This window comes from Arachis ipaensis, chromosome B10 (assembly GCF_059453495.1).
Source record: "Arachis ipaensis isolate K30076 ecotype BB chromosome B10, ASM5945349v1, whole genome shotgun sequence".
Lineage (NCBI taxonomy): Eukaryota > Viridiplantae > Streptophyta > Magnoliopsida > Fabales > Fabaceae > Arachis > Arachis ipaensis.
In genome coordinates this window covers 12108359-12252537 of record NC_142435.1, presented here as the reverse complement: position 1 = coordinate 12252537, position 144179 = coordinate 12108359, and the positions used below count along the sequence as shown (strand labels likewise).

General features: G+C 35.7%; 5 protein-coding genes, 3 non-coding genes and 1 pseudogene across 18 annotated transcripts; 4 read left to right on the top strand and 5 right to left on the bottom strand.

Moving 5' to 3' along the window:
* Positions 1 to 9564: 9564 nt before the first annotated feature.
* On the top strand, positions 9565 to 10266 carry LOC148579165 (uncharacterized). Its single transcript, XM_088485846.1, has one exon. The coding sequence runs from the start codon at positions 9565 to 9567 to the stop codon at positions 10264 to 10266; it is 702 nt and encodes a 233-aa protein (XP_088341972.1).
* Positions 10267 to 17550: 7284 nt separating this feature from the next.
* LOC148579164 (small nucleolar RNA R71) lies at positions 17551 to 17658 on the bottom strand. Its single transcript, XR_015896405.1, has one exon. It is a non-coding gene; the product is annotated as a small nucleolar RNA R71 (small nucleolar RNA).
* A 19961-nt stretch (positions 17659 to 37619) lies between these two features.
* Positions 37620 to 37723, bottom strand: LOC148579163 (small nucleolar RNA R71). The gene has a single exon (XR_015896105.1). It is a non-coding gene; the product is annotated as a small nucleolar RNA R71 (small nucleolar RNA).
* Positions 37724 to 53565: 15842 nt separating this feature from the next.
* LOC107620130 (protein FAR1-RELATED SEQUENCE 5-like) lies at positions 53566 to 54459 on the bottom strand. The gene has a single exon (XM_016322344.1). The coding sequence runs from the start codon at positions 54457 to 54459 to the stop codon at positions 53566 to 53568; it is 894 nt and encodes a 297-aa protein (XP_016177830.1).
* Positions 54460 to 54559: 100 nt separating this feature from the next.
* Positions 54560 to 56311, bottom strand: LOC148579162 (uncharacterized; annotated as a pseudogene).
* A 3048-nt stretch (positions 56312 to 59359) lies between these two features.
* Positions 59360 to 65928, top strand: LOC107623621 (3-hydroxyisobutyryl-CoA hydrolase-like protein 5). 3 transcript variants are annotated; one of them, XM_016325957.3, is made up of 16 exons: positions 59360 to 59488; positions 59603 to 59665; positions 60177 to 60260; positions 60357 to 60425; positions 61545 to 61608; positions 61858 to 61931; positions 62030 to 62113; positions 62306 to 62390; positions 62527 to 62612; positions 63258 to 63379; positions 63470 to 63530; positions 63625 to 63723; positions 64060 to 64161; positions 64289 to 64330; positions 64962 to 65068; positions 65668 to 65928. In XM_016325957.3, the coding sequence occupies exons 2-16, from the start codon at positions 59633 to 59635 to the stop codon at positions 65711 to 65713; spliced, it is 1158 nt and encodes a 385-aa protein (XP_016181443.1). In that variant the 5' UTR covers positions 59360 to 59488; positions 59603 to 59632; the 3' UTR covers positions 65714 to 65928. The 3 variants fall into 3 exon arrangements, with proteins under 3 accessions (XP_016181443.1, XP_016181442.1, XP_016181441.1); XM_016325956.3 differs by having other exon boundaries at positions 59590 to 59665; XM_016325955.3 differs by lacking the exon at positions 59360 to 59488 and having other exon boundaries at positions 59496 to 59665.
* Positions 65929 to 78361: 12433 nt separating this feature from the next.
* Positions 78362 to 87040, bottom strand: VCL1 (vacuoleless1 (VCL1)). 2 transcript variants are annotated; one of them, XM_088506072.1, is made up of 16 exons: positions 86039 to 87027; positions 85163 to 85453; positions 84151 to 84290; positions 83888 to 83993; positions 83710 to 83802; positions 83522 to 83611; positions 83293 to 83406; positions 83025 to 83132; positions 82862 to 82935; positions 81493 to 81547; positions 81171 to 81352; positions 80813 to 80942; positions 80536 to 80638; positions 79843 to 79940; positions 78752 to 78943; positions 78362 to 78580 (listed from the first exon to the last, which is right to left on the bottom strand). In XM_088506072.1, exons 1-15 carry the CDS (start codon positions 86825 to 86827, stop codon positions 78779 to 78781), a joined length of 2538 nt encoding a protein of 845 aa, XP_088362198.1. In that variant the 5' UTR covers positions 86828 to 87027; the 3' UTR covers positions 78362 to 78580; positions 78752 to 78778. The 2 variants fall into 2 exon arrangements, with proteins under 2 accessions (XP_088362198.1, XP_088362194.1); XM_088506068.1 differs by having other exon boundaries at positions 78362 to 78943; positions 86039 to 87040.
* A 1690-nt stretch (positions 87041 to 88730) lies between these two features.
* On the top strand, positions 88731 to 93343 carry LOC107620128 (deoxyuridine 5'-triphosphate nucleotidohydrolase). Of its 8 annotated transcripts, none has more exons than XM_088506047.1 (6): positions 88731 to 89057; positions 89504 to 89594; positions 90150 to 90528; positions 92316 to 92647; positions 92739 to 92830; positions 92923 to 93343. In XM_088506047.1, the coding sequence occupies exons 4-6, from the start codon at positions 92448 to 92450 to the stop codon at positions 93165 to 93167; spliced, it is 537 nt and encodes a 178-aa protein (XP_088362173.1). In that variant the 5' UTR covers positions 88731 to 89057; positions 89504 to 89594; positions 90150 to 90528; positions 92316 to 92447; the 3' UTR covers positions 93168 to 93343. The 8 variants fall into 8 exon arrangements, with proteins under 8 accessions (XP_088362173.1, XP_088362165.1, XP_088362183.1 ...); XM_088506039.1 differs by having other exon boundaries at positions 90067 to 90528; XM_088506057.1 differs by lacking the exon at positions 89504 to 89594 and having other exon boundaries at positions 92323 to 92647.
* Positions 93344 to 116365: 23022 nt separating this feature from the next.
* Positions 116366 to 116469, top strand: LOC148579161 (small nucleolar RNA R71). The gene has a single exon (XR_015895938.1). It is a non-coding gene; the product is annotated as a small nucleolar RNA R71 (small nucleolar RNA).
* Positions 116470 to 144179: the final 27710 nt, after the last annotated feature.

Below are 144179 nucleotides of genomic sequence, written 5' to 3'. Positions count from 1 at the left end.
GCAAGTAGTGACGCCAAGTTCTCAGACAATGCACCACCGCGGTCATCTCCTTCTCTTGGACAGTGTATCGCCTCTCTGTATCATTCAACTTGCGACTCTCAAAGGCAATAGGATGTCCTTCTTGCATCAGAACTCCTCTAATAGCGTAGTCAGAAGCATCAGTGTGGACTTCAAACACCTTTAAGTAGTCGGGTAGTGCTAGTACTGGTCCTTCTGTGATAGCAGCCTTTAACTCATCAAAAGCCTTTTGACACTCCTTTGACCATTCCCAAGAGTGGTTCTTCTTGAGAAGATCAGTTAATGGTGCAGCCTTGGCGGATTATCCCTTGATAAACCTCCAATAGTAATTAGCCAACCCAAGGAATGACCTCAATTCAGATACCTTGTTTGGAGGTTCCCACTCTTTGATAGCCTTCACTTTTCCTTGATCCATGCAGAGAGTTCCATCTTTAATGATGTGTCCCAAGAAGTGGACTTCTCCCTTGCAAAGGAACACTTTTCCTTCTTCACATATAGGTTATTCTCTCGCAAGATCTTGAACACGGTTCGTAAGTGTTCTACATGTTCCTCCAAAGTATTGCTATAGACAACAATGTCATCCAAGTAGACCACTACAAACCGATCAAGGTAAGGTCGAAAAATCTCGTTCATCAAGGTACAGAAGGTCGCAGGAGCATTGGTCAAGCCAAAAGGCATCACCAACCACTCATACGATCCATACCTTGTGACACACGTGGTCTTAGGTTCATCACCATCGGCAATTCTCACTTGGTGATATCCTGACCTCAAATCTAGCTTTGAGAACCACTTATATCTACCAAGTTGATCAAACAAATCGGCTATCAAAGGAATGGGGTATTTGTTCTTGATGGTTACCTTGTTAAGTGCTCGATAGTCGATGCATAGTCTCAATGAACCATCATGCTTCTCTTGGAACAAGACTGGTGCGCCATAAGGTGCCTTCGATGGACGGATGAACCCAGCATCTAGCAAATCCTTGAGTTGCTTCTTCAACTCATCGAGTTCTGGCGGTGCCATCCTATAAGGTGTTGAGGCGGGCAGCTTTGCTCCTAACTCCAATTCAATCTTGTGGTCCACCTTCCTCCTAGGTGGTAGTTGTTTTGGCAACTCGGGAGGCATCACATCCTTATTTTCTTCAAGGAATTCCTTGATTTTGGGAGGAACGTCTTCTCTTTCGGAAGTTGACTCCTCTTGTAATAGAGCCAAATATGTAGTCTATCCCTTCTTGAACCCTTTCTTGAGTTGCATGGCAGACAGTATCGGTGGTCCGCCAACTTTAGAGACTGTAGGGACCATGCATGGAGACCCTTTCTCCATGACGCATACTACGTCGTAGTATGGCATAGGTATTATATTTGCTTTCCTTTGCAAATCGAGTCCGATGACTATTTTAAAATCGTCCATGGGTGCTACTGAGAAATCCACAAGGCCCTTCCAAGAACCAAGAGTCATCTCAACCCCTTTTGCTACTCCCTTAAGGGGTTCACCCTTGGTATTCACGGGTTTGAACCAGCCATTCTTTTTGGTAATCTTCAACCCAAGCCTCTTTGCTTCATCAGGCGTGATGAAGTTGTGTGTAGCACCAGTGTCGATCATAGCCATGACGGTTTTTTCATTGATAAAGGCTTTGACATACATCAAGCCTTTCTTTTCTGTAGTGCTTGCCTCTTTGCCCTTCATAGCATTCATGTGTTGGATAGATCCAACACACTTAGTTACTTGAGTTTGAGCTTCTTGTTCCTCGGCGATAGATGCCAAAGTCCCTAGCTTGGGACAATCCTTCATTTGGTATGGTCCCTTGCACACGAAGCATCCTCCTTTGGGCACGAAAGCCTTTTTCTTTTCTTCGTACTCTTTCTTTGAAGAGTATTTTCCTTCCTTCTTGGTTGAGAAACTCTTTCTCTTGTCTCCCCCACCTTTAGTAGAACTAGGCTTGGAGAATGACTTGAGTTTAGAGTCTCCCCTATGATACTCACTGAGTGATTCGGCCACCACGATGGCCTCATCGACATCCTTAACATTCCTTCTTTGTAGTTCTTGCTTTGCCCAAGGTTGGAGTCCATCAATGAAGAAGAACAATGCATCCTCTGATGCTAAGTTGGGGATTTGAAGCGTGAGAGTAGTGAACTCCTTTACGTAGTCGCTAATCGTACTCTTGTGCTTCAACTCCCTCAACTTCTTCCTTGCTTCATAAACCACATTCTCAGGGAAGAATTGTCTTTTCAACTCCCTTTTGAAATCTTCCCATGTGGCTATGTTGCAAGTACCCTTTTCCATATCTACGCACTTTCTCCTCCACCACAAAGTAGCATTATCAGAAAGGTAGAGAGCTGTAGTGCATACCTTTATTGCTTCTTTGACCACCCCTTGACCTTCGAAGTACCTCTCCATTTGCCATAGGAAGTTCTCCACCTCGCGAGCGTCCCTTACGCCCTTGAACTCCTTTGGCTTGGGGAGATCAATCTTTGTCATCTCCCTTATAATAGTTGGTCGAGATTTTGCCTCCTCAAACTTCCTCAAATAGCTTTAAGGAATTCTCAAGCTTCTCTTCGATTTGGAGCATGCTTTCTTTGAAAGCATCTAGTTCTCCTAACACGTGAGCCTCGAGGGTCTCCTTATCATGTTCTATCCTTTGGAAACGCTCATCCATAGAGGACAGAACATTCTCCAACACAGAAACTCTCTCTTCTAGGAATTTAGAATCCTTACCTCTAGGTTCACTTGAAGAACGGACCTTCTTGTCTCCCCATTGAGAAGGAATAGCATTCCTTCCCCTTTGAGACTCAATATGCTCCATAGTGATACTAGAAGCCATACCCACAAATCACTTGTGCTCCCTCTCGAACCTTGCTCGGATACCAAATTGTCACGGCCTTGGACACACTCCAACGCTACCGTTCCGGCACTCGGACTTACTCAACCTCTTGAGCTAAGACCAAGTCAGCCTAACCCTCAATACTTAGCAAGAAAGCTAAGAATACAAGAGAACACAAGAGAAAGGAAGCTTTGGTGGAAGAACACTTTATTGCTCAAGTGTGGTTACAAATGATTCACACACACCCAAACTCTAACTCTCACCCCTATTTATAGCCATCCACCTCCTCAATGGATGGTTAGGATTAAATCTAATCAACGGTCCAGATTAATCATTCAGAACCTTTTTTACAAATATCTATCCTACCACAACTCTCTAAATGTTTCTAGATTATTCCATATCACTCTTTATACTTCTATATACATCTACACTCTTCTAGAATACTCTATGATCTTCCAGAGTCTTCTAGAACCTTCTAGGGTATTCCGGGATCTTCTAGGACATTCTAGAACGTTCCGAAACCATATAGAGTATTCTCAAATACTTCAGAAAACTATACAAACATTGTTAAATCTAACCTTCTAAAATTTACCGTGACAGGGAGCAATACGTCCCTATTAAATAAATGGATAGAGAATTTAGGTGTTAAAAAACACACTTTTTGTTAACAAGGCAAGGAACAATCTATACCTATCAAATTATTATCTGACATGAGGGCAACTAACAACCATATGAGATTGTTTCGTTAAGAGATAATAAATATATTCATAAGAGTCTGGATGTACAATGAAATGAATTGTTATGGGTCGAAATATCATTTTGCATCATTAGGAGGTGGGGTTTTGTTCAAATAACTATTGAAAACAGGATATGCTAAATATTAAAATGTAAACAAAGTTATTCTGATTTAAGTAAATATGTTTAATTAATGATTTTATAATAGGTTAAATTACATTATCAGTTTTTATAAGTTATGGATTCTGTAATAGATAATTCTGTCTCTATGGAGGTTGACGGTAAAAATTTAACACAAATCCAAAAAATGAAAAGAGATATGAAGCTATAGAAGATATTATTTTGGAATGTAAAAAAAAAAAAAGCGGGCAGTCTCGGCCCATTTTATAGCGAGTTTTGGCGAGACGGGCCTGGCCGAGCCGCTTTGTCACCCCTAGAGATATATAATAAGATTATATTTGTTTTCTCTTAGAATTAAGGGGATTATAACCTTGTTTACAATCTTACATGCCAAATCCATTTAAGGTCTTATGGTATAACTCTTTTTTGATAATCCAAAAGTACTTTGAAAATTATCTCAATATATTCGAATTCCTAATACAAAAGAGAAATGTTACTAATACACAATACTAACAAAATATATTTACTCCCACTCAACTGGTATGTAGTCATCAACCACGTTTATCTCAAAAGACTATATGAGATAATAATTTAATAAAATATAAATTACTGATAGAATTTTTTTAGTCTAAAGATAAAATTATTTAATTATCTCAAATTTTTTTGGATATCAATAGTCTCATCAACGTTGCTATTGAAAAACAATTTCTTATATCCATCTACTATAACTCAAGATCTAATATATTATTAATATCGTTATATTCCTAAATGAATCTTTTCATAAAACTGAAAGAAAAGTCTCCTTTCAATTCTACATTTTTTAGTAGAACGCTTTACAATAAAACATACTTTATATTTCCATATTACTTGTTTAGTTTATTTGGTTTTAAATACCAATTGCTTAATACATTCACATAATTAATGAAAAAAGTCCCAAATGTTATTATTTTTGATGAACTTAAACTTTTCACTCATACCATCAATACATATATCTCACCTAAAATGAGATAATTTTCTTTAGTAAAATACTAAATGACATTTGTTCTTGAGGTATTAAATTTATCTTTAAGATAATATATTGATTATCTTTCCCTCACAAATTCAATATCCTCAAATAACTATCAACTTTTTTTCGCTAAAAAATATTTTAATAGTGGAATAAAAAAATAAGTACTCTCCATGGTGCAAGATTAAGCAAAAAATTTAAAACTTTATCAAAAATTTAAATTGTAATTCTCAATGTTCTTTTTTAGAGTGATTTTGTAACAAATTAAAGTATAAGTAGTCATACTTCACTTAAATGAAATAGAACTAAGATATTATTAAAATAATTAGTAGTTAAAGTAAATTCTATGGTGTAAAAAAAAAAATTTGTACACCTATAGATTTGTGTTGTTTCAATAAATAATTGACAAGTGTCCGTGAAAGAAGAAGAGTAAGATACAATTTTACAGGACCTTCTCTTTATTACACGTGAAAATTTTAATAGTTAGGCTGATTAATTATATTTAAGATGATTAATTATTTTAATATGATAGTGGGCTTTGTATACTGATTTTTTTCGTATTTGGATTATTTTACAAAGAAAAATACAAAATAAAGATTTGAGTTTATGAGTTTATAAGTTTATAATACTATGCATACTATTTATTCATTTAATACGTAATATTCATTATTATTGCAGTGAAAAATAAAAGTGAATCTTTATTTTTTTATTGATATTGTTAATTGTTAAGTGTATTTTTTATTACATAATATATATTTTTATATTTTTTTGTTTATTTAAAATTGCATAATAAAAAATTACACTTTATCATATTTATTAAAAAAATGACAAATTTATTTCCTAAGTACAATTATTATTCTTACTAGTGATCTTTCTATGATAATTAACTCCCATATTTTTTAATTTTCATAAAAATTATTTAGAGTGGGTTGATTTTATTAATTATTCTCTTAAAAAGAGTAATTTTTATTATCTTGGATTTTATAAATTTGGAAAGAAAAAGATGAAAACTAATTTTGATTAACTACAATTCGTTTAACTTTATTGTAAAATAAATTTAAAGAATCAATTTCCCTCTCAAACAAATTATAGAAAAAAAATGATTGTACTACTATTATATTCAAAAAACATAAAATTTATCTTTATTATTAAAAAAATAAAATTATTCTTTTATAAAATACTTGTATATATATATATTTTTAAGATATTATTTTGTTCTTATATATTTTTTAGTTAAGAATAAAATTAAAATTAACTCATATAAATATGTACTAATGGATATATGTTTCATTAAATTAAAATTTTGATAAAAAAATTGAAAAAATGTGCTTTATGTAAACCCCGCTAAAATCGGTAAATAATTAGTCAATTATTTGAACTTTAATTAGGAAAATTAAAAATGAAAAACTAATATCAAAATAGGATAGAGCTCGGCAAAACAAAAATTTTGACACCAATTTTAAAGAATTTGGCCCAAAATTAGGCCGAACCGGTCGAACAGGACCCGTATTGGGCCCAAACCCAACTTAATTCCCCTTAATCAAATGAATACAGCTCATTCTTCTCCTCCATTTGGCCTGAAAAACACGCTGGGAAGCAGCATGAAGGGTGAGAGCATGTAGCACTTCCAAAACCCTCACTCAAATTTGATTTCTCAATAACTTTTGATCCGGAGCTCCGATTGACGAACCGTTTACGACCACGCGTTCACCACGACGAGCTCTACGAAAGCCATGGAACAACTTAGTAGGTATCTCATTAATTTCTTCTCAACCAGCTTCCCCCAATTTCGAAAATTCATGAACAATTATGTTGAAAATTGTTCAATTTTAGTGTTATAGGTTCGATTTAGCTTGCGAAGCTTATCGGGCTTGAGTTGCTACGCGTATGGGTATGGTAAGGACATCCTAACCCTAGCTCAATCTTGTATTTATAATGGAAAAACTGAAATTGGAACATATATATGTATTAGGTGTAGATTAAGTGGGTATATATGCATTGGAATTGAATTGGAAGTACTTGGAGGCTTATTGGTGGTCAAGACTTGTTTTGGGCTGTTTTGATTGAGCTTGGAGGGGCTGTGTTTTGCTTGTGAGGCTGCCTTGGGTGGAATAACGTGATCGGCCAATGTATGGTTTAGGTTTCGTGCGTTTAACATGTAAGGTTTTGTGAAAACTTAGGCTAGAGTACTATAGGATAAGTTGAAATGGATAAATGAGTTAAATGTTTAGTATTTGTGATGTTGATGAATAAATTGATATGGTGCATGTGTTGAGTAATTGATATTGGGAGTTAAAATGTATGTATGTATACATGCTAGTATGATGGTGTTGAATGAAGGGTTTATGATTGTGGTAAAGTAATGGTATGGTTAAGATAGTGAATGATGTTTATTTGGATTGGTTGGTATTATTATGATGAATAATGTTGTGCTAATGGTTGAGGATTTCCATAATGATGATAAAATGTGGAATTGGATTAATGGGTTGGTTGTGAACAAAATGTGTAAAGTTAGGGAAATATAATAGGATTGAGCTAAGAATGCAAAATGGTTGTATAATGGTGAAGGGTAAATTATGTTGATGATTTTGAGATATTGAGCATGAATGTGACTGGTCTTTAAAAGGGGAATGTGAGTTTTGGTAAAAATGGGGTTTGGTATATTTTTGCAAAAAGTGAATTTTTATGAACTTTGGTCGTCCATAACTTGCTCCACAAATTTTGGATGAAGAGGAGATTTGTTCTAAATTGAAGAAGGTTTTAAAAGCTTGAAAACGATATAAAGTTTGCGGAAAACTGAGTTTTGTAGAGGAAATTATGGACGCCAGAAAATTGGTGCGAAAAACTGAATTTTTGTAAGTTGCAACAGAACCAGGTTTTCTGGTGTGCCTACGCAAAAAGCCGTGCGCACGCACCCAATAGAAGTGAAAATCCACCTGTGCGCACACACGCACGTACACATGGTGTTTTCTATAAAGTGTGCATACGCACGCCCCCGTGTGCACGCACACACCAAAATGGGCCTTCTGTTGGTGGTGCTAGCACAGGCGAGGCGCTTGCACACCCAGTGATGTGTGCGCACGCACGTACTCGTGTGCACGCACACGTTCTGCTTTCTTGTTGAGCTGTGCGCATGTACAGGTGTGTGCGTACGCACACGCCCTGTTTTCCAGCACCTTTGTTTTTCTATTTTAAACATGATTTTAAACTCTAAAACCCCTAATTTTGCCCTGTTAATCCTAGAATCTACTAGTAAGCTTAGTAAATAGCAGAAATTAGGATTTTAAGGTAACTTAGGAATGAAGAAAGAGGTAAATGTGATGAGTTATGTGAAAAGGAAGTGGTTATTGAATGAAGTAATGATGCCATGGCTTGATAAATGACTAAACAATGATTATGAACATTAAATGGTTTATGAATGATGATATCTGAGATACGAGTTTTCCTGGGTAACAGAACCGTGGCTCATCACCACGTGTTCCAGGTTGAATCTCGATACTCTGTTGACCCTACGTCGTAAGGGTGACCGGGCACGTATAAATTTCCGGGTATGGATAGCCCCCATTGAGTGATTTATGAATGAATGTTTGAATGATGAATGATTATGTAATCTATGCATAGACTCATGGGGATGCGCGACGGGAGACAGTCTAAGGTTTTTGGACTTGTCGGGTTGGCTAGATAACTGACAGATGGGCCCCACCAACCATAGGACAGGCATGCATCATGTGCATTTGTTTGTTTTGATTGCTATGCATTACCTGGGTTAGCCTAACTGTATGTATACAACTTGCTACCTGCTATACTTACTACTTGCACTATCTGCCTATTACTTGTGCGTGAATTTGTCTGGTTGCTTGTCTTTGCTAAAGTATGGATGATAGGGGAACGGAGGAAGGGTGAGATGATTTGATGTTAGGTTAGGTTTAAGATTGAAAGAGTTTAGGCAGGTTTAGTATAACTACCCCTATTTATGCCTTCTGTTTAGAAACTAAGTTTTACAATTGTATGACGGAGTTCTAGGATTGCCTCTAGCATTCCCAAGACCTTACTTATTATACGCATGGCACCTTTACCATGCTGAGAACCTCCAGTTCTCATTCCATACTGTGTTGTTGTTTTCAGATGCAAGTCGAGAGGCTCCTCGCTAGGCATCTGGATTTCCTGAAGCCGAGTAATCTGGGATATTTTGGGTTTTCTGTTTACTTATATATATGTATATATGTACTTAGCTTGCTCTTCAAGATACTTGATTTTTTTGTTCCACCTAGAGGTTGCAGGAGAGTTATGGATTTGTTTCTGTATTTTGGGATATTCGGGATACTTATGTATATATATATGTAAATATTTTTCGGCCAGTCTTGGCTTCGCAGGTTGGGTCAGGAGCTAGTTTCACTGTATTTTTGGCACTCTTGTTACTCTTTTACTTTTCCTACCCTCAACTCTTAAGTTTCTTAGCACTTAAGTAATTCCATTTTCTCGAGCATTGCGCTTTTTATCTTGCGATTTTGTTTTACCCACTTTTCAAGGCTCCTAGTTTATTATCTTCTTTCTACTATTATAAGTATGTATTTTATTTTAGAGGTCGTAGCGCCTCGCCAACTCTGTTTTACATCCTAGATGTAAAGCTCTGCGTGGTAGGGTATTACATTATGGTATCAGAGCAGTTCGTTCCTATAGAGCCTGAGGGATGGACTAGCTATGCTTCTGGGCATACTCTAAGTGTCTATACATACTATTTAAGGTATCTAACTGATATAAGTGGCATGAATGCTAATGAGCATGCATTTAGAATTGTGAAACACTAGACTCGCGATATTGAGACTGATCACCTTGATATCACTTATTTGGTGCGAACAGGAACCAAATGGCGTCTCGTGAGCACGGTCGTGGGAGTAATCGAGGTCGAGGATGGAGAGCTAATGAGGTGACCATACCGGTAGGTAGTTTGACCGAGATCGTAACCACAATGATGAGTGTTGTTGCTGCCATTGGTGTTGTTGCTGCTGCGACCATCCGAGTGATGGATGGGGTGGAACCACAAGCTGGAACCGGCAACGAAGGTGATAATGAATATGAAGGTGGACATAATATTCCGAATATTGGGGTACCAGTGGGTTATCCGGAGCAAGTTAACACAGATCAGGCAACAGGAGAAAGTTCAAGGAGGAATGAGGTAGCAAGGAGTAATCGCCGGGAACCCTTCACAAAGAAAAAGGGAAATATTACACTTAGGAGCCAAAATTTCAAAAAGAATCGTTTTGTCGCTTCACATTCTCAACACCGGAACAATGACCAAAGGAACGACAACCGTTCGGACCCAAATTCAGAAGGGCAAACTAGTGCTCAACCGGGTGACTTAAGGTGCTCAAGATGCAAGAGGTACCATCTGAACAGAACATGCATGGCCGGATTAGGTGTATGTTACAAGTGCGGGAGGCCAGGGCATATGTCTTGGAATTGTTCATACAGAGAAAGCCGGGATGCAACCAAACCCGATTTTCAAACCCGATGTAATTATGAACCAACAGTTAAATTTTTAACTTCCTTGCTTACCATTGATATGTAATATTCCTTCATGACGCATGACGAGTTTCAGTAATCATGAGGTCCAAGTCGATGATTAGTCGAAAACTATTGGTTGTTGAGACGGAGTGATACTTAGCTAACTTAGAGGAGTGGTTAGGCTTTGGAAGGTTAAGGATTAAGTGACGTAGTGGAAGCAAGTTGGACCATATAGTGGAAGCAGGTTAGACCATATCTAAGGAATCAGGAGTGTTAAAGGCTACGCAGAGTTATTGTTCGGAATCCTGTGACGGTGAAACTTTGAGGAAGAGGAATAGAGCGAATTCAATGTTTAGCTATTAATTGTTAAAAGGTAAGTGAAGATGAAACCAGATCCCTATACAAGAGAGTTTCTAAGACAATTCTTGAAGGTGTGTCAGAACTTCCATTTTAGAGAGAAAGCGAGTTTGCGATGGGCTCAGTACCGGAAGCCGGATTAACTTCAATCGCACCACAAGCAAAGATATGGTTATAATCGGTAGAATTTAGGGTTTGGGTGGAAGGGAGTACTAGAAGAGGGAATCATCTGACCAACTATTTCTCGGTGAGAAGCACCGGACATGCTAGTGAAGAAAGAAGAGAACGACAGGAGGCTGTATGCAAGAGGGAAGGTGCTAACGAATCCTCGCGACTCGATCTAATCCTTCTTTGAAACTTACATTGAAATTCTATCTGGAGCTCTTCCTAATTGGCTTGATTACCTTTCTAACTTTACTCCTTATGCACATGAATTTTGTTTCGTCCAGGATGAGTATGAGCGTGTCTTGGTATAAATGCGTAATCCTTGAATCTTGTATGCTCGCTATGACTAAAATTGCCCTTATTCGCAAACCATGTTCTTCAAAATCAGCTGATACTTCTTTGACTCTGTACGCTCTGTTCTTTCTACCAAAGGTCTTTAATTTGAACTCTTTTCTTGAGATACACCTAGGTTCTTTTCCTTGTGCATTCCATCATTTCGGTATAATCTTGATTAACCGTATACAAGATTTTCTTTCTGACTTATTACGAATACCGTTTGTAGTGCTCATTCATTTTTCGAGCTTAATGTCCTTTTGAAAATTAACTCGAGCCCATATTAGTATCACGTATGAATTATAGCTGCAACTGTTGAGATGTTGATTCCTTAAGAGCAAGACTTTTGGACATGGAAGATGAAGTATGTAAGCGTGCGTCATCAAGAAGAGTTTTGGAGCTTTAAATTCTTGCCGACCACAAAGCCTATGATTAGTTTACCGCACTACAAATACACCGGTTACATGGAAACTCGAATATGAAGAGAGCTTTCGAACTCCAAGAGAAGGATTAACCCCAAATCCAATAATCAGGATACCCGAACTTATTTAACAACTCGGTATTAGTGCGATACATTACCAGAGAGGTCTAGGATACGTGTAAATACAAAATCGTGAAGTGGTAACTGACGCCCTGAGTAAGAAGTTTCTGGGGAAAAAGCTTGGATATAAATTTTGGAGGAAGGAAGGCTAGGTAAGTTGAAACTTTAAATTGGATACCAAGGGTATAGCTAAAGGAGTCAAACTAAATCTATTGCAATTTTAAAACATGGCAAAGACGAAATGCAAGAAGCGTAAGGAGACGATAAAGACCTACCGAGGATGTCGAAGTTTGGTAAACAAAAGGGAACTAAGAAAAGATTTATATGCCTAATGCCGAAATAGAGATCGTAGAGTCAAGGGCTTAAGGAGTGCAATAACGGTCATAAGAAGCTACCAAGAGAACCGAAGCCGGTTGAATTAAGAAGACACCATGAGCGGGTTATGTATCGAGATCAGAAGTTAGCGTGAGAAACTGTTGTCCGAAGCTACAAGAGAGGATTTTTGAAGTTACCTTAAGGTTTCTAAGACGTATCGCGAATCCAAGAAGATATTTTGAGCCACCAGAAGTGAAGGACGAAGTGACGATCTATGTGATTACATGTTCGACGCATGAGAAAGAAAAGAGAGACCACCAGAAGCCATGCGAAATGCTACAACCATCGAAAGTTTTGCATTAAAGGTAAAAGAGAATAACCATCGATTTCATAATGGATTGCCGACGACTAGGACAAAAGGTGATACTGTTAGGGAATCGTGGATCAAATGATCAAGTCCGTTTTGCCCATCAGAGCAAATTTCTTATTGGAGATATCAACGAGACTATACATCAGGGAGACGGTGAGACTCCACAGTATGTTAAACACCTTTGAATTAATCAAAAATTAGAATATGGAACATCTCAGTTCCTAAATTTGACAGCCAAGACAACGGCGAAAAAGTTACATAAATTTGAGTTAGGATTTTCACCAAGTAAGCCGACAAAAGAATTAGGCAGATTTAGGAAGAGGACTTCTCAAGTTAGAAGGAAGAAGATACCTATTTCTGAATATTACTTCAACGAACTAGAATTGGATGAGCAATCAAAAACTAAAAAGTAAAACCCCCGTTACATTGGGCTGTTGGAAATCCTTAAGGAAATGGAACCAGTGGTGTATAGGATCGCTTTACCACCACATCTATCAAACTTGCGTGACGTATTTCACATATCACAACTTCGTAAATACACTTTGATCCTAGTCATGACCTAGAGCTGGAATTAGTTCAAGTGAGAGAAGATCTAACGCTTCCAATAACTCCGGTTAGAATTGATGATACCAGCATTAAGCGTTTATGCGAGAAGAGGTTTCTTTGGTAAAAGTAACTTGGAGTCGGGTTGGTATTGAAGAACATACCTGGGAGCTTAAGTCAGAAATGCGGAAGAACACAGCTTAATTCCCCTTGATCAAATGAACACAGCTCATTATTCTCCCCCATTTGGCATGAAAAACACGCTGGGAAGCAGCATGAAGGGTGAGAGCATGTAGCACTTCCAAAACCCTCACTCAAATTTGATTTCTCAATAACTTTTGATCCGGAGCTCTGATTGACGAACCGTTTATGACCACGCGTTCACCACGACGAGCTCTACGAAACCCATTGAACAACTTAGTAGGTAACTGATGAGCGGATAATTTATACGCTTTTTGGCATTATTTTTAGTATGTTTTTAGTAGGATCTAGTCACTTTTAGGGATGTTTTCATTAATTTTTATGTTAAATTCACATTTTTGGACTTTACTATGAGTTTGTGTGTTTTTCTGTGATTTCAGGTATTTTCTGGCTGAAATTGAGGGACTTGAGCAAAAATCTGATTCAGAGGTTGAAGAAGGACTGCTGATGCTGTTGGATTCTGACCTCCTTGCACTCAAAGTGGATTTTCTGGAGCTACAGAACTCAAAATGGCGCGCTTCCAATTGAGTTGGAAAGTAGACATCCAGGGCTTTCCAGAAATATATAATAGTCCATACTTTGGCCAAGAATTGATGACGTAAACTGGCGTTCAACGCCAGCTCTCTACCCAAATCTGGCGTCCAGCGCCAGAAAAGGAGCCAAAACCAGAGTTGAACGCCCAAACTGGCACAAAAGCTGGTGTTCAACTCCAAGAGGGACCTCTACACGTGCAACACTCAGGCTCAGCCCAAGCACACACCAAGTAGGCCCAGGAAGTGGATTTATGCATCAATTACTTACCCATGTAAACCCTAGTAGCTAGTTTATTATAAATAGGACCTTTTACTATTGTATTAGGCATCTTTGATCAGTTGTATGCTATCTTAGATCATAATAGGGGGCTGGCCATCTCGGCCATGCCTGGACCTCTCACTTATGTATTTTCAACGGTAGAGTTTCTACACTCCATAGATTAAGGTGTGAAGCTCTGCTGTTCCTCAAAGATTAATGCAAAGTACTTCTGTTTTCTATTCAATTCATCTTATTTCGCTTCTAAGATATCCATTCGCACCCAAGAACGTGATGAAGGTGATGATTATGTGTGACGCTCATCATCCTTCTCCCTTATGAACGCGTGCCTGACAAACACTTCTGTTCTACATGAATTAAGCTAGAATGAGTATCTCTTAGATCTCCTAACCAGAATCTTCGTGGCATAAGCTAGAATGATGGCGGCATTCAAGAGAATCCGGAAAGTCTAAACCTTGTCTGTGGTATTCCGAGTAGGATTCAATGATTGAATGACTGTGACGAGCTCCTAACTCGCGATTGCAGGGCGTTAGTGACAGACGCAAAAGGATAGTAAATCCTATTCCAGCATGATCGAGAACCGACAGATGAATAGCCGTGCCGTGACAGGGTGCGTGAGCATATTATTCACTGAGAGGATAAGATGAAGCCATTGACAAGGGTGATGCCTCCAGACGATTAGCCGTGCCGTGACAGGGCATTGGATCATTTTCCCGAGAGATGACCGAAAGTAGCCATTGACAGTGGTGATGTATCACATAAAGCCAGCCATGGAAAGGAGTGAGACTGATTGGATGAAGATAGCAGGAAAGCAGAGGTTCAGAGGAATGAAAAGCATCTCCATTCGCTTATCTGAAATTCCTACCAATGATTTACATAAGTATCTCTATCCCTATTTTACTATATAATATTCGAAAACACCATTATCACTTTATATCTACCTGACTGAGATTTACAAGGTGACCATAGCTTGCTTCATACCAACAATCTCCGTGGGATTCGACCCTTACTCACGTAAGGTATTACTTGGACGACCCAGTGCACTTGCTGGTTAGCTGTATCGAAGTTGTGACGATTATGAATTAAGATCAGAGCACCAAGCTTTGAAGCCATTACCAGGATTTGTTCGAGCCTGGAGATCACAATTTCGTGCACCAAGTTTTTGGCGCCGTTGCCGGGGATTGTTTGAGTTTTCGGCAAGCTTTTGGTCCGGTAACATCAGTGCCAAGTTTGATCCGGCAACAACACCAAGTTTTTGGCGCCGTTGCCGGGGATTGTTTGAGTTTGGACAACTGACGGCTCATCTTGTTGCTCAGATTAGGTAATTTTCTTTTCGTTTTGTTTCAAAAAAAAACTTTCAAAAATATTTTCAAAAATCTCTCATCTGTTTTCGAAAAAAATAAAAATGTTTTCAAAAATTTTATTTAAGATTTTTAAGAATGAATTCTAGTGTTTCATGAAGCATGTGAAGCCTGGCTGGCTGTAAAGCCATGTCTAAATTCTTTTGGACTGAGGCTTCCAAACCATCAGAGGTAAGTTACATACTTGATAAATGATGAGCAGCAATTTGTTATCAAGAGCAATATACTCTGGTGTTACATGCTAAAGCTTGGCTGGCCATTGGTCATGTCTAGTGTTTTGGACCGGAGCTTTCATTGAAAGCTTGGCTGGCTAGTGAGCCATGTCTAATTCCTGGACTGAAGCTTTAGACTAAGAATGCAAGATTCCTGGAATTCATATTAAAAATTTTGGAATCCTTATTTTTCTTTTTCATATAATTTTCGAAAAAATCCAAAAAAAAATTAGAAAATCATAAAAATCAAAAATATTTTTGTGTTTCTTGTTTGAGTCTTGAGTCATATCATAAGTTTGGTGTCATTTGCATGTGCATCTTGCATTTTTCGAAAATTTCATGCATTCATAGTGTTCTTCATGATCTTCAAGTTGTTCTTGGTAAGTCTTCTTGTTTGATCTTGATGAATTTTTGTTTTGTGTCTTTTCATGTTTTTCATGTGCATTCTTGAATTCTTAGTGCGTAAGCATTAAAGAATTCTAAGTTTGGTGTCTTGCATGTTTTCTTTGCATTAAAAATTTTTTAAAATTGTGTCTTTGATGTTCATCTTGACATTCATAATGTTCTTGGTGTTCATCTTGATATTCATAGCATTCTTGCATTCATCACATGTTTTGATATAAAAATTTCATGCATTGCATCATTTTAGTGTTTTTCATAAAAATTCAAAAAATCAAAAAAATATCTTTCCCTTTTTCTCTCATCAAATTCGAAAATTTGAGTTGATTTTTTCAAAAATTTTTAAAATCAAGTTGTTTCTTATGAGTCAAATCAAATTTTCAATTTGAAAATCTTATCTTTCTCAAAATCTTTTTCAAAAAACCAAATCTTTTTCAAAATTCTTAGTTATTTTCGAAAATTCCAAAAATATTTTTCAAAAATCTTTTTCTTAGTTTTATATCAAGTTTTCGAAAATAACATAATCAATTAATGTTTTGATTCAAAAATTTGAAGTTTGTTACTTGCTTGTTAAGAAAGATTCAAACTTTAAGTTCTAGAATCATATCTTGTGATTTCTTATGAATCAAGTCATTAATTGTGATTTTAAAAATCAAATCTTTTTCAAAACTAATTTTATCATATCTTTTCAAAAATATCTTCTTATCTTATCTTTTTCAAAAATATCTTTTCAAAATATCTTTTCTAACTTCCTATCTTTTCAAAATTTGTTTCAACTAACTAACTAACTTTTTGTTTGTTTCTTAACTTTTTCAAAACCACCTAACTAACTCTCTCTCTCTCATTTTCGAAAATATCTCCCCTCTTTTTCAAAAATTTCTTTTTAATTAACTAATTATTTTTATTTTTTATTTTTGATTTAAAAAATTTTCGAAAATTACTAACATTTTTCAAAAACCATTTTCGAAAATCACTAACTCTTTTTCAAAATAATTTTCGAAAATTATCCCTCCCCCATCTCATTCTATTTATTCATTCATATCCTAACATCTCATCTCACCTCTCTTCCATCCTCACAATTGTGTTTCTTCCATTATATTACATTCTTTGTCTCCCCCTCTTCTTCCACTCACACAGGGATCCCTATACTGTGGTATAAAGGATCTCCATTATTATTATTATTTTTCTGTACCTTCTTCTTTGTCATATGAGCAGGAGAAAGGATAAGAACATTCTTGTGGAAGCAGATCCAGAACCTGAAAGGACTCTGAAGAGAAAATTAAGAGAAGCTAAATTACAACAATCCAGAGAAAACCTTTCAGAAATTTTCGAACAGGAAAAGGAGATGGCAGGCGAAAATAATAATAATGTAAGGAAGATGCTTGGTGACTTTACTGCACCTAATTCCAATTTACATGGAAGAAGCATCTCCATTCCTACCATTGGAGCAAACAACTTTGAGCTGAAACCTCAATTAGTTTCTCTGATGCAGCAGAACTGCAAGTTTCATGGACTTCCATCTGAAGATCCTTTTCAGTTCTTAACTGAATTCTTGCAGATATGTGATACTGTTAAGACTAATGGAGTAGATCCTGAAGTCTACAGGCTCATGCTTTTCCCTTTTGCTGTAAGAGACAGAGCTAGATTATGGTTGGATTCTCAACCCAAAGACAGCCTGAACTCTTGGGATAAGCTGGTCACGGCTTTCTTAGCCAAGTACTTTCCTCCTCAAAAGCTGAGCAAGCTTAGAGCTGATGTTCAAACCTTCAGACAAAAAGAAGGTGAATCCCTCTATGAAGCTTGGGAAAGATACAAACAGTTGACCAAAAAGTGTCCTTCTGACATGCTTTCAGAATGGACCATCCTAGATATATTCTATGATGGTTTATCTGAGCTATCAAAGATGTCACTGGACACTTCTGCAGGTGGATCCATTCACCTAAAGAAAACGCCTGCAGAAGCTCAAGAACTCATTGACATGGTTGCTAACAACCAGTTCATGTACACTTCTGAAAGAAATCCTGTGAATAATGGGACGCCTATGAAGAAGGGAGTTCTTGAAGTTGATACTCTGAATGCCATATTGGCTCAGAATAAAAGATTGACTCAGCAAGTCAATATGATCTCTCAGAGTCTGCATGGAATGCAAGCTGCATCCAACAGTACTCAAGAGGCTTCTTATGAAGAAGAAGCTTATGATCCTGAGAACCCTGCAATAGCAGAGGTAAATTACTTAGGTGAACCTTATGGAAACACCTATAACTCAACATGGAGAAATCATCCAAATTTCTCATGGAAGGATCAAAAGCCCCAACAAGGCTTTAATAATGGTGGAAGAAACAGGTTTAGCAATAGCAAGCCTTTCCCATCATTAACTCAGCAACAGACAGAGAACTCTGAACAAAATGCTTCTAATTTAGCAAATCTAGTCTCTGATCTATCTAAGGCCACTGTAAGTTTCATGAATGAAACAAGGTCTTCCATTAGAAATCTGGAAGCACAAGTGGGCCAGCTGAGTAAAAGGATCACTGAAATCCCTCCTAGTACTCTCCCAAGCAATACAGAAGAGAATCCAAAAGGAGAGTGCAAGGCCATTGACATAAGCGCCATGGCCGAACCTGTGAGGAGAGGAGAGGACGTGAATCCCAAGGAGGAAGACCTCCTGGGACATCCAGTGATCAATAAGGAGCTTCCCTCTGAGGAACCAAAGGACTCTGAGGCTCATCTAGAGACCATAGAGATTCCATTGAACCTCCTTATGCCCTTCATGAGCTCTGATGAGTATTCCTCTTCTGAAGAGAATGAGGATGTTACTGAAGAGCAAACTGCCAAGTTTCTTGGTGCAATCATGAAGCTGAATGCCAAACTATTTGGCATTGATACTTGGGAAGTTGAACCTCCCTTGTTCATCAATGAACTAAGTGATCTGGATCAACTGACATTGCCTCAGAAGAGACAGGATCCTGGAAAGTTCATAATACCTTGTACTATAGGCACCATGATCTTTAAGGCTCTGTGTGACCTTGGTTCAGGAATAAACCTCATGCCCCTCTCTGTAATAGAGAAACTGGAAATCTATGGGGTGCAAGCTGCTAAAATCTCACTAGAGATGGCAGACAGCTCAAGAAAACAGGCTTATGGACAAGTAGAAGATGTATTAGTAAAGGTTGAGGGCCTTTACATACCTACTGATTTCATAGTCCTGGATACTGGAAAGGAAGAGGATGAATCCATCATCCTAGGAAGACCTTTCCTGGCCACAGCAAGAGCTGTGATTGATGTTGACAGAGGTGAAATATTCCTTCAATGGAATGAGAACTCCCTTGTGTTTAAAACTCAAGGATCCCCCTCTGCAACCATGGAGAGAAAGCAGGAAAAGCTTCTCTCAAAGCAGAGTCAACCAGAGCCCCCACAGTCAAACTCTAAGTTTGGTGTTGGGAGGCCACAACCAAACTCTAAGTTTGGTGTTGAACTCCCATATCCAAACTCTAAGTTTGGTGTTGGAGAGTCTCAACAAAGCTCTGCACATCTGTGAGGCTCCATGAGAGCCCACTGTCAAGCTATTGACATTAAAGAAGCGCTTGTTGGGAGGCAACCCAATGTTTATCTAATTCTTATTTTTATTGTTTTTCATGTTTTCTTAGGTTCATGATCATGTGGAGTCACAAAATAAATATAAAAATTGAAAACGGAATCAAAAACAGCAGAAGAAAAATCACACCCTGGAAGAGCATCTGTCTGGCGTTCAGCGCCAGAACAGAGCATGGTTCTGGCGCTGAACGCCCAATATGGGCAGCTTCTGGGCGCTGAACGCCAGAATAGGCATGGTTCTGGCGTTCAACGCTAGAAATGGCACACAAATGGGCGTTGAACGCCCAAAATGGCCACCAACCTGGCGTTGAACGCCCAGAGTTGGGTACAAAGGCATTTTTACATGCCTAATGGGTGCAGGGATGTAAACCCTTGACACCTCAGGATCTGTGGACCCCACAGGATCCACTCAGGATCTGTGGACCCCACAGGATCCCCACCTACCTCCACTCACCTCTTCTCACCACTCTCTTTCACACAACCCCATAAACACTCTTACCCAAAAACCCTTCACCAATCACCTCAAACTCTCTTCCCCATCACCTCTTCACCACTCACATCCATCCACTCTTCCCCATAAACCTACCTCATAAACTCCACCTACCTTCAAAATTCAAAACCAACAACACACCCCTCTACACCCTTCTTGGCTGAAACACATCTCCCTCTCCCTCTCCATATTTCTTCTTCTTCTCCTTCTATTCTTTTGTTTATTGCTCGAGGGCGAGCAATATTCTAAGTTTGGTGTGGTAAAAGCATAGCTTTTTTTGTTTTTCCATTACCATTGATGGCACCCAAGACCGGAGAATCCTCTAGAAGAGGGAAAGGGAAGACAAAAGCTTCCACATCCGAGTCATGGGAGATGGAAAGATTCATCTCCAAAGCCCATCAAGACCACTTCTATGATGTTGTGGCCAAGAAGAAGGTGATCCCTGAGGTCCCTTTCAAACTCAAAAGAAATGAGTATCCGGAGATCCGACATGAAATTCAAAGAAGAGGTTGGGAAGTTCTAACAAATCCCATCCAACAAGTCGGCATCTTAATGGTTCAAGAGTTCTATGCCAATGCATGGATCACCAAAAACCATGATCAAAGTAAGAACCCGGATCCAAAGAACTATGTTACAATGGTTCGGGGGAAATACTTAGATTTTAGTCCGGAAAATGTGAGGTTGGCGTTCAACTTGCCATACATGGAAGAGAACGCACGCCCCTACACAAGGAGAGTCAACTTTGATCAAAGGTTGGACCAAGTCCTTATGGACATATGTGTAGAAGGAGCTCAATGGAAGATTGACTCCAAAGGCAAGCCGGTTCAACTAAGAAGATTGGACCTCAAGCCTGTAGCTAGAGGATGGTTGGAGTTCATTCAATGCTCAATCATTCCCACTAGCAACCGGTCTGAAGTTACTATAGACCGGGCCATCATGATCCATAGCATCATGATTGGAGAAGAGGTGGAAGTTCATGAGATTATACCTCAAGAACTCTACAAGGTGGCTGACAAGTCCTCCACCATGGCAAGGTTAGCCTTTCCTCACCTCATTTGCCACCTATGCAATTCGGCTGGGATTGACATAGAGGGAGATATCCTCATTAAAGAGGAAAAGCCCATCACTAAGAAAAAGATGGAGCAAGCAAGAGAGCCCACTCATGGAGCTCAAGAGGCGCATGAAGCTCATCACCATGAGATTCCGGAAATGCCTCAAATGCACTTTCCTCCACAAAACTATTGGGAGCAAATCAACACCTCCCTAGGAGAATTGAGTTCCAATATGGGACAACTAAGGGTGGAACATCAAGAGCACTCCATCATGCTTCATGAAATAAGAGAAGATCAAAAAGCAATGAGGGAGGAGCAACAAAGACAAGGAAGAGACATAGAAGAGCTCAAGGACATCATTGGTTCCTCAAGAAGGAAACGCCACCATCACTAAGGTGGATTCATTCCTTGTTCTTCTTTCTTCTGTTTTTCGTTTTCTATGTTATGTGCTTATCTATGTTTGTGTCTTCATTACATGATCATTAGTAGTAGTGACTTTGTCTTAAAGTTATAAATGTCCTATGAATCCATCACCTCTCTTAAATGAAAAATGTGTTAATTCAAAAGAACAAGAAGTACATGAGTTTCAAATTTATCCTTGAACTTAGCTCAATTATATTGATGTGGTGACAATGCTTCTTATTTTCTGAATGTATGCTTGAACAGTGCATATATCTTTTGAAGTTGTTGTTTAAGAATGTTAAATATGTTGGCTCTTGAAAGAATGATGACTAGGAGACATGTTATTTGATAATCTGAAAAATCATAAAAATGATTCTTGAAGCAAGAAAAAGCAGCAAAGAACAAAGCTTGCAGAAAAAAAAAGGGGCGAAAAAAAAAATAGAAAAAAAAATAATATAGAAAGAAAAAGAAAAAGCAAGCAGAAAAAGCCAATAACCCTTAAAACCAAAAGGCAAGGGCAAATAAAAAGGATCCCAAGGCTTTGAGCATCAGTGGATAGGAGGGCCTAAAGGAATAAAATCCTGGTCTAAGCGGCTAAACCAAGTTGTCCCTAACCATGTGCTTGTGGCGTGTAGGTGTCAAGTGAAAACTTGAGACTGAGCGGTTAAAGTCAAGGTCCAAAGTAAAAAAAGAGTGTGCTTAAGAACCCTGGACACCTCTAGTTGGGGACTTTAGCAAAGCTGAGTCACAATCTGAAAAGGTTCACCCAATTATGTGTCTGTGGCATTTATGTATCCGGTGGTAATACTGGAAAACAAAGTGCTTAGGGCCACGACCAAGACTCATAAAGAAGCTGTGTTCAAGAATCATCATACTAAACTAGGAGAGTCAATAACACTATTCGAAATCTGAAGTTCCTATAGATGCCAATCATTCTGAACTTCAATGGATAAAGTGAGATGCCAAAACTATTCAAGAGGCAAAAAGCTATAAGTCCCGCTCATATGATTGAAGCTCTGTTTCATTGATAGTTTGGAATTTATAGTATATTCTCTTCTTTTCATCCTATTTGATTTTCAGTTGCTTGGGGACAAGCAACAATTTAAGTTTGGTGTTGTGATGAGCGGATAATTTATACGCTTTTTGGCATTGTTTTTAGTATGTTTTTAGTAGGATCTAGTCACTTTTAGGGATGTTTTCATTAGTTTTTATGTTAAATTCACATTTTTGGACTTTACTATGAGATTGTGTGTTTTTCTGTGATTTCAGGTATTTTCTGGCTGAAATTGAGGGACTTGAGCAAAAATCTGATTCAGAGGTTGAAGAAGGACTGCTGATGCTGTTGGATTCTGACCTCCCTGCACTCAAAGTGGATTTTCTGGAGCTACAGAACTCGAAATGGCGCGCTTCCAATTGCGTTGGAAAGTATACATCCAGGGCTTTCTAGAAATATATAAAAGTCCATACTTTGGCCAATAATTGACGACGTAAACTGGCGTTCAACGCCAGCTCTCTACCCAAATCTGGCGTCCAGCGCCAGAAAAGGAGCCAAAACCAGAGTTGAACGCCCAAACTGGCACAAAAGCTGGTGTTCAACTCCAAGAGGGACCTCTACACGTGCAACACTCAGGCTCAGCCCAAGCACACACTAAGTGGGCCCAGGAAGTGGATTTATGCATCAATTACTTACCCATGTAAACCCTAGTAGCTAGTTTATTATAAATAGGACCTTTTACTATTGTATTAGGCATCTTTGATCAGTTGTATGCTATCTTAGATCACAATAGGGGGCTGGCCATCTCGGCCATGCCTGGACCTCTCACTTATGTATTTTCAACGGTAGAGTTTCTACACTCCATAGATTAAGGTGTGAAGCTCTGCTGTTCCTCAAAGATTAATGCAAAGTACTTCTGTTTTCTATTCAATTCATCTTATTTCGCTTCTAAGATATCCATTCGCACCCAAGAACGTGATAAAGGTGATGATTATGTGTGACGCTCATCATCCTTCTCCCTTATGAACGCGTGCCTGACAAACACTTCTGTTCTACATGAATTAAGCTAGAATGAGTATCTCTTAGATCTCCTAACCAGAATCTTCGTGGCATAAGCTAGAATGACGGCGGCATTCAAGAGAATCCGGAAAGTCTAAACCTTGTCTGTGGTATTCCGAGTAGGATTCAATGATTGAATGACTGTGACGAGCTCCTAACTCGCGATTGCAGGGCGTTAGTGACAGACGCAAAAGGATAGTAAATCCTATTCCAGCATGATCGAGAACCGACAGATGAATAGCCGTGCCGTGACAGGGTGCGTGAGCATATTATTCACTGAGAGGATAAGATGAAGCCATTGACAAGGGTGATGCCTCCAGACGATTAGCCGTGCCGTGATAGGGCATTGGATCATTTTCCCGAGAGATGACCGAAAGTAGCCATTGACAGTGGTGATGTATCACATAAAGCCAGCCATGGAAAGGAGTGAGACTGATTGGATGAAGATAGCAGGAAAGCAGAGGTTCAGAGGAACGAAAAGCATCTCCATTCGCTTATCTGAAATTCCTACCAATGATTTACATAAGTATCTCTATCCCTATTTTACTATATAATATTCGAAAACACCATTATCACTTTATATCTACCTGACTGAGATTTACAAGGTGACCATAGCTTGCTTCATACCAACAATCTCCGTGGGATTCGACCCTTACTCACGTAAGGTATTACTTGGACGACCCAGTGCACTTGCTGGTTAGCTGTATCGAAGTTGTGACGATTATGAATTAAGATCAGAGCACCAAGCTTTGAAGCCATTACCAGGATTTGTTCGAGCCTGGAGATCACAATTTCGTGCACCAGTAACTCATTACTTTCTTCTCAACCAGCTTCCCCCAATTTCGAAAATTCATGAACAATTATGTTGAAAATTGTTCAATTTTAGTGTTCTAGGTTCAATTTAGCTTGTGGAGCTTATCGAGCTTGAGTTGCTACGCGTATGGGTATGGTAAGAACATCCTAACCCTAGCTCAATCTTGTATTTATAATGGAAAAACTAAAATTGGAACATGTATATGTATTAGGTGTAGATTAAGTGGGTATATATGCATTGGAATTGAATTGGAAGTACTTGGAGGCTTATTGGTGGTCAAGGCTTGTTTTGGGCTGTTTTGATTGAGCTTGGAGGGGTTGTGTTTTTCTTGTGAGGCTGCCTTGGGTGGAATAACGTGATCGGCCAATGTATGGTTTAGGTTTTGTGCGTTTAACATGTAAGATTTTGTGAAAACTTAGGCTAGAGTACTATAGGATAAGTTGAAATGGATAAATGAGTTAAATGTTTAGTATTTGTGATGTTGATGAATAAATTGATATGGTGCATGTGTTGAGTAATTGATATTGGGAGTTAAAATATATGTATGTATACATGCTAGTATGATGGTGTTGAATGAAGGGTTTATGATTGTGGTAAAGTAATGGTATGGTTAAGATAGTGAATGATGTTTATTTGGATTGGTTGGTATTATTATGATGAATAATATTGTGATAATGGTTGAGGATTTCCATGATGATGATAAAATGTGAAATTGGATTAGTGGGTTGGTTGTGAACAAAATGTGTAAAGTTGGGAAAATATAATAGGATTGAGCTAAGGATGTAAAATGGTTGTATGATGGTGAAGGGTAAATTATGTTGATGATTTTGAGATGTTGAGCATGAATGTGACTGGTCTTTAAATGGGGAATGTCAGTTTTGGTAAAAATGGGGTTTGGTATATTTTGGCAAAAAGTGAATTTTTATGAACTTTGGTCGTCCATAACTTGCTCCACAAATTTTGGATGAAGAGGAGATTTGTTCTAAATTGAAGAAGGTTTTAAAAGCTTGAAAACGATATAAATTTTGCAGAAAACCGAGTTTTGTAGAGGAAGTTATGGACGTCGGAAAATTGGTGCGAAAAACTGAATTTTTGTAAGTTGCACAAGAACCAGGTTTTCTGATGTGTGCCTACGCACAAAGCCGTGCGCACGCACCCAATAGAAGTGAAAATCCACCTGTGCTTACGCACGCCCCGTGCGCACGCACACGCCAAGATGGGCCTTCTGTTGATGGTGCTAGCACAGGCGAGGCGCTTGCACACCCGGTGATGTGTGCGCACGCACGTACTCGTGCGCACGCACACGTTCTACTTTCTTGTTAAGCTGTGCCCATGCACAGGTGTGTGCGTACGCACACGTCCTGTTTTTCAGCACCTTTGTTTTTCTGTTTTAAACATGATTTTAAACTCTAAAACCCCTAATTTTGCCCTGTTAATCCTAGAATCTACTAGTAAGCTTAGTAAATAGCAGATGTTAGGATTTTAAGGTAACTTAGGAATGAAGAGGTAAATGTGATGAGTTATGTGAAAGGAAAGTGGTTATTGAATGAAGTAATGATGTCATGGCTTGATAAATGACTAAACAATGATTATGAACATTAAATGGTTTATGAATGATAATATCTGAGATACGAGTTTTCCTGGATAACAGAACCGTGGCTCATCACCACGTGTTCCAGGTTGAATCTCGATACTCTGTTGACCCTACGTCGTAAGGGTGACCGGGCACGTATAAATTCCCGGGTATGGATAGCCCCCATTGAGTGATTTATGAATGAATGTTTGAATGATGAATGATTATGTAATCTATGCATAGACTCATGGGGATGCGCAACGGGGGACAGTCTAAGATTTTTGGACTTGTCGGGTTGGCTGGATAGCCGACAGATGGGCCCCATCAGCCATAGGACAGGCATGCATCATGTGCATTTGTTTGTTTTGATTGCTATGCATTACTTGGGTTAACCTAACTGTATGTATACAACTTGCTACCTGCTATACTTACTACATGCACTATCTGCCTATTACTTGTGCATGAATTTGTCTGGTTGCTTGTCTTTGCTAAAGTATGGATGACAGGGGAACGGAGGAAGGGTGAGATGGTTTGATGTTAGGTTAGGTTTAAGATTGAGTGAGTATAGGCAGGTTCTGTATACCTACCCCTATTTATGCCTTCTGTTTAGAAACTAAGTTTTACAATTGTATGACGGGGTTCTAGGATTGCCTCTAGCATTCCCAGGACCTTAGTTATTATACGCATGGCACCTTTACCATGCTGAGAACCTCCGGTTCTCATTCCTTACTGTGTTGTTGTTTTCAGATGCAGGTCGAGAGGCTCCTCGCTAGGCGTCTGGATTTCCTGAAGCGGAGTAATCTGGGATATTTTGGGTTTTCTATTTACTTATATATATGTATATAGTACTTAGCTTGCTCTCCAATATACTTGATTACTTTGTTCCTCCTAGAGGTTGTAGGAGAGTTAGGGATTTGTTTCTGTATTTTGGAATATTCGGGATACTTATGTATATATATATATATGTAAATATTCTCCGGCCAGTCTTGGCTTCGCAGGTTGGGTCAGGAGCTAGTTTCACTGTATTTTTGGCACTCTTGTTACTCTTTTACTTTTCCTATCCTCAACTCTTAAGTTTCTTAGCACTTAAGTAATTCCATTTTCTCGAGCGTTGCGCTTTTTATCTTGCGATTTTGTTTTACCCACTTTTCAAAACTCCTAGTTTATTATCTTCTTTCTACTATTATAAGTATGTATTTTATTTTAGAGGTCATAGCGTCTCGCCACCTCTGTTTTACATCCTAGGTGTAAAGCTCTGCGTGGTAGGATATTACATTTTAAGATTTATGGAACAATAACAAAAAAATCTGGCCTCAACCCAAAATGCTTTCTTTTGTGCAAAATCGAAAAAACACGCATTATAATTAATCATGATAAATTATAATTATTTAAGTTCAACATTAAAACTCTCATGTAAAAGAGAAAGAAGGTCATTGCACTTCACTTTTAAGGTTATATCTCACTTTCAAAATAACAGATCTTGTCTTCTTCTTTTAGAAACACTTGTAAACTATTTTTGTGTGACAACACAAATCTACATGTGTAGAATTAAAGAATTACTATACCATATACACAAATCTTCTTCTATACCATATACTTCATCGTTAAAGAATTACTATTTCACCCTCCACTAAGTTATCATTACCCAAAAAGATGAGCAACATCCTTTGACAAAATATAACTTTATAAAATTTTTTATAGACAATTTATATGAATAAAAGAGTCAAAATCTACTCACTAAATATGTCTTAGTATTGAAACTAAAAAAATTTCTCAATCAAAACAAATTAGAAATATATCCATCTTTATACACTAAAAATAATATTTAACACAATCTCTCTTCTTGTGTTTTTAGTACTTGTAAAAGAAATAACTTAATCCTTTATTTATTTATGTGTTGTTTCTTTGGAGACATCTCATATGCAGTTTTTTTATCCTTATTATTTTAAAATTCATATACTTAAAGGATACTTGTCAAGTAAGTATTTTTAGTCTTTTCTTATTTTGACCTTTTATTTATTGTACACATTGAGAATTTTTTGACAGTTACAGTTTGATAACTGATGTTAAATTAATTTACTTATACTAAAAGAAAAATAAAAACTAAATACAGCTATAGCCTTAGTGCATTTAATTTCAAAATAAGTCAGAATATTTACAGGATGTATTCACTTATATTTTCAAATATGTCTCATTAAAATAAGTTTGACAAAAATGTCATACTTGTTTCAATCTTATGACATTTAATAAAGTACTTTTGTATTTTTTAAAAAAATTCCTTTACAATAATAACCCTTATTTTGAATAGAATATCTGTGAGTCTTTTGGAATCTCATATTTTATAATCATAAGACTTATACAATTTGAATAATCCCACTTCTCAAGGTTTAATTTTGCCATTTGAGACTTTATCTATAGAGAGGAGGACTTATTTGATCCTTATTGCAAAATCTAGATACATACATTAGCAAACTTAACCTTAAAACAAAACAATATGTTCATCTAAGTTACATATCATATGAATTTAAGGTCCATCACAAATACCTAGCATAATAATAATATTTTGTCTTTAAACAGAAATATTGATTTATACATAGTATTTTCAATGCAGTAATCAATCATTGATAATAAATTCTATAAACAATAAGTTTATCTTTGAACAAACTTATTTTTCACATGGAACTAAATAATGATTATATTTATTACCACAAATACGCATGTAATTCGACCAAGTATAGAACTTTCTTTGGGTCGATCCATATTCGCATAAATTACATACACATGAAATCATTTAGTGTAACTTGTCAAATATTCTCAACAAAATTCTATCAAACAAGTCTATCTTTGAATCGACTCATTATTCACATGAAAATTTGAGAATTATACCTATTTATTATCGCATATATTTTTTTTATCAATTGGTTAAATACTAACTTTTTTTGGACTAATTAGTGGTTGTATAATTAAATAAAAAATAATTATAAAGTTCAATGTTTATTATTTAGCCAAACAATAAACTTCCTTTAGGCCGATTATTGTAGTGTGGCCAAACACTTACTCCTGGATCAGCTAGCCTCCGATGAAAAGGTGATAGGACACTCTTCCCGCTATAACAGACTTTTGAAAAGTTTTGTATTATGTTTTTCTTGCGGATGCACGATAAAGAGATTGTGTCTGAGATAATTACTAAATGTATCATATTCTGGCATTATAACCGATAAATGAATGTACAGTCAGTAAGATAGGCATCAATTATCAAATGTATTTGTCTGAATTTTGTGGGTGTGCAAAATTATTTGAATTTACCTACTTGTTCACGTATATACTATTTGTATTATTTGAATTACTTGTGTCTTGATATGATTGATCTTGAAAGTTTTTTGTTTTTTGTGTGTCGAGTATGGGAAGGTGTTAGAGCTCAGTGAGACGTCAAGGTTTTAATTTGAATTGTGATAAGAAAGAAAAAGAATCAATTTTAGGGTTAGGACTCGTATCTCGTTACGTAGTTGTATTCAATTTTAAAATCTTACTAGAATTTGTGGTTGTTTACATTTCTTTTTTCAGATCTCAGCATATCTTAGCCTTGACAATTTATATTTGGTGAGTTAATTCTATTTTTTGTACTTATTCTAGTTTTAGTAGTCTTTTTTTTTTTTACTTTGTTCTTGTTGTTTGTTGCGTGAGTCTTGTCTTGAGAAACAAATTTTTTATTTATTTTATTTTATTGAATTTTTCTAGTTTGAGAACTAGTTTAGGTGGTCTTTCTGCAGGTCAGACCTTGGGATTTCTTTTCTTTCATATACTTTTTTATTTTATAAATAATATTATTTGAAAGTAAACTTTTCATTTAAAATTTTTTATTATTCATTTAGTCATGTCATTTCTTTTCTATTTTATATATATATATATATATATATATATATATATATATATATATATATATACAAAAGAAAATGGTCCACATGCTCATATTTATGTATTACTATTATTACTGCTTAAAGTTTTAGAAGTCACAGGTCAAATATCGTAATAATATCCTTACCAATAACCTATTATTGAGTTTTTCTAGTCTAAGAATCGGTTTAGGTAGCTTTTCTGTGGGCCAGGTCTTGTGATTTCTTTTCTTTGGTATTCTTATATTTATTCTTATGCGATGATTTTTTTATTTATATTTTTTTTTGTTAGATAATTTTTTTATTTGATTTAATTTTATCTTTTAATTTTGATGTGTTGTGAAAATCAACAAAGATCTACTCAATTCAGTCCAAATTTAACATATTTTTAATGTTTAAAACTAAAATTTATTTTACAATAAAAATAAGAGATAAAAATCAAAACTAAATGTTTTAAGTTATAATAAAATATTTAAATTAACTGAATTATTTTTTTATTTTTTTTAAAAAATACTACTAATTTTTTTATAAAAAATTCGAGAGACTATGATTTTCATTGTCTTAACTAAACTCTATTCCTTTATATATTAACAAAAAATAGTTCACAGGCTTTTATTTATGTATTATTATTAGTACTGCTTAAAGTATTAATGGTCATGGATAAAAAATCATAGTAATCTCTTTACTAATAGCCTATTATATCGACAGCATAACATTCTCATTAGTTAGGGTGTTGCCCAATAGCCCAAAAAAGGATTGTCATTTGCTAGAAAAGTTAATATGCTCTAGATAGATTTGGCTGGAATTTTAGACGCCTATTACTGTATTTGAAAATTTGACTGAAGTGCTAGGCTGAAGTATCCAAACATGCTTATTCGTTACTAACTTACTAATATGTAGATGCAAATTGTTGAACATGTTTTCTTGCTTGCTTAGGGTAGGAGTGTTCATCGTTTGGATTTTTCATTAACTGAACTAGACATGCATCAAACCATTTTAAATGGCTTATAAAACGCACCAAACTATTTTCCTCCACAATAAATTGGTTTTAAATCAGTTTTTAATATAGTACACCAATTTAAATCAATTCACAAAAATAAAATTATTTCTAATTTTAAAAATCAATTAAAGTGATTTATATATATAAAATAAAAAAACAGTTTTTATCATACAAGAAATTAGGGGTAGCAAGTGGAAAAACCCGTCCCGTCCCGTCCCACCAAAAGCCTATCTTTTGACGGGTTGGCCCGTCCCGTCCCACCTAATGAGACGGTCTCGAAACTTCATCCAACTCCGCCTAATAGTGGACTGGCGAGCCAAGCCCGCCAAATTTTTTTTTTACTATTAAATATTAAATAATATATATAATTTTCACAACCATTTTAATAAATTTATAATTTCTAAAGAAATAAAAAATTATAATTTCTAAATTTACAAACATTAAAGTCTTTAAAATTATAAATATGTAATAAACATAATTATAAACCAAGTTTTTTGAAACAAAATAATAAAACTAACATTGTCCAAAGTAAAATATATATTGTCCAAAATATATAATTAAACTTCTACAAATTTAGAACATAATCAATCAAACGTAAAACATAATTCAAAACACTAAATTAGAGCATCTTCAAAAAAATTCTAAGTCCGGCGGAAAAGCCCGCCCCACCAAAACCCGCAGTTTAAGCGGTGCGGATTAAGCGGACTTTGATGTGTGGCAGTCTCAATTTTTCAACCCAATCCGCCTTTTTTGATGGGTTATGTGAGCCAACCTAGCAAATTTAGGCCCGTTTACCACTCCTACAAGAAATTGATTCTAACGGATTGATATACAAATAATCCATTTTAATTGACAGTTGCCCCTGGGCCAATAGGGTCACTCGAGGTCAATTGGTTGGTTTGGCTTGATGGATTGGACCTGGCAAAGTAGGCTGGTAACTAAATAATGACTGAATTTAAAAAAAAATAATTCAAGAGCTAATGAGCCTTAACTCATATGGCATATCTCCTCTTTTCCACCTCAAAGGTCTCAAACTCAAATTTAGTAACTATGTGAGAAGTGTGTGGGTGTGTTGTGTATTTTTTTTTTTTTGGTGACTCGGTGTGTTGTGTATCTAGGATTTGGGATTGGGATACCTAAAATTGAGGGTGTGTAATCTATTGACCGAAAAAAAAATCAGAATTCATCAAATTAATAAATAAAAAGTACATATTTTTTTTAATATATTCATTCTCTCTTCACAACAAGTACTCTCTTTTCTATGCTCAAACCATATGCACTCATTTCACCTCCCAAATATGCTTTGTTTATTACTATTTTTAGTGTAATAGGTAGTGCAAGAAATTTTTTTTAAGAATTGTATTCCAATATAAGTTAATTTTCTTTTAGTCGGATTTAGATAAAGAAAACATTTCGGTCGGCCCGTATCTTAAACGATTCGGGTCGACAGACATGATTCCTGGACAGTTTTAGAAGAAGAAAGACATTATTTGATAAAACTAATTTTATTTGCTTTTAATAAGAGAAAAGGACAAATTGGTCTTTGACCTTTTGGTCGTATAGAAATCCAAGAGGGCAATACCATGTCAAATATACAGAGGACATAATTTGGAGTTAAGTTTTAAAGTAGTCTCTGAAGTTGCACTCGAGTCTTAAAGTAATCCCTGAAGTTAATAATTATCCAAATTTATCCTCAAAGTTGCACTCCGGGACTCATAGTAGTCCCTGAGACACTTTCCGTTCATCAGAACCATGAAACGACGTTGTTTTGCAAAAAAAGAAAAAAAAAAGAAAAAAGAGGCGTAGAAAAACGTCCCCTCCCAGTTCCTAATCCGTTCCCTTCCCCTTCCCCATCCTCAACCCATCCCCTTTCTCTCCCCCAACGCTTCCCCTTCCCTTTCTGTTTTTCCAACCTGACGCCCTTCTCATTCCCCTTCCTCTTCTGCTTCCCCAACTTGAGGTCTTTTCCCTTCTCCTTCTCCTTCCCAACCTGATGCCCTCCCCCTCCCCAACCATACTCTCACACTCACAAGATCTCTCGTCAACCCTCGCTGTTGCCACCTCTTGTCGGCCTCCGTTTCAGTGCCGCGCCGCTCATCTCCCATCTCAACCGAGTCTCTCACACTCAAACACAGTAGAGGCAGAGGTACAAAGCATCAACCTTCTCTGTCATCGTTGCGCCGCTCGCCATCCTTCGTCTTGTTGCCGTGCCGCTCGCCAGCCTCCATCTCTGCTCTGTCTCCCTCTGCCTCCCTCTTCTCTTCTCTGGCACGGTTCTCTCTCTCAGCCATGATGATTTTTTTTATTTTTTTAGTTATTCAATTATTATTCTTTAATGTTCTAGGTGGTTGTTGCTCCTGATACTGTTTTAATATAACAATGGTTAATTTTAGTTGTTTTCTATTCTGTAATTATTATTGATTTTTTTATTGTTGCTATTTTTTGTACTTGTTGCTGTTTAGGTTGATTGATACTTGCTATTTAAGTTGATTGATCTTTTCTTATTAATGCTGATTTTTTTTGTGATATTTTGTATTGTTGGTTTTTATTTTTGTGATCTGTTAAAGAAGAAGAAGAAAAAGAATAGAGTTGAAGAGTTGAAGAAGAAGGTGATTGTTGTTTTTTTTTTTAAATATAAAATGACGACGTTTTTCTACGCTTCTTTTTTTTTTCGAAACGACGTCGTTTCAAGGTTTTGATGAATGGAAAATGTCTCAAAGACTACTATAAGTCCCGGAGTACAACTTTGAGTCTGAATAAGGAGACATGAATAAGGAGACAGGAATCTTGATAGGAGGAATGCAGGGGGTTTTGGCTGAGGCTGAAGACCCAAAGGTGAATGGTGTTCTTAGGAGATATTTTTTAAGGATTAGAGTCAGTATCAATATAACCAAGGCCTTGCCTACTGGCTTCTGGTTAGAAAGAGAAGAGATGCCACCATTATGGGTTTTCTTCAAATATGAGAGGCTGCCAGATAGTTACTGCTTTAATTGTAGAATATTAGGGCATGAGAAAAAAATATGCAAGAATCCAACAGTTATGGCATGCTGGGACCCAACAAAGAGGAAGTACTCACCAGGACTAGGAGTCAGCCAAGTTCGACTAGTTTCAGCCATGGGAGGAGAAAGTTCAAAACAACAGGGATGGAGGGAAGAGAAGGAAGATCAGGCGCGTGTTCCACAAAGTCTTGGAAGAGAGAGTGATGAGGAATGAAACACAGAAGAAAGCCAGATTAGGGCTGAACAAGGTCTGCAGCAGAAATTCAGGGAAGAAAGCGTCTGGAAAAACCAACCAAGGAGAGAATAAGAGATGACCGAAGCAGGGGAGCAGGTGGGAGAAGTACGAAAAATCCTTGATTTTCAGGGATATGAGGATATGCAGCGTGATTTAAGGGCAGCTCACAAGTTTAAAAATCTTATTAGGGAGATAAGAGAGTGGAATAATGAATGGGCTTACATCAAACAGGCCCAAAAGGGAGAAAATGGGAAGGAAGCTCAGGAAGTGGGTATCCATGGGTAGAAAAAGGATGTTGGGCCCAATATTTTGGCAGATCAAACACAAGTGTGGAATAGAAGAGAAAACAGTTTCGAGATAGATGGGAGGGCTGGAAAAAACACAAATAAACTAAAAGAAGGTAGGCTGACTCTTTATGCAATAGAAGAGGGGGAAGTCAACAGCTACAAAAAAGAAGATTGGAAGTATGCCCATAAAAAAGAAGGAGAAAAGGAAACTATAGGCCAGCAACTAAAAAGACTCATGACAGCCAAGGAGAAGAAAAAACAGGAAAATATTGATAGGGAATGGATAAACGAGGATCAAGGAAGGATAAAAAGAGATGATGGAGAAGAAATATTCAAGAAGATTTCCATGGAAGTACATAGGAGAGAAAAGACATTTGTGGAGCAGCAGAAAAATAGGGGTGATAACGCCTACTATGTAGAACTAGCAAGTAATGAAGATGAAGATGAAGACAATGGAAAGAAAGCTCCTACCGAATGGGAGACACAACTAGCAAAAAAGATGGAATTGGAGCTGAGTTTGAAAAGGAAAAGAGAGAATAAACAGGTGCTAATGCTTACAAATGAGGAATGGAAGGAGGATCAAGAGGCCAGAATGCCTAAGAAGATAAAGAACAACAACAATACACTGGAAAGAGGGGAGTATGACTTATCTCTGAATGCTTCTGGTCAGTTTAGGGGATTACAAATGGCTGAGGAGGCGGGCCTTAGCATGCCCCACCCTCAGCCATGAGTATCATTAGCTGGAATTGTCGGGGAATTGCGGCTGCCCCGACAATATCCGAATTATATAATCTATGTAAAAAAGTTAAGCCGTTCATAGTGTTTCTTATGGAAACTAGGGCTAGGTGATGCGTGAGCATCTTGTCTATCTTTTCCTAGTGAATTTGCATCTAAATTGTTGAATTTAATTAAGAATTAATTATATTTTAGCCACTATGGATGCTATTTCGAGTTTTGTACAATACTGTTTATTTTAGGTAGCATTTGGCGGAATTTGATGGAGTTTCTGCAGAGAAAGAGAAGAAGCCAAGGAGATGACCAGCGAATACCGACGCGGACGCATGGCTCACGCGACCGCGCGGAATGGAGGAAATCACAATGACGCGATCGCGTGCATGACGCGATTGCGTGAACTGGAATCTGCACAAATGACGCGAACGCGTGGACGACGCGGACGCGTCACATCCGCCACGTGCAAAAAATGCAGAAAAACGCTGGGGGCGATTTCTGGGCTGTTTTAACTCAATTTTCATCCCAGAAAACACAGATTAGAAGCTGCAGAATGGACAGAACAAGTGGTCCCCACCCATCAACTGAAGATCTGTTAATTAATTCAAATTTAAATTCAAATCTTAAATTAGGAAAAGATATTATTTTAAGTTTAATTTTAAATATTAGATTTTAAATTTATTAGGATTAGTTATAAAAAGGAATCTGATGCCATCAGATTGCAAGGGGGTACATTCTTACCTGAATCCTTATTTTCTCTTTTCCATGAGCAACTAAACCTCCACTGTTAAGGTTAGGAGCTCTGTCTATTATATGGATTGATAGTATTATTTTTTTTTATTTTAATTCATGTTTTGATTTATATTTCAATAATTATTTTCGTTCTTTATTTTATGAATTTGGGTGGAACGGAAGTATGACCCATGTTCTATTTGAGTTCTTGTAAAACTTGGAAAAGCTCTTTACTTGAACAATAGCTTGAAAACACATTATCCTGAATTTCTAATTGTTTGTATTTAACGGGATACGTGACATATAATCCCTTTATCTTTGAATAATTAGGATTCTTGTGGCATATAAACTAGGATTTGATCATCACCCTCTAATTGGAATTAATTGACCAAGGAATTGGCAGTTGATGAATTTTAGAGGAGACTAGGAAGGTTTAAGGAATTAGGGTCTAGTCATAAATAGTTTGCCATGAATTAAATCTTGCATAATTAAAATAGTTAATAAGAAAAGTCAATCCAGAAAATAGATAACTCTGAACCCTTAACTATTTTCTTCATATATTATTCCCATCTTAATTACTTGCCCTTCTTTAATATTTTTGATATTGTTTAATGTCTTTTATATTGCATCTCAACACCAATTTTTGTTTGTCTAACTAAGTCTATTAAACACTATTGTTGCTTAGTCCATCAATCCTCGTGGGATCGACCCTTACTCACGTAAGGTATTACTTGGTACGACCCGGTGCACTTGCCGGTTAGTAAGTGTGGTTGTAAAAATACCGCACCAAGTTTTTGGCGCCGTTGCCGGGGATTGACTGTGATTAACAACTATTAGTTATTTGATTGCTTAGATTAGGCGTTTTAATTTTAATTAGTTCTATTTTATTATTATTAATTTTTATTTTTATTTTTTTATTTATTTTATTTCCCGTACAGTTTCGTTCGTTTCTCCCCCCCCCCTCTTGTTTCCTTTACGTCCTTTTGCTTTGATCTTTCTTTCTTTTTTTTAGTTCGTTTTTAAATTTTTTTATATTTTATTATTTCATTTTTATTTTAATTTCCTTCTATTTTTACTTTCTTTTATTTTTGTTTTTGTTTACTTTCATTATTTTATTTTCTCTTTCTATATTTTATTAGTTTTGTTTTTATCTTTAAATTTAATAAAAAAAATAAGTAAAAAAAATTAAATAAATAAATAAATAAATATTTTAGCATTAATATTTTTTTCTTAATTTCTGAAATTAAGTTTGGTGTTACCCAGTTGCTTTTATTTTAATTTTTCTGTTTATTTTTTCTTTTAAATTTTTGAATTTTTTTTATCTATTTAGTATTTTTATTTTATTTTACACAGGTTACCTCACAGGAACTTCTCTGCACTCTGACGTAGAGAATCCCATTTTTTTCTTGTTTTCTGCTTGTGTATGCGCAGGAATAGAGACAAAGAACATCTCTTAGACTTTGATCCTGAACCTGAAAGAACTTTCAGGCAACGTTTACAACAAGCAAGACTTTGCAAGGCTGCAGAATCCACTATGGCAAATAATAATGCTAATGCCAATGTGGTAAATCCGAATGGGGATGATCAACAGAGGAGAGTGCTTGGCTCTTATTCTGCCCCTACTGTGGATCTTTATGAAAAAAGTATTGTGATGCCTCCTATAACTGCAAACAACTTTGAGTTGAAGCCACAACTGGTCACCCTGGTGCAGCAAAACTGCCAGTATCATGGACTTCCTCATGAAGATCCAAATCAGTTCATATATGATTTTCTGCAGATATGTGATACTGTGAAGACAAATGGAGTGAATCCAGAGGTGTACAGACTCATGCTTTTCCCGTTTGCTCTGAGGGATAAAGCAAAGCTATGGCTAGATTCCCAACCAAAGGAGAGTCTGAATACTTGGGAAAAGGTTGTTACTGAATTTCTCACTAATTTTTTTCCACCAAAGAAGCTGACTAAGCTTAGGTTGGAGGTTCAGACTTTCAGACAAAAGGAGGGTGAAACTCTTTATGAAGCTTGGGAGAGATACAAGCTACTGACTAGGCAATGCCCTCCTGACATGTTCTCCAAGTGGACCCAACTGGATATCTTTTATGAAGGCTTAGGAGAGATGTCAAAGATGAGCTTAAATACCTCTGCAGGCGGTTCATTGCACAATAAGAAGACACCAGAGGAGACTATTGAGCTGATTGAATTAGTTGCAAGCAACCAATATCTCTACTCATCTAACAGGAATCCTGTGAACTCTGAAACCTCTCAAAAGAGAGGTGTGTTGGAAGTAGAAACTGTTAATGCTCTTCTTGCTTAGAACAAGCTGATGTCTCAGCAAATAAATCTACTTACTCAACAGATGGGTGGCATGCAAGTCTCAGCTATCAACACCCAAAATCCACTACAGGAAGTCTCCTATGACATGGCAGGTAACTTTATGCAAAATGATAATTATGATTATGCTCAACCTTCTTCTGAACAGGTGAGTTACATGGGGAGTGGTCCTAGAAATCCCAACAATGATCCATATTCTAAGACATACAACCAGGGATGGAGGAATCACCCAAATTTTGGATGGAGGGACCAACCTCAGAGACCTCAGAACGTCAACAATAGTTCTCAAGGCGGTTTCCAGTAAAACAATGATTTGGAAGCAATATTGACAGGTTTTAGACAAGAAACCAGAGCATCCATCAAGAACCTGGAAATTCAAATGGGTCAATTAGCCACAAAGGTCAATGAAATTGATCAGAGGATCACTAATAGCCTTCCTAGTAACACAATTCCAAATCCAAGAGAGGAATGCAAGGCTATCACCATAATAAGTGAACAAGTAGCAAGTGCGAAAGCACAATTTATGCAGGAAACCAAGGCCTCCATTAGAAACTTAGAGGTGCTAGTGGGCCAACTGAGCAAGCAAATACTTGAGAGGTCTGCAAGTACAATTCAAGGTGATACAGTGGTGAACCCAGGAGAAGATTGCAAGGGTATTCAATTAAGAAGTGGTAAAGTAGCTGGCTCTGAGACCAAGGCCAATGAAGAGCTAGTTGAAAAGGAAGCTCCAGAGGAGAGGAAAGAAGAAGTAGAACACGCCCCTCCAAAGCGTGCGGACAACCCATTCCCAGACTCTCTTGACACTTATCCTACTTTGCCAAAGGCTCCTGAATACAAGCCTAAAATGCCATATCCTCAGAGACTTCAAAAGGAGACCAAGGACAAACAGTTCTCAAAGTTCTTGGAAATCTTCAGAAAGTTACAAATCAATATTCCTTTTGCTAAGGTTTTAGAGCAAATGCCTATCTATGTCAAGTTCATGAAGGAGCTGTTGTCAAAGAAAAAGCGTTTAAAAGGAGATGAAACAGTAGTCCTGACTAAGGAATGTAGTGCTGTAATTCAAAATAACTTGCCAAGAAAGATGCCAGATCCAGGGAGCTTTCAAATTCCATGCACTATTAGGAGCACAACCTTTGAGAAAGCTTTATGTGATCTGGGAGCAAGCATCAATTTAATGCCCTTGTCTGTGATGAAGAAGCTGCAGATCCAAGAGGCACAACCCACAAAGATAGCATTACAGATGGCGGACAAATCTATGAAGCCGGCATAGGGATTAGTGGAGAATATCTTGGTCAAAGTGGGTAAGTTCTTCCTCCCAGCAGATTTTGTGATTCTTGATACAGGGGAGGATGAGAATGCCTCTATAATTCTAGGAAGACCATTCCTAGCCACTGGAAGAGCTCTGATTGATGTAGAAGTGGGTGAATTAGTGCTTAGAGTGCATAATGAGCAACTGGTCTTTCATGTCTTCAAATATGTACATTCAACAGGTGAAGAAGAGAGGTGCATGCAGGCTGAGCTTATTGATCCAAACCTTCAAGAACCCCCTGATGATGCACAGCAGAATTTGCAACTCAAACCTCTTGTGGTGACAACCGATAAAATTCCGCCTGACATCAAACCTAAGTTTGGTGTTGAAACTGCATCATCCACCAAAGAGGAGGTCCCCAAAAAGAAAAAAAATACCCAGAGGATGGAGAAACAAAAAGATCCCCACTGAAGGTTTCTCCCCAGGAATGAAGGTGGTGTTGACCAGCAATCCAGCATGGGTTTATACAGTAATCAAAATCCTCTCTCTGGAGCATATTGAGCTACGTTATGGAGACACATGAAAGAAGTTCAAAGTAAGGGGTGAAGAGCTGAGCCCCTATGATCCTCCTCCTTAGAGGAGCTGACCGTCAAGCTAGTGATGATAAAGAAGCGCTTGTTGGGAGGCAACCCGATAAATTCATATCCTTAGCTATTTTTCGTAGTAGTAGTTTTCTTAGTTATTTTATTTTTTTTTTTTAGTTCTTACTAATTTTCTGATCATGCAGCTATGTTCTTCCAGGAACTGAACACCTCAAGCTATAAAATAAAAAAAAAAAGCACCCAACGCGCCAGCGTCGCTGACGCGAACGCGTCATCTAGGTGTGCAAGAAAAAAATAAAAAGTTACAGAGAGTTGCGCGGGAGTGGTGCCAGAATGGAGCCTTTCGCACAAACGATCCCACGCGTTCGCGTCGTTTGTGATTTTTGTCATTCACGCGGTCGCGTCACCGACGCGATCGCGTGACCGACGCGATCGCGTGACCTGCAAATTCGACGTAAAAGAGCGTTTGGGTAGAGAGTTGTGCCAGCTTGGGGCAAGAAGTGTGCTAAAAGCACAAATTTGGTCACGCGGACGCGTGACTGACGCGTTCGCGTCAGTAGAATATATGGCTATCCACGCGAACGCGTGCCTGACGCTATCGCGTCATTATGAAGAATGCGCGACGTACGCGATCGCGTGCTGCACGCGAATGCGTCGCTTGCGCCGCCCAGTTTTCTTTCTCTCTCTCTCCCAATCCTAATTCTCTCTTTTTTTTTCTTATCCTTTTATTTTTTTCCTTTCATTTTAATATTTGTCTCCTCTATTTTCAGTTCTTATTTGCTTGAGGACAAGCAAACCTTTAAGTTTGGTGTTGACGCTGCGCTTATAGGTTTTCTAGTACAAAAGGGAGGTGAATCATCTTCGCGAAGAATAAAGTGACCGCTAGCATAATTAAGGTGGTTGAGTTCCTTTCATTTTTTATTCCTCCCCTCTTTATCTATGTTATGTTCCGGTTTCCTATTATTTTGCTTTGTTTGTTGCATGATCCTTTATTAGTTAGAATCCTAGGACTAGTTTAGTTTTCTTTTAATTGCTTTAATGACTGAAAAGATGTTTCATGTACCACTCACTGAACTTGAATCTAAAAAGAAAAGAAAAAGAAGTGATGTGTTGCATGAGAAATTGAGTTAATTTTAAGAATAGTCTGATTTACTGAGATGTGGTGGTATTTTTTTTCTGTGATTCTGAACGCATGCTTGAACAGTGCATAATTTTGATGGTGAAGCTTATGAATGTTAAAATTGTTGGCTCTTGAAAAAATGATGAAAAAGAAAAATGTTATTGATAATCTGAAAAATCATAAAATTGATTCTTGAAGCAAGAAAAAGCAGTGAAGAACACAAAGCTTGCGGAAAAAAAAAAAGGATCCAAGACTTTGAGCATTAATGGATAGGAGGGCCTTAAGGAATAAAATCCTGGCCTAAGCGGCTAAATCAAGCTGTCCCTAACCATGTGCTTGTGGCGTGAAGGTGTCAAGTGAAAAGCTTAAGACTGAGCGGTTAAAGTCGTGATCCAAAGCAAAAAAAGAGTGTGCTTAAGAATTCTGGGCACTAGGCAAGATAAAATGATTAGGATAAAAAGAAGGCTTCATTTTGATAATATGTTTTGTGTAGAACTCCGGGGCTTGTCCGGTGGGCTATGTTTGTTATGTAAAGCTAATGCTAATATTAATGTTTTTGAGTTGGTAGGGTATCTTTGTGTATGGAAATCCAGTTTTTCAAAGAAGAAGAAAACTATGGAAGGAACTCACGGAAAGCAATATGAATAGAGAAGAACCCCAGGCCTTTTTGGGCGATTTCAATGATGTTCTAAGTCAAGACGAAAAGGTGGGCATTCATCCGCAACCTAGGATCTATTTGGAAACCTTTAGAAGATTTGTGGATGATAATGGCTTAATAGATGTGGACCTCAAAGGGAGTAAGTTTAAATGGTTTAGTAATCCAAAAAATAACTTCATCACTAAGGAAAAGTTGGATAGGGTAATAGTGAATTGGAAATGGATTCAAATATACCAGAATGCTATTTTGAAAGCTTCACCGGCTGTAAGTTCAGATCATTGCGCTTTAATTTCGGTAACACAGCCGCTGGTCGGGATAAAGAAGGAATTCAGGTTTGAGGCCTTTTGGGCAGAGCATGAGGAGTGTAAGGAGGTAATCAAGCGGAGCTGGCATTTGGACGACGGGAATAGAAGCTGTTGGAATTAGTTTATAAGAAAGAGAAATAGATGCAAGAGGGAGTTAACAGAATGGAGTAGGAGGAAGTTTAGGAGAGCAAATAAAGAAATTAAAATAAAGAAAACAGAATTACAACACATTCAGAAATCTGATATGTCAGAAAGTGAACAGAGGAGAGCAAATGAGCTGAAAAGTCAAATCTCAGAGCTATGGAAGCAGGAAGAGAAGTATTGGGGACAAAGATCAAGGCTGAAATGGTTAAAATGAGGAGATAGAAATATAGCTTTCTTCCATGCTATAACGATCCATAGAAGAAATAGGAATAGAATTGATAAATTGAGAAATGAATCAGGACAGTGGATTCAAGGAGAGGACAATATAATAAGACTAGTGGAAGGGCACTTCACCAAGCTGTACACATCTATTGGGGTCAAAAACATGGAGGAGTGCATAAGAGAGATACCTAGGAGAGTCACTAGAGAGATGAATGAAGAATTAATGGCAAAGATCAAGGATGGGGAAATTAAGGAGGCAACCTTCAGTATGGGGGGCTTAAAGGCGCCGGGCCCAGATGGTTTAAATGGGTTATTTTTTCAGAAACACTGGGATATATTGAGTAAAGAAGTATGTGGAATAGTCAAACAATTTTTTGAAGAAGGTATCATACCGGAAGATTTAAGTGAGACAACAGTTGTTTTTATTCCCAAAATTAGTCAACCAGAAAGCTTAAATCACCTTAGACCCATAAGTTGTTGCAATTTTGTGTACAAGATTATAACTAGGGTCTTGGTGGGAAGGTTAAGGAAAGTGCTAGATGACATCATTTCTCCGGTTCAAAGTGCTTTTGTGAAAGGTAGACTTATACAGGATAATATAATTATAGTTTAAGAAGCTTTTCACAAATTGAGCAAAAAAGGAAGTCTTGGAAGCAAAGATTTAGCCATCAAATTAGACATAAATAAGGCATATGACAGATTGGAATGGAATTTTTTGGAAAGGGTCCTGGAAGCTTTCGGTTTTTGTAACGAGTGGGTTAAGCTGATGATGAACTGCGTGAAGAGTGCTAGTTATAGGTTCAAGATAAATGGAAGGTTGTCCAAAAGAATCGGTCCTTAAAGAGGGCTTAGACAAGGAGATCCTCTATCACCCTATCTCTTTATTTTGGCTGCTGAAAGCTTTACTATACTCATGGAAAAGGCTGCGAGAGATAATCTAATTTCAGGAATTAGATTAGCTCCTACAGCGCCGCCTATTACTCATCTTCTATTTGCTGATGATTGTATCATTTTTACAAGGGTGCAAGAAGATGAGATCTATCAACTCATTCAGATTATAAACAAATATACGGAGACATCAGGACAAAGAATCAACACTGAGAAATCCGGGCTGATTTTTGGAAGGCATGTACCTATTCAGAGTAAGGTGAACACAGAAGAGATCACAGGCATGGCGTCGTGGGAAGATCCCGAAAGATATCTAGGACTACCAGCGAGATGGGGAAGATCAAAAAATAAAGCATTGGAATGGATAGAGGAGAAAATACTAGATAAAATGCAAGGATGGAAAGAAAAATTATTAAATCAAGCTGGTAAGGAGGTCTTGATAAAAGCGGTAATACAGGCAATTCCAATCTATGCTATGAATGTCATTAAATTTCCAATATCCTTCTGCAAAAGAATCGAAGCAGCAACAGCCAGATTTTGGTGGTCGAATAATGAAAAGGAAAGAAGCATTCATTGGAAGAGTTGGACAAAAATGACAAAGAGTAAAAAGAATGGAGGCTTGGGATTTAAAGGCTTAGAATGTCAAAATATAGCACACTTGGCTAAACAAGCATGGAGGCTGCTAAAAGAGGAGGATGCTATATGGGCTCGAATTTTGAAGCCCATTTATTATCCTAATTGCAATCTATGGGAGGCAGAAGAAGGAAGAAACGCATCATGGATATGGAAGAGCATGTTGGAAGGAAGAGATTTTCTCAAAAGAAAGGGCTAGTGGAGTGTAGGAAATGGAGCTGAAATAGATATTTGGGAAGACAACTGGGTGCAGAAAAAGGAAAACTGGGAAGGTGTGTGGATTGTCAACTTCGAAAAGTGAGTGAGTTGATAAAAGAAGGAGAGGGATGGGATGCAAATAATATTCGAGATTTATTTCCTGACAACATAGCTGAGTTAATAATCAAAACACCAATTAGTCTAATCAATAGAAGGGATCATTTTGTCTGGCCGTATAGGAGCGATGGAGAGTACTCAGTTAGAACAGGCTACCACAACGCGAAGGAGGAAAAAGATGCCATAGTGGAGAACAGACTAAGCAAAGCACAAGTCAGAATTTGCAGAAGGTTTGGGAGACAATTTGGAGGCTACCTGTACCACAAAAGGTAAGAATGTTCTTATGGAAAGCAATGCACGGAATTCTGCCAGTGAATGCTAGCTTGTATCATAGGGAAATAGCAAAAATATCGTTTTGCAGTATATGCCAGCAAGCGGATGAAACTGTTGAACATGCATTATTGTTATGCCCATGGACTAGAGCTGTGTGGTTCAGATCGAGCTTACAATTTTTGCCTACGGTTCATAATGTGACATCTTTTGGGAGTTGGGTGATAAACACAATTGCAAAGATCAAGAGGGAGACTGCGAAGGACCAAGAAAAAATTTTATGCAAATTGGGATGTGTGTGTTGGTGCATATGGAAAGAGAGAAACCAGCACATATTTCAGCAATCACAAGTCAAACCAGAAAAAGTAATATTTGCTTCAGAACATCTAGCAGTAGAGTTTTATAATGCAATTGAGAAAATTAACAATGAAAATAGATCAGGAGGAGGCAGGAGCACAGAGAAGAAGAGAGTTACCTGGAGGCCTCCGCCCAAGGATTGGTTAAAGGTGAACACTGATGCGGCTTTTCACAGGGAAACAGGCATGGCAGCTTCAGCAGTGGTAGCTAGGGACTGGCGAGGAAAAATTGTCTCAGGGTTAACAACAACTTTCAAATCAACATCATGTTTAGCAGTAGAAGCTCAAGCATACAGAGAAGCACTCATTCTTATTAAAAATCTTCAGCTAGGAAAATGCATAATAGAAACAGATTGCTTACCTCTGGTTCAAGCAATTAAGGCAAAAATTTCTTTGGCAGAGACAGATGCAATCATCAGAGACACTCTCCATCTGTTGAATGAGGCTCCAGCTGTGGGAGTTACCTGGACTCCAAGAGACGGAAACAAATTAGCTCACCAACTAGCATCGATGGCAGCGGGGAATGGATTACAGAGGCAGTGGATAGTCAATCCACATGCTCAAATCAAGAATACAATCAGAACAGAAGTAGGGTTCGCAACACTTCAGCAGGAGCAAAATTTACCAAATCATACCAATTTGGTTCCATTTTCAACAAGCCATCAAAGACAACACAGAGAAGAGATTTTACCTGTGAGGGTGGGTGTTGAACCAGGGGAGAGTGAAGAAGCTGGAGTGGATGATCAGACTCGAGCATTTGGAATGCTTAGGTCAGAAACCGGGAACTACAACGAACCAACATAGATAGGGAGAAGGGCCCTTGGTAGAAGTCGCTGGCAGCCTCAATGCAACATGGGAGGTGCCACGGGAGGGGACGACAGGAGTCACCACAGGGCAGGAGTAGGACTTTTCTTAGAGAAATGGGCATAGCACCCTTGGGAGAATGGAACCACTTGCGCTTTGGAGCGAGGAAGCAACAAGCCAGGCGAAGCACAAATGGCCACCATTAAAGACGAAGAGCAGCCTTCTCAAAGCAGAGGAGACGCAGTTTCCACGACATTGAGAAATCAGCACCTGCAGAATCCAACTGAAGCCACTGATGAGGATCCGGGAGCTCGTTTTCATCCACATGCAACAATAGGCTGAAAGCTTTGGAAGATCTCTGGCTGAAGGTGAAGGAGAAGAAGAAAGGATAAGGGTCGGGTTGGGGGTGGGTCTCTGTGTGTAGTTCTTCGGGTCGGGTTGAGTTCTGATTGTATGGGCCGGGTCGGTTCTTTTGGCCTTAGGCCATGTCCAAAAAAAAAAAAACTTGCCTTTTATTAAATTTGGCTTCATGATAGCATGAAAATCTAACCTAGCACTAATTTGTCAGACTTAAATTTATCTAAGCGCAGGAATATTTGATGTAGAGAACGAGTATATTCATAGTGTAATGTCCCGCTCTCTATTAGAGTAGGATCGAAAAGGGAAAAGTTTGGTTGATAAGATTTATGTTTCTGCACATTCCATTGTTGCTTAGTTTGGTTCAGGATTTTGTAAAATGAGTAATTTCAAATTGCATATTCTGCATACGTCCTATCTCCCTATCCTCTTCTCTTAGTCCTGTTTTATTGTCTTATTTTTGTTTATGTAACTTAATTGTATATTGATCAAAGATTATGATGCATTTGCTTTTTTTTTTTTGGAGTTCTAATTAAAGTTGTTTCTATGTAATGAAGTTGGAAATTATTGCAATTAGCTTCTTGATCTCTTTAAAATATAATTTTAATATATGTATAAAGAACTGAAACCAACCAGGGAACACAATTTTTTTTCACCCGATAATTAGCCAGAGAAGAGAAAAAATTGTTTAAATATTGGTTGAAAAAAGTTGGCCTTAATTAAACCATTGTTAACATAGTTTTCATATGGAGCCCACTAAGAATTTATTAGGTACATAATAAAACGTTTTCCTATTATTCTTTTTCTATCATTATCGAATAACAAGAAGATAGACAGAGCTTCACTTTTAAATTAATGTACAATTTCATGATATTATATGTTGGTCTTTACCATTTTTAATATCTAGCAAGTTTCGTAAACTCAATGATGTTAGACAGTATTCTGGGACTATATTTAAGATGATTTTTTACAGATCTCATGAAATAATATTCTGATATTCCTTTTTATTCTTGAATTAGTTAGCTTATCAAAACAAAATATGATTTCACCTTTTAATGTTCCTTATTTTGACATTGGCCATTTTTTTTTACTTTTGATAAAAAAAAAAAACTGCTATGTTCCTTATTTCACCTTTTAATGTTCTTTTTTTTATCAATTTATTTTATTATTATTTATGATTATATTGATTTGGATGGGAGGTATTACTGCAAAAATGTTAGCATATCTTTTTTTTTTACTGTATTTTTTAACTCGGTAGGTCAAGGACTAATTCGTCACAAATCTGAGCTACATTTAAAGATTTATCGTTAGTCAATGAGTTACTGTATATACAAGACAGAATTCAAACTTTCGATACTTATTTAAGCAGACTAATAAACTAATTACTAGATCAATCCAAATTAGTTAAAGGAGATTCAGGAGAAAACACTACTATTTCTAGTCGTACGTGTAACAATACTTTTGAATTAGGCCGAAAGAATTTTCTATTCTCCTATTCATAAAATGTACCATATGTTTTTAACTATAATATTTTAATCATTTTAGAATTCAGCGGAGGTTGTTTAAATCTGAACTAAAAATCTCATCACTTGGTTAGCAGTTAGTGCAAAATCCAAGTTGAAACTATAATTTCCATTGAGCGAAAAGCACACTGCTTCCTAATTCAATAACATTTAGCTTCTTTGAGGTGATTTTTTTTCATCCCCTTTATATGGTTTCTAGAATTTTAATTTTGATTTGTTTTATTTTTGGAAAATTTCTTAGAAATAAAAGAAAAAGGCAACTTGGGTATATAAGAAATTTTTCCTCTTTTTAGCTATTTCTTTTCTTTTACTCTGTTCTTTTTTGTTACTATTTTTTGGTTGGTGGGTTGTTCAATGTGTTCGTATTTTCATGATTTATTGCCTAACTCAGTATATGGACATGTTTGTTCTTTGTTGTATTTAAATTCCTGACTGATGTATCACTTGGAATTTAGTGGGACTTATACACGTATGAAGATGTGGTTTGTGGCAATCAAAACTTAATACCCCTAACTAACGAGTGTATTATATTCGAGTTATAACCAACTATTAGTGAGGATGTTACCCTAAACTCTATAATAATTAATCTTAATAAATAAAAAATATTTTTGTATGTATTTATATATTTATTTATTTTAAAGTAAAAAATTACAATTGCCATTTTTAAAATATTAGTGCAAATTACATAAATAAACCATTAGAATTTTTAATTTACGTGAATGTCCTAAAAAAAGAAACATTACATACATGTCTTAATTGATGTTTTTATATAAATCGAATTTATTAATTCTAATTAGCCATTCTAGTATTAAATTAAATCGAATTGCATGTCCTCTTTGTATGACCAGGAACGCCACAACTTGTACAACGTCGTCGTTTCATTGGAACTTCACCTTGCTTGCCCGGTTCCGGTTCTGGTTTCTTGCCCTTCCTCAGAGCCCCCTTTGTTCTTGCAACTAGTGGGTCATTGAGCGCCGACAACGACGATAGCCCAAGTTGGCTTCCGACCCGGTCATACGCTCTTCGTTGAAGCGCCTCTGCGAGGTTGGCAATGTCATCCCTAGCCACAACAAACTCCGCGGCATCTTCAGAGCCAAGTTTAGCAACCAAACTCATCAACCCGGTAAGGGCACCATATCGAAGCAAGTGTCTTTGATGGCCATCTGTAACTTGGGATGGTTTCGACCTCCAGTCCTTTGCATCCTTGCACCACCTGCTCAGAATAAGGCCCTCCGGGATTTGTTCCAAACCCTCGTACTTCATCACACAGAAGATATGACTACATGGAATTCTCTCACTGTTTCACATTGAACACTCACACTCAATCTTTTCCTCGTTCGGATCATACAACACCTTGTGTGTTATATTAGGTTTTCCCATCTTCAAAAATTGGTATATGCTAGTGGTGGAAATGTTGTCCCTGCCCCTAAACAATAACATAGCATCACCCTTGATATGTTTCTTTACTTCTCTGAAAACTTCTCGTGTATACACCTTTGAGGCAAACAACTTGATCGAATCAAGGCCGGTCGTTAGCACCGGAGTATAATATATGGAATAGAATTGGGCTGTTACTTCATTATTACGATAATCTTTTACAACCCGATCTAAACTGTGTACGAGTTCCAAAATGCTATCAGTCGATTTAAGAAATCACTTAATAAAAGCTAAAAAAAATCTCATGCCCTAAACTGTTCAAGCTGTGATGTTGATGGTTTGATGAACCAGAAGGGATTAAGAGAGGGAGAGAAGTAAGTTCTTCTCATTGTTGAAGAGAATAAAAAATTCCTTTAGAAAATATTTGTTGAGTTATTACACCTTATATACTATGTATTCTTTATGTATTCTCACTAAAGAAATAATTACAATGGTAAGCCTATTATTGATAAAGAAATAATTTAGGTAACACTCTCCCGCAAGCTAGAATTGTGTAAATATAACAATCCTAGCTTGGAAACATTAGCAAGAAAAGGACCCGGTGGCAGAGCTTTGGTAAGAAAATCAGCAAGTTGATCCTTGGAACAAACTGGCATAAGATGAATGAGACCAGACAAATGCTTTTCACGAACAATATGGCAGTCCACTTCAATGTGTTTGGTTCTTTCATGAAAGATGGGATTATTGGCAATGTGAATGGCTGACTGGTTATCACAGAATAAAGTGATAGACTTTTGAAGCGGCAAACCAATGAAATCCATTAAGAAAGATAACCAACTAGCTTCACAAGTGACAAAAGCAAGAGACCTATATTTAACTTCTGCAGAGAACTTGGCAACTGTGGTTTGCTTCTTACTCTTCCCGCTAATGAGAGAGTTCCCAAGCATGAAGCAATAACCGGAAACGGAGCGACGGGTATCGGCACAGGTAGCCCAGTTAGCGTCGGCAAATCCAGTGAGATGTAGATTAGAAGTAGAGGAGAAGAAGAGCCAGTTGCAGGTCGGCCTTTTAAATATCGGAGTACGTGAAAAGCAGCCTGTAGGTGAGAAGTGGTTGCACAGTCCAAAAATTGGCTCAAACGTCCTACAGCATAAGAGATATCGGGTCTAGTGTTTGTGAGGTAAAGGAGTCGGCCAATAAGCTGTCTGTAAACAGTGTTATCTATTAAAATGGTACCTGATTCCTTTGAGAGTTTCTGAATATAATCAAATGGGGGTAGAGAGAGGCTTGCAATCTAGATAACCAAAATCCCTGAGAATGTCCATGGTGTACTCTGCTGATAAATGTGAATTCCAGAGTTAGAGCGTGCTACTTCCATTCCCAAGAAGTATTTGAGATCACAAAGATCCTTTATTTTGAATTTGTCATCCAAATTTTGCTTGATGGAATTGATTTCACCAATGTTATTCCCGGTTAAAACCAAGTCATCAACATATACTAGAATGGCAGTGAAGGTTTCAAATTATTTCTTGATGAAGAGTGAATGATCATAAAAAAACTACTTATAACCAGCATCCACAAGAGTCTGAGTGAGCTTAATGTTCCATTGCCTGCTTGCTTACTTAAGCCCATATAGAGATTTTTGCAGTTTACAAACCAAACCTGGTTGACATAGGCAAACTGGATGATATCTTCATATAAACTTCTTTGTCCAGATCTCTATGAAGGAAGGCAGTGTTGACGTCCAGCTGTTTCAAATGCCATTTCTTTACCGCTGCTAATGCTAACATTACTTGTAGGGTAGTTATTTTGACAACTAGACTAAAAGTATCACCATAATCTAGTTCTTGCACTTGAGTGAATCCTTTTGCAACTAGCCTCGCTTTGTGCCTATCTATGGTGCCATCGGAATTGAATTTTACCTGAAAAACCCATTTGCAACCCACAGCCTTCTTGTTTTTTGGGAGTTCAGTGAGACACCAAGTTCTGTTCTGATCTAGAGCTGTCAATTCATCTTGTATTGCCTTTCTCCAACATTCATGTGCAGCGCTTCCTCATAAGTGCTAGGTTCTTGATTTGAGGTGATGGCTAGAGAAAGTGACTTATATTTTGGGGTTAGTTTATCATATGACAAGTGTTGTGAGATAGGATATAAAGAGTTAGAGTTGGCAAAGTTGCTAGAGTGAGCTGTGTGGGTTGTCATACAATGATAGTTCTTCAAATAAGCAGGCAGTTTCTTGACTCTTTCAGACTTCCTAATAATGCAATCATGTGTGATGTCAGAGTGTTGTGATACAGGTGCATTGTTAGTGTGTGGTGTGGTAATGGGTGCAATGGTGTGTGAGAAAATTGGTGAATGCATTGAGCTTGAGAAATGTTCATTTGAATCTGTGAGTGTGGTATGTGTGGGTGATTGCAAATGATGTGTGGATGGTGTATCATATTGAAAAAGATCAATGCATTGTGGAGTACGAATTGGTACTACAGAAATGTCAGTGCTAGTGGAATGTAAAAATGGAAAATGAGTTTCATAAAAAGTTACATTTCTGGATATGAAAATTTCCTTTGATTTTAAATCAATAAGTCAAAAATCCTTTGTTCCTAATTTAAAACCAAGAAAAGCTATTTTTCTGGTTCTTGGGTTTAATTTTGTTCTTGAATTTGTTATTGTGGAGGCATATGCAAGAGAACCAAATACTCTTAAATATGAAAGGTCAGGTAAGTTACCATACAAAAGCTTGTAAGGACTAGCATTATCCAGGTTAGTGCTGGGCAGCCTATTAATTAGGTGAATGGCGTGAGCAACTGCGTATTGCCAAAAACAATGTGGAATTCCTTATTGAAATAGCAGTGCTCTAGCAACACCTAAAATATGCTGGTATTTTCTCTCTACAATCCCATTTTACTCTGGTGTTTCTACACAAGAAGTTTGGTGTAAAATTCCAGTTGATGCAAAAAAAGATTTTAGAGTGAACTCTAGCCCATTGTCAGTCCTTATACACTTAACTTGTTTTTCAAATTATATTCTGACAAAATTCACAAAATTAATAACCAATTATAATGCTTCAGATTTGGTTTTCATAAAAAAAATCCAAGTGAATTTGCTCTTGCCATCTACCACAGTCAAAAAATACATATGTCCTTCATTGGAAGGGACAGAAATAGGATCCCAAATATCCATATGAACTAAGTCAAAACAATCTTTTATTTTAGTGGTACTAAGATTAAAAGATAATTTCTTTTGTTTTGCAAAATGACATGAATCACAAGGAAGTTTTGAAGCAATACAATCTATAAAAGGATAATACTTCTTCAGAAAAATTAATTTATGCATGGGTATGTGTCCTAATCTAAGATGCCAAATGCTGTTGTGCTCACTGTGTGAAGGTGTGGTGGGATGAGTAGTAGTCGTAGTTGCTGCCAATGAAGCTTGCTTTGTTGGAAGAGGGAAAAAGTGAGAGAATTCTGGTTCTCTACTCATTGTATATAACCCTTTTATACACTCAGCAATGCCAATCATCTTTGATGTGGATCTATCTTGTATCTCACAACACTTATCATTGATTAACAGTTGACAATGTAAGTTTGAGGTTAAATTTGACACAGATATCAGTTTAAAATAAAAAAAGGAATGTATGAAACATTTTTGAGAAAAAAAATTTTAGAGAATGTGATTGTGCCAATGATGGTGCTAACAGTTTTGGTCCCATTTGGCAATATCACATTGATTAGAGCAATATTTTGAAAACTTGCAAAATCTTTTAAGTCAAAAGTCACATGATCTGTTGCACCAGAATCAATGACCGATAGTGCAGATTTTGGAGTGATAATACTCATAATTCTCGCATTAAAATGTAATGCAATGGTTTTACCTGGAGTGGAAGTCTGAATGGAATTAGTCAAAATTTGATTTGCATTATGAGGTTGTTGCTGCACACTTTTGTCTTTGATCAACTCTAACAAGGCAAATCTTTGCTATGAAGTGAACCCAGATCTTGATATTCCAGTGTTTTCTTGAAGACAATTGAGCTGAAATTGTTTGTCACTGAGTATATCATCATGCCCCTCAGTGATCACGTGATTGATGGTGGTGTTATGTTGCTGCCATTGATAGAAATGGGAGGAGTACCCATGCTTCTTATAGCATATATCTTCTGTGTGGCCTTGCTTGTTGCAATGAGAGCAAGCTAATATAGCTCCACGACCTCTACAATGGGAGGATCTGTTTACCATGTTCGCCATTTTGAGAAATCAATGAATCACAGAGTAATAGGGATTCAGATCTTCTTCCTTCCAACTCGTTGATCGGAACAGCTATGTTCACCAAGAAATAATATTGCGAAATAGCCTCTCATCAAACTCTATTGGATGAGTTTAAAGGAAGAGGTAAGAATGGGGGAAAGAAAATGTCGAAAGAAAAATTAGCGATAGAAAGAAAATGGCAAAATTGGATTGATCTCAATTCACAACTCTTTTTTTTTTAATTTGATTCATAGCTTGGTTGCTCTCCATGCTCACCGCACCATGAAGAAAATCTCATGCCCTAAGTTGTTCAAGCTGTGATATTGATGGTTTGATAAACCAGAAGAGATTAAGAGATGGAGAGAAATAAGTTCTTCTCATTGTTGAAGAGAATAAAAAATCCCCTTAGAAAATATTTGTTGAGTTATTACACCTTATATACTATGTACTCTTTATGTACTCTCACTAAAAAAATAATTACAATGGTAAGCCTATTATTGATAAAGAAATAATCTAGGTAACAAAAGCATTTATGCCTTCACATCTTGAAGTAGTCCTGTATCCCGCACAGAAGGTGCCCCTCAGGTAGGCCGTTGCCCAGCTATTATCAAGTAGGCCAAGCGACTCAACCAATGTCTTCCAATACTCTTCAAAGTCGCCAATTTCAAAATTTGCATACAGAGCTTTCTTAAAAACCTTGCGGAATTCTGTGTCCTTAACCCTTTGGACGCAGTTCTTCTCCAGGTGCCACCCGCACAGCCTATGCGTCGCGCTCGGCATCACCTCCGCAATTGCAGCACGCATCGTCTTATCCCCATCCGTCACCACTACACAGGGCTTCTTCTGTCCCATAACATCCAGCAGGTTCAACAACACCCACCGGTAAGTTCTAACCTCTTCATCCTCCAGTAGCGCGAACCCGAATATGCATGTCTGTCTGTGGCGGTTTGAACCAGAGAAAACCACCAGCGGCTTCCTATACTTGTTAGAACGATACGTTGAATCGAATGCTAAGACATCACCAAAGACCTGATAATCTGACATCATCTCACCATCCATCCAAAATAGGCTACCCAAATAATTATCTTCAGTCCGTGTGTAGCATGCGACCATCATCATGTCCGCATTCGCCTTGCCCTCCAAGTAACTGATAGTTGCTGCTGCATCACCATCACATATTCGCACAACCCTTTGCCCATGCACATAATTATACAAATCCTGCTTCGTAAATCGAAGCATGCCATATCCATCAGACTGCCCAGCCATGTAAGCCATTATTTTCGATGTTGCGATCCCAAACTGTTTGAAACTATCCACTTGTGCCTTGTCGCCATCACTCATCTTCCGGTGACTGGGAAGGAGATGTGTGAACATCGCCGGGGCAAGCTCGTGGTTGTGCTCGTCCATGATGGTTCTCACCTTCCAAACGCTGTGTTGCACATCGTAGTAAATCTTCAACTATGCCTTACAATCCGTCCGGCTCTCGAGCCTCTCCTCCCTTACTCGCTCAGGACGGTCGTAGTGCTTGGGATGTCTTGTCCCTTGTCGATAGCAGAAAAAGTCTCTTCTTACCAAAACCCCATTAACCCGAGCTACATCTCTCTTCCGAACTCCAAAACCCCCTGAATCTGGCAAACTCCTTGTACGCAGCATAAGCATCCTCCTCGGTTGCAAACTCTCTGCCCAGGAAGTCATCCACGAAGACTTGCCGGCTTGGCACGCCGCCTGCCTCCTCATTTGCACCGCCAGACCCCCTACAATTGACACCATCACCAAGACCTTTTTCCCTATCTTTGGGACCACCTTGGGGCTCAAAGCCCTCCTCGTCATCGTATTCGTCGTCAGTACCACGATAATGTCCGGAACAATCATCCGAACTGCCCCCATCGGAGTCTTGACCCTTACTGTCGAACATACAGTTGAACTCCATCGGCCACCGCTGTGCAACGTTCTACCCTGAATCCATACAAATCAAAGAAATGCAACTCATGACCGCAGTAGATATACACTAAAAACTTGAACCACAAATAAGGCATACAACCACTACATTGAATCTACTTTAAGATAGAATTCAGCAAGGACTATTTCAAATTGACGAACAGCAACTCATTATAATTCAATACAACGTTAATAACTGGTGAATCTATCGACACATTCATAACAAAAAAAATTAAGGGCATAACTAAACCATCAACAAATTAGCTACCATCAACTCTCTTTCTTAACTGAGTAAATTTAATTCAGTTGTTTCTGGGTTCAATGCAAAACATGGTTCATGGAGGTGTTACCAACCTAACCAAAGCTCATCAATTGTAACTTTTCTTAACTAATAACTTCAACAGAAAGACTAACAAGCTAAAGCCCATCTTCAGCACAAAATGGTTCTCATCACACCTATTAACAAAAGGGTGAAACACCCTCTCCACCTAATTATCACAGGAATTAAAATACTTTAACCAATAACATGTATTACAATATCACTTTCTTTTGAACATCTTACTCTACCTCCTATACAAGCTTCATTCTAAATCCCATACATGGCATGAAACAAAAAATCTAACCTTCCTTATCCTGCCTACCATCCGGTCAGTTCCCAGAGTAATAACCATTTTCAAAACCAAGAATCATCATGTATAAGACCAAACATAATACTCTATAGTTGTTTAGCTCCTAATTACAGTACTTGTTCCTTGTTTTCTTTGCCTCCTCCAACATATTTTTTTCCAAAGAATTACTCTTACAATTAGATTCTAAAATTAATTACCGCCGCATCAAAATATTACTTAACTAATTTTATATCCACTATATTTTCTCACTATACAATCACAGAACAAAAACAATACACCATTCACGTTCTGGATAATCCTATACCATTGCCTATTATTAAATTGCAATTATGGAAGATGAATGAGGATAGGGACCACGTAGCTCCTTACTTACCAGGATGACGAGTCGCTGGCGAAACTGGGGCTTTGCGCAGTGGGCCAGCACCTTCACCGCCTCGAACCACTTTGACCACAGGCTGATCCTACGCGCCACCGACAGGAGCGGCAGCAATAACACCAGCGACGGCGGTCCTCCTCACTGCACCTAGGGATTCCTTCGATGTTATGACATTGTCGAAGCCAAGACCCAAATGCTGGGTTCCAACCTTTTTTGTTTTTTGGCCCCAAACAAAGCCCATCTCGCGAGCCTTCCTCCAACGGAACGCGGGACGATCAAAACCCCGTTCGACTATACCCCACCAAGCCGGCTCCATCGCACCTTCCATGAGCTCACGTCACCTCCATTGCGCCAGCTGTATATTGCAATAAGGAGCCAACACGTGTCGACATGTGAAACTAAGTAAAAATAAATTTGTATATCTATATCAACTTTAATCTGTACACTAGCGCGACCCTAATAATAAATGATAATAGACATAAAAAAGTGAAGATAGTTTTTAAAATTTGAAGATGACAAAAAAGATAAGTAGGTAATTTAAAAATTTAGAATAATTTTTTAAAAATTAACAAAATTAAAAAAATTTAAATATTTTTATTAAATATATTTTATTTTTTATAAATGTAATATTAATTTTATTTTTTTGATGGATAATTTTATTGGCATTTTAAAGATTCGATAGTAATAGTAGGTTTTTCTATTTAAACTAATATTGCCATTCATTCAATCTGACGGACAGATTGTCGTTCTGTTTGCGTAGTGGACTGGTAGTTGACTAGTTGCTGTGAATTGTGAAGGTGCCACAAGTTGAAGGTAGGTGCAACTAACAATATTATATTATATTATATTATATTATATGTATATTAAAATCCGTTGCTATAATTAATTATCAGTATAAAATATAAATATATATATATATATATATATTAAAAATAAATTAAAAATATTAATAAATATTAAAAATAAATTAAAAATATATTTATATAAATATATTAATAATTAATTTTAATATATAAATAATATTTTTGTATTTATTTACATACACGTGAATTATAATGTGTTCTCAAAAGATTATGATATTATCAAATTCAATTCCGACAATTATTTTGAGATACTTTATCAAATGTTATTTATTTTGAGGAGTTGGGATGTTTTATATACGGTTTAACGGTTGTTTCTAATATTTTTGAAATCATAATCACTTAGATAGAGAGTAACGTACTTATTATGTTTATTAATATGATAATATCACAATTATTATCGTTATGCTAGACTATTTATACTATAATAGTTGATGACTATTATATTTTAAAAAAATTTGTTAAAAATAGAATATAATTAGATTTTTAGTTTGATCAATTACAAATCTAATTAAGTTTGTAAAATATTTTATGCATTTTTTATGAATAATTTTTTTTAATTGTTTTATGTATTTTTTATGTGTATTTAAGTGAGATAAGTGATTTATTTTACTTATTGTATGAAAAAAATTAAAAGATTCAACCTAAAATTATTATTAGTGTTATTTCTTTCAGTTTTATCTTTTTGATATAAATTATTAAGAACAAGTTTTTTGAAAGTCTAATAGAAAAAGTCTTTCGACGTCTTAAGTTATTAGGAATAAGTTTTCTAGAGGTTTAATAAGAAGAAATTATATTTTATTATTTTTGCTGTGTCTTTTGTTATTCTTTTTTCTTTTATAATTTGGTATTAGTTATAGATTGTAAGTAAAATTTTTATTTATCTACAATTCTAAAGTTTTTCCTTTAAAGTCAAATTCAAGGAAAAAAAATAAAAAATTTCAAAAAAAAAAAAAAAGAAAAAACACCAAAAAAAAGAAAAAAATTTCAAAAATTAATAGAAGAGACCGTGTTCTTGAAAAATATAATACCAAAAAAAAAAAGAAAATATACAATTAATAAGATTGTTAATTTTCATTTTCAAGTATCTAAAATTTTAGATATTTGTTTTAAATTACTTTAAAAATTATTTTAATGTCAAATTGAAAGTTTCTATCATTAAGATTATCTTAGTTTAGTATCTGTTTTTTCTTTTTTTTTTTTAAAGTACCACTTATTTAAAGCTATTCAATAGTGTAGTTGCTATATTTGATGAATAAGACTAATATTTAAAAAGGGTCCTAAAGTTTTTATGGGGTAATTTTGGATTTGATTAAATCAAGAAATTACAAATAAGGTCGAATTTAACTATTATGCAATAATAAAGTATGATTTGGTCATTAAGGTGGAAAACAGCCCCAACTTATAGCAATTTAGCTATTTTTTAAGTCACCAAACAAAAAATTTGACTCTCTTTAGAAGCTAATTCTATAAGGTTTAAAAATGATAAGACAAAATTCAAAGTTGCTAATTTCAAAAAGAATCAAATAGATTATTATCATTGATAACTGATTACTAATAGATTTTATGAATCCGACATTAATTACCGTCTGAAGCTTTTTGAGGGGCCGATTTTATTTGCTATTACCGTTAGAATAAATTCGATCGGCAAAATTTGCATGCCATTTTAAGTAACACTCTAATAATTTTAAACTAGGCTTACATTTTATTTGGATTATATTGGTTGTTGATACTCAAATTTTACTAAATTTTTAAAATAAAATTTTATGTAAAATAATTTATAAAAAAATAATGAATAAATAATTTTTATTTTTTAAAAGGCATTTAAAAATAGTGAGAACCGTAATCAAAAATAAAAAAAAATGTAACTTTTTTGTTAAAATATGCTTTGCTAAAATAAATTTAAACTCTACACATATGTTAATGTGCAAAGAAATATTACAAAACCCTAAATTTTAAGAAATTTGATTTCTTTCTATGTAAATTTTTTTTTGAATAAATGAGCTTCAACATAAAAAAAAATTATTAAAAAAATATCTATTTAATGTTCTTCACTCACACTAAGTAAAAACTTAGGATTTCAAATCTTAATTTACAAAAAAGGAATGAAGATAAAGAATTTTTTTTGGATTAAAATAAAGCATAAATGACAAAGGAGAATGAGAAATTTTATGAAAATTCAATCCCAAGCAATAGGACGTCATTTTTGAATTTAAAAGACGGAGGTGGAATCGATTTGTCCCAATTATTAACAATATCTACGGAGGTGGAATTCAATTGGTCAATTTCTATTCTTCAAAAAACGCTTTATCTTTCGGTTAAATTGTTGTGGTAAAAAATAAATATTTATTCTATAAATTATAAATTTAATCATAATTAATTTTTCAATTTATTATTTTATTCCTCTCTCCGGTGAATATGATAGGAGTACCGAGTTGGTTTACCCATATAACACCATAATTTAACAAAATCTTCAAAAGAATGGGTTGTTGAAAATTTGGCTCTAGATTCTGACACTTAGTTTGGTTGACTGTACGTTGACACCGAAAGTTTCCTACCCCAATTTCTATGGATCAAAAGTGGACACATCTTATTATCTTGGAGGTTCACTTCTCCATTTGCATTTTGTCCTGGTAAATAATCACAATTCTTGGCATATTATATTCGCATTCAAATCATTTTCACTTTCCTTTATGCTCTTAAATTAGTTCATCAGATAACCTCTTATCTGTAGTTTAATTGTACAGAATTTGCATCAACCTCGTTTCCCAGTGTAAATGGCACCTACAGCTTCATCACCAGATGAACAGGCAAGCCAGTCTAAAATAATGTCTCCAATTTGCCCATTTGTTTCTTCGTTATCTACAGTTTCCATTCTGTTTTCTCTCAAGAATTGATTGTAAAATTGGTTATCAAAATATCTTAGTTTGGGTGCACATTGGACTCTCTTAACTGTTGATTAAGGAAAGATTAACTTCTTCAATTCAGCCACACCCTCAGTTATCGAAATGAAAAATATTTGCGCATCAGCCATTTAATGAAAATTTAGTCAAATCATTTCACCACTGTCAGCTATCAACTTTATGACTTTACATAAAGTTGAGGGCACCTGAATTTTCATCTAAAATAAAATGTTTTTATTTGGCCAAATGTTGGCAAAAAAATAATAAATTTTGTTGGTTTCCTAGCATTTCTCGTATACTTTTTTAAGATTACAGATTAAAATTAGTGATGTGAATGCATGCGATTATTTGGCACTTGACACAGCATGTGGTGGTAACTGGTAAATAACGAAAGGGTTTTTCTGGTTTTGGTGTTAAGGTTGTTATTGGAGAAGAGATGGATCATGTAAGGTTGATCACTTTGAACCGACCTAAGCAATTGAATGCTATCTCACCTGAACTGGTAAGTCACTCCTGTTAACTGTTTTAGTATTTCATGCTTGCTGGCTAAGTTATTTTTCAGCATTTAATTAATTGCTACTGTCTCATTTCATCTCAGGTTTCTCTGCTGGCATCATATTTGGAAAAGTGGGAGATAGATGACAAAGCAGAACTAATCATCATAAAGGTTGTTATTTAGTTTATAATCTTCTGAATTTGTTGGCATAAAATCGTTATTTGTTATGAATCCGCTTTCAGATTGAGTCCTTTTATTATAGCGCGTAAAAAAAAGATGAGAAATGCTAGGGGGCCATCAGAATTTACTGTTTTTTGCCATCACTTAGTCATCAACTCAATTTCTTTAGTCTAGTTTCTTTAGTTTAGTAATCCAACAATTTACTTTATCTCATACTTTTAAACATTGAATTTTAACTGAGGCCAAAAATAATAAATTCTGATGGCTCTCTAGCATTGCTCAAAAAATATTTTAGGCTGCATTTGGATATAGTCTTTGATACAGAGGAAGTGACAAGATATACAAACTCATTTGGTTTGGTTATGGAGATAGGGAAAGAGACACAACTTTTCTGTCCTAGAGATAGAAAAACCATTAGGGTGTGTTTACTGTTTGGAATGCAATGGAATTAGAATTGATTTGATTGCAGAATCAAACTCTTTATTTGGAATCCATGAAAATATGAATTAAATTGATTTGTAAATTCCATGGATTTACATTATAACTAAATTCAAATCCCTTCCTATTTTTATATAATTTGGTTGGAATTGAAATGATTTAGTATGTTAAAAATATAAAAAAATCAATTTTACCCTTCGTATATTAATATAAAAGAGAAGGGTTTGGAGAAGAGAAAAGGTGGTAGAGGTCTAACAGTAGCAGGTGGTGGTTATTGGTAGTGATAAAAATTTGTATGGAAATAAAGGATGAAAATGTAAACTCAAATCATTATATAACTCTCAAATCAAATCAATTTCTATTTTATATAATCAATTCCAAACACAATAATTCATTTCTAATTCAATTTGTTGGAAATCAAATTAAAAAATCAGTTCCAGAAATATTTGGTTCCAAACACACCCTAAAAGTGGGGACAAAAAATATCTATGTTTATGTCTCTTCATCTTTGTATTTCTGCCTTAAGAAAGAAAAGAATAGATGTTATTAACTAAAAAGAGAACTAACATTTTTTATCTCATTTTTTTAGAATAATTAATATGACTAATAAGTAATTATGTTGGTTTAATTGGAACTTATGTATGCTTGGTTCTGCACACTTTTTTTTTCCAGGGTGCTGGTAGGGCTTTTTGTGCCGGAGGTGATTTGAGAGTATTCTATGATGGCAAGAAAAAGAGTATGTACATCATTTTCTATAAAGTTTTAGAGCAATATGATGAAACAAAGTAATAGCAATTGCACTCTTTTAGAAAGGGTAATTTATGTGTATCACCTGAATTGGTCTAAAATCAAGATGTTCCTAATCATTTCCTTAATTTATAATCAATGTGCTTAATTATAACTGGACAAGTATTTGGGACCAGAGGGGGTGAAAAATAAACAAGAGGGAGTGTTTTCCATGATTGTAAATTCTCATTTTGGACAGAGGATTCATGCCTTGAAGTGGTCTATAGATATTATTGGCTTTGCTATCACATTGAGACCTACAAGAAAACTCAGGTTCTGTTTAGGATCTTAATTAATTGCAGTTTCTTGTTTACCAATATGCTTCAGAAAGTGATATTACAATGTCTACAATGTTGTTATTCCTATAACAGGTTGCTCTTGTTCATGGAATTTCAATGGGTGGAGGTGCAGCTTTGATGGTCCCTATGAAGTTCTCAGTTGTTACTGAAAAAACTGTGGGTATTTAGCACTTGCTTGGTTTTGATTAATTCTTTCACAAACAAACGAAAAGTGTATATTATCATGTGTACAAAACTACTTAAACAATCTTATTAGAGATCAGTTTCTGCATAATTTCTGATTAAATTTGTATAGAAAGTGTTATTGGTTTTGATTTTGTGGTGTGTGAAAAACAAATGCTTTGACAGGTTTTTGCCACTCCTGAAGCAAGTTTTGGATTTCATACTGATTGTGGATTCTCTTACCGTCATTCTCGCTTACCGGGTCATTTAGGTAACCACATTTACCTAAGAATTCCTTCTCTTAATGTTTTTTTCCTGTTAAATGATATTAAAGAAAAGAAGAGTGAAACAAGTTAGTAGATCACAGACAAAATTGTAGAGATGATAATGCACAATAAAATTTGTAGGTGAATTCTTGGCACTCACTGGAGCACGGTTGAATGGGAAGGAATTAGTTGCAGCAGGATTGGCAACTCATTTTGTCTCCTCTGAGGTTCGATAATCTCCGACTAAAGTACCGAAACTGACTATAAAAGATTATAACAATCGGTTATATTTTGCTTCCGTTAGGCAATTTAACCAATCGTTAACCGTATATGCGGGATCATTCACTAACGACATATTACTGAGCAGTTAACAATTGGTTAGATTTGTCTAACGGAGGAAATCTTTCATAGTTACAAGTTAGTTTTAATTATTCATAATCAGATTTATGAGTGTGATAATCTTTCATGATCAATTGTACTACTTTAACTATCAATTGTACTAGTTTGTGTTGTAGTTGAACACATTCCAACACTATGCCAAAACTTCAGAAACTTGAATTATTTTATTTCCACTTTCCCTTACCTGATATAATATGTATCTCATTATTGAATATTTTTATACTAAATGAGAGAGAACAAAGTGGGGTAGGGTGAAATACAGCGGATGTTTTGCGAAAAAGTGCTTTATAAGGATCTGCATTCCTACAAATTAAGTATTTTTTTTTTTAATTTATAGTTTGCTACAGCTTAATTGAGGCCTGATTTGGCTATTCAAAGACGAACATTGTTAGATACTATTTTCTAATCAGTAGATATAAAATGGACTTCAAGGGTTAATTTGATAAATAATGATAACATTTTATATGTACCAGAAAATTGTGGAACTTGAGAAGCGCCTGATTAGCCTAAATTCCGGTGATGAGAATGCTGTAAGATCAGTGATTGAAGAATTTTCTTCAGAAGTCAAACCTGATGAAGACAGTATCTTAAACAAGTAATCACTATTTCATCAATGATATCCAAATTTCTTTTCTGATTAACCGAAAATTGCACTGTATTAATGACAGTATTTGGAGATTTTCAGGCAGTCAGTAATTGATGAATGCTTCTCTAAAAATTCCATTGAAGAAATTATAAAATCTTTGGTAAGTTTCTTACAAGTTCCTTGCATTATTTTCTTATTTCGCTCATGTCCTCTTTCGGCTACATATGATATGACTGTATGCTTTTCATCTAAAGGAAGCTGAAGCACAAAAAGAAGGAAATGAATGGATAGCTACAGTTTTGAAAGGAATGAAAAGAACATCACCGACCGCATTGAAAATAGTATTAAGATCGGTAAGGACTTCGTGATATATATTTCCCATGATCCAAGACTGGATTCTAGGACTCCATTCATTTCATTAATTTTTGGGCCTATAAAATTCATGCTTAATGAAGCAGAAGAATATTTTAAGTTTTTCTTTGTATTTAAAAGCTACAATGTTTTTTATGCTAGTTTTCCAAATTACTCCCTTTTGGAATTTAAATGAGATTAACGAGGACAAAACACAGAAATAATCCCAAGCCTTTGGACGTTATGTGAATGAATCAAGAAAATAAGTTCTACATGCTACTTCTAGAATTTCGTGTTGCTCGAATTGCAGTTAAGCAGCATCTTGAATATATGTGCAGGTTCGCGAAGGAAGGAATGAAACACTGTCCGAATGTCTAAAAAGGGAATTTAGATTAACAATGAATATACTAAGAAGTACAATATCTGAGGATATGTATGAGGTAATTGTAGTATGCTTATTGAATTTCAGAACAAGTTTTTTAGACACAAAAGAGGCTGCTCAGTTTTACTTTTTGATGTCATCTGTACTAAAATCTGAGGCAAAATTTTCTGTCTTTTGATGAGAAGGGTATTAGAGCTCTCACAGTAGATAAGGATAATGCTCCAAAGGTATTCTTTCTCTTTCTCTCTTTTGTTCTAAATATGCATGCCCCAAGATTAATGACTTCTTTTCCACATTTTATTAAATTCTTCTAATCTTAAATAGTCTTATCCTAAACTAGCTAGCTTAACTATTCAACCCACATCAAAGAACATTTCTTGTAACAAACAAAAATTGCTTCCAAAACACGAATTTGGATCCTCTAAAGTAAAAGGAGTTTTACCATTGGATGCTGCATAACATTAAAAATGGAAATTGTTTTGCATTTTATTGATCCTGGTGAAATCCTTTACTTTACTAGGAACTACTGTCCATGTTTGGATGGCAAATACACATTTACATATGCATCAAAATCAAGTTAAGAAATGGAAATTATGTCCAAGAAAACCATGGACATGGTATGATTTACATAACAAGTCTTGAATGTTGTGTAAATTACAAGACTTGCTTTTAAATCTGTCATTACAAGGGATCTGTTTTAAATGTGCTTTTTTCTCTTTTCTTTTCTCTTTTCTCTAATTATGAAAAAAAAAAAAAAGGATCTTGTCTATAAACTTGTTTTCAATTTAAAAGATGAGAAATAAAAGGCATTGTTCTTTTTCTCTTTCACTAATACTAATTACTAAGTAACATTATCAGTGGGATCCTCCGTCGCTAGACAAAGTAGATGATCGAAAGTTGGACTTGGTTTTCCAACCATTTGAAAAGAATTTGGAGTTGCAGATTCCAGAAAGTGAGGCGTGCAGGTATGGTTTCTACTTGAATTTTGATTGATTGATTAAGAACTACAGTACGAATGATTATGAATTTATGATGCTAATAAAGTTACCATGAAAGACAGAAATGAGAAATCTAAACTTGCCCATGAACAAATTAAGTCTTTTTTGTGGAGGGGCGGGATATTGGTTATAATTAAGTCACTACCCTTTAAAAGTTTTTAATTAGGTCTCTACACTACTTTTAAATTTATAATGATGTAATCATCATTATCGTTCTAAAAACATTTAACTTAACGGAATATGCTAAGGTATATTCGCTACTAAAGACAAACATGTTTTTGTAAGGTCTACTATTAAAAATGATATAATTACAATTTTAAAACTAGTGTAAGGACTTAATTGAAAATTTTTAAAATGTAGGGACTTTAATTATAAATTTGGAAATACTATAAAGACTACTGGAGTAATTTAACTGTTTTTTTATAAGTAATTTGGTTGAGAAAATTATCTAATCAAGTTTTGTTAAACCAATATTTTATTTATTTATTTATTTATTATTATTATTATTATTAAGTTAAACCAAATTCATTAGTAAAACCAAAATCTCTTGTGTGTATTCCAAACAGGTGGGCCGGTAAATATGAGAATTCAGCTTATGCGGTTCCAAATTGAGCAATATAAAAAGGCTTGGGTGTTGCTTGTCTCTGAGTTGGATGCTACTTCTTTAAATACTACTCCAAAAGATTGTCATGATTTTTTCTACCTGCTTAGCTTGGATACAAATAAACTACTGTTTGATGTGATGAATAGATTATTATTATTATTATTATTATTATTATTATTATTATTATTTCAAGAAAAAAGGATCAATGGAGTTTTATGAAGAACTTTTCTTTCTTGTTAATACAATTTTGGGAGAGTAGTGATGACAAAATATACAACATGAAATAAAATAAGAGGAAGAGTAGTGAGGTCAAATTTAATAATATAATAAGGGCAATTATACATAATTTTTATGTAGTGCTTAAATACTTTCAAATTTTAATAGGCCTTTGGCCTCACAACTATATGAGTGAATCCGTTCTTGCCGCATGACTAAAATGGAGTTCTAGCATCTTAAAAGTTTTGTATAATGGCAACTGTTGGCGAAAATGTTGATGTTTTTTTAGTATTAACTAGTTTTATTGATTTTTGCAGAGATTTAATTCTTGTGTCCATTCAGTAATTATGTTTATGCTCATACTCCAAACATCAAATAATCAGGTATTTTCCAAATGTGTTAAAGCAATATAGATGCGAGTAATTAATAAATCAACTCGCACAAGTTGATGTTGGTAACCGCCTTCATGTATTACACACAACAAAAATCTAGAAAGCAAGAAAAGAAACTTCAATAAAAGTCAAATTTGTTAGATTGAATACAGGTGCTAGGAGAGTCTTTGCACATAGTCAAATTGAATTAGAATAGCCAACTAATACAAGTTGAAAAGTGTAAGAAACTTACAAAGCAGATTTTTTTTTTTGCAGCCATTGCCAATATATCACTATATAATAAGAATATTTAAACACTAGTTTTAAGTTTTTCTTGTCAAGTAATATATGTTCAATGAATGAAAAATGCCTTGAATTAGTATTAGAAAGTCTCCTCTATTTTTTTCTTATGTGTATGGGTAAGTTTAAGAGAAAAAGAAGATAGTGTTATTTATGTTAGTGAGTTATCATGGGCTAATTAATTGTGGTTGTTAGACTCTCATTTGATATCATAATTAGTTTAATCTAGCGCCAATCATTTGAGTGTCTGTAAAGTGTGGGATAGTTATCATATAATTGTTTGTTCATATAAAGTTAGTATGTGAAACACTTTTAATATTGTGTAGTCTGATCTCAAATTACATGAAAAATGTGATTATAATTATTGAGAAATTTTGATATCTACCCATTTAAAAGTTCAAAATCTATGAAACTTTATTGAATCGGGTTTATCCTTATCTTCCCTCTCTTCAACGCTGATTTTTCTCACTTTTACTACTTTCATTTTTATCTCATCATCACAAATATTTACTAAGTTACTAAGAGTGAAGAAAGAAAAGAAACAGAAAGAGAAAGAGGTAGCCAAAGTTATAAGAGAGAAATAATAGAGAAGCAAACAAATTTTGAGTTTATCCAACTTCATCTCCAATCTTTACTAGAATAAGACCTCATCTTAAAAAACCAACCAAACCAAACAACTCGTCTCTATTAGGATTTGGTTGAATTAGTCCCACATTGCTTAGGATAGCAAATGGAGTGGGTGGCCTAGGCTATAAATATGAGGCTAAGTTCTCCATTTGTTTTTGCACCAGTCAGAAACACTTTAAGCTTGTATCTGATTGTTCTTTTTCTCTGTACTCTTTGATTAGAGAGTGTTGTGAGGTGTAGTTAGATATTTGCTTTGAGAGAGTGTGGGTGTACTGGGGTACCGGTGTTAGAGAGAAAGAAGTCTATGTGTTGTAACAATTTTCACACAGTGATATTCTCTGGTTGTCATTTGACAACGGCCGTGGTTTTTTCTCCAGTAATTGGAATTTTCACGTTAAATTCTTGTGTTGTGATTGTGTCTATTTTATTTCTCTGTCAAATATGTTTTCTCAAGAGGGAATGGTGTCTTATTCCCAACAAGTGGTATCAGAGCTTCGGTTCAGTGGGATTTATTCTTAGTATGCTTTGTGGTTGCAGCCTAGTTTGACCTTCCACATCAGAAAAGAATTTTGTCCTGTGGCTTGAGGTTGATCTTTGGTTGCTGTTGTTGTTGCTGGAAGGTAGTGTGATACTGTGAGAGTGTTGTCTGGAAAGGTTCTGGCTAAGGAAAGACTTGGTATTTAAGTGTGTCCATTGTGACCCACCTCTCTTTCCTGGGGACCCTTCCTAGTGCACGGTCTACAGTTGAGTTATACTATTCCAGTATACGGTTGCAACAATGTCAGGATATTCAAGTGCTGTGAAGCTTGAAATAGAGAAATTTGATGGAAGAATCAATTTTGGCTTATGGCAAATACAAGTCAAGGATGTGTTGATACAATCAGGTTTGCACAAGGCGTTGAAGGAGAAGATCTCTGGTATGAAGGATGAAGAATGGGAGGAACTAGATTTGAGAGCTGCAAGTGCTATTCGCCTGTGTTTGGCTAAGAATGTTCTTGCAAATGTGCAAGGAATGAAAACAGCCAAGGAACTTTGGGATAAACTCGAAGGGTTGTATCAGGCAAAGGGCATCTCAAATCGGTTGTTATTGAAGGAGCAGTTCCATAATCTACGCATGGATCACAATGTGAAAATCTCCGACCATCTTAGTGCTATCAATGGTATTGTCTCTGAATTAGAGGCAATTGGAGTAAAAATTGATGATGAAGATAAGACACTGAGGCTCATATTGTCTCTTCCCTCTTCCTATGAATATATCAAACCTGTTTTAATGTATGGGAAGGAAACTCTGAATTTTGAAGAAGTTGCCAATAAGCTCATTGCTGAAGAAAGAAGAATGAAAAATGAGGGTAACACTTCATCAGATTTGGCGCTTGTAGCTAGAAGTGACAATTATGGAAAAGAAAATCGTGGAAGGAGTGTAACATGCTGGAAATGTGGAAAGCCTGGGCATGTAAAGAGAAATTGTCCAGGTAATGCGGTTTCAGAAAAAGACTCTCAATCTGATACTTGCAATATTGCTCTCTCTATGAGAGAAGATGATGTTCTCTAGAAGACAAGAAGTATCCTCATGGTATTGCCGCACTGCCATGGATAAGGATAAGTTGTGGCAATCGGGTCCACAATTGCACACGGGCATTGGTTGGCGTTGAGATGCAAGGTGTGTGGCGGAGTTAGGTCGATGGCTGAAGAACTTCCAGGAAAAGCCAATTTGGAAGTTGCACCATGAATTTTCAGCAAGGTTTCGCTCTATACCAAGGCGAAATGCTTGGAGTGGTCTAATTCCAAGTGAGTATACTTTCATGGTGGAGTATGATAGTTCTTTGAACTATGATTGTCGGTATAGATAATGGCAGCAAAGAATTGTCGGTGTTGACAATGGAAGCTGAAGATGTGTGACTATTTCAATCAAGGTGGGGATTGTTAGGATTTGGTTGAATTAGTCCCACATTACTTAGGATAGCAAATGGAGTGGGTGGCTTAAGCTATAAATATGAGGCTAAGTTCTCCATTTGTTTTTGCACCAGTCAAAAACACTTTAAACTTGTATCTGATTGTTCTTTTTATCTGTACTCTTTGTTTAGAGAGTGTTGTGAGGTGTAGTTAGATATTTGCTTTGAGAGAGTGTGGGTGTACTGGGGTGCCGGTGTTAGAGAAAAAGAAGTCTATGTGCTGTAACAATTTTCACATAGTGATATTCTCTGGTTGTCATTTGACAACGGCCGTAGTTTTTTCTCCGGTGATTGGAGTTTCCATGTTAAATTCTTGTGTTGTGATTGTGTCTATTTTATTTCTCTGTCAAAGGTGTTTTCTCAAGGGGGAATGGTGTCTTATTCCCAACAGTCTCGTCTTCTCCATTCTCATATCAAAATTTTAAAGGTTGGTGAAGAAAATTTCTCTTTTCTTTTCTTCATAAATTCGATTATCCATGTCACTCTATGGAATTATGTTTGTTTTTTTTTCTTATATATAAAATCATCTCTAAGAGCTTCTAAAAGAGTAAAAAGAACATCAATCTTAAGCTCAAGGTGAGAAGAATTTCTTTTTCTCTTTCTTTCCTATTCAGTCACATTTTCCTAAGGAACAAGAAATTGTTGTTGATGTTGTTTGTTCATGATACAAATCTTAGGAACCTCAAAAAAATTTCACACCAAATTTCAATCTCTAAAGGGTGAGAAATCTTTCTCTTTTCCCTCCATGACCATTCGGCCATAAGGCTTTATAGTGATTAAAAGTCGTGTTGATTTTCATTTAAGAGGTTTTGGTGACCACAAGGATTAAAGTGATTTGGAAGAATTAACAAGGTGAGGGTTAGAATAGTTAGAATGACCCATATATGATTAATACACTCTTATTGATGTTTTCATGATGATTTGATGATTATTGATGACTATGAATATTTATATGGTGACTTCTGTGGTGGCTTGTTGTTTGGTGGCTAAGAGTGACTTTCTTTTGACTATCCAATGATATAGGGGCACATGTACAGTAGACAGTCAAACAAAAGAGTGCATCAACTTTTAGCCAAAACTAGCAATGAGTGCTAACTGCTAAGTGCGGGAACATTAAATATTTACTCCAGGGACATGAGCGGGATTTTGATATAGGTCAAAGTTTGGGTACAAAAAAATATAGTTGAAAAATTAGCTGGATATCCAAAAAATTCTTTATAGCCCAAAAGAAGAGGCAAATTATGAATTCCGTTGTAGACGAAATCAAAAAACGAGGATAAAAGTGATTCTTATATGTCTGATTTAAAAAGAAAAGGAAAAAGAAAAGAAAAAAAAATCATTCAATAAATTTTTGTTATGTTAAATTAGGATAAGCTTTAAGAATGATATCCCATTATTGACTTGCTGACTCAAATTAATTATAGATTCTGTGCAGCATGATTAAGGTATGAAATGAAAACCATAAAAAAAGTTTGAGAATAAAATTTAGTTATATTAATTTAAGTAATTAGATTCAATTGAAAAAAAATAATTCATTGTTGTAATTTTAAAATTTAAAGTATTTTTTTGAGAATAAGAATTTGTTTATTGTATTAGAAGCTAAAACTTGAGTGAGAAAAAATTTAAAAGAACCTTTCGTTGCTTTTAAAGAGACAAATTACGTAGCAGTATTAATTATATCAATAATATTTAGAAAACAATAAAAATTAGTTTAATATAAATAATTATAGATTATTTTATTTAATATTTATTAATTATTATTAAAATAATTATATAATTTAAATATAACAAATATGTAATTATAGATGTATAATAAAATAATTGATTAAATTAAAGTTTTCTAATATTAAAGATTTTTTGTTATCATAAAGTATAAGTAATCTTAAATTTTAATTTAATTGGTTTGAAAATTTTGTTTTTGTAAATTTCAATAATCAAGACTTTTCAGACAATACGCACGCTTTTGGTTTTAGCCAATATTTCATTATTGCAAAAGCGTGCGCATTGTCCGAAGTGTCTTGATTATTATTGAATTTTACAAATATAAATTTTTTAAACCAATTAAATTAAAATTTAAGATTATTTATGGTTTATGATAACAAAAAATTTTAATATTAAAAAATTTTAATTTAATCAATTATTTTATTATACATCTATAAATATATATTTATTACATTTAAAATTATATCATTATTTTAATAATTATTATTAAATATTAAATAAAATAATTTATAAATTAGACTACATCCAACAAGTTTTTCAATTATATGTTTTTGTCCGACTCAAACTTTGGCCCATGTCAAATTTTTGGAACCCAAAGTCTCACCTATGCCCCTGCAGTAAACTATTAATGTTACTCTACTTAGCACTAACTGCTAGTTTTGACCGAAAGTTAGTGCACTCTTTCATTTGATTGCTTGCTGCACGTGTCTCTATACCATTGGATGGTCAAAAGAAAGCCACCCTTAGTCATTGAACAACAAGTCACCGCAGAACTCACCTATTTATATTTATGTTGATAATTGAATGATGAATGAGTCATTGATATCCTTTATAAGTACTTAGTATGAATTTTGGATGTGTATATATATATATATATATATATATATATATATATATATATATATGGTAATGAAGCTCTTGGGGCTAAATTATAATTTTATAAAAATTAGAAATCAAGTAAAAAAAACTGAAAAAGTGATGTTCATTAAAGTTAAGTGTGTAAAAGTTTGAAAGAATTCAAGAAAAGTGAGTAAAAGAGCCTAAAAGTGTCATAAACAAAAGATTTTGAGAAATATAAAATTTGTATGATGCACCAAATATGATCATTAGGTAATTTAGAGTAAAGAGTGGGTTAAAAGTGTAAATAATAAGAGATTAGGTATAAAAATAAAAAGATGAATATAGATTCGGGTAAAACCATAATTATATGAAAGATTCAAGTAAAAAATATAATTAAGATAAAATTTTGGGTATAAATAATAATTTTAGTAAAATTTAGGGATAAACTTATAAATATAATAAAATACTAGGATAAAGATAAAAGAATAAGGGTAAAATAATAATTTAGACTAATAAAGGATAAATTTATCATTAAAGAAAAGATTTAAGGGTAAATTAGTAACTTAGAAGGTATAAGGGGTAAAATTATTCTTTTAGCAAAAGATAAGGTTAAAATAAGTAAATCTAAAAACAAAGGAGTAGAATAGTTATTTCAGTAAAATATAAAGTTAAAATAGTAAAAATAAAAGTACTAAGGGTAAAATAGTAATTCTAAAAAAATGTGAGGATAATATAGTAAGAATTGAATGTTAAAGAGCAAAATACCAAGGGTAAAAAGATAAATATGAAGAAAAATGGCATAAAAATCTTTTAAGAAATATTAAAGGACAAAAATCAATATGTAAAAGACTAAGGATAAAAGGTTTCTTTAGAGATAAAAAGGACATTGTTGATTGTTATATGAAATGATTAAGGAAAAAAGGATCACTTAGAGAAGAAAATAGAAAGTTAAACAGAAATGCCTTAAGAAATTATAAAACAAAATTATAAAGTCCCAAGATGCTTATGAACTTATAACGCTTAGGAGTGGAGGTTTCATCATGCCTAGCCAGTATTGGATGATGTGGGGATACTCACCTGTATGTTGAAAACCGTTTCTTAACTGGGAGCTTATTGTGGTGTCAAGCTCTAAGATGATTGACAAATGTCCTGAATGTACATGATTCCGCTAGTGAGGCACGTATGCTAAGTGTATATAGTTGAGAAGTCATATTTGGACTTAGTCCCAAGTAACGTTGGGTTACGGGTAGTAAACCGACGTGTGAGCTCATAGCTTGCAATAGGGATAGACATGCATCATGATTGTTTGCTATATTTTCTCTATGACTCGTGATTGTGTGTGTTTATGATTGTTGTTTTCTTTACTGTTATTGTTTTATACTTGTGTACTGTATATGATTGTCTAAAGTTAAGACTATAACAATATAAACTCTAGATTAAAGTACTAGACTACCTCGACCTTCCCTCGTTATACCCTGTTGGGAACCTTAGGTTCTCATTCCCTTATATTCACCGTTCTTATAGATGGGTTCGGGAGTTATATTCTTTCAAATTCTAGATATATTCACCTAAGAGGACACAATTTGGGGTAGTACCGTCATCTAGGGAGAGCCTTGTATTCGTATATATATATTTCATGACCGTCCATTTTTACACCCGTTATTTAGTCCGGAATTTGACCCAAACAGGCCCTATAATTTCCTTCTTGCCGAATTACATCACGGAGGTGCACATTATCTGTTTCCACCTTAGCCTCTATTTAAGGTGGATCATATACCTGAATTCCCACCATTGTTTCATCCTAACTCACCTCAGTGGTTTGAGCCTGATTTGCAGCCAGCCATGCTACATGAACCTTAGCCAGACCCTCAGCCAGTTGATCCTTAGATAAAGCAGTTTGGACCCCTTGGGGAGGCACTTGCTCCAGTCGTGGCTAACAACTTTCTAACCAATTCTTCAATGGAGGAGGATCCTTTTGAAGAGATACCTGGATGGGAGGATCAGATGGCAACAGATTTAGCTTCTAGTTTATCTGAGGAGAGTGTAGTTGGGGAAGGTGGAGAGTCGGGGTCCTTGGCCAAGGCCACCTGTGAGATGTCATCAGGCAGGGATTTATTTTATGACACCTATCGATGATCCTAACTCTAGACGCTAGATATTTTTTACTCTTTTTTTTAATAGTATTTTCTGATGGTTAAGGCTTTTACTATCATTAGCTAGCTTGAGTTCTAGATTAGGGGCTCCTATTTGGGTCAGGTCCTGGGGTGTTGTATGTAATATATGTATATAAGCTTAATATGTACTAGTTTCTGGACGATATGTATCTGGGTCTGATCTATTTGCTATGACTTGTATTCTCTATGGTGATATACAAATTGAGCTCTTGAGACACTCATGTATGATATATGTTTTTATTATATATTCTGCTATATCGATGTATGATTTTATTTATATATGTTTTTAATCTCAAACACAAATTTATAAAACTTGACTAATTTACGCAATTTGGACAAGCGTAACAGGTGATGAGTACTAAATACCGGTTTAAAATTTTTTAAGTTAAAAATCAACAATTAACACTTTCAAAGTTTGGTTTAAAAAGATTTTACAAATTCAAAATAATAACCGAGAGTTTAATCATGAGTTGTTCTCTCTTGGAATTACAATATAGTGCATAATCATTGGCTATGAAAAAATTAGAGATTTGATCACAATTAACGTGAATTGAAATAGCAAAAAATTAAGGAGCAATAAACGGCAAGACAAATTAAACTAAGGTAATTAAGACAATTAACTTGGAAAAGAGAGTAAATTCAAGTTCTAAAAAGATCTTATCAATGGTTGAAGGTTAAGGATCACTATCCTTATTACTAATTACAACATGATAATTACAAAGAACAAACTCAATTCGTTAACCTCTATGAATTGAGAAAAGTCAATTAGGCTTAATTAATTTTAATACACATGTCTTAGCCAACTTACTAATTGAATGAATTTATTCAAAGGTTAGTGTTAGTAGAAACAAGATTAATTAACATCTATAATTATTAATCAACTTGGATATTAGTAATTCAAGATTACTCAAGTTTCTAATCCAAGCCAAGAATGAAAATCTTTTTTTTTTTTTTTACCAAAGATAGGGAGACTCGAACCCGCGACCTCTTAGATAAGTATGAGGAGACTATGCCATTTGAGTTATAACTCATTGCGAACCAAGAATGAAAATCTACTCTATAAATAAGTGAGACATTTCATCAAAACTTGGTATACATAAACATAAAGCATCATAAATTGTAAAAATTAATAAAAGTTACAACTACCCACTATAAGAATTCAATAATATCAACTCAAGTAAGCAATAATAAAATATAGAACATCAAATTCATGCATGAAAAAATAAATTCAATAAGAATTCATAAACTAAATAATATAAACAAGAAATTAACAAGAGAATTCTATTAAAATAAGATAGTGGAACAAAAAAATATAAATAAAACTAAAATTTAACAATATTAGGAACTAAAACTAGAGAGAATTTTATGAGAAATTCTAAAAACTCTAGAGAAAAGTTGAAACTTCTCTCTTTAGAATTATGCTAATACATACTAAAAAAATTAAACCTAAAAATTACTTGATGTTTTTTCTTATATTTTTCACTTAAATGCTTCAAAAATCTAGTGCTTGGGGCATTTTTTGGTCCAAAACGTGACTCTAATGTGCAATTTTTAATAAATCACATGCATCCAATAATGCGTACGCATGAAGTGGCATGTATGTACAAATCATGTGTGTACATCTGATGATGCGTACACATTTTTGTATTTGTAGACATCATTTATTTTCTTCATGCAATTCTCTCATTGCTCATACTTTCTTCAATCCTTGAGACTAATAATACCTCTAAAACCTAAAATATATTACACAAGAATACAACGGTATCATGTGGAATAAAATTAGCAAATTTTAATCCTAGAAAGCATGATTTTAACCATAAAATTTAATAAGAGAAATATACACAAACATCTCTAAAAATGTCAAAAAGTGCACAAATTAATTCATAAACTCCACACTTTTTAGCACAAAATAACATTATAAAATGGAGTTTATCAACAGGCTTATATCTAAACACGTACTACAGATTCTAGAGTCTCATAAGCCAACTGAATATTAACACCTGACGACTAGTATTGGTCATGACATGCTAAGAATTAGATCGTTAAAAATTAGGATTTTGAATTTTTTTGATAAATTTATATTTATGTTAGATTAGGTAATTTTTATATATTTAAAAAATTTAGGATAATTTAGGTTAATTAGGATAATATGGTTCGATGGTATAATTTATCTCAGTTAGTTAGTTGGTTAAGGTTTAATTAATTTTGAAATTGGGTTATTTTAGTTTTGAAATTAGATTATTTCCGAGTTAATGTAGACGTCATCTCTTGATTTGGAGCATGAATTGGTATTTAATTATATATTAAGTATGCATCCATGAAGGACAAAAATTATAACCTGATGCATGCAGCATCCACTAGAGCATCAATACCGGTAATGGATAAGGATTTTCGGGACATACCTTATTTAAGTTAGTATAATTGACACACATCCTCCGTTTTTCATTTTGTTTCTTGATTAAAATCACATTGCCCAACCATAATGGATATTTTACTTTGTTTATGAAGTCAACTTCAAGTAAGGACTTTACTTATTCCTCCACTACTGGAGCTTTTGCTTCACTCAATCTTATTCTTCTTTGTTGGACTGACTTGGAGCCAGGTCAGATGGACAACACATTAATTCTGGTGATATGCAAAGAGATCACACTGAAGAAGTTGGATGAGATTGTGCTTGAGTTCCTCATGGAGTTCAACTCCTGTACTAGTGGTTTGCTCAGGAATCTTCCGGATTTGTACTTCTAATTTTCTCTCCAGGTGAGGTCGTTGGGGCTCTCTGTCTCTAGGACTTTTGACCTATAAACGTCAACTAGGGATACGCTTAGTGGTGTATAAAAATGGTACCTTTTGGTCCGACCTGGGTAGTTGTCATTCTTCCTTTGCTCTTTGTCTTTGTTTTGATGAGGCCTCCTCAACTGTCCAGTCTCCTCCAAGTTAATGTATTTCTCCGTCCTATCTTAAACTTTAACCAAAGAAGTTGGATCCCTCTTGGATATTGATTACGAGAATAGACTATCTCGGAAGTCGTTAACCAGCTCCATGATGGCTGCTTCTGTATGTTGGGGGACTTTGATTCTCGAGGCATGCTTTGTTAAACCTCTCTGTGTAGGCTCTCAATGACTCATTACTCTCCTGTTTTACTCTAAGCAAGTTCGGAGCATGCTTAGTTTTGTCTTTCTGTATTGAAAAATGAGTAAAAAAAATTCTTAGCCAATTCTTCAAACTAAGTTACCAACTTGAGGGAAAAACTATCAAACCACTTTGTCGTGGCTTTGGTCAAAGTAGTCGAGAATGCCTTGCATCGAATCGCATCGAATGTGTCGACTAGGTACATTCGACTCTTGAAGTTGTTGAGATGATATCACGGGTCCGTTGAACCATCATAAAGATCCATGTCTAGGCTCTTAGAATTTATAGGGACCTTTGGGTGCATGATCCCTTCAGAGAACGGGTCATCGCTTCTCAAGAACATCAGATCCCTCTCTTCCTGACCTCCTCTCCCTCTTAGCTCGACTTCTAACTTTCTCAATTTATCTTCCATCTCTTTTATCTATTCTCTTCGGAGTTGTCTCTCTAATTTTTTTTGTTGTTCTAGCTCGATTTCTAGTTGCTCGAACCGACCTTGATGACCATGGAAGAGTCCCCATGATTTCTACAGCATTTTGATTTCCAGATCCTTCTATGATGTGAATCTAAGAAACCACTTTATACCCACCACGTTCCCCTTTGTCCTTCGAGGAGTTATGGTAAACAAAGAGTGTTCAATCATCGTTGTGGTGGTCTCTAGTTTGCGATCTTGAATCAGACATCATGCATCCGTCTTGGTGTGGATCCTCTACCATTATCAAGGGTTGAGCTCCAAGTCTTTGGCCATGGTGCCAATGTTCCAACTTCCAAGTGTACCTAAAATAGATTGATGTGTAGTTGGACTTTGTGAAGAGGTCGGATGTGGATGTTAGGGCGTTTGGGGTGCCTTCACGTCAGCTTTGACACGATGGTTCGAGAGCAGCTATAAGAGACTCAAATGTCTAAATTAGCAAAGGTTTAAATAATTATGTCCATCATCATGCCTCAAATGTGCTGCATCTGGATTAAGCCTCACTAGAGACGGTGCATGAAGCCTTAATAGAGTGTGTGTTGAGTGTGAATGTGTGTGCGAATTGTATGGCCCCCAAAAAAAAAAAAGATTAATGTCAAATAATTTTATTTATCAAAGTAAATAATATTTCATAATAACTGGCTGATTTTTTCTATCAATAAATAAACAGGATCATTCCATTTTTTTAATACAAATTCACATAATTAGCTGCCTTTGGAATGAATTGAAATGTTTCTTTTTAAACTTAGTCGTGTTGTTTCTGTCAAGTAAACAAGCGATCCTAGGACCCCTTTTTCCTTTGGATAGAAAGTTATTGCTGGCTGGATTTCGTAACCAAAACCAAAGAGAAGGCAGGTTTACAAAAGAATTTACATTGACCAATATGCTGATAATTGAACAGGAAATGTGGTCATTATTAGGACGAAATATAATACCTAACAAAGTCTTTGCAATGGTCAACACACTTATCTCTGGTCACTACTCACTACTCACTACTCATCAGACACTGTATGACACAAGTACATTGACGATCCCGCAATATAATACACACACACCGCGAATGGCACCTTGACATCTAAAAACAAAGTTGAAAAAATAAAAAATAAAAAATAAAAAGCAGAAACCATTTGAACACATTACTCTCAACTATTGACAGATAAGATACAATTTTTAAGACAATATACACGATAAATATAAAAAAATAAAATAAAATAAACAAGGGCAATTAGTGTACGGAAACACTCACGTAAGCAAAAACCCAGGGGACAAGGCCTCACGAAGCACCTGGGAAGGACAACCGATCGCGGAGAGTATCAAATATCGATGACGCTGCTGCATTTTGTGCAAACGTTAGTTTCAACCGACCGAGCAATTCGCCATCTTTTGCCTGCGAAGCTGCATCGGCAGCTTCCTTGACCAAGCCAATTCGAGCATAGGACTGTCAAAACATTAGATGAAGGAAGTTAGAAGAAGCTGAAATAAGCATTTTTACAACCAAGCAAATTTACATATATTCATCTTACAACAAGGGCCTTTTTTTCCCCTCAAATGTTACAGTTACAGGGAACGAAGATCAAATGGAACTTCAGTGGACAGAAAAAATGGAACGAAGGAATGGAAAGGACTCGGGCCAAAGTGTTTGGAATTGTTTTCCATGGGAAGAGTGGAAAACCGAGGAAGATCAAGGATGGTCACATACTATATGCTGTTATGTTTACTGTTTTATCCTTCCTTTTGATTTTTTTTTCTTGTAGGAGAAAAGTGGAAAATAAAATCTATACACCATTCTACTCACTCAAAAAAATCAAACAAGTAATAATATTTCACTCAACTCCTCACCTTTCTCTTACATTTCATTAATGAGAACTTCATTCCTTCATCTAAAAGTTCCCACACATAACATTCGAAGCAGTACAATTGTCATGCTACTAAACTCAATTCCATTTCAACAAAGCAAAATTATACTTAAATTTAAAAAACATGGTGGGAATAAAGCTCAAACTTGAGCTAAGCCTCACTCGCTGTCAGCCCCATTTTCTGGAGGGAAAAATATAGAGTATTAATATACTATCTGCCAACTTATTGCCAACAATAATTAATTATTATATTTTAATTACAATTAGCATTGATATGTATAAGGAGACACATCCACAAAGACACCTCTGTTAGACACAGCTATAAAAAAGACATTTCTATTAGACACTTCCATTAAACACAGTCATAAACAAGAGTTGGCAGAAGTTGGCAGAATTCTTATTGGTTACATAGCGGGATTGTTTCTGGAGACATGGATCTTAGGCCAACCTAATACCCAAAAGAACAATTAAGCAAGCTTACCTCGGCTCTTTCTCGAGGGTCTGCGAGTTTTGGGATATATTTAATAGCCTCTGCCTTTTCATCTGCTTCAATGCATGCCTCAACAAATGGCCTATAACCTATAAATGTCAAAACATGTAGGTCTTAAAAACTTTGGAGTGCTACCAGGAAGTAGCTAAATCAAGCAAAACACCATTTCTATGTAAGGAACACTTTAGTAAGGAATCAACACGCTTGATTAACAAGTACGGCAACTTATTAAAGAAACACGGTTGAAAATCAGCTGAATGCATACGTGCCTCTAAGAGCAATTCAACTGGATACACTCCAGGTCTAAACACCAGTTCTTAATAGGAGTTTCTTACATTACTTATATAATGGTATAACCATCTAAAATTCTCTCATATTACCCAGTCATTATCAGCACAGGTTTTCTTATTATAGATCCGAACCAAAAATTAAAACAGCAGCAGGAACTCTCTAAAGAAAAAACTTAATGATGGACAAGGTATTTTCATTTTCAATAGATGGATAAAATTTCATTAAAGTAAGAAAAGATTAAACTGAAAACAGATAAGATATCCTCCTAAAAGCAACTATCATACCCACTCAAGCCTTTCAGTTTCAACAAGAAATACTTATAATGAAGATAATCAAATTTTCAAGGAATGATGTAATCTTAATTTCAAATAGATTTTAAGTTAATAAACTTACCAATGGGAGGTCTCTTCTCCTTTGAAAATTTTTCTAGGGCGACCCAATCCTTGATTGTAGCCAAAGCAAAAACTTTCAGCCAATACCATCTCTTCTCAGACACCTGAAGTAATTAATTACACGCCTTAAATTGTGCCTCAAGAACCAATGTAGAACCATTGAAAAGACGGAGTGTTCCTACTTCAAAATTTTCTGGAAATTATTTTGGGACAGACAGAAATTGCACCATTCTTTTTATTCAAGTTCCATAAGTAAGGGTCAACTTAAAATTACTGACCTTAAATTCTGTTTTCACCCTCATTGCAGCTCGATGATTTCCCAAGACAATACAAGTTCGGATTGTATCACTTATACTTGAATCTACAAAAATGGCCTGCTTTGTAGTCACTTCAAGTTCATGCTGAATTCTGCAATGGCAAAAGTGCCAGTGTCAATGTGTCATAACTCTCTGCTTGATTGCATGGCATATATATATATCCAATAAGCACTTTATAGTTTATATCCAGTGCCAAAGTTCAAATATTAACTCATTCATACATACAAGGATATATCACATCAAACTGCACCATGAGCCTAACAAATGCTAGAACTGATTTTCTTTTTCTTATATGATCATGTGATGCTATTGATCATACCTTAACAGCTTTGCATGCTCTTCAGCAGCCTTTGATTCAAAGACATGTTCCTTGGTTTCTGCAAAAAGACTCTGGGCCTTTTCAATAAGTTTTATCCGTGGACCATGAAGTGGAGATCCCTTGCTTGCCATGGGATTTTTCACAAATTCCCATGATTCTTTCCACAGAAGAAATGCAACATCCTACATGGATCACACAAGTCCAATACAAAAGAGACATTAGAATGCAACTGTGGAAAATACTGGACATTTAATCATATGTATCCAACCAAATTAATATTTTGTGCATGTTATGGTTATGCAGTTCTTTGAACTAAACATACTTGAAGTTGGCCAGTTGATAGGAAGAAATCTTTCAAATATTCATGTTTATAGCACCTGAAAATGTGACATTGTTAGCAATGCAAGAATAGTATAAAATTTCAACAGAACATATTTCACTCTTCAAATCATTATAATTTTTAATCTAAATTTATGTGTCTCTAATTTGATTATCTTAGAAGTTCAATTATGCCTGGTCTAGAAACAAATATAGTCCTAAAAGCTAATCAGGTTATATCTTCAACAATCACATTTCACCATGTCTCGTAGTTTTTTTTTTTTTAAATAATAATTAAAAAAATAAAAGAATTATCCTAGAGTTGTGGCCTAGGACCAAGTCATGTCATGGCACACAGCCATGATTAACCACAATTTATTGACAGCAACTTCCACTCAATTACTATTTTTTTTAATTATTTAACAGGAAAAATAAGAAAAAATAGAATATGATATAAAAATCTAGATAAATTATTAGGCATACAACAACATAGAGAATAGTGCATCTAGTCTATTTTAGATTCAGAGTGAACTATATGTTATTGTTGGACTGGTCATGTACAGCTTCTACTCACTTCAACTTCACAAAAACATGATTAACAGTAAAGGTTTAACATCCAAAATGCATGGAAAAGCAGCAACTATGGTATACATGCTGCTATTATTTTTCTTCTATGAAAATCCACTTATTATTTGTTCCAATTTTTAATATACTATTATCTTTTCTTTAAACTTGTATTTTAAAATAAAATACAAAGGGAAAAAGAAAGTAGCATTTGCATCCAAGTTATGCCCAAGGGACACAATCACATGCAATCTAAATATCCTTAGTATTTAAATTCAATCATGCTATGCGTACATTAAAAATCAACCACTAAATCAGTCATCCATATAAAATACATGTTGGAATACAAAATACACATTGGAACTCTATAAAACACATGTATACACAAATATGGTAGCTGATTTCAGTGTATACATATCATTTTTTATTTAAAACTATAACAAACTCTAACATGATGTCTTACTAGCCCAACTTGTTTGAACACTGTTTTAAGCTTAGAAGAGCATTAAAAAAAAACAAAAAACTAAACAAAAAAAAAAAACCTTAGGCCTATGTCCTAAGCCATGACCCCATTCATATTGCTTTCTGAAGGCTTAGTTATTTTTGTAATGCACAGTTTTCCATATGCATTAGATAAATTCCAAGCCTCACATTTCTATGTAATGACTGCTAGGAAAAAAAACACATTTATCATATGCATCTTTTATTTTTAATTTATTATTTTTTAGGTATTTGGTTAAGGGTTCTTAGCAACCTCAATATAATTCCACATTGTATTGCCTTCTTCAATATGGCTCTAGGTCACCTACCGTGCATAAGTTATAAATAAGTCACGGGCTAATGGTCTGGCCTGTATTGTTCCAAAGAACTCTAATGACTGCCTCTGCATCATCAACAGAAGAATGTGTAAGTGAGAGACAAACAATGTTGTTCATATACATTACGAAAATTATAATGTTTTGCTTTTGAGACCTTTTGCCAAATATGAAAGAGGACCAGGTAAACAAGGTCTATATCACCACTCTCAGTTGCCTTCATCAACGCCGTATCTTCTTCTCCTATACTTAACAAGAGAGGAACCTGAACAACAGAATTAATGAGTACACAAGTAAATCTCCAATGGGACATGTAAAATTTCCTTAGATAAAACAAAGGAGAAAGTAGACATCAGCCAAATATTTAAGATTGACAACCAGATAACTGAACATTGATTGGGATAGAACAAGAGTTGGAATACCACCTGTTTAGAAGAGCGTGGTTCATGATCAACAAGCATAGCAGCTAACTTTCGACGGCCGTTTTTGTCAGCATGCGCAGCTACTGCAGCATACGATATACCTTTGCACAATTTTAACTGAATGAAAATAATTCAATTTAATAATTGCTGCCGGAAACAGAATGCACATAACATGTTTGAAGTATGATTTTCTAAAAATAGAAATAAAAAATAAAAGAAAAAGAGAAACAACCTTATCAAGCAGAATATCTAGAAGTGTTGCATCAGGAATAGACAATGAAGCAGTTATCTTTGAACATGCCCAGTGCATTATCACCACCTCCTACAGGAACCAATATAAACATCAAACTCACTACTATACTAGTAGAAGACTATTAACCTATTATTCAGGAAAAAAAAATACAATGTATATGCTCTTACTTGATTCATTCCAAGATATTCTGATATCCGCAGTGCAAGCAGATGTCGGTGAGCATTAATCAGCCGCCCAATCAGAACAGATGGTGAAAGCAACTGACATGACAATAGGCATATTCAGTAAAATGTCAACAAATGCAACTTTATCAGATTGGGAAATAGGCAAGTAAATCTTAGAAACCTTATACTGCTGAATGCTAAGAGGAATGCCGATCTCGGGGCTGCGAACTGCATTCAAGACTCGTAGAATTTTACACATCTCTTGGATACGATCACGTTGGAAATTACTGTCAAAGTCAACTGGATATCATTACCGAGAGCAAATATCAGAAAATATGCTGATCCATCTTAAGATCTTAATGAAAAACAGTGTATTCAATTTGACAAAACTTCCCTTTTATCAGATTTTTATCAGTAAATACAGAAATTCCAAACCAAACTCACCTACAAAAGGCTTGACCATAGCTAGCAGCCCTTAATAGAGTACGTTGGCGTGAAACATCAAATTCATGACCTGAAGCATCAACACATGCTTCAACTGCCTCGGGAAGGGATGGTTTTATCAATCTCAAATTTTCATCTGCCTGGGGGATAATAAAAAGATCAGAAGCATGAACTAATTTTGATTCCATAATATATTGCAAATTAAGTCCCACTTTAAATAAAATTATATAATATAAGTTTGAATATGCATTCAATCTAGCTTATGTTACAGAAACATACGAAATAGAATCACAATGCCCAACAGAACATAAGCTTATTAAGAATATTTGTAGGACACATTGATAATTCAACAGATATAAAGTATTGGTAAGAAGTGGCCATTCATGAATTTCTCAAGGTCCAATCATAAGTTCATAGGTTCCAAGTACCAACAAATTAATTGCTTTAGCTACTAATTATTAATTAAGTTCCTTGGTTAGATTCTTCAAAATGATTTTATAAAGATAATATGTTGAATGAAATAAAATAAAACTAATGGTTTTATCTGATGAAAATTTAAATAGGGCTCTACAGAAAAAGTAAATTGTACTAACAATCCTCTCTCTCTCTCTCTCTCTCTCTCTCTCTCTCTCTCTCTCTCTCTCTCTCTCTCTCTCTCTCTCTCTCTCTCTCTCTCTCTCTCTCTCTCTCTCTCACACACACACACACACACACACACACACACACACACACACACACACACACACACACAGAGACTCTCTGAACTGACTGAAATCTTTCCCCACTCCCTATTTATAATGGTACTCTAAATTTTGCATCCGAAAACTTAAGTAGGCACTGAGTAGAAATTTCAATTTGAGCAATAACACATAATAAGCAAACATGGCACCTCACAATTCTAGAAATGTTTGCTACGGGTACAAGCAAACCTTAGGATATAATGAGTGAATAAGAATCCTGATGAAGTTAATCATGCAACAGTAAAAGAACAGCACAAAGAAAATTCCCCTACCTTTGCACTTCGTCTATCAAAATGATCCAAGGCATCATATAGTAAAGCTGCAGGAGATGTACTTCCAATTGTGAAGATTGAAACAGTGGAATCTGGAACCCGTTGTAGAAATTCCATACTCGTGTTGGACAATATCCTCACTCCATCACACTCAGGTATAAGAATTATAGGTTCATCATAGAAGTAGTGGACCGGATCTCCATCGGGACCCATCATTAAAAGCATATCATCCCAATAAAGCAGCACAGCGTCCATTCCACACCAAGCAATCTGCTCTGGAGGAAGAGAGGACTGCACACATGAAAGCAATTATTGAGACAAGGGCACAATTAAGCTACCGCTCCAACCCTAACAAGTTTACGTATAACTCATTAAAGATTCAATACACTTCTTTTCTGTTACCTAGACATAGCACCATTATCATTTTAGAAAGCTTAAAATTATTGTTAATTTCTACATCATTTACAAAATCACACTTCTCCGGCATCATGATGCTCAAATATTTACAAAAATAAAATGAGAATAACAAGCAAATCAATGTTAATACAAAACCAACAAAAAGTAACCCTCCTACTTCCCTACACTTCAGCTTCAAAATTCACAATTCTCAAAACTACACAACGCTCAAAACCACCTATCACAGCACAACAAAACAGTAAACAGTCAAACTTATACAAATCAGGAGGGGGGAAAAAGCATCTACCTTGTGTATTAGTCTTACTCTTGCATATTAGTTCTTGTTAGTGCTTGACGAAGACACATATGCCCCCTAAATTAACTACTATGAACCACATATTGTAGTTGAAAAAGCTGATGCTTCCAAACTTTCAATTATCAACGACGAATTCCAATTATTAAAGAGGAAAAAGGAACTACCTCGCACTCCCTTTCGATGATGATGCCGGTCAAGTCCGAGGTAGTAACCAAGAGCCTCCCATCGTGCGTGAACGAAGCAAGCCACTTGCCGTCACGGGACACAACCATCTTCTGCAGCGGCCCCCGGAGCAAACCCTCCCCGAGCCGCTGCACGCCGTCCTCCTCCACAACAAGCACCACAGGATCGTCAGCAACTCCGAGAAGCACCTCGACGTTTCCAGACATGGTGTACTGTGGTTCGATCACGGCGATGCACCGCGGCGGCTCCTCGATCATCGGATCGGCGAGGGGGACGGGCTTAGGGTTCCGAAAATCGGGAATACAGAAGAGCTGATTCTGCTCAGTGATGCAGACAACGCCGTTTCCCCAGAAAACGCAATCGGCAACGTTCTGCTCGAAGCATTCCTTGCCCATGGAGATGTTAGGTTCGACGAGTTGGGCGTGGAGGTCGTAACGGTAGATGGTACCGTCTTGAACGACGCAGACGAGGGTGAGATCATCGGTCCAAGACATTCCGATGAGGCGGCCGCCCGGGTGGCGCCAGACGGCGTCGGCGAGGGGATGACCAGCGGAGTTGAAGAGGCGGAGCTTGCGGAGGGCGGACTCAGCGTGTAGCTGGACGATCTTGGAGTCGTCACGGATGACGGCGACAGGGCCGCCGAATGGGGCGGCAGCGACCTTGTGGCGGGCGAGGTCCACGTGTTTCCACCTCATTGGGTAGAGCTCTGGCTTGCGGTAGTAGCGGTTGTAGAGGAGCTGCCACTCCGCGGCCACTGAGACGTTGGCCATTGCGGGAGAGAGAGTGAAAGTGGGGAGGTTGCGGGCTATCGGGCTATACCGCTATAGGAAGAGTTTCTGCCTTTCTCGTGACATGTACTTTTTTGGAATGTGAAAAGCTACCAGATACCAATTTTAATTTATATTGACAGGTATTTTTAGTTAGAGTAGGAGTGAAAAAAAAAAAAAAAAAGCCAGATTAGTTCATAACTGAATTGGTGATAGAATAAGTTCCTTTATTAGTTCAATTGATGAGTTATTATAGGGATGGCAAAACTCCCGAGACGCGGGGATCCCTGCGGGGACTGCCCCGAATGGGGATCCGACTGTGGGGAATTTTTTCCATGGGGATGGGGACGGGGAACAAAATTCCCCGAGGCAGACGCGGGGACCCGCACTCGGGATCCCCGCGCCCATCCCCGCTAATCCCCGAAGTTCATAAATTTACTAAATTGTTCTTAATAGTTTATTTTTCATATATGTTTTTTAGTCATTTCACACACACACACACACACATATATATATATATAGAAATCCAAAACTCCTAATCCTTATTTGCATAACTCTTCTTCAATTCAGAAATTTCTAACGTTGTCCATACTCCATCCAACCTCTGCAGCCATCCTCTCGCCGCTCTTCCTTTTCACCGTATCGTCACACCTCACCGTGCCATGATTCTCACCGCATCGTGCTCTCTATTTGCGGCGTTCCTTTCCGTAACTTTGTCGTCGTGTCCATTCTCCTCTCTGTTGCCGTGTCTCCCACCTTGTCCACTTCTCTATCCTCTGGCTTTCCGTTGTGTCCCCCGTTGCGTCATTTCGAAAGAAGTCACCATCTTGTTGTTTAGATTTTTTGTATAAAATCTTGTTATTTTTGTATAGAATGGATATTTACACCTCTATTCATATGGAAATTAATAATTAGTTAGAACTATCAGATAGATGGGGAATGGGATCCCCGTGGGGAATGGGGATGGGGAGCAATATTCCCCCACGGCGGGGAATGGGGGTGGGGACGGGGAGTAAATCTGGGGGTGGGGATGGGGAGTAGGGAGGCATCCCCGCTCCCGCCCTGCCCCATTGACATCCCTAAATTATTAGTTGAATCGGCAGAATTAATTTTGTATAAATAGAAAATATAAAATAATTAAAATTTAACAAATTACAATTAACAAATTATAATCCGATTATTATTAAATAAATATATAAAATTTTAATATTTTTCATAATAAAAAATTAAAAAAATTTTATTTTTATTTTTATATTAAAATAATTATTTTTTATTTTAATAATTAACTAATTAGTTTATATTTATTATATTATCAACCAGTGTAGTTTCATGGCAACAGAGATGGCAAAGAGTCCACGGTGGTAGAAGAGGGATGTTCACACTTCACAGTGATCTTCTGGCGACGCGAGGAGAAGTACACACCTTTGAGACATGGTTCTAAAAACTGAATCGAACTGTTCAGTTGGACCGATCCAATCGTAAATCGGATATATTTGCGGTTCGGTTTGAAGGAAAAATCGCAAATTTAAAAGCTGTTTATAAACAGCTGAATCCGTCAGGAACTGGTCGGTCGGATTAAACCGGAATCCTGCTGGTTTTACCTAAGCAACGTCGTTTGAAGTTTAATAGGGAAAAAAACCTTAAAACCTTACCCAACTACCCTTTTTTCTCCTCTTCAACTCAGACTTTAAAGAGCTGCCACCTGAAACCATAACTATTAAACCCGACTCGACCCAGCCGGGCTGAACCACTCATCAAACCGCTTAAGTTTTGAATCCGGTGAAAACCGGTTCGACCCGGACAGAACTTGTAAAACACTGACCCGGCCGGTTCATGTAACCCAGACCGGGTCATTTAAAAAAAAATTGGAAAACGGCGTCGTTCACTATCAACCCCCTCCCTCCGTGGTGCCCTAACCCCAAATGGATGATCACCCACCTCTCTCACCTCTCTCTTCTCTCTGACTCTAGTCTCTTCTCTCGCCACTCTCTCCCTCAAGCTTACTGAGTCTCACCTCTCTCTCACGGCTGGTGTCGTCGACGACATCTCTCTCTCCGGTATCTCGCTTCTCTCGCGGCCGTTTCGGACTCAAGCTCGTCGCGCTCTGTCAGCGTCGTAAGCTTGTCGCGCTCTATCACCGTCGCAAGCTCTGTCGCGCTCTGTCACCATCGTAAGATCGTCTTCCTGCTTCTGCCATCAACGCTTCCTTCGCCCTGAGTTGGTTTCTGGGCAGGTGATTTTCAGCTTCGGCCCTGTTATTTCTCTTTCAATTTCATTGCTGTAAATCATTAGTACATCTTGAATTTGTTGTTGAAAGTTGAGTTTGTTGCTGAAATTATGATTTAGCTAATTTTGTTTTGCTGAATACTAGGGATTTGAAAATTATCATAGTTGAATTTGATGTTGCAAATTATGAATGAGATGAATTTATTGTCGTATGTTGAAATGTTGCTGAACATATCACTGAGCAAAGCTTTTTGTTGCTGGATAACATTATTGAGTTGAATTTTGTTGCTGGATAATATCGCTGAGTTGAGCTGAATTTTCTGTCGTAACTCGTAAGTTCAATTGTTGCTGAACATATCATTGCGCAAAGTTTTTTGTTGCTGGATAACATTATTGAGTTGAATTTTGTTGTTGGATAACATTGCTGAGTTGAGCTGAATTTGTTTTCTTCAGTTCAATTGTTGCTGAGCATATCGCTGGGCAAAGTTTTTTGTTGCTGGATAACATCATTGAGTGGAATTTTGTTGCCGGATAACATCACTGAGTTGAGTTGAATTTGTTGCTGATTATTATCATTGAACCTTGAATTTATTGTTATGTTGCTTAAAAAATCAATTAGCTAAATATTTTGTTGCCGTAAATCTTTTGTATTTTTTGTTGCTGAGTTGAGTAACAATGCTATGAAAGATATAGATGTAAATCAAAATGAGGGAAATGTTGGTCAAATTCCAAATTTGTCCTATAAAGATATAAATGCTGACTCTGAAATCACCCCTTGGACTTGATTTACCGATTGTGTTATATTCTCGCCCACTCTTGTTCATTTGAATTGAAAAAGTATTTTGTTCTAGAGACTAGATTATTATCTCTTTTTGCATCATTAGTTATGTCTGAGAATTGATATTTGATTATTATTTTTGTAAAGACTTGCATTTTAGGTTTTAACACATGTTTTTAATTTTATTTATATAATTTTATATATTTTTAATTATGACCGGGTCAACCGGGTAAATCAGTGACCCATGGTTGAACCGGCAACCTGGTCATATGGCCGGGTTGATTACCGGTTCAGTTCTGATAACTACGCCTGAAACCCTAGCTTCTCCACCACCGCTGCAAGGACTGCCGCCATCCATCGAGCTCAAGCACCACCTTCGTTGTCTGGTCGTCTGCCCGTCTTCATTCAACAATCGCACCTCCTTCCTGGAGCTCAGCGTCAGTCCCTGGACTTCGTCTGCTCCGTCGCTCTCCTGCCGCCGTCCAGGGCGCTCAGGCACCACCGTCTTTGTCTGGTCGTGGTGCTTGAAGTTTCCAACCCACCAATCGCGGCTTCTTCCTCGAGCTCGGCGTGTTGGAGTCTGCTCTTTGTTTGTCAGCCGCAGCTTCTTCCAACCCACCACCGTCGTGCTCGTCGCCTGGCCTCCGTCTCTGGTGCGCTTCTGCCCCTATGCTCAGACTGCTCAGAAGTCAGAACGAAGGTTTACAATTCTGCTAGTGCTACTCATATTGGTTGCTTTGTTTTTTTTTTTTTTGAAATTTTCGTTCTTGGTTCTTTGTTCGTCGATTTAGGATTCTGCTGCTGCTAGTGCTGTTCAGATTGATGAATGATTACTTGATCAGCTCTGTTCATTGCTACTGTTGTGTTGTGTTTTGATGTGTTGAGTTGTGCTGGACTCTGCGTTGTTGCTTTTTTTTTTTTTTTGGTGCTGTGCTGAAAATTGAAAATAATTTATCTGAAATTATGCTTGTTGCTACTCCTCATTGTTAATCTTTGAAAAAGTTTATTAATCTTTGTTAAAATTATGCTCATTGTTCATCTTTGAAAAAGTTTATTAATCTTTGTTAAAATTATGCTGAAATTATGCTCATTGCTATTGCCCAAGTGTTCATTGTTAATCTTTGAAAAAGTTTATTATGCTTTGTTAAAATTATGCTGAAATTATGCTAATTGTTACTGCCCAAGTGTGGGTTGTGATTATTATGTGTAGTGATGTGTTGCTGCGGACGTTTCCGGGACGTCAAATGATTTTGGTTGATCTTCTTTCAGTTTCTGGCAAAAGATTTCCAAGTCCTATTACCCTTTTCTTTTTTTGCTTTTGGTCTTTACCTTCCACTGGCTTGATTGTTGAAATGGATTTTGATTTGATGCTATTGTCCTTTGAGAATCTGATTCTTATTTGCATTTGGAGGTTTGTCTCGTGGAAACTTTTATCTTTATGGTGGTTTCATAGCATTTGTTCCAGCTCTATCCATAGCCAATTCTCTGTTCTTCCCTTCCATTTTCTCTTCATAGATGAAACTAGTTGAATTCTACTTGAATGCTGATGGTTTTTCCTATGATTATTCTTTGTGCTTCTGTTTTGAGGCTGTAATTTGTGCTTTCATTACCAGTTATAAACATGGTGTATAATTGAGGAATAATTTTGAAGTTAATGTTTGCATTTTGTTTATTCATTTATTTATTTTTGCAGTTACTAGAAACTATTGTGTGTACAGAAAAATTCTGGTGACTGTTCTGTGGCAAGTGGCAACATCTTGATATGAATCGTAACAAAACTCCCTTTAAAAAAAATATCAGACATCCGTGCATCAATAACTAATCTTATTTTGTGATCTCATGTTTTAAAAGCTTATTATGCTGGTAGAGAGTTAGATTCAATGCTTGTGTTTACTAGTTTTAAAAGCTTATCATGCTTATGAGGAGCCATTTGGTATTCTACTCTGTTACCTATATCTAAGACACACCACCATTTGATGGCAATAGGTTCACATTTCTAGCCGTCGTCATAATTGGGATGCCTTGTGTTAATATTATTGTGTTCCTATGACTTACGAACATATGGTTGAAGTTGGCTTGTCGTAAATCTTCATCTATTTTGATGCATTCACCATACAGATTGACTTGCATTCAATTTCTCCAGCATGCTTTTTCTGAGGGTGCTTTATTGCTATGTTATATGGAATAGATGATTTGAATTAACTCAATTAACTAGTTGAGTAGATGATGGAATATTTGTTATTGGTTTGTTTAATTCAATGAATTTGTTTTTTGTTTTTTTGTGACTATCTTAATGAGTTCAATAGTGATATAATGACTAATGAATGATAAATTGTTAATAATTATGAAATTAAAGATTGTATTAGATTTTGGCTGATGTAGTATTTGGAAGACATTTTAAAATTTATATTAGACTATAATTATGTTTTAGAGTATTTATTTATAATTTATTTATTATTTTATTATAAAACGCTTTTTTTTTGTTAGACCACAGTTGAACTGATTGGACCAGTAAATCAGTAAACCAGTGACTAGAGAGGTTCGGTGGCTGGTCTGGTTTACAGAACCTTGCTTCTTAACCACCACTATCCTCATTTCTGCAACCGCATTGTTCTCACCATGGCCCAACCAGACTCCCACGCCACCAACGGCTCCATCGTCGCCGAGAACCAAGAGCCCTCCCCGGAGATCCTCAAGATCCACCAAGACGCTGACATTTCCACCAACCTTGCTTCTCTCCTCCGTGTAAAGAAGCTCTCCGACAACGCCGTTCTTCCCTCTAGGGCTTCTCCTCTCTCCGCTGGTTACGATCTCTCCAGGTACCTCTCTCTCTCAAGTTAAACTGAAACAGTTACTCTGTTAGAGAAACCGAAGCTGAAAATTTTGTTTTTTTTTTTTTTTTTCTGTTAGTGCTGTGGAGACGAAGATTCTGGCGAGAGGCAAGGCTCTGGTGGCTACTGATCTCAGCATTTCAATTCCAGAAGGCACCTATGCGCGCATTGGTGATTAAATTACCAATTTCTTCGTTTTTGTTCGGGTTACGGTTTCAAAATTGGTTTTGGTGCTGATTTTGGGGGTTTTTGTTTCTCTGCAGCTCCGCGATCAGGTCTTGCGTTGAAGCATTCGATTGACGTTGGTGCAGGGGTGATCGACGCCGATTACAGAGGACCGGTTGGGGTGATACTGTTCAACCATTCGGATGTTGATTTTGAGGTGAAGGTTGGTGACAGAGTTGCACAGCTGATTTTGGAGAAGATTGTGACTCCTGATGTTGTTGAGGTTGAGGATTTGGATTCAACTGTTAGGGGTGAAGGTGGGTTTGGATCAACCGATGTTTGAATTTAGGAATTAGGGCTTGGGGTTCTAAGTTGAGATTTCTCTGTTTTCCTGGGCTTATATTTTATTTTTCGGAGGTAATGACCAAATCAGTACCCGAAAGATTCAAACGCTGACATTTTGGTACTTCACTATTGTTATTGACAAAATGGTCCTTAAAAGATTTTAAAATTTGACAAGCGTACCCACGAGTTCACCGGAGCACATTTCCGGCAAGCACAGTGCTGAAATGGCCATTGCGTTTTGATGACAAGGCAAATACCCTTCCCCACCCTAATTCTTCTCCTTCTCCTTCCCCCTCCCTAACGCACTCCCCCCCCCCCTCCCTCCCCTTCCCCTTCCTGAATGTATTCTCCCCCCTCCCCAACCCTAATCCTTCCCTCTCCCTCTCTAATCCTAATCCCCCATCTCCAACGCACTTCCCCCCGCCTCAATCCAAAATCCCCCTTTCTGAACCCTAATCCCCTTCTCTTACCCCTTTTAATATATTCATCAATTTCCGCTAACCTTTCAAAATGATTTGCAGATTCCATTTAGCATTTCAGATTAAAACCATATATATTGAATAATTTTGTGATTTGGCATTTCACATTCCAAAATCAAACACTTTTTCCTCATGCAATTCTCAACGATGTTAACAAGGAGAAAATCACACGATTTAGCAGAAGGAAGAAGAAGGAATGGTGAATGCAAGATGATTTTAACAATTTTTTTTTAAAAAAGAACAAAACCAGCAAATTCACGAGAAGGAGAGAAGAGAATCTGAAGTAGGACGGCGAATGAAGCGGTTCCGAATGGCAAGGAAGGAGGCAGTGTAAAGAGTGACGAGAACCACGAGAGGGAGCTACTTGCGAGAGAGGAAGCAGTGCCAGAAGTGAGACATCGTCTTCGATACACGGAAGAATGGGAAAGGGGACGGGGGCTAGCAGCAAGCACATACAAGTAGTGAAGGCGACAGTAGTGAAGGCAAAAGGGAGAGAGAGTTGAGAGTGTGAGACACTGTGTTGGGAAGGGGATTAGAATTCAAAGGGGTAAAGGAAGGGGATTAGGGTTCAGAAAGGGGGATTTTGGATTGAAGAGGGGGGGGGGAGTGCGTTGGAGATGGGGGATTAGGATTAGGGAGGAGGAGGGAAGGATTAGGGCTGGGGAGGGGGGAGAATGCATTCAGGAAGGGGAAGGGGGGGAGTGTGTTGGGGAGGGGGAAGGAGAAGGAGAAGAATTAGGGTGGGGAAGGGTATTTGCCATGTCATCAAAACGCAGTGGCCATGTCAGCACTGTGCTTGCCGGAAATGTGCTCCGGTGAACTCGTGGGTACGCTTGTCAAATTTTAAAATCTTTTAAGGACCATTTTGTCAATAACAATAGTGAGGTACAAAAATGTCAGGGTTTGAATCTTTCAGGTACTGATTTGGTCGTTACCTCTATTTTTCGAACGTGATTTAATTGATATTTATCTCAAAATTTGTTGCAGGGGTTTATCAATCAAGTTATTAAGTTAATGGAACTTTGAATATTATAATCAATTCAAAACTTGGTTCAGTTTGGTTCATCTAGGCCTTTAGAACTAATTATATTATATTATATAATTCATATATGTAATGTTAAATATTGCCTAATGTAAAAGAATATCATAGACTGCAATTATCTAATTTAAGAGGAACTGGTTGCGGATCGTCCTTTACAACTATGTCAAATGTATTAGCTCTCTTTAAAGAGTCTGCAAAAGTTGGATTATGTGAAAATGTCGAAAAAACCAACTTTGAGGTGCTTGGAAATGTCATTAACTCATTATCTCAACTGGTATACATCAAGACAAAATTTACATTACAATTTGTCGTGGGACTGTCCAAATACTTGGAATGCATCTTGGTTGATTCCAAATAATGAAAGGATACGCTAATGTTTGACCATGAAAATTAACGGTGTGCATGAAAAAAATGAAGATAACTCATTTTTTATTGGTGTTATATGGACTATTTAGAGAGGAAGGTGGTGACTGTTACAATACTTCCTTATTATTAGAAAGAAAACATCATCAAAACCCATTTTAACGAATTTTTTATTTTATTATTGATGAGAAGATGAAGTTTTACTTGGAAATGTCAATAAACGGTGTTTGGCAGGAGGCTGGGACGCCGTTCTGATGAAACAAGAATCCGTCCCCTTGTATTGTTTCTGAAAATTCGCCCCCCATGGAATGCTTGCATGGTCGGCACGTGGTAATACGCCCTCTTTATATTGTGTTTTTGTATTTAAAAAAAAAATCTGCCTAAAGCAATCCGCCTCCCGTGGAAGTGCGGATTGTTAGCCCCCAGAACTTTGTAAAACATTACAACATCCAATAACGAAACATTACACCAACAATTATCCGATATCTAAAAAAAAAGCCCATTTTAACCCTATATATGTTAATTTGGGTTAACTGTGCATGCATATTGATAAGATCATTAAGTAATTATATGGACAAGATTATTAAGTAATTAATGCATTTTTCTTGTAAAACTACAAACAAATTAATTATAATCTCTAAAATATATTTCCAATAAATGACAATTATGATTACTATTAGAAATTTAACATGCTCTATTGATATATAAGTTATAAAGGCATTAAATTTTATTTATTTTACTTTTTTGAAATTATAATTTATCTCATAAAACTTTTTTATATATATTTACAAATTTAATTTTGATTTATTGACCGTCTCACCACAATTTTGAAGTAATCCCAACTTCATGAACAAAAAAAGAGCCACACAAATCTCTCTTTACAATTTGTGACACACACAAAACAAGAATTAAAACTCTCTTGAAATAATAGATAATTACAAATGAAGCTCTTTGATTTGTGTAGAAATTGAAGTATATTACAAGAAAGGTTGGAGAGAGGCTTGGTTGTGATATGAGATATTAAACAATGTAGTTATAGGCATTCTAAACCTTGGAGACATTGTAAAGTTTGTGGAAATAGGTCATTTTGTCAAAATTAGCCATTACAAGATTTTTTGTCAGAGAAAGAATCAATTTTTTTGTTAGGAAATTGATTCTGTATTAACCGTTACATCAAATATTTGAATTTTTAACTCGGAATCAATTCTTTTTTATAGGAAATCGGTTTTTTTCTTTACAAAATCAAATTTTATTTTTATAATCCCTTTAAGCTTGGAATCAATTCTTTTCGTAAAAAGTAAAAACTATACTAATATTCAATAAAATAGTATGGGAAACGATTTCACATAGCTTGAAATCGATTCTATACTGTGTTTTTGGCCTTTTCTATTATTTAAAATATTTAGAGCTTTAGGCTAGTATTTTTTAAAACCTTTGCTTCTAAACTAACGTCAAACATCTTTTCTCAAAGGTACATACTTTAAAATCATTTTAGTGATGTGTGTGTGAGGGAGATACTAAAATTATAGTTCTTAACAAAGAAAGTTTACCTTAGTCCTATGCACTAAAATCTTCATGATCTTGGATTTGCACTAAAGTCTTCATGATCTTGTCTCCTTTCTTGTGTTGCATGAGCCTAAATCTTTTTTGGTTGACATTTATCAAAACCGCATACCTAAAACACTTGAGTTCATGCATACACATATATACTTACAGCCAAGTGTATCTTTGATAAATAGAGCATTGTCCTTCCGCAATTCTTTGATAAGTCGCAATCTTTGATCAGTTACTTGATTAGAGAAATTAGGGCTTTCATTCGATGCACTTTGCTAGCTCTGGTCTATTTAGGAATTATATATTATGGTGAGGCTAAAGGTAGCGTTTAGAAGAGAGATTGAGAGAGACTAATAGACTGAGATTGAGAGCTAGAAACTGAAAAGTAGAGACTGAAAAAAGAATGAAACTCTAATTTAATTTGTACAAAGGATAAAGTTGAAATTAATTAATTAAAATGAAGGTATTTTAAGTATAAAATATTATTAAAATTTCAGTTTTCGTCCTTAAGAATTTCAGTCCCTGTGTTTTTACTTTTTAGAGGTACTCAAATACTGAAATTTTAGAGATAGAGAGTGAAATTTTAGTATCAATTTTTTGACTAACAAACATGATATTGAGTCACAGTCTTTCAGTCTCCATTCTAGTACTTCAAAAGTCAATACAATCGCTACCTAATATAAAGATGTCTAGAAGTGGAAGATGTACATAATTGTTTCAATTTTTATTAAATATTTATGTATATATTTATGTCTAGTGCTACTGTAACATTCTAGCAAATAAGTCCATTATGCTGCAGTAATAACAGGTTATTAGTGAGGATATTAATACAACCCTTAACTTAACACTCTTAGATATACATCATAATAATATTAATAATGTTAATAATGCATAAATAGAAACTTGCGAGCTAATTTTCTTTTATCATACATATAAAACATTCATGAACATACAATAGAAAAAGTACACGGGTGAAATAATAGAAAGAAAATCTAAATGAGAGTTTCAACTCAAATAATACAAAATTATAAAATGCATACAACTATATTAGAAAATAAATCCCAAGGCCCACAGAAAAACTACATATGCAAAACCTCAAGTTAGAAAATTTTAAATAAAATAAAATAAAATAATTCATGTCTTTCAAATTGCAGTATAGACAGAAAATTTATCAATAATTAATGAGAGAAAACTCTTTAGACAAAAATAATTACATGGAGGAAAGTGAACTTGCATTGGCAAATATAACTTTGTATACAGCTAAAGTTCACTTATATTTGAAACAAAAAATATAGGTAAATAATTTTTAATCAGCTAACTTTAAAAAGTTATAATTAATAATTATTAATTTTATATTTTTTAAAAAATAAAATTTGAATAATCACTAATTAATGATAATTTAAAAAATTAAGATTATTAATTGATGACAAGTCAATTGGTAATTAGTTAGTTAGGTGTTGGTTATGGTGGTTATCAGTGACTAAGAGAAAAGAGATTAAATCTTATTAACTTCTTTTAATTTGCTTTTAAACTTATATTCTATTGAGTTATCTTAAATAGAAGACTGAAGATATTTTGTATTTATTTCTGGACAAGTTAAGAGCCAAAACAGAGATATAAGCAATGAATGATGCAGAGAAGTGTAGAAGAATAAAATAAACATGAGATTATTTAGTTTTGTCTCCTATTATGCAGAACCAGAAATAGAAAAGAGAAAGAGGAATGACACACAAATTTATCCTGGTTCAGTGCTACTCAATGCAATGTAGCCTACAGTTTCCATCACAATAGTGATAGAATTTTACTATCTTTCAACAGATTGCAATCATTAATTCTCCCTGGGATTCTACCCAATCCTATCTCGAACAAGTCCAGTTTCTAACCCAAATCGAACTTGACTAGGAACTTATCCTAACTTTTCAACAACAAAGTGCTAACCCAACTTGCAAGGGAATCTGCTCAGGATCATGACACAAACAGCAAAACAGAATTTCTAAGATAACTTAGGCATTTTCTCCAAGTTTAACTCTGTATTTTTTCTATTCATTGATTTTTTCTTACCAATCTCACCATTTTGCCTTTTACTAATGAAACACAGAAAGACTAAATTGAGAAAAAAGAAATACTCAATGAAAACCATGAAGGAGAAGAATAAACAGCTCAGTGAGCTATGGAAACCCAAACGTTGTGCTCTCACTCCTTACTTCAATCCTGGGCCGTTCACCCCTTTAATAGAGGAGTGAAGCTTCCTAGGCTTGAAATTTGCTTTAGCACCTTGTTTGACTTCTTCTCCAAAAATCAGAATCAGCAGGGGCGTTCACAAAGGAGAGAGAGGACAGTAGCAATGACATGCAACCATACCTTCAATCTTCTCTTTCAACCTTTTTCATCTTGTTTCTTGAATCTGAGTCGTGCATTCTTGCTTTGGCTCCAAGTTTAATTTTTGATCGTTGATAAGTAGCAAAACACCTTTATGTTTACTTTTTTCATTTTCCAATTCGGTGCTTGTAGCCCAGTTGATTTTTTCAATGTTCCTTGATGAAGCATAAATGAAAAAATCTTATTTTTGTAATTTTCTTTTCTGATGAGATTTTTTCTTTTGCTCTAGCCCCCTTTTTTTTCTTCTCTTCTTTGCTTGAAAATAGACTTTTTGTTCTTCACTTTTGCCCTAGTTTCATGGTTTTCTTTTTCTTTCTTCTTGAAAGTTTAAGTGATATGATGTGAAAGAACAGAAAAGAGCGAATTTCGGTTTGGTAGGTGAAGTGTGGTGTTTAGAATGAATTGAATTTTGATTACCTAGTTAGTGACTAAGTTGGAGTAAAAGGATTTGAGTTTGTTGATTCACCGACTGGGCTTGTCATGGATACGGTCTCACTTTCTTTCTTTCCTTACGATTGCTTGTTTTCATTGCTATGCAACATATGATATGAGGACTTTGTTTAAATTTATATTGGGCCAGATGCAATATAAGCTTATTTTTATGCTTTTTAGATCAGTGTAATTAATTTAAATTCTGCACACTAAACAAAACATATTACACAAATAATTTGAGAATAATCTAATAATGTTTAATCGTCATCTTAATCATAATTTAATTTTCTCAACTACATGATAAAACGTACGTCTTAGGCAGGGACAGATCTACTCACCTGGGTGTGGGGGCAAGCGCCCCCACTACAATTTGAAATTTTATTGAGTAGTATATAATAATAATATTTATTTGTCCCCACTAAATTATTAAATTTGACCCCACAATAATTTTTTATTCAACTTTCAAGACTTGATAACTAATTTAAAAACTTCATATTAGATGTCCATTATAATGATCAATTTTCAAATTTAAATAAGATTGGTGTTCTTTCTTAGAGATCGACTCGAAAGAATATTATCTATCCATTTGTGTTTCTTCTTTTAAAATTAGCTTTAGTTTTTTTTATAATAACTACACTAATTGAATGAACATTTTTAACTATGAATATCATCAAGAGCTAATTTGTATGAAAGTTGAGTTTTAAATGATTGTTTAACGACATATACAAAAAAAAAAAGACATTTTCATTATATTGTTAAGGTTTCAAAATATGAAATATAAAAAATTAAATTTTAAATTATATGTTATTATTTAAATTACTATTTTAGTATTTTAATTTGTAATTAGATATTTTGAAACCTAATCATATTTTACAATAACAAAATATAATTATAACAACAATTATGCTACATATACATAAAATAATCACTTGTACAGAATAAATCTTAAAATATAAAATACAAAATACATATTAAAAATAAGTTAAATGATATATGTATTGATACACAAATTTATAGTAAATAATTTAATAAATAATTTTTTATGTAAACATAATATTTTTATTATAAAAATTATTATAATGTTATATATATTTTGACTCCACTATCAAAATTTTTTGAATCCGTCACTGGTCTAAGGCATCTTAGAATTTTTAATCTAGACTTTAGAAAAAAATAACATTAAATTCATTCAAAATATTTTAGAATAAAACTAAGACAACTTTAAATGCTAGAGATAAAAATTTGTCTAAATATTAGGGAGTGCATCAAAACTTCATCCAAACTTAAGCCTTTGAAAGAGTCGAGGTAAAAAAAAATCTTGGAAAATATTTGAAGAAGAAAACACGACTATACGATATGGAGCTTCATTTAAGACAAACGACTTTAATTGCGGAGAAGTTTCATTACGAGCGAAGACAGTTTTCTCATCTTTATTGGTTAAAATATTCAACCCTTAGCATATAAAGACTAGAAAACGATAAGATCTAAATCTAAAGCAAAACTAATCAAGTAACTTCAAACAACAAATTGTTGTGGGGTTCCAATCAATTTAAACTTTCCATCAGATTCCCCTTGAAATAAGGAAAGCAAGTTGTTGATGAGCTAATGATCTTATTTGCCTTCTTCTTTTTGGGTTCACATGTCATAACTAACATTTTGAAATAATAGTGAATTGAATATTCCTCTCAATAAGCTCTATATGCATATACAGTGCACACATAATTGATTATTTTTTACATTGATCTTGAATGAATAAGTTACTTATAAAAGACTTGAGCTCATATCGCTGATATCTTAATATTTGAGTTGATTTGAGTATTAAAGTATTTTTTACAGATATTATAAAAAAAATATTGGGTATCGTTAAATTTAGTATTAGATATTAGTGGTGAATTTTCCATCGTATTTATCATCGGATTTAGTAATAGATTCGTCATGTTAATTTATTACTATTATTGGAATAGTATTTCCGACAGTAACATCGACAGTAATATTTAGTGGAAAAAAAAAAATTTCGACGTGCTCACTACTGTCGAATTTACCGGAGACTAGATCCGATGGTAACATTGTTTAGGGAAACGTTGCGTTTTGAGCACACGAAAAACATTTTCAACAGTAAATTTGAGGCTAAATTCAAACGTGAAGCTCTCTCTCTCTCTCTCTCTCTCTCTCTCTCTCTCTCTCTCTCTCTCTCTCTCTCTCTCTCTCTCTCTCTCTCTCTCTCTCTCCACACTTCCGAGGACAGCAATCAACGTGGCCACCGTCGGAGCTTGCCACCGACGTCGCCACCGAGGAGGAAGCACCCACTGTCACTGCCGTTACACGTGCTTGGCGAATTTGCTGCTGCACGGTTGATGTTCACGTTGCTGTTGTCGCCGCCTTTGCCATCACGATATTAAAGAGAGCCTGCAGCCACTATCATCAGATTGGTTTGTTGGTATGGTTATTATAATTTTTCATATTATTTTGTGAGTTTAACATTTTGTTGGGGTTAGTTATTGTTAAATCAGTGATTAAATTTGCTTAATGAAGTATGTTATTAGGAGGAGTTGTGTTAATTTAATGTAAGTAAAAATTAAATTTGTCATGCCTCTTTATTAGTTTGGTTGAGTTAAGAATTAAGTTTTAATTAATTAGAATAATGAGTTTTACGTATTTTTTAAAATTAGTTTTCAAATTAGTTTCAACTTGTGAATTTAATAAGTAATCATTTTTGTTAGGATGGTGTAATTGCCTTTGAGCTCAATTGGAGTTTCTTTCTTTTGTTGTCTGCACAGTAATATTTCAAGTTAGTTTCCTATCTCTGAATATATAATAAATTGTTTAAATTTTATGTTAGACTTACTTTTCTTAGGATAAAGTTTTAGGACGGAAGTGGGAGAATGTCGCGTAATGGCACCTTCTCGAAACTCTTGTTTGCTGAAAAAAAAGTGGAGTTATAAGGGGTTGCGCACTAGAACGATTAGGATTTCATGTTTTACTGAATGCTTGTATGTTAATAATTTATGCCTGCAGCTGTTTCCTATGTGAAAATTGTTGTCTTTATTTAACGGATGTTGATGAATTAAGGAGAAAGTCTATGAATTATCATTTAAATTGTTTGCTACGTGTTTGGTATGTCAGAAACTAATTGTATTCAGCAGAAGATTCTAATTATAGAGGACACTTTGGCGAATTTTCTAAAAAGTTAAATAATTTCTATTGTTCATTGAATTTTAGGGTGTGTGTTTTGATATGATTCCGAGTCATCGTCTATGGATGAATGAGAGAGATAGGGAGTTGACGCGTTTGTTGCGCATGTTTTTAGCATGGAACCGTTTATGTTTGAAGATGTTTCTAGGTGTCCGTGTCAAAAGTGTCGAATGACTAAGTGGTTAGGACTGACAGACATAACACTTCACCTCTACCGTAACGGGTTCAAGGATGGGTATTGGATGTGGACGAAACACGGAGAAGTGGATGAGCAGAGAATTAACCGGTCTGCCTCTAATTTGAATAGGTCTAGTTGTCAGTCAACGAGGATTCAGATGTCAAGAGACCTAAAAATGGATGACATGACTTGGGAGGCTATCCAAGAGAAATACAACGAGATGGTGCGTGATGTAACATATGTTACGAAATTGGAAGAGGCTGAAGAAGAGTCTAATCTGGAAGCGAAGAATTTTATCATCTGTTAGAATCTGCTACGAAACCTTTGTACGAGGGGTGCATTCAGTCAGAGTTGTTTGCATGTGTTAGGATGATGAGTATTAAGTCAGAGTCAAATCATACCCAAGAGGCAAATTCTGATACCTCATTGAACAACTTTTCACGTATACGTCAAGATGCAGCTAACTGATACAACAGATTCGGAACTAGTTGCACTTAGTTGGGGCCCGATAAATAAGGGCACTAGCTATCTAATGTGAATTGTTAATGGATATTGGTTCCATACCTTACAGTGGTCGATAAAAAAATAATAGATAACACCGGAGTTTGGGTTCGCGGGGATTCAGGCAGGGGGTTACTCTGATTGATTTGGTATCTTGCACAACATAATTAAGTTAAAATATTTCTCTCACACTATGTACAAGGTGTGTGTATTTAATGTGAATGGTATGATCCCAATTCGCGACAAGGAACACGAAAGCACAAGGACTACGATATCATTGAAATTAATGTAACCAAGAAATATAGGCACTATGATCCTTTTATTCTACATCAAAATGCACGACAGGATACTATTGGCCTTATCCGGGTTCATGCAAGTCCTGTTGGGTGGTTGTGATTAAGACTAAGCCAAGAGGTCACATCGAGTCTGATGATAGGACAGATGGTCAACAACCTTATCAGATTGACGACACTACTCCTACAAGAACAGTGGTTGATACCGGTGAGCCCATCACCATTAGGTTTGCGGTTATGGATGATGACATCATTGACCTTGGATTAGATGCCGATGCACTTCCATCACAGGACGACGATCTTCAAGAAGAAGATGGGGTCGATGGCGACAAAAAAGAGAAAGACCAGTTCGATGATAATCAGAAAACTATATCGGAAGAGGATGATGATGAACTAGAGGAAGAAGATGATGAATCTAATTAGGGTCAATGTAACATTGTTCTGTAATATGTATTTCTTTAAAAACCTAATTGTATTTGTAATATATATTGTAGTGACTCTGTGATTGTAAAATAGTTAGCATTATTTCAGATATTTTAGTTACCATTATTCGGTATTTGTAATTTATATTTTTTGTATACTTCACATTAAGTTTGAAGCACTATTTCAATTGTTAATTATCAGGGTACACTAGAGATTAACGGAAAAAGATAATTTAAAAAAAAATTAAAAAAACTACCGTTGGAATTACTGTCAGATAAATCCATTGATAATATAGCGGGACGAACAAGGTGGCGCCAATGTTATCGTCGGAAATTTTCGACGGTAATGTCTAACACAATCTGTTTTCACGCTTACTATATTCTACCGCATAATCCAACGGTAATTACCGTTGGACGAAAAAAATCCGACGGTAAAATTTACCGGCAAGATCTATACTATCTGATTGTTTCTGACGGTAAATTGCCGTCGAATTTTATTTATTTTTCTGACAGTACTGGACGCTTTTCTTGTAGTAAGATATTCACATATTTTAATCTACATATCAAATCCTATTTCTTCCATCAAGAGAAAAATTACGGGTAGAGATGACAACATTATTCGAATCCGCGAGTATCCATCTCATCCCTACTCGCTCAGGAATGGATAATTATCCGTTCGAGTGCAGGATAGGTTTTTTAGCGGGACAAATTCTTGAGTGGAACGGGACGGAGTCGAGTTTAAGTAATATTCGCCCCTATCCGTCTTAGTATATATATGTGTAATATATTAAAATAATTAATAAAATAATGAATACTATTATATTATATTTAAGTTTTTATTTTAATTTATGTTATATATGTGATGATAATTTTATAAATTTTAAAATTTAATTTAATTTAATTTATTAAATTTTAATATTTATAAGAACAAACAAGAATGGAACACAGATATCTACGAATAAAAAATGGGTTAGAGTTTAATTTTTATTATTCACAGATAAAAATAAATAAATTTTCTGTGAGTTATTATAAGATGAGATGATGTCAGATACTGAGATAGGACAAAAATTTCCCTCCGTGCCCCATCATCATCATCCGTAACTGTGGGTTGAATCACATGTAAACGAGCTAATACATAGGACCTTCGAACTACACAGGAACGTATTATTACTAGTCAACTAATATGAATTTTATTTCAAGCGAATGATTGTTAGTGGATAATTATGTTTTTGTACGTAGGACCTGTGTGACATCTCAACGAATTCAAGCTAATAGGGAAAAGTAATAATAGATATAATAATTATGATGTCCTCAGATCATGTGCTTTCTCTTTTGTTTTCTTCCCAAAATAAATTACCATTTAATTTCAGCTATAGAGAGAGATCGATTAGGTTGGTGATGAAATGACCATTCAAAAAACTCATATTACCCCATAATACCTGGCCTACAAAGTGATTAAAAAGAAAAAACACAACAAATTAAAGGTGGAGTAAACGACAAAAAACAAACACTAAAAGCGAAAGAAATCCACCGCCTTAATGACATTCCCGGCGTCCATTGTTAGTTCTTTAAACCCATATCCATGTATGTCAACCCAATTAGTCATCTTTGCCGTGATCAATATATGAAGTGAATGAGTGATACTCATATATATGTGCTACACCATAAGTCACTATTCATCATACTCGTATAAATCTTCTCATACAATAATCCTATTATTTTACTGTATTGTGTTCCTGTGTGAATAGTCGATTTTAAAGAATAACTCGTCTTGCTTATCTTCTGGACGGTCTCTCCTTGAATGGGGTGTGATATATTTTGCCTTTTTCAAAAACAGCGGCGATGAAAAAATAATCTTTTATTTCATTCTAAAGAAAAGGAGATTTTTAATGATATACAAAAACATATTTTAACTTATATAAGTTAATAACTTAGATTTTAGATAATTTTAAAAAAAAAAAAATATATGTTTGGGACAATAATGATACGTCATAAAATTGATGGGAATTCGTATTTCTAAGATTATAAAATTTGTTGAGAAGCGAAATAAAATAAATTAGACTTTTATTTATTTGATCAATTTTTTTCACATTTTTTTCATTATTGTAAATGGATTTTTTTCGTTTTTGATTAAAAAAAGTTGTACATTAATGCTACAAATCAAAATGATACACAAAAAGATGAGTATTTAAAAAAGAATACTTCGAATTGTCATCTAATGGAGGATTTTGTGATTTATAAGCTAATAGAGAATTTATTTTTTGTAATATTCTGTCAAAAATTTTTTTAATGCTAATTTTTTGGCATAAAAACTAGCTTTTTTCAAAATAATATTTCTCTTTGCTGTTAAACTCTCTTTTTTCTTTTTTTTTGGCCTTTTTTTCATTTTTTTAATGATTGTCTTTCGTTTAACATTTATATATATTTTTTTCAATGAAAAATTTATCCAATTAATAAAGTTTATTCGAGTATTTAATTTGTAAATCGCTAGATTAAGCACATGTAAAAACACTCCAACACTCAACCAATCACTTTGAAAACTTCATTAATTTCTGCTTATTCATATAACCACCTCCGCCTCAATTCCTACCTATTACTGTGTTTGTTTTTAATAGCTTAAGTTTTAAAAAAATTAATTTAATAATATAATATTAAAGTTTTTATAATTAAAAAATTTATAATTTAATTTGTTGAACTCAAAAAAATGTTAACATAAGATAAATTTAAAAAAATTATATAAAAATTTACTTCAATTTAAAAGAATCTTTATATAAAAAAATATTAAAAATATAATTATTTATGTATTTTTTTATTAATTTAAATTCTTAAAAAAAATAATTTCGTGACATTTCATCGTCCTTGAAAATACCTATACTCGGCCAGTCTTGAAGCTAAGCCAAAATTACAGCATAACTGCCACCTTAACCTCACAAATAGCAAACATTGGTGTTATTGTTATATAGTACAAAATTGTTGTTACTCTCAAGATCGATAATGTGTATTCTCACTATTCTGGATAGTACCTACAAAATTACAATGCATGTTTTATTTTGATCTTAAGTAAATTGGATTTTTGAGTCTACTCTAAATATTAGTTTGTTGATAACAAAAAGACTTTATTTATTTTGAACGGATTTGAGTAGAACCTATCTTTAATCTTTTGTATTGTGGAAAACTTATCAATTTTTTGCTTTTAATTTTTCAATAAACTAATATTTTAACAGGAAAAATGATAACTTAAATATTTATTATTTTTTCTTTGAATGGGGTTGAATAATTAATTATTTGATAATTAAAATAATGACAAATAAATAATTTCTTAATATTTATCGGTCAATGATACTCTTAATAAATATTTATATTTTTTAAGTTCTAATATAAGATATTTTAACGACTATTTTTTCTAGTAAAAATTTCTTACAGTGTCATCTAAGACTAAATAATTCGTATATTAAAATGATTGTCATATCAACTGGAAATATCATATTTAGCCATATTGGATGATCAATAAAATTTATTTTTTTAATCAACATTTAATTAATATTCTATCTATTTACATACTGAATTTTAAATTTTAAATTCCTTATTTTTATTTTAATAATACAAAAATGAGATGTCAATAAAAAAATATTTGTTAATATTAATAAAAAAATATTAGTCCCTGATATTTCAATATAATACTATAAAAAGTAAAGGAATGTTAGGGGCCAGCAACTTTTGTGATTTGTAGCCATCAAATAGCCATTAATGATGCTTTTAATGGTGTGAGATTGGTGTGAAATTTCATCCAATTGCTCACTTTTCTTTACTAGTTACGTGCTGTCCAGAATTTAACAAAGTTGCTGTCCCCTAAACTTTTCGTAAAAAGTATTGTCACTACGTAGTACGTACTCTTAATATGGATTTCCGTCTTGTTGAACCTCGATGTCATCAATCATCATCATGGACCCCTTGGGTCTTATTATGGTGAATGGTGATGAGCGATCCAACGTAATGGTGGTTGTGACAATAATTCATCTTATTTGTGTATGATATAACATGTTATTAACCACCACACAAAAGATTACCATAATTCATGCAATCAGTCATAAAAAGCTCCTTTCTTGGAGTGCAATAATACGGGCACAATCATCATCAATATTCAAATCAAAAGATATATTTCTTTAAATAAATTAAAAAGGTATTCGTACCCAAAATCATCTGTTACTAAAATTAGTCAACAATGTATTTATATATAAATATACGTGTAGTTTAATTTATTTTTAATATATATTTATATTTTAATTATATTTTATATTAGTGATTGATTTTAGTGGCTGGTTTCGATATAACCGTAGTATAATCGTTCATTTTAACAATATACATGGTGAACTTTAACACAAACAAGAAATTATTATTTTAGCTAATCCAAATTAACTCATTCTGTAGCCTTTTTAACTTTTAATTATTTTTCCCTTTCTAATGGATAAATAAAGATTTTTGTTCTCGACTGTTAACTTTGGATTTGATTCTAACTCGTTTCTCCTCTTCAATTTTACTCTCCACATTTTGAACCTCGTTAATGTTATGTTATTCCAAAATTATATTAAAAATTAATAACAAAAAATTGTCTTTTTCGGAACAAATTTGTTATTCTTACTGTCCTATATTCGTTTAAGGAGTAAATAATTATTTTTAACTATAAAAGAATTAGATATATAGTAACAAAATTGGCCATCATTATGAGACTTGAAAAAGAAGAAAAAAGAATATTTTTCTACTTCCATGTATTCAGATCATATTGTTTTATTTATAAGGATGTAGGCAGTTTAGGCCGCACAATTATATATCGCTAGTGTAGTTAGTATGAGCCCTTATCCCTTTTATTTAATTTCAAGCAAATTATTTATGTTAAGTTTGAAAGTTATCTTCTCACAATTTTAAATTTGTTTAATATGCACTACAAGAAAATCACTCATTCGACCACACTTTTTTTAAACTACATTTAAAAAGTGTAGCCTATTTCCGTGTTACCTTTTTATAGGAGAATAAAAAATACAGTTGTGACATCACTTGAAAAGTGTAGCCTTAGATGTTATAAAGATCACTTATAAAACGTAGCCTTATCTTAATATCTATGGGTATACTTTTCGTACCAAAGAAAATGTTTTTGAAGAGTAACCTATTTGCTATGTTTTGGGTGCGCTTCAGAAACGTTTCCTAATTCAAGCGAGCGCCACTTAATGAAATTTTTTTCACTTTCACGCTTCGCTCTCCTTCATTCACCTTCGTCTCCTTCTTCATTCATAGTACAGGATTTCCTTCCTTCATTCACAGGGTTTTCGCTCTCCTTTGTCTCCTTCTTCATTCTCCTTCGTGCGCTCAGAATCATCGCCACATGGGCTCACCTTCGCGGCTCAGAATCGTTGTCTCATGCGCTCACCGTTTCTGCTCAATATCGTCGTCGTGTGTGCTCACCGTTGCTGCTCATCTCTTCTTCACCATCGCCGCTCATCACCATCATCGTATCCTCTATCACCAGGTAAGCATTCTCTGTCTCACTATGTATCCTCTCTTTCTTGCTCATTCTCTCACTCCCTCTCTCTTTCTAGTGTCAAAGAAGGTATGTATGTCGAAAAAGATGATGATGAACAACAATGGCTAGTGGAGACAGAGAAGGTATGTATAAATTTTCTGTTTGTTTTGTGAAATTTGGGAGGTTTTGGTTTCAATTTTAAGGTTTTTAATTGGGGGTTTTAACTTCTGGATATAACACTGATAATATCAGTTATAGCATGCTTGTTCCTTTTTGATATCTGGTGCGCGAAATTGTGATCTCTAACAATGGCGCTAAAAACTTGGTACGCGCGATCATGATCTCAATACTTCTTTACAACTCCGCACAACTAACCAGAAAGTGCACTGGGTCGTCCAAGTAATAAACCTTACGTGAGTAAGGGTCGATCCCACGGAGATTGTCGGCTTGAAGCAAGCTATGGTCATCTTGTAAATCTCAGTCAGGCGGATTCAAATGGTCATGAGGTTTTGATAATTAAAATATAAATAAAACATAAAATAAGATAGAAATACTTATGTAATTCATTGGTGGGAATTTCAGATAAGCGTCTGGAGATGCTTTTTTGCTTCTGAACCTCTGCTTTCCTACTGCCTTCTTCCAACCATGCGTTACCTCCCTCCATGGCAAGCTGTATGATCCTCTTGGATGAAAACAAATCCATATGCGCTGTCACCGCACGGCTAATCATCTGTCGGTTCCTGCTAGCATCGGAATAAGACCATTGTCTTTTTTCACACTGTCACTTGTGCCCCACATTCGCAGGTTTGAAGCTCGTTACAGTCATCCCTTCCCAGATCCTACTCGGAATACCACAGACAAGGTTTAGACTTTCCGGATCCCAGGAATGCTGCCAATGGTTCTAGCCTATACCACGAAGACTCTGATCTCACGGAATGGAAGGCTCTGTTGTCAGGAGAGGCAACCATGCGTCGTGGACTAGGAGGCCAAGAGATACACACTCAAGCTATTACAGATAGAACGAGAGTGGTTGTCAGGCACGCGTTCATAGGTGAGAATGATGATGAGTGTCACGGGTCATCACATTCATTAGGTTGAAGTGCGAGTGAATATCTTAGAGAAGAAGTAGGCGTGAATTGAATAGAAAAACAGTAGTAATTGCATTAATTCATGAAAAACAACAGAGCTCCACACCTTAATCTATGGGGTATAGAAACTCCACCGTAGAAAATACATAAGTGAAAGGTCTAGGCATGGCCGTATGGCCAGCCTTCATGGTCTATGATAGCATAAAATTAACAAAAGACGATAAATAAGTCTCTAAAAGTAGTTTTTATACTAGACTAGTAACCTAGGGTTTACAGAAATTGAGTAACTAAGTGCAGATAGTGCAGAAATCCACTTATGGGGCCCACTTGGTGTGTGCTTGGGCTGAGCATTGAAGATTTTTCGTGCTTAGGCTGTTCCTGGAGTTAAACGCCAGGTTTGGTGCCAGTTTGGGCGTTTAACTCCAATTCTGGTGCCAATTTGGGCGTTTTACGCCAAGATATTTTAGGCTGACTTTGAACGCCAGTTTGGGCCATCAAATCTCAAGCAGAGTATGAATTATTATATATTGCTGGAAAGCCCAGGATGTCTAATTTCCAACACAATTGAGAGCGTGCTAATTGGGTTTTTGTAGCTCCAGAAAATCCACTTCGAGTGCAGAGAGGTCAGAATCCAACAGCATCTGCAGTCCTTTTTCAGCCTCTGAATCAGATTTTTGCTCAGGTCCCTCAATTTCAGCCAGAAAATACCTGAAATCACAAAAAAACACACAAACTCATAGTAAAGTCTAGAAATATGATTTTTGCATAAAAACTAATAAAAATATAACAAAAATTAACTAAAACATACTAAAAAATATGTAAAAACAATGCCAAAAAGGGTATAAATTATCCGCTCATCACAACACCAAACTTAAATTGTTGCTTGTTCCTAAGCAACTGAAAACAAAATAGGATAAAAAGAAGAGAATATACAATAAATTCCAAACTTATCAATGAAAATTAGCTTCAATTAGATGAGCGGGACTTGTAGCCTTTTTGCTTCTGAACAGTTTTGGCATCTCACTTTATCCTTTGAAGTTCAGAATGGTTGGCATCTATAGGAACTCAGAATTCAGATAGTGTTATTGATTCTCCTAGTTCAGTATGTTGATTCTTGAACACAGCTACTTTATGAGTCTTGGCCGTGATCCTAAGCATTTTGTTTTTCAGTATTACCACCGGATACATAAATGCCACAGACACATAACTGGGTGAACCTTTTCAGATTGTGACTCAGCTTTGCTAGAGTCCCCAGTTAGAGGTGTCTAGAGCTCTTAAGCACACTCTTTTTTTGCTTTGGACCACGACTTTAACCGCTCAGTCTCAAGCTTTTAACTTGACACCTTCACGCCACAAGCTCATGGTTAGGGACAGCTTGGTTTAGCCACTTAGGCTAGGATTTTATTCCTTTGGGCCCTATCCATTAATGCTTAAAGCCTTGGATCCTTTTTCTACCCTTGCCTTTTGGTTTAAAGGGTTACTGGCTTTTTCTGCTTGTTTTTTCTTTTTCTTTCTTTTTTTTTCGCCACTTTTTTTTTTTTCCGCAAGCTTTGTTCTTCACTGCTTTTTCTTGCTTCAAGAATCAATTTTATGATTTTTCAGATTATCAATAACATTTCTCCTTTTTCATTATTCTTTCAAGAGCCAACAATTTTAACATTCATAAACAATAAATTCAAAAATATGCACTGTTCAAGCATTCATTCAGAAAACAAAAAGTATTGTCACCACATCAAAATAATTTAACTAATTTCAAGATAGAATTCGAAATCATGTACTTCTTGTTCTTTTGCAATTAGAAATATTTTTCATTTAAGAAAGGTGATGGATTCATAGGACATTCACAGCTTTAAGGCATAGACACTAGACACTAATGATCATGTAATAAAGACATAAACATACATAAAACATAAAGCATATGAAATGAAAAACAGAAGAATAAGAACAAGGAAATTAAAGAATGGGTCCACCTTAGTGATGGCGGCTAGTTCTTCCTCTTGAAGATCTTATGGAGTGCTTGAGCTCCTCTATGTCTCTTCCTTGCCTTTGTTGCTCCTCCCTCATGGCTCTTTGGTCTTCTCTAATTTGATGGAAGAGGATGGAATGCTCTTGGTGCTCCATCCTTAGTTGTCCCATGTTGGAACTCAATTCTCCTAAGGATGTGTTGATTTGCTCCCAATAGTTTTATGGAAGAAAGTGTATCCCTTGAGGCATCTCAGGGATTTCGTGATGAGGAATTTCCTCATGCTCTTGTTGAGGTCCATGAGTGGGCTCTCTTGTTTGCTCCATCATTTTCTTAGTGATGGACTTGTCCTCATCAATGAGGATGTCTTCCTCTATGACAATTCCAGCTGAATTGCATAGGTGACAGATGAGATGAGGGAAGGCTAACCTTGCCAAAGTAGAGGACTTGTCCGCCACCTTGTAGAGTTCTAGGGATATGATCTCATGAACTTCTACTTCCTCTCCATTCATGATGATATGGATCATGATAGCCCAGTCTATGGTAACTTCAGACCGGTTGCTAGTCGGAATGATTGAGCGTTGGATGAACTCCAACCATCCCCTAGCCACGGGCTTGAGGTCAAGCCTTCTTAGTTGAACCAGCTTGCCTCTTGAGTCTCTCTTCCATTGAGCGCCTTCCACACAAATGTCCCTAAAGACTTGGTCCAACCTTTGATCAAAGTTGACCTTTCTAGTGAAAGGGTGAGGATCTCCTTGCATCATTGGCAAGTTGAATGCTAACCTCACATTTTCCGGACTAAAATAAAAGTAGTTCCCCCAAACCATTGTGAGCCAATTCTTTGGGTTCGGGTTCACATTTTGGTCATGGTTCTTAGTGATCCATGTATTAGCATAGAACTCTTGAACCATTAAGATCCCGACTTGTTGAATGGGGTTGGTGAGAATTTCCCAACCTCTTCTTCGAATCTCACGTCGGATCTCTGGATATTCACTCTTTTTAAGCTTGAAGGGGACCTCGGGGATCACATTTTTCTTTGCCACAACTTCATAGAAGTGGTCTTGATGGACCTTTGAGATGAATCTCTCCATCTCCCATGACTCGGAGGTGGAAGCAATTGCCTTCCCTTTCCTCTTTCTAGAGGTTTCTCCGGCCTTAGGTGCCATTAGTGGTTATGGAAAACAAAAATCTTTAGCTTTTCCCATACTAAACTTAGAATTGTTGCTCGTCCTCGAGCAAAAGAAGAAGAAAAAGGAGTAGAAGAAGAAGAAATGGATGAGATGGAGGGTTGTGGAGGTTTCGGCCAAGGGGGTAGTAGTGTGTATGTTGTGTGAAAATAAAGGTGGTAAGGATGGGTATTTATAGGGTAAGGGAGAGAGTGGGTTCGGTCATGAAGGGGAGGGTTTGGGAGGGAAATAGTTTGAATTTGAATGGTGAGGTAGGTGGGGTTTGATGATGGATGGATGTGAGTGGTGAAGAGAGTATGGAGAAGAGGGTAAGATTTGATAGGTGAAGGGTATTTGGGGAAGAGGTATTGAAGTGATTGGTCAAGGGTGTATGGGGAAGAGTGTTATGGAAAAGTGTGAAGATGAGAGAAGAAGAGGTAGGGTAGGTGGGGATCCTGTGGGGTCCACAGATCCTGAGGTGTCAAGGAATTTGAGTCCCAGCACCATTCTGGCGTTTAAACGCCCATTCTGTGCCAAATCTGGCATTTAACGCTAGCTTTGCTACCATTCCTGGCGTTAAACGCCACTCTGCTACCCATTTCTGGTGTTAAACGCTAGCCAGATGCCCATTTCTGGCGTTTAACGCCAGCCAGATGCCAGACAGCCCTTTCTGGCGTTAAACACCCAAAGTGCTGCCCATTCTGGCGTTTAACGCCCAGAATGCTGCCAGGCTGGGCGTTAAATGCCCATTCTGCTATCCTTACTGGCGTTTAAACGCCAGTAAGCCTGTCCTCCAGGGTGTGCTATTTTTGATGCTGTTTTTCATTCTGTTTTTGAATTTTCAGTTGTTTTTGTGACTTCACATGATCATCAACCTAAAGAAAACATAAAATAGCAATGGAAAATAAATAAATATAATTAAATAACATTGGGTTGCCTCCCAACAAGCGCTTCTTTAATGTCAATAGCTTGACAGTGAGCTCTTAGAGAGCCTCACAGAGATTCAGAGCTCAGTGTTGGCCTCCCAAAACCAACCTTAGAAGTTGAGTATGAGGGCTTTGTTTGACTCTGTATTGAGAGAAGCTTTGCATGCTTCCTCTCCATGGTTACAGAAGAAGATCCTTGAGAGTTGAACACAAGGTAGTCCTTATTCAATTGAAGGACTAACTCTCCTCTGTCCACATCAATCACAGCTCTTACTGTGGCTAGGAAGGGTCTTCCAAGGATGATGGATTCATCCTCTTCCTTCCCAGTGTCTAGGATTATGAAGTCAGCAGGGATGTAATAGCCTTCAACCTTTACTAATACATCCTCTACAACTCCATAAGCCTGTTTTCTTGAATTGTCTGCCATCTCTAGTGAGATTTTAGCAACTTGTACCTCAAAGATGCCTATCTTCTCCATTACAGAGAGGAGCATGAGGTTTATACTTGAACCAAGGTCACACAGAGCCTTCTTAAAGATCATGGTGCCTATTATGCAAGGTATTAAGAACTTTCCAGGATCCTGTTTCTTCTGAGGTAATTTCAGTTGAACCAGATCATTCAGTTCATTGATGAGCAATGGAGGTTCATCCTCCCAAGTCTCATTACCAAATAACTTGGCATTCAGCTTTATGATTGCTCCTAGATACTGAGCAACTTGCTCTTCAATAATATCTTCATCCTCTCCAGAGGAAGAATACTCATCAGAGCTCATGAATGGTAATAGTAAGTTCAGTGGAATCTCTATGGTCTCTGTATGAGCCTCAGATTCCCTTGGTTCCTCATTAGGGAACTCCTTAGTGGCCAGTGGACGTCCATTGAGGTCTTCCTCACTAGAAATAACGGCCTCTCCCTCCTCTGTGCATTCGGCCATGTTGGTTATATTTATGGCCTTGCACTCTCTCTTTGGATTCTCTTCTGTATTGCTTGGGAGAGTACTAGGAGGGAGTTCAGTAACTCTTTTACTCAGCTGACCCACTTGTGCCTCCAAATTTCTAATGGAGGACCTTGCTTCAGTCATGAAACTGAGAGTGGTCTTAGATAGATCAGAGACTACAGTTGCTAAGTCAGAGTGGCTCTACTTAGAATTCTCTGTCTGTTGCTAAGAAGATGATGGAAAAGGTCTGCTATTGCCAAACCGTGCTCTCCCACCATTATTATTATTGAAACCTTGATTAGGCTTCTGCTAATCCTTCCATGAGAAATTAGGATGATTCCTCCATGAAGGATTGTAAGTGTTTCCATAGGAATCTCCCATGTAATTCACTTCTTCCATTCTAGGATTCTCAGGATCATAAGCTTCTTCTTTAGAGGACGCCTCTTTAGTACTGCCAGATGCAGCTTGCATTCCAGACAGACTCTGAGAAATTATATTGACTTGCTGAGTCAATATTTTATTCTGAGCCAATATGGCATTTAGAGTATCAATCTCCAGAACTCCTTTTTTTTGAGTTGTCCCATTATTCACAGGATTTCTTTCAGAAGTGTACAAGAACTGGTTATTTGCAACCATTTCAATGAGTTTCTGGGCTTCTTCAAGCATCTTCTTCAGATGAAGAGATCTACCAGCAGAGTTGTCCAATGACATCTTGGACAATTCAGACAGACCATCATAGAATATGCATATGATGCTCCATTCTGAAAGAATGCCAGAAGGACACCTTCTGACCAATTACTTGTATCTTTCCCAAGCTTCATAGAGGGATTCACCTTCCTTCTGTCTGAAGGTTTGGACTTCCACTCTAAGCTTGCTCAATTTTTGAGGTGGAAAGAATTTGGCCAAGAAAGCATTGACCAACTTTTCCCAAGAGTTTAGGCTATCTTTAGGTTATGAGTCCAACCATATCCTAGCTCTGTCTCTTACAGCAAAAGGGAAAAGCATAAGTCTGTAGACCTCAAGATTAACCCCATTGGTCTTAACAGTGTCACAGATTTGCAAGAATTCAGCTAGAAACTGATGAGGATCTTCTAATGGAAGTCCATGAAACTTGCAATTCTGCTGCATTAGAGAAACTAATTGAAGCTTAAGCTAAAAGTTGTTTACTCTAATTGCAGGAATTGAGATGCTTCTTCCACAGAAGTCAGAAGAGGGTGCAATAAAGTCACCAAGCATCTTCCTTGCATCTCCACCATTGTTATTGAGTTCGGCCATCTCTTCTTCTTTTTCGAAAAATTCTGTCAGGTCCTCTCCAGAGTGTTGTGCTTTAGCTTCTCTTAGCTTCCTCTTTAGAGTCCTTTCAGGTTCCAGATCAGCTTCAACAAGAATGTTCTTATCCTTGCTCCTGCTCATATGAAAAAGAAGAGAACAGAGAAGAAGAGGAATCCTCTATGTCACAGTATAGAGATTCCTTATGTGAGTAGAAGAAGAGAAGAATAGAAGAGTGATGTAGAGAGAAGAGATGAAGAATTCGAACACAGAGAGGTAGAGAGGGTTCGAATTATAAGAAGAAGAGAAGTGTTAGTAAATAAATAAATAGAGAGAGATGAGAGCGAGAGAGTTTTCGAAAATAATTAAAAGGAAAAGGAAAATATTTTTGTTTTTATTTTAAAATTTAGTTAGAATTAAAAAATTAAGAGAAGAAATAAAATAAAATTAAAATTTAAATCAATTAGTTAAAAAAAGGAATTTTGAAAAAGAGGTGAGGAGGTTTCGAAAATTAGAGAGAGAAAAGTAGTTAGGTAGTTTTGAAAAAGATAAGAAATAGAAAACTTTTAAAATCAAACAAAAAGTTAAGTAGTTAATTGAAAAAGATTTGAAAATCAAATTTGAAAAGATAAGAAGTTAGAAAAGAAATTGAATTTTTGAAAAAGATATGATTGAAAGATATGATTGAAATTTATTTTGAAAAAGGTTTGAAAAGGGAAATTAAAAAGATTTGATTTTTGAAATTAAAGTTGATTACTTGACTAACAAGAAACTAAAAGATATGATTCTAGAATTTAAAGATTGATCCTTTCTTAATAGACAAGTAATAACTTGAAAATTTTTGAATCAAAACATTAATTGTTAGTCATGATTTTGAAAATATGAAACAAAAATAAGAAAAAGATTTTAAAAATCAAATTAAAATTTTCAAAAATATTGAGAGGAAAAATGAAAAAAATTTGATTTTTGAAAAAGTTTTGAAAAGATAGGATTTTTAAATTGAAAATTTGACTTGACTAACAAGAAACAACTAAATTTTAAAACTTGTTGACTAAATCAATTCAAAATTTCAAAATTTATGAGAAGAATAAGAGAAAGATATTTTTTTATTTTTGAATTTTAATGAGGAAAGAGAAAAACATAAAAATGATGCAAAACATAAAAATTTAAGATCAAAACAAAAAATGCATGCAAGACACTTTTAATGTCAAGATGAACACCAAGAACACTTTGAAGATCATGATGAACATCAAGAACATATTTTTGAAAATTTTTAAGAAAAGAAAAAACATGCAAGACACCAAACTTAAAAATTTTTAAACTTTAGACACTAATAATTCAAGAATGTATATGAAAAACAAGAAAAGACACAAAACAAGAGAATGCAAAGATCAAACAAAGAAGATTATCAAGAACAATTTGAAGATAAATGAAGAACAGTTCCATGCATGAATTTTTGAAAATTTAAAGAAAAATTAAAAAGATGCAATTGACACCGAACTTAAAAATTGACACTAGACTCAAACAAGAAACATAAAATATTTTTGGTTTTATGATTTTATTAAATTTTTTTTGGATTTTTTTTTCAAAAATTAATTAGGAAAAGAAAATAAAGAAACTCAAAATTTTTAATACGAATTTTCAGGAATCATGCAATGTTAGTCTAAAGCTTTAGTCTAAAAAAGATCAGACATGGCTAGCCAAGCTTCAGTAGGACATTACATACAACAGCCAAATTGATGGGAATCAACTAGCTCCTGTGATGATAAAAGCATCATCTGAAACTCTAGAATTCATTCTTAAAAATTTTGAAGAACAAAATAAATAAAATATTTTATATATATATATATATATATATATATATATATATATATATATATATATATATATATTCAAAAATTAAAAATAAAAAGCTTAAACATGAAATAAAAGTACCTAATCTGAGTAACAAGATGAACCGTCAGTTGTCCAAACTCGAACAATCCCCGGCAACGGCGCCAAAAACTTGGTGCACGAAATTGTGATCTCTAACAATGGCCTTAAAAACTTGGTACGCGCGATCATGATCTCAACACTTCTTCACAACTCCGCACAACTAACCAACAAGTGCACTGGGTCGTCCAAGTAATAAACCTTACGTGAGTAAGAGTCGATCCCACGGAGATTTTCAGCTTGAAGCAAACTATGGTCATCTTGTAAATCTCAGTCAGGCGGATTCAAATGGTCATGAGGTTTTGATAATTAAAATATGAATAAAACATAAAATAAGATAGAAATACTTATGTAATTCATTGGTGGGAATTTCAGATAAGCGTCTGGAGATGCTTTGTTGCTTTTGAACCTCTGCTTTCCTACTGCCTTCTTCCAACCATACGTCACCTCCTTCCATGGCAAGTTGTATGACCCTCTTGGATGAAAACAAATCCATATGCGCTGTCACCGCACGACTAATCATCTGTCGGTTCCTGCTAGCGTCGGAATAAGACCATTGTCTTTTTGCACACTGTCACTTGTGCCCCATATTCGCAGGTTTGAATCTCGTCATAGTCATCCCTTCTCAGATCCTACTCGGAATACCACAGACAAGGTTTAGACTTTCCGAATCCCGGATCCTACTCGGAATACCACAGACAAGGTTTAGACTTTCCGGATCCCAGGAATGCTACCAATGGTTCTAGCCTATACCACGAAGACTTTGATCTCACGGAATGGAAGGCTCTGTTGTCAGGAGAGGCAACCATGCGTCGTGGACTAGGAGGCCAACAGATACACACTCAAGCTATTGCAGATAGAACGGGAGTGGTTGTCAGGCACGCGTTCATAGGTGAGAATGATGATGAGTGTCACGGGTCATCACATTCATCAGGTTGAAGTGCGAGTGAATATCTTAGAGAAGAAGTAGGCGTGAATTGAATAGAAAAACAGTAGTAATTGCATTAATTCATGAAGAACAGCAGAGCTCCGCACCTTAATCTATGGGGTGTAGAAACTCTACCGTAGAAAATACATAAGTGAAAGGTCTAGGAATGGCCATATGGCCAGCCTTCATGGTCTATGATAGCATAAAATTAACAAAAGACGATAAATAAGTCTCTAAAAGTAGTTTTTATACTAGACTAGTAACCTAGGGTTTACAGAAATTGAGTAACTAAGTGCAGATAGTGCAGAAATCCACTTCTGGGGCCCACTTGGTGTGTGCTTGGGCTGAGCATTGAAGCTTTTTCGTGCTTAGGCTGTTCTTGGAGTTAAACACCAGGTTTGGTGCTAGTTTGGGCATTTAACTCCAATTCTGGTGCCAGTTTGGGCGTTTTATGCCAAGATGTTTTAGGCTGACTTTGAACGCCAGTTTGGGCCATCAAATCTCAGACAAAGTATGAACTATTATATATTGCTGGAAAGCCCAGGATGTCTACTTTCCAACGCAATTAAGAGCGCGCCAATTGGGCTTTTGTAGCTCCAGAAAAGCCACTTTGAGTGTAGGGAGGTCAGAATCCAATAGCATCTGCAGTCCTTTTTCAGCCTTTGAATCAGATTTTTGCTCAGGTCCCTCAATTTCAGCTAGAAAATACCTGAAATCATAAAAAAACATACAAACTCATAGTAAAGTCCAGAAATGTAATTTTTGCATAAAACTAATAAAAATATAACAAAAATTAACTAAAACATACTAAAAACAATGCCAAAAAGGGTATAAATTATCCGCTAATCAATATCATCGCATGAACAAATTACTGCATGAACGGTATGTATCATCAATCATTTTTTGATAAATAAAACTTTTTATTTAGGCCATCTTACCTCATTCTCAAGCCTTAGAGAAGCTTACCCCACACATTCAATAGGTTGTTTGATACAGCCTTGTGATTTGAAGCCTTAGGCAAATTTATTGTTATTTTCTCTGTTCTTATATTTTTATGCTTGTTTGGAATTAGGTCAGCATGGAAAGTAATGAAAAGGGAGTTTCGATTGATGGGGTACCTCTACCATTTGAGGCTAGTGAGATTGATTTTGGTGAAACAGGAACAAACGGGCAACACAATGTTTATCAACTTATACACCAGATAATCCACAGATAGAGACATTTTTGCTATAATTTGTATTTGAATGTTAGTTTGTATTTTTTTTTAACACTAATGTGTAGTTTTAATTGATTATTATGATTGACGAGGACCACAATTTATAATTGATTTGCTTTGCAGGTGAGATAGTGAGAAATCATGATGAGCTAATGTCAAGTTTCTTTGCACAACTAGATGCCCTTGCCTATTGGAAAGTATATTCATGATCTCTCTCTTATGTTATCTTAGTCCACACCTCTCATCATATCCTTTTCCTAATGAAGTGTTTAAGCTATTTTTTAATATCTAGCAATTAGATTAACATGTTCATCACACACAGATTATCATGTTACTCTAATGTTTGCATTTTTATAATAATTATCATGCTATATAGCATTGTTGTCAAAGGCAGTGAAAAATAGAATTCAGCAGCAAAGATTTAGTGTTAACGTGTCACTGACATACTCTATGTTTGCATGAATTTGTTTGGGTTAATTTGAGGCTTATACGATTAGGGACATAGAAATTCTGGCACGATGTGTGTGATCTGTACTTTGTCTGTGGTAAAGAATCAAGGGGATGGCAAGATGATTTTTCTTTTACTTTTCTTTAGCTTATATCATATGCGAGTTAGGTGGGTAATGCCACTACAAGAAAATAAACTTTTTGCCACGCTATTAAAGCATACCGAAAAATGCTAAAAAGCGTGCCAATAGCTTTTTGCCACGCTTTTTGAGCTATCGGCACGCTTTTGAAAGGGTCACATCCACAAGCGTGCTGGTTGCTCTATTGCCATGCTTTTGTGTATCTATCGGCACGCTTTCTTTTTTGCCACGGTTTTGTCTATCGCCACGCTTAAAAGCATGGCCATATGTATAACCTTATAACCACTAACGTGTCAAAAAGTAGACATATAGCCACGCTTTTAAAACGTGCCCATTGGGTTGGTTTTGGCTACGCTTCTAAAGCGTACCGATAGAGGAAGATATAGCCATGCTTTCTTAAATGTACCTAGATGTAAATCTATTGCCACGCTTTTAAAGCGTGGCTATATCCTTATCAAATTAAAAAAAAAATTATGGCATGTGCTTTTACATGTACTCTAATGTGCTCCAAAAACAATCAAAAGCATTGATAAATATATGTGAATATCGTTTAAAAAAAATTAATCAATAAAAATTAGTATTACATTAGTAGAATTCAAATAAAATTAAATATCAATCTCCTATAGCCAAAATAGTTATAAAATACATCGGGGTAAAAAAAATCAATTAAAGATAGTTAAGTACAATTGATTAATAATAATATCACTGTACAAGTACAATTTGTAAACCTCGTTAAATTAGTAAATAATTAGTCAATAAATTAAAGAGGATTAGAAATGTGAATATTATATTAAATTAAGATAGAGCTCGTCGAAACGAGAATTTTGACACCAATTTCGAAGAAATCAGTCCAAAATTGGACCGAATGGATCGAACCGGTTGAACACGGCCTAAACCGGGCCCGTGGGCCCAACCGACCCAGCAATTAAAAGAACCAAAACCTCTCTTCTTCTCAATCAGCAGAATAATGCTGAAACATAAGAAGGAGAAGAGAAACATTCCCGAAACCCTTACGGTGAATTCCAACTCACGTAACTCCTCCGTCCGAGCTCCGATCGCCGCACCGTTTGCAGCCACGCGTTCACCGCGTCGAGCTCTATGTTTCTACCGGAATAATTTCATAGGTAAGCCATTAGTCACTCCCAGCCACTCCTTTCTCCCAATTTTTCGAAAATTGAATAGAGATGTTGAATTTCTTTGCTTTTTGATGTTTTAGGATCCAATTAGCTTGAGGAAAACGTTCACTCTTGCTTATGTGAAGCTTGGGTAAGGTGAGGATATAATAATTCTATCTAAATATTCTGAATTTGTGTTTTAGGAATTAAATTGGGTATATATGTGTTATGAATGTGTATTAGGTTGTGAATAAATAATTGGAGCTTGAAATTGTGAATGTCGGAACTCGGAGGAAGTTGTTTAGCTGAGGTTTTGGGGCTGTGTTGGTTTTAATTAAATTGCCTTGATCATTACATGGGAATCGGCCAAGGTATGGTTTAGGTTTCTTGCATTTAATATATAATGTTCTATAAAAACTTATGCTAGATGACCATAGGATAAGTTGGAACGTATGTGTATATTGTGGTTTAGTATCTTGTTGTTACATATGAATTGGTATGGTGTTGATTAGTTGAAGGATTGGTAAATTGTTAATTATTGATTTGGGGATATAATTATGTGACTTGTGAGCTATGGTTTGGTTGTGAAATTTGGCATGTATATATGATTATTGTTGGAGGATTTGGCATGTATATATATGATTATTGTTGGAGTGAAATATGATTTTTATGGTGGTTGTTTGATGATAAAGAAGAATTTGTTAAGTTGAGAATGGTAGATATGATAATGAATGGGAATTGAGATTTTGAATGAAATGAGGTTTATGAGGTTTGTTGCACTTTGGTTTTGGACTGAACTTTGGCGGGCTATAACTTGGATTCCGGAACTCCAAATTGATTTCAACTTATCTTAAATGAAAATTGGGTTCATGAAGTTTATGCCATTCGAAGAACGGAAGAAAAATGATTTAAAACGATTGAGTTATGCCCGTCAGAAATTTGGATGTGGAATATGTAACTATGCAGGAGGTATTTCATGATTCTGCATGCTGGCTACTGAATGTGTTTTTTTTTAAAGAACGTACATCCACGCGTACGCGTGGCCCACGCGTACGCATGGCATGGAATTTTTAACTGTGCATACACGTATAGCCCCATGCGTACGCGTATGGGACTAACATGCATGCTCACGCATACGCATGATCCACGCGTACGCGTGACATGAAGTTTTCACCTACGCGTATGCATGACAAAAGGACGTGCGCGCGAGCTGCATCTTTACACTCCCACGCGTATGCGTGAGCCACGCGTATGCGTGGCCCCTATTTCAACAAACATGGTTTTTTCAGAATTTTAAACCGCATTTCAAGCTTTTAAACCTCTATTTTCATTCCTTTAGTCATAAATAGTAGTATTAAACCTGATAATCAGATGGAGCTAGGAAATGGGGATAACTTGGAGATGAAGTAAAGTTAAAAAGTGATGAATTGATTATAAAAATGTTACGGATGATCATGTATAATACTTGGCTTGATTATCAAATGAACGATCATATATGAAACTTGGCTTGAATGATTAAATGATCTGAGATACGAGATTCTCTGGATAAAGTACCGTGGCTTGCCACCACGTGTACCAGGTTGAAAACTCGATACTCTGTTGATTCTACGACGTAAGGGTGACTGGGCACTTATAAATTCCCGGGAATGGTACTCCTATTGAGCGATTTGATATATATATATATACTTGGCTTTCTCTCCGCATAACTTGTTCTTTTTTATCCTCTTAGAGGTTTATGGAGAGGCAAGATTGTGTATATGTACTTTTGGGTTTTGGATATGTATGTATATATGTGTAAATATTCTCCGGTCAGTCTTGACTTCGCAGGCTGAGTTAGGAGCTTGTTATTTTGTATCTTTGGCACTCTATTTCTACTTCTGTCATCTTATGTTTAGTAGTTATGGTTTTCTTAGCACGCAAGTTAACTCGTTCATTGAGCGTTGCGCTTTTATTTTGCGATTTTTATTTCCTCTATTCTTCAAGACTCCTAGCATATTATAATTCTTCTGCTATTATATGTACTCATTTTATTTTAGAGGTCGTAATACCACACCACCTCTGTTTTACGACTTAAGCGTAAAGCTTTGTGTGGTAGGGTGTTACATAATGCGCAACAGAGAGACAGTGTCCAGGTTAGCTACTGGACATGTCAGGTTTGGCTATATAACTAATAAATGAGCTCATTAGCCATAGGGAAGACATGCAACATATGCATTTGCATGCTTTGTTTGAGTTTGAATTTGTTTTGGTTTGCCTAATTGTTTAACTATTATTAACTACTATCTGAGCTATTTGCTGTAACTGCTATCTATACATGTAGTTTTCTTGTCTGTATTGCCTGTGTTTGCTCTGGTGTGGTACTTTTAAAATTGAGTTTTGGTGCTAAATTGATGATAAGTACTGAATGATTGCATGAATAGGCATGAGTCCGCGATTGGTTCCTGATTGAGGTTTAGTTAAGTTTGAAGAATCAAGTTAGTTCACCATAGACTTAATGAACCTATGCTTGGAACAGGTTAGTCATTCATACAGTCTAGGAAACTTTTTAAGAGTTTTCTTATACAAAAAGAAAGGTTTTGGATTTGCATAGTTAAACCATTGGTTTTCAAAAGATTCATAAGACAACGATAATCACTGAGCTTGAAAATAGTTTTATCTTATTAAATATCTTCTTATGACAATTCTGAAAACTCCATGGTGAGATCGTGTGGTTAGGTTTTCACTCCCTACAGCTTTATCTTTTTAGAAAATGGAGGAAAAAGCTTACGAAGAGTTTTACTGCATTTTGCTTATGCGATGTTTTAGTTAGATATTATTCTTCCCTTTCCATTAACATTATATTGTTGTAAGAGGGATAGAAATCATGTTTTGTAACGAAACGCATGTATGTATATTCGTAAGTACTTGTATAAGAAATCTGGTATGTATATATATATGTACATGAGTAATGTGATTGAGTTCTCGTTATATATGCATGTTTGTTTTAAGGAAAAGTATTTTCGATTTTTCAAAGAAATCAGCAATATGGTTTCGAGTAAAAGGCTCATATTTTATGATGAAGTATATAAAGTTGTCGTAATACTTCTTGCTATTAGAGTGGCGCAGCCGGAAGCGTGACATTCTGATAGTGATGGTGTTACATTTAGCGCCAGCCTCATAGTGGCTATTCCTCAAAATGCGTGCCTCCTGTCGCTAAACGCCAGGTTACGGCGTTTAGCGCTGAGACACCCGAACTGAACATCTTCTAGAGTGTGCTGAATTCCCTTCTGATTGCACCTGTTCCTGTTTTAAACACTTTGCATGACCAAAACACACGTAAAAAAAAAAGGAAAACTATAAAGAACCAAAATAAAATAAATAAAACCAAAATGTGTATAAAATCTAAGGATACTAAAGATTGGGTTGCCTCCCAACAAGCACTTCTTTAACGTCACTAGCTTGGCGGTTGATTTCTTGTTAAGGTGGGGTTGATCATAGTGCTTCAACTCCTCTCTTCTCACTGTGAATTTTTTCCCTGTGTCCCCATGAAGTAGCTCAATATGCTCAAGAGAGAGGATTCTATTTATTGTATGAGGCAACATTGGATTCCAAGTCAACACCACCTTCAACCCTGGTGAGAAATCTTCAGTGAGAATCTTTTTGTTTTTCCATCCCTTAGGCACTTTCTTCTTGGGTGCCTCCCCCTTTCTTGACACTGCACTCCCAACACAAAGCTTAGATTTGATGTTAGGGAGAATTTTTTTTATTGTCACCAAAGGAGGCTTGAGCTGCAAACTCTGTTTTACATCATCAGTGAATTCTTGGAACTCAGTCTTCATACAATTGCCTTTTTCACCTGAGTGATGTATGAGTTTAAAACCCTTGAAGATCAAATGCTCTTCATGTACCCTCAGCATCAATTCACCTTCTTTCACATTAATCATAGCTCTCCCAGTGGCTAGGAATGACCTTCCTAGGATTATAGAAGCGTTTTCATCCTTCCCTATGTCAAGAATTACAAAGTCTACTGGGAGGAAGAACTTACCCACTTTGACCAAGATATTCTCCACTATTCCATGTGCATGCTTCAAGGATTTATCTGTCATTTGTAAAGCTATCATTGTTGGTTGTTCCTCTTTGATTTGCAACTTCTTCATCACAGACAATGACATTAAATTGATACTTGCACCTAGATCACACAAGGCTTTCTCAAAGGTTGTGCTCTTAATGGTGCATGGAATTTGAGAGCTCCCTGGATCAGACATATTCCTTGGCAAATTATTCTGAATTACGACACTACATTTCTTGGTCAGGACCACTCTCTCATCTCCCTTTAAAGGCATCTTCTTGGATAGCAACTCCTTCATGAATTTAACATAGAGAGGCATTTGTTCCAAAACCTCAGCAAAAGGAATATTAATTTGTAACTTTCTGAAGACTTCCAAGAACTTTGAAAACTACTTGTTCTTGGTCTCCTTTTGAAGTCTTTGAGGATATGGCATTTTAGGCTTGTACTCAGGTGCTTTAGGCTTCACTGGATATTGCTCAAGATCAACCGGAAAGGGATTATCCAGATGCCTTGGAGGGGCGTGTACTACAATATCCTCAGTCTTCTTCGGAGCTTCTTTTTCAGCCGGTCCCTCAGTAATATGTACTTCTTCACCTGCCATGAGTCTACTTACCAACGTGATAACTTTGCACTCTTCTCTTGGATTTGGAATTGTGTTACTAGGAAAGGTATTGGTGGACCTCTAATCAATCTCAGCAACTTTTATGGCTAGTTGACCCATCTGAACCTCCAAGTTCCTAAGTGAAGCTCTAGTTTCCTGCATGAAACTAAAAGTACTCTTGGAGATCTCTGCAACTATAACTTTCAAGTTAGAAGATTTTTTAGAACTGGATGGTGGATTGTTGTTGGTAAAATTACTCTTATTGAAATTATTCTGATGGCCCTGATTGAAATTACTTTGTGGTTGATTTCTCCATCCAAAATTTGGGTGATTCCTCTACCCTAGATTATAAGTCTTGGAAAAAGGATCATTATTGGGGGGATCTGGAGGAGTTGTCCATATAATTAACCTGTTCAGAGAAAAATTGACCATAATCATAAGGCTCACCTTGAAGGAATCCTCTTCTCATGTCATAGGAAGCATCTTGGATATTAATAGCTGAAACTTATAGTCCACCCAAGTATTGAGTAATGGTATTTATCTGTTGAGACATAGCCTTGTTCTGAGCAAGAATTGTGTCCAAAGCATCCACTTCCATGACTCCTTTTCTCACAGAGGTCCTATCAGAATAATACAAATATTGGTTATTAGCAACCATCTCAATCAAATCTAGAGCCTCCTCAGGGGTCTTTTTCATGTGAAGAGATCCGCCTGTAGAATTATCCAAAGACATTTTGGCGGCCTTAGTAACTCCATCATAGAAAATCTGTAACTGGATCCAGTCTGAAAACATGTCAGGAGGATATTTTCTGAGCATCAACTTATACCTCTCCCAAGCTTCAAAAAGAGATTCATCCTCTCTCTGCCTGAAAGTATGAACATCAGTCCTCAGCTTAGTCAACTCCTGAGGTGGAAAGAATTTGGTTAAGAATCTATTAACCAACTTGTCACATATATCCAAGCTCTCCTTGGGTTGTGTGTCAAGCCACTGCTTGGCTTTGTCTTGTACAACAAACGGAAAAAGCAACAACTTATAGACATCAGAATGAACTCCATTGGTCTTCACTGTGTCACAGATTTGTAGAAAATTTGAAATAGATAAGTTTGGATCTTCCTGCGGGAGTCCATGAAACTCACAATTTTGTTGCACCAGAGAGATGAGCTGAGGTTTCAGCTCAAAATTGTTAACAGCCACAGGAGGTACAACAATGCTATTACCATAGAAATTGGTGGCTAGGAGTAGTGTATGAGCCCAGTGTCCTTCTAGGTTGCTCAGGCATGTTAGGAGAATTGAGAGCATTAGGATTAATAACATTGTTGTTGTTCATCTCCATAGTAACTTCTTCAAATTCCTTCTCAAAATTATCTTTGAGGTTCTCAGTAGCTTTGTAAGCTCTAGCCTGCTGTAAATGCCTTCTTAAAGTCCTCTCAATCTCAGGATCAAATTCAAGAAGAGGTTCCTTGTCTCTGTTCCTACTCATAAACAAACAGAAAATAAGAGAAAATGAGAATTTCTACGTCAGAGTGAAGAGAATTTTCGGTGAGGTAACCTGAGTAAAAGAAATAACACTAAATAAACTAAATAAATAGAATAAAATATTCAAAATTAATAAATAAAATAAACTAAACTTTTCGAAAATAATGAACAAAAATAAAATGAAAGAACTAACGGGACACCAAACTTAATTTCAAAAATTAAAGGAAAAGTTTTAAGCAAATATGAAACTAATTTTCGAAAAATAAAAGAAATAAGATTAAATAAAATTAAAGCAAAGACGTCTAATCTAAGCAATCAAGCAACGGGTAGTTGTCAATCACAGTCAATCCCCGGCAACGGCGCCAAAAACTTGGTCGCAGAATTTCGAATACCACAATTGAACCGGCAAGTGCACCGGGTCGTACCAAGTAATACCTTAGGTGAGTAAGGGTCGATCCCACGAGGATGGACCAAGCAACAATAATTGAGTGATTCACTTAGTCAGACAAGCAATAAGAGGTGTTTTGAGTGCAATTAGCATGAAACAGTGATTCAGAAATCAAGAAAGCAAACAATGACTTGGGCATGAAAAGTATGTGAGAAAACAGTTAAGGTTTCAGATATATTTATCTTTTCGGATTAACAATTCTCACCAACTACTTTAATCATGCATGATTCAATTCATGACAACCTTTAATTGATTAAACCCTAATTCCTTAGTAATTTAATCTCCTCTAACCTAATCAACCGCCAATTCTTTGGTCACTTAATTTAGATCAAAGGTTTAAGTCCAATTCTAGCTTATTAGCCATACAAACCCTAATTACTCAAAGATAAGGTGATTATATATCACGTATCACGTTAAGTCCAAGCAATTAGAGAATTATGAGGAATTACTTTTAAGCTGTTATTCAAGTGAGTTAACTTTTCCAAGATTCAACAAGAATTCAAATAGAAAAAGAGTTATCTTCCAATATACTCTAATTCCTAGGATGAAGAACGAAAGTAATCCTAGAATACAAATCAATACATTAATTAAAAGTGGAATGACAATAGTACTAATCCATAGAATAAACAGAGCTCCTAACCTTAATAGAAGAGGTTTAGTTGCTCATGGCTCAGAGAAAACTAGGAATTACGGAGCACCTGACGCTAAACGCCAGGTCGTGGCATTTGGCGCCAGCTTCACAGAGGGCTTGCACACGTTACGAAGCGCCAGCTTGGCAGCATCAAATTTCTTCCTTTTTCTTCTGCACGATCTCTGCCAAACTCGCCCAGATTTTTTCTGAAATAAATAAAACCACAATGCGCCTCAAAGTAGCATCCAAACAGGCTTCAAACACTAAAATCTAAATAAAACTCAATAAATTCATATATAAAATAATAAGAAAATATAGAAAAGATACTCACGCATCAACCTCAAACATTCAAAATTCAAAAGGTTTGTCAATTGAAAACAAATCAAATTCCATTAATGCAAATAGTCAAAACAAGAGGAGAACAAGCAATGATTTCAAGGAATTGACCAAAATTTTCAATAAAAAACTTTTTGAGGCGTATTTACAAAATTTGACATGCAAAGTCATAAACAACACAAAATAGCATTAATAAGTAAACTTTGCAATACCAATTCACAAAACTCAAGCATAATCAAATAAGCTAGCAATCAACACATTGAATTAACAGAATTTAGACAATCAGAACAATTAACCAGTTAAACTCATCATCAATTTATCCTTTAATTCAACAGAAAATCAAATAAACGAGTTCAAACGAATTCAGTAGCAAATTCCATCAATTCAATCAACAAACTTAGAATAGTTCCAAACACTCTCAGCTACAATCAGAATCCAGTAAACTAAACTAGCCTATTCTAACCACCTAAAATTCACTAATTAGAAAATAAAATCTAACTAAAATAGAAAATTGAGCAAATAAACCCTAACTGATGCTAATGATAACTAAAACAAAAATTAAAATGAATGTGAAGACCTAGAATGCAGAACAGAGAAGAGGGAGGGAGATGTGTAATGACACTCTGTTGTTGCCGTAGCGAGAAGTGGCGAACGGTGGTCGCCAAAAGCGTGAGATACAGAAGAGAGAGACAGTGAGTGCCCTGTTCTGGTACAGCCACTAACGAAGTGGAGAGAGACGGAAAAAAAAGGAGAAGAGGGGGAAGTTGAAAAGAAAAAGAAGGGAGAAGAGAGTGGTGGTGGTGCAGTGGCGGTGAGCTCACTGGAGCTGGGCCTAATGAGAGAGTTGAGAGGTTGTGGAGGTGGGAAGAGGAGAAGTCAAGAAGAATAGAAGAAGAAATTGAGTGAATAGGTTTTGCATTCTTTTTACACAAAACAGGGGGTCATGCGTACGCAAGATTTCGAAAATGAGGACTTTGAAAAATTTGAAATCGTGCGTACGCACAATACTCTCACAAAAACAATTCAACTCGGGTGTGGTATCATGCATACACATTATTGGAAGCTTTATGCATACACATGTCCTCGCACAAATCATTTTTTCCTCTGCAAAGGTATCCTGTGTACGCATGATGTGAATTCTTTTTTTTTTTAACATAACCTAAGCTTAGAAAGATTTTCTAACCTATATTTGGGCATTCTAAAAACAAAATCCAACCTAAAATAAGCAAAATAACTAAAAACTCAACAAAAGCAACAAAATTAGAAAATCAAATTAAGAAAAACAAAGCAAACTCCAAATTAACAAGATTTCTAACTCCTAAAACTATTTCAACTATTCAAACATGCAATTCAAAATAAAAATCCACTAAATAAAATTAACAAATAAGAGAAATATTTACAAGAATGATAAAAGAGATAAGGTTGTACCATGGTGGAGTGTCTCCCACCTAACACTTTTATTTATTATCCTTAAGTTGGACATGAATAAAGCTTTTATCATGGAGGCTTGTGCTTGAACTCATCCAAGGGCTGCCATCCAACCATGCACTTCACGCATGTGATGATGCGCTTCATGCATGGTCATTCTTCACTCCCGGCGGCACCATCTCTCCACCATGTGCCTCACGCACTATTTGGTGTGCTTCACGCAGCATGGGCTGCGCTTCACGGGGTTAGTGGCACGCTTCACACATACAAACAGAAGCCTCAAACTCCTTGTGCAATGGACTTGCGCCTCATGCATGGCATTGGGCCATCATCCAGGACTTTGATTCCTTCCTTAATCTCTCACTAATCTCCAATCCTTTGAATCACTTTAATTGATGATTGAAGCAAGAGCACAAGGTCCATGATTTAAAGCATTGATTGACAATTAAGAAGAATTATCCACAGCTTGATTTAGGAGGAAAAACTATTTAAAAAAACATTAATTAGTTTAGATTTGATTCTATTTTAAGTTTGATTTGTTTTGAATCTGAAATTAGGGTTAGTATTTAAAGAGGGAGAGACACTCACGTGGTTCTCTTCTTCCAGCCATTTTCAATTCATAATTTTGGATTTCCAAGCACACCATGAGTCACTAATCTCCTCGATTAAGGTTAGGAGCTCTGTTGACTCTAATAGATTAATGCTATAGCTTTTCTACTTTTGATTAATGTATTGATGTTATCTTAAGAAAGAGTTTTCGTTCATCATTATAAGGGTTTGAATGTGTTGGGAAACAATTCTAATCTGAACTGAATTCTCTTAACATCTTGAAAAAGTTAGTTTTTGGAATTAAGTTTGAAAACTCCTTCTCATGATTCTTTAGGTTTTAAAACTAGAATTGATAAGTGAGATCGAACCAACTACATTTAGTTCTTAAGAATCGTGTGGCTTTAAATTAGTGCATGTTCATCATATCTTATCATAATCAATTGCTCAATGAATTGACAGTTTATTAAGAAAAGAGAAATTCAATTACCAATGAATTGGGATTTTGTTACTTATGGTTTGTCTTAAATACATCTTGCATTATCAAAGTAGAGAGTGAAAAGCATTATTCTTGAAGTTTTAACATCTCTGAGACCTTAACTCTTTTAATCATATCACTTTTTAAACCATTTACGATTTGCTTTTGTTTAATTTATTGTTCTTATGCAAAATTGTCTCTGAAACCCTAGTTTTTTATTGTCTAACAAGAATAATTAATTGACCATTACTTGCTTAGTTCGTTAATTCTCGTGGGAACGATAACTCACTTCCGTAGTATTACTTGATACGACTCGGTGCACTTGCCGATAGTTTGTAGTTCGTAAAAATTCACATCAGAGGCTCTGGCTCTGCCTCTGCGTGTGTTGTCCGTGTGAAAGTAGTATAAAGAGAAACCCTAATTCTATAATGTGATATTTATATAAGTGAACAAAAGTCCAAAATACCCTTAAAAAAAGATTATTAACCCACCGAGTCAACCCGCCTCGCCTTGCCAAAGGCTGCCAATTTGGTAGTGTGGGTTTTTTGGTGGGTTTTAAAAAATTGACGAATTCAAAATTTCGTCTCGATCTTTTTTTTTTTTTTTTTGGCAGTTTTGATGGGTTGATCCGGCGAGTTCGGTCCGTTTTGTGACCGGTAAGCACTACGTATAGGTAATTCCAATTTATATTAATATAAGGTAAGGTATTTTATAAAGTTAGGACCACATGCTTTTTCTGAAAGGCACTACTGGATTTGTTTCATTCATAAATCATAATAAAGAAAGTTGTATTCAAGTATTGGCTTTATGCTTTCATTATGGTCCACTACCTCAACTCAACCCTATGTTGTTATGCCTTTGCCTTTGTCCATTCTATCCACTATTCTATTCTTAGTGCCCACAGCAAATTAAAGTAAGATCACCCGAGTTGCGTATCACGTGTTGTGGCAGTATATATATATATATATTGGAAACGTAATTTTTGTTTCTAATTATTCTTTTATTCTTTAAATAAAAAATATTGAGCTTTTTCGATTTTTTAATATTCTCAAAATATAATATACATTTAACTCTTTTACCTATTTAAAAACTAGAAAGATAATTAAAAGAATGAATTGAATCTCTCAATCGTCACTCTATATAAATATTTCTCACAAAAAGTTAACTATATATGACGAGGTTTTTTTTTTCTATATTCTCTTCTTTTTCCTTGATCCTATGATTAGAAATCTAATAACTAATCTTGTTCGATTTGTTAAAGTTCCATGAAGAGAATAGAAGTGTCCTAATAGAATTTTTTCCACTCCCATTATAAGATTGAGCTACATATCACTTTAATAATTCCACGTAAAAAACATATTCAAATGAAACTTATTACACAAAGAAGAATAATCACGTTGTAATAAAAAAAAAAAACTCGTCGAGCTGGATTCTAAAGAAAGGACTAATATAAAGATTAAACTCTAGATCAGAGAAGGTAAGTATTCAAAAATATTTCTTAATTCCTACAATTTTAGAAAATATCGTCTTCATATAATGTGAAATTAGAGCTTTAAGATACATCACTAATTTTTTTTTTTTTTTTATGATTTGTGAGTGCAATAACAAGAAAGAAGATAGAAATGGTCACATTTGGTATTGATAGTTTGATTACGTCAAAATTGAATACAGAATAGAGAGCAAAATGGTATATGAGGAATATGTATAGAGAAAGTCTTGGGCCAGCAATTTTTGTGTTTTATGGTCAACACTTAACCATCAAAAGAAAAGTGAGTGATCTCTCACCATTAGATGTAATCTCACACCATTAAAAATACTATTAATAGCCAATTGATAGTTACAAAACACAAAATTGCTGCACCCTAGCACTCCTCGTATGTATAACTAATCTTAAGAGTTGTAACATCAGTTATAAGATGCGACGAGAATGACTAACTATAACGGAATTCACATAAAATAGTTAATGACATCAATTAGTAGCTTCTTGACTAACACTTGATAGGGCATCCAATCGAATTATATGGATAAGACTCGAGAAAATAATATTAAAAGTCCTTAAATTGTATTGCGGTGCAATCTAAATTAAATTAAAGTTTTGGCTGGAAAAATTCTATGCAAATAATATATTTTGTACACTCATTCTAAGAGTAGAATTCTTAAGTTTTTTGAGGATTGAATGTAGATATTTTAAATAAAGATTATCATCTATGTATTTTCACTATGAACTCTCACCTTTTTATTCTCTTCATTTGTTGTTCATTTATTTGTCTAGAGTTTAGTAGCTTCACTATATATACTTGTCTTTTAAAACTTATCTAAAGTCTATCTCAAAAGATGTCCTTTTAATTTGTTATCTCAGAATCTGCTTTATGAACTTAAAACTAGCTTACTATCTGAATATGATAAGTTGCACACAAGTTAACGACTTGAAAAGCATTTTAAGTTCATTTTCCTTTAAAAAGAAATCAAGTACGATTCAACAACCCTTCTGGTGCGCATTTTATATTTCCCAACAATTGCAAAAGTAAAGATCTATGACAGATCCTACATCATATCATGTTGAAGGATTCCAATCGTCTGCTATTCTTTGATAGACACAACTATACATACTAGAAAGACAAAATGAGTATAAGTAATAGAAAAGAAGAGAGTTTAATTTGGAGCAAAGAGAATTGATTGCAATTGTCTATTGATGCTTTGATCACTTGATGATTGAATATAAGATAGCTAATGATAACAACTATTAGCTTGTTGAATGTGACTAAATCTCCATAGTAGTTTTTCAGATTCACAGCTTTCACTAATTTGATCCTTAGCTAAGATCTCAATTGCACTATTGTAGTCTCTTAGATTGAACTCAGAGTTTTATAGTGGTCCCTCGAACTCCTTTTCGACATTGACTCGGCAAATGTAGTGATGAGCTGGTACTTCTTTACCATGCTGGATTAGTGTTAAACGACAATGTTTTTCTTTGGCTCCCAAAAAAGGCCGAAACAATGTCATTTGAAACTGTTTTATATGACTGCAAGACTCAAAACAACGTTGTTTCATAGTTTTACACTATCAAGAGTGGCAAAAGAGTGTTAATTCATCACCGTGTCTGCTGAGTCAGCATTAAAAAGGGGTCGAATAACTACTATAGTATTTAAGTTCAATCTTGGATATCACAATAATACCATTAGAATCTTAAAGAATAAATTATTAAAGCCGTGAATATAATAGATCACTAGAAAAATTTAGTCATTGAATATTGACTAAGTTATCTTTTCTAAGGAGGTGCTATTTCTAGTTTAATCTATAGAATAAAGATATACCCCAGAAAGAAATTGGTATATGATTTGCATAAATATAAGGTCTGCAAAAAATTGTGGTAGTGACCATTTCTAACTTGAGTAATGAAATTTCCTTGTGAAAAAAATAGCTTGCTGACGTTGTAAAGACCCTTTAATAATTTTTCTAGTAACAATTTGTGATATTTTTTTTCTTTATTTCAAGTAACCAATATTTAATAGTAATTTAAACATCCTCCAAAACCGGTAGCCCTAACTCATTTATGAAAATATCCCATAAGGTAACATTATAAGGAATTACACTATTTTAGAATTTTGAGCATGATTGAAAAAGAGTAAAATATCAATTTGATTCTTATCCATTTTTTTGAATGACAACGCGATTTTTGACAAAAAAAAAATGATTCATTTTGGCTTCTATCCTTGTACTCTGTCAACGAACGCAATCCTTTTATTATTTTTGCTGTCAAGGAGTAACAAAATTTGCTGATCTATCTCATTAAACTGCTGAGGTGGAGAGTTAAGGTGGTGAGCTGTAGATTAGATACTCACATAGCTTGTTATAAAAGGAAAGGGCCTATCTTTCCTCATCCATGTGAACATAAATAATGTCATTTTGCTTCCCAGAAGACACTTATTAGATGAGTCTGGTCATCTCTCTCACGCACTTTGTTTCATGTTTAAAATCCTAAACCACCTTGAGCGTTAGTAAAGAGCATGGGAGTAGAAAAGATGAAGTGAACGATGAAGGTAAGAGTGTTTCTATGAGCTTTGTTGGGAGGGTTGGAGTGAGAAAGATGAAGAAGAGATTCGTTGCCCTAAAATGCAACTGTGGGATTCATGCATGCAATTCTATTCATATCATCAACACAATTGAATCCTAATAGATTGTTCTATAGATGTTGCAAGGTATTAAAAAATTAGTTATATCACACCTCATCCCTGTTAACATCTCCTTATGTATACTATGTATATTGTGCAGACTGCAGCACCTTATTGCAAATATTTTACATGGTTGGATGATTATGTTACGTTGTCTGAAGAAGATCCTCCGAAGGCTCATAGTTTTTGTGGTCATAATCAAAAGCGAAATCAATTTCTTGGTCCAACTGATGAGGTTGATGAGTGTTAGAAACAAGAGACTGAGAGAATAATCAGAAAAGTGTATTATTGAGTTGTATTGAAGGTACAATATACAAGGGGTATTTATAGGTGCTAAATGAATCAGAGCAATAAAGGCATAGAATCCTACAATTAATATACAGATATACTAGACGATACTAATTGATGTAAATTGATTCTAATGATTCTCTAACATCCCCCCCCCTCAAACTCAAGTGGGAGCTAAGGATACCAACTTGAGTTTGGATAACAAAGTCCGGAAACGAGTCGGGTGATGAGCTTTCGTGAAGATATCAGCAGTCTGATCTAGTGTTTCAACAGCAATGAGTCGAACATCATCAATAAGGATACGTTGCCGAACAAAGTAACAATCAATCTCAATGTGTTTGGTGCGTTCATGAAACACGTCATTATGGGCGATCTGAATAGCACTGCGGTTATCACCAAAAACATCAGTAGGGGACGACTGAGGAGCACCCAAATCTTCGAGAAGCCAACGAACCGAGATAACTTCAGCAGTGGTGTCAGCGAGGGCACGGTACTCATCTTCTGTGCTTGAGCGAGCAGTGAATGTTTGCTTCTTAGCACGCCAAGAGATGAGAGCGTCGCCAAGAAACAAACAGTAACCAGTAGTAGAACGACGATCAGTGGGATCACCAGCCCAATCAGCATCGGAGTAAGCCTGAAGAGACAAAGAGGAATGGGCAGAAAAATAAAGGCCATGAAATAGAGTGCCTTTGATGTAGCGAAGAATGCGAAGAACTGCCGCATAGTGAGTAGTACGAGGAGCTGACAAGAACTGGCTAAGTACATGAACCGGAGAGGCGATGTCTGGTCGGGTGACAGTCAAGTAGATGAGACCGCCAACTAACTGTCGATAGAGAGTCGGATTATCCAAAACAGTGCCATCCATAGGGGTAAATCGAACATTAGGCTCAAGAGGAGTAGACTCAGTGCGACTATCTGTAATCCCAGTGCAAGCAAGAAGATCTGAAGCATACTTAGCCTGAGAGAGATAGATGCCATCATCAGTGGAGATGACCTCGAGACCAAGAAAATAGCTGAGAGAACTAAGATCTTTCATCTCAAAGGTACGGTGAAGTGAGGCCTTGAGATCAGAGATACCATCAACATCATCCCCAGTAATGATCATGTCATCAACATACAAGAGTAGAAGAACAACTCCACATTCGCTTTTACGAATAAAGAGGGCATTCTCATGAGGGCTAGAAGTAAAACCAAGACTGCATATGGTAGTGCCGAACTTGTCAAACCATTCACGAGGAGCTTGCTTAAGTCCATAAAGTGCCTTGCGAAGGATTATTAGAAGGACAAGGATATCCTGGAGGTGGTTTCATATAGACTTTCTTTTTCAAATCCCCATTAAAAAATGCATTCTTCACATCCATCTGACTGAGAGACCATTTTTTAACCGTGGCAATGGCAAGAAGAGCTCTAACAGACGTAAGACGAGCGACAGGGGCAAAAGTCTCTTCATAATCAATACCATACTCTTGCGTACAACCTTGAGCAACCAAGTGGGCCTTATAACGGTCAATAGAGCCATCAGAGCGAGTCTTGATCTTGTATACCCATCTACTACCCACAACTTTCTGATCAGAGGGAGGATCAACCAAATCCCAAGTGTGTGCTTTTTCAAGTGCCTGTATTTCTTCTTGCATTGCTTGTTGCCAATTTGGATTTGAGGAGGCTTCTCTGAATGTCTTAGGTTCATGTTGATGAAGAATAGTAGAAAAGCAATGGTAATCAAGAAGACGAGGAGGTGGATTCCTTACCCTAGAAGAACGAGCGGGAGGAGGAGGCATGACGGTAGGAGAAGGATCATCGTCCGGTCTGGAATCATCGGGAGATGGAGAAGGCGGAAGAACAGGAGGCTGTGGAGGGTCACTTGAGATAGAATCTGTAGAATCATCACTAGGAAAAAGATCAACATTGGTAAACAAAGGTGACTGGGTAGTAGGAATGGACTCAAAGGATGAGAATCAAGAAAACATGTGGTGCTCCCAGAAGACAACATGACGAGATATACGAATACGTTTAGAGAGAGGATCCCAACAACGATAACCCTTGTGTTCAGTGCCATAACCAAGAAAACAACACATACAAGCCCGAGGTTCAAGTTTACTATGTTCATGAGGCTGAAGAAGAACAAAACATACACAACCGAAAACTCGAAGAGAACTATAATCTGGGAAGGTATGATAAAGACGCTCAAAGGGAGTAACATTACCAAGAACAGAAGAAGGAAGTCTATTGATAACATGAACAGCAGTAAGAACAGCTTCACCCCAAGTACGCTCAGGACATGAAGAAGAAAGGAGCATTGCACGGACGGAGTCAAGAATGTGACAGTGTTTGCGTTCAGCTCTACCATTTTGTTGAGATGTACTAGGACAAGAAAACTCAGACAAAGTACCCTGTTCTGCAAGAAAGGCTAAGAGTTTGGAATCACGGTATTCCATAGCATTATCACGTCGGAAAACCTTAATGACCTTGGAAAACTGAGTTTTAATCATAGTAGCAAAGTTGATATAGATCTGAGGTAACTCATGGCGATTAGTCATCAAATAAACCCAAGTAAAACGGGAATAATCATCAATGAAAACGACAAAGTATCGAGCTCCGCCCATAGAGGCAGTGGGAGCGGGGCCCCAAACATCAGAGTGAATGAGATCAAAAGGAGAGCAAGCAAGAGATGAATTATTGTGAAAATATAAAGCAGGTTGTTTGGCAGTTTGACAAGAAATGCAATCAAAAGATTCATTTGGAACCTGACCTAAAACACATTGAGACACAAGAGGACGCAGTTTTCCTAAGGAGGTATGGGCAAGACGCTGATGCCATAAGTGGAGAGTAGAGGGAGAAGAAGCAGCACAGAGATTTGGTACAGGAAGAATATGAAGATTCTCGAGTTCAAACAACCTTCCGACCTTACGTCCAGTCTCGATTATTTGTCCCGTCCAAGGATCCTGTACACGACAATCAGAAACAGAAAAAGTGACTTCAAAACCCAGATCAACAAGTTGAACAACAGAAATAATATTGAAGTTTAATTTGGGAATATAATAAGTATCAGGAAGATTAAGAGTTGACTGGGATATAGAACCCTTGTGTGTTACGTGCAAGAGGGAGTCATTTGCAGTATTAACAGAAGGTCCATTTGTAGTGGTAGACATGGACGAGAAAATATTACGCAACGGAGACATGTGATTAAAGCAACCCGAGTCAAAGTACCATTTAGAATTACCTGGAGGGGTGGAAAAAGCAGCAGGGGTATTACCAGAAACAGAGAGAAGACGCTGAAGAAGAGATGCAATATCAGAAAGAGAGACAAGAGACGAGTTGAGTGGACTAGGATGTGGTGGGCGAGTAGGACAGGCAGTAATTAAATGTCCCGAGAGCTTGCAATAACGGCAGAACAGCTGTGAACAATGGTAGCTAATATGACCTTTTTGGTGGCATGTGCGACATTCAACAGAAGGACAGTCGGGGAAGAGGTGTCCAGAACGGTTACAGTTTCGACAGAATTTACCCTTTCTGTCGGTGGCAGCAAAAATATCTGGCTTTTCCATGATAGTAGTCACAAAGATCAAAGAGAGGAGAGAAAACGGCAATTTCGGAGCAGAAAATGAGAAATCAGAGTGCAGAATCGGAAAGAGCTCACCAAAAAACCTTAGGGAGGGTCCACTTGACTGCCACGTCAGCACCACGTCAGCAGTGACGTCAGCGCCACGTCAGCAGAACGGTGACAAATGGCAGCCCGTGAGAGGACGGAGAAGATAGGCTGGCGCTGAAGTGGAGGTCGGGTCAACCAGCGGACCGGGCCGGGTCGGGTCGGTCGCAGGTGCGCGGGTCGCTGTGGAAGCTGGCGGCGTGACACGTGGAGGCTTTAGGACCGTGGGATGAGCAGCAAAATCCAACGGCTACTGAAGCATCTGAGAGGAGAAACAATGAAGGCGGGCAGCGGGATTCCGGCGGCGCGTGACGGCGCGTCCGGTGGCGGATGGCGGCGATCTCTGCGGCGTTGGAAAGCTGACGAAGAGTAGAACACGATGATGCCGGAGTTGACGAACCAAAGCGTTAGAAACAGATCGAAAAATGAGAGCAAAGAGGCACGGGTGGAAGCTGGAAGGAAGAGCAGCCTGGTCGTGGCAGCCTCTTTCGGCGGCGCGTGGCGGCGCGTCTGGCGGCGGGTGGCGGCGGTTCGGGTTGCGTTGGAATCACAGCGACAAGACGAACAAGATGGTTACGGGTGTGACGAACCAAAGCGTCGAAAAGGGAACGAAAAAAGAGGCCAAAGAACACTGCCGGAAAGGAAAAAAACGATGGGCTATGAACTAATATTCATTGGAAAAAAAAAAGACCTAAGCTCTTAATACCATGTTAGAAACAAGAGACTGAGAGAATAATTTGAAAAGTGTATTATTGAGTTGTATTGAAAGTACAATATACAATGGGTATTTATAGGTGCTAAATGAATCAGAGCAATAAAGGCATAGAATCCTACAATTAATATACAGATATACTAGACGATACTAATTGATGTAAATTGATTCTAATGATTTTCTAACAATGAGAAAGTGAGTAAACTAGATGACAGAGTTATTGACTTAAAATTGCAAATGAAAAATTCTAGACATGTTAAGAGTATAAGGAGTTTTAGTTATCCAATTATAGTTGTTGCTTTTGTTTTTGGAGTTGTATTTGTAAATTTTTTCTGATCATTTAGTTAGGGTCTGATAATAGTTTGAATATGATTTTGTTTAGAAATGCTTATTGGTGAAGTAGTGGTATGAAATGGTAATGTAAATTTGATTTCACTCAATGAAACTATTTTGTTGTTTGTTTGGAAAAGATTGATATTGTTACAAAAGCATTTTAATCTGGCTTTATTATAAACACCCAATTCTTTGACTCTGTTTCAACTTTGTTTGATTTATTACATAAAGAATCATTTTTAAATAAAGCTCTACACTTTTATATTATTTAAATACAAAAAATACCTAGAACATAGCAATGCAAAAATACTTTATTATTTTCAAATCCTTGACCATAACTGGATTCAAACAACAATGGTTGTATGTCAGACTCAAGACCGCACACATAGAGAGAGAAAGAGAGAGAGAGTTACCTCAACACTCCGTGGCATCAACAGCATCATCGTCCAAGCTCTATTTGCAGTGTTGTCCAACCTCCATCTATCAAGTTCATTCTGGTGAGCTCCGTCAGCAACTTTGTCAGCACTTCCCTCCAACTTCACACACTCACCATTGCCTCAATGGAAAAGAAGATTCCACCGCTAAAGTTTTCTTGTAATTGTCAGAGAGGGTCAAGGGAATCTTATAAAAAACCTATAAGATACGAAACGAAATTTCACCTGAGAGAACAAAACGGCATCGATTATACTCACGTGGATAAGGACAAATAGACCTTTGTCATTTCTAACAAGTCACATGGACATTTAACCTTCACTTCACCACTTTAACCCCCCACCTCAGTAGTTTAATGAGACAGATCAGTAAATTTTATTATTCCTTGACGACAAAAATGACAAAAATTAAGATCGCGTTAGCAGACAGAGTACAGAGACAAGAGTCAAAGTGAATATTTTTTTAGTCAAAAATCATGTTGTGATTCAAACAAATAAACAGAAATTGAGTTGGTACTTTACTCATTAAAAAATTATAGTTGTCGTTTAATAAAAGCAACTAATTTTCCTAAAATGGTTGCTCCATATAAAAAAACGAAATGCAAACTAATTAAAATGGACACGGAATTCAATAGAAATTCTTGAGATAAAAAGAACTTTCAAATGACTTTCGAATCACATCAGGATTTTGGGCACTTTTTCACTAATTCAGATAGGAAAAATCTGTAGTATAGATGTTAAAAGACATCTATACATATAAAACTAACATGTCTAACTTGTATCAAAATATTTGGTGGTATGTGATGTTTGATGACTTAGAAGAGAGAGTGATATAATTAAAGTGGTTATAAATGCTAATTGTGTGCACTTATTTTCACAAAATCTAATAATATAATATATAAAATATAGATAAAATAATTAATAATATTATATTATTTTTAAATTTTTATTTCAATTTATATTACATATATAATGACGGTTATATAAATTTTGAAATTTAATTTTATTTGTTGGGTCTTAATAATTATAGAAGCGAATAAGAGTGAAGTAAATATTGTTATAAAACCACTCATCCCAAAAGTTTAAGCTGATGGGAGAAGGTAACATTAATGGTTATATCTCTAATACTCCCTCTCAAACAAGAGCCTCTTTTTGGGTTTGTTTGATTTTGCATAGGCCTTCTTTTCTCTTTTATTTGCCTTATGTTATTTTTTTACTTTTGGGGTTCGCCAAGAATCGAACTCTTGACCTTTCGGACATAGAGCTCTAATACCATGTTATGAAACTACTCATCCCAAAAACTTAAGCTGATAGGAGAAGGTAACATTAATGATTATATCTCTAACAAATATTACATGCAGAAACGTGGTTAGAATTTAATTCGTGAATAAAAATAAAATAAATTCTATGCATATTATTGTAAAACAAAACGGGATTAGATAAGACAAAAATTTATCCTTACTTATTTCATTGCTATCCTTAATTATCATTTTAATTATATATATTACTTTCTCTTCTAGAGACTGCGAGACTAAAAAATAAGTTACTGCAAAATGAAGTAATAATTTCTGAAAAATATTCAAATGCTAAGATATCAGACATCACTTATTATCAAATATCATAATATAAATTGAACACATTAGTTCTATATACATATAGATGTTTTTTAACATCTACACCATAGACTTTTTCATTTAGATATTCTGATAGTATCTTTTATTCCGATTCTTGTTAGGGGCCTTATAGTGTACAGATGTGGGTGTACAGATTTTTGTCTTTTTGTGGCTAAAAAGTGTGTCACTAAAAGTGTTGCTTAAAGAAAAAGTGTTACCCTTAATCGTTAACTTGGTTAACTTGGTTTCCTTTAATAAAACTTATAGTAAAATAAAGATTTTGAAAATTTCTTTTTTATTCTTTTTACAGTCTAAATCGAGCATTCTCTCTCCTTCCATTTCCTGGAT

Coding starts and splice junctions, on each gene's coding strand:
- LOC148579165 (XM_088485846.1), top strand. CDS start 9,565: ATGGCGTCTCGTGAGCACGGTCGTGGGAGTAATCGAGGTCGAGGATGG.
- LOC107620128 (XM_088506062.1), top strand. CDS start 92,448: ATGGCCCAACCAGACTCCCACGCCACCAACGGCTCCATCGTCGCCGAG. Junction 92,648..92,738: donor GCTGGTTACGATCTCTCCAG/GTACCTCTCTCT, acceptor TTTTTCTGTTAG/TGCTGTGGAGACGAAGATTC. Junction 92,831..92,922: donor AGGCACCTATGCGCGCATTG/GTGATTAAATTA, acceptor GTTTCTCTGCAG/CTCCGCGATCAGGTCTTGCG.
- LOC107620130 (XM_016322344.1), bottom strand. CDS start 54,459: ATGGACGAGCACAACCACGAGCTTGCCCCGGCGATGTTCACACATCTC.
- VCL1 (XM_088506068.1), bottom strand. CDS start 86,827: ATGGCCAACGTCTCAGTGGCCGCGGAGTGGCAGCTCCTCTACAACCGC. Junction 83,803..83,887: donor TTAGCATTCAGCAGTATAAG/GTTTCTAAGATT, acceptor TTGTCATGTCAG/TTGCTTTCACCATCTGTTCT. Junction 83,407..83,521: donor TAGATATTCTGCTTGATAAG/GTTGTTTCTCTT, acceptor ATTTTCATTCAG/TTAAAATTGTGCAAAGGTAT.
- LOC107623621 (XM_016325957.3), top strand. CDS start 59,633: ATGGCACCTACAGCTTCATCACCAGATGAACAG. Junction 61,932..62,029: donor AGACCTACAAGAAAACTCAG/GTTCTGTTTAGG, acceptor TTCCTATAACAG/GTTGCTCTTGTTCATGGAAT. Junction 64,331..64,961: donor ATAAGGATAATGCTCCAAAG/GTATTCTTTCTC, acceptor TAACATTATCAG/TGGGATCCTCCGTCGCTAGA.